A 144,179-nucleotide genomic window follows, 5' to 3' on the forward strand; every position below is an offset into this window, starting at 1 on the left:
CTCATTTATTATTTACAGTTAGCTGTATTTAAAGTGACACTATATTAGACATATAGAAATGTCTAGAATATGATACAACACACTCAGGCCTTCCAACTAAGAAAGAATAGATTGCCAACAGATAGCTTCCCAAGGATTAAAATATTACACATACAATTTGAGCACCAGCCCACTGCCCCATCCATTCTCAGAGCTGATCTTCACACTGGTTTTCAAAGTTTAAAATTAGTTGCCAATATTTACAACCAGGAGAATTCACACAAAAACTGTGAAGGCTTGACTTTCCTTCAAGTAACTGGGAGAGCAACCTGGCATGGATGAGAAAAATCTCCGAAGCTGGGGCCAGAGAGATATTATGGAGGTAGGGCATTTGCCTAGCATGCAGAAGGATGATGGTTCGAATCCCGGCATCCCATATGGTCCTCCAAGCCTGCCAGGAGTGATGTCTGAGCAGAGAGCCAGGAGGAACTCCCAAGCGCTGCCGCGAGTGACCCAAAAACCAAAATAAAATAAAATAAAAATCTCCAAGGCTGCTGATTTGATAGGCCTGCAGATCTGTCCATGTGCTCTTCCCTACACTGTGCTCTTAATTTCCCCCGCCATCCCATCTCCTCAGTCTGCTTCATCTTCACAGGTGTATTTGACACCTGCAGAAAGATAACTTGATCTCCTTTGTGGATGTTCTGTACTTAAAAGTCTTTTTGATCATTGGAAATGAACTAAGTAGCAGGCTAAATTGAATAAGTTATTTATCACCATTTATTGACAAATAGGGACAATAAGAGCACTTAGTTTTGGTTTGTGTCAGAGATGAATATATAAAGCATGTAGAATAACTTTGGGTATATAATTCTGCTCTGAGAGCATTTAGAGATGTGTGATCTTTTATCTATATTCTTTGGGGCCAGATATATATATTAGAAACCATATTTATTAAAATATTTTATGTATAAGTAACATGACATAGCACCTCCAGTAGTATTTGAGCCAATATTTCATAATTAAGAACACTAAATTTTTTTTAAAAAATACATATTTATAGGCAGTGAAATAATGATAAATATATGAAGAAAACCAATGTAATATATCAGATGGAATAAACTATAAACAAAATAAGAAAAAAAAGGTAGGATCAGAAATAGAGAAATAACTACACTAACAACTATCCTGACAGTGTTAATAAGTGAGAAAAGTAGAATGCTTGTCTTGATTACAGGCAGGGAGGTGGAGGAGAGGGAGGTAGGGGGCATTTGTTGGTGGGAATGTTGCACTGGTGAAGGGGGGTGTTCTTTTTATGACCAAAACCCAACTAAAATCATGTTTGTAATCATGGTGTGCTGTCCAACCCCATAAGGTGTCGGGGGACCCACCCATTTGGATTCTCTGGGAATCTTAGAGAAGGAGACATTGAGATTAGTTTTGTTTTATGGTTCTTGGTTTGTTAATGAAGTGATTCCACAATTCATCGTTGGGGATAAAGCTGGACTTAGCTCTGTGCTCTGAACTCATAGAGTGCTATTGACTGAGTGCTCTGTGCTTTGGCTGTTTTATTTTTCCGTTCTATTGCTTTTGCCTGGTGAGATGGGGTCCATACGGTCTGTTTTCCAGGGATGGAAACTGGGCATGCCTCCTGCCAGCCAAGAGCCCTAGCCCGTCCTCTGCCTTCCCCCCGACATCTAGGTAGGAGCTGCCATTAATTGTCCTTCTGGCCTCTGCTGCCCCTAAGCGGTGTTTTCTGAGAGATGCAGCTCGTCATGGATGGGACTAGGGTCGGGAAGCTCCAAAGCTCTGCTCCCAGTGGATTGGCAACTGCTGGCTTCCTTAGGTTCTATTTTTATTATTAATTATTATTATTTAAAGAAACTAGTACTTTGCCTTCCTTTTAAAATTAAAAAAAATCTTTATTTAAGCACCATGATTACAAACATATTTGTAGTTGGGTTTCAGTCATAAAAAGAACACCTCCCTTCACCAGTGCAACCTTCCCACCACCGATGCCCCCTTTCCCTCCTCCCTCACTCCCTGCCTGTATTTGAGACAGCCATTCTACTTCTCTCACTCACTACCATTGTCATGAGAGTTGTCAGTGTAGTTATTTCTCTAACTGCACTCACCACTCTTAGTGCTGAGCTTCATACCGTGGGCTGGTCCTTCCAGCCGTCATTTTTGTGTTTCTAGGGTATATCCCTAGGTATGGAATAGATGGGTCATATGAGAGTTCAATTTCAAGTTTTTTTTAGGAATCTCCATATTGTTTTCCATAAAGGCTGCCTAAACGGCATTCCCACAAGCAACGAGTAAGAGTTCTTTTTCTTCACATCCCCGCCAGCAATATTGTTTCATTGGCTAGGAGATGTATGCACCCACAAAGTGAAGCTAAGCAAAGTGGCCATGTTCTCTTCAGGTTTATATACTTGAGACCACCAGCTGGTCAGCTCCCCTTTTATTCTCCACTATCCTCCTTCACATTGATGACAAATATACCCTTCCCTTATCAGTGAGAATTACCACATTAAATGTGAACCACCAGTGGTACACACCAGTGTCAATGTCATTTGTAGACATGAATGAAATCCAATTCATCTGATTTCATCAATGATACATTTCCAGAAAGAGACTTTTGGAGTCAGTGACACTCTTGTGACATTGTCCATTCACATAGGCAACACTCAGGTTAACAGGTGGCAGTTCTATTTTTGTTTAGAGGCCACACCCAGCAGTGCTCAGGACTTATTCCTGACTCTGCACTCAAGAATTATTCCTAGTGGTGTTCAGAGAACAATATGGGATTCTGGTGTCAAACCCAGCTTAGCCCTGTGTGATGTAAGCACCGTACCCATTGTACTAGCACGCTGGTCCCTACAGATGGTTTACACACTCTCCTCTTCTGTCTCAGGGGTGATGGCCAGGTTACATCCTTCAATATTACTGCATATTTGGGGAAATTTATGTTGCAATTCAGTAGGAAGAAATGAACTCTCATATCTATATGGATCAAAGAGACTGGTCACTTATCAGCTGGCGTGGACATGAACAAGTGGACAAATGCCTGTTTTGATCAGCTGGGAAGAGTAGGAAACACCCAATTCTAGAGTTAAATGTAAAACTATAGGATAGTCATTTAGTGCTTGCCTGAGATCTGATCTCTGATCTCTACTTGGTATTTCTTAGTTCCACTCTATCAAATGCTTCTTTCTACCTCTCTTCCATGCTTTGTTTTCTAACTTTTAGAAGGCCCACCTGTGATTGGAGCTAAGGGATGCCTGGAAATGAAAGGGTGAAGAGCTGTGTACCTGTAAATCACAATTATCCATAAGAAGATTTATTAATCCTTCCATGGAGCTGCATAAACAAAGAGGAATTTCCCAGGGAAATACATGTTGTTTCTTTCACTTGACAAAGTAAATGGATAGAATGGGCAAAATTCTAAGTCCAAAGAGACTCAGATAGTTCAAAATCAACAACCAAGATTTTGGCATTTATGATAGTTGTAACTTATCCAATTTACAAGTGGATGGGGAGGCAGAAAGAATTTCTGACAAGGTTTAGAGGCAGGAGGAAGACAATAAGAATAAGAGATCCCTCTGGTAAGCAGAAGGGTCCTAGGAGGCCTTGTGCCTCCATATCACTTTCTGAAGGAAGCAGAGAGGGGAGTTTGACAGCCAGCCCCTTGCACCCACGTCCTTGACATCTCCAAATCAGTGCATCTTTCTTTTCAGAGTTTTATGTTCTTTTATCAGAGAGCCAATCCACTCCATGGTTTTCTGCCTGGATTCCTCCCAGCTGAAGAGTGGCTTGTACCCCAGATCTCGACTTGCTTTTTCATATGAGAAGGTGAATACACTATTGGTTAATGTCACTATGTGGCGGGTGAAGGGAGGGTGGAATCTATAAATTGGACTAAGAAGAAAGCTCGCCATTTCTAGAAGAAATGCCAGCCAGTACAACAGAAATAAAGGACAACTTATTCCAGCACTAATACTAAAACCGAATTCTTTGCTCAAATTGTAGTTGAGGTCAGAATAACTCTGGTAAGGTGTGTCATCTGAGATGTAGTAGAACTGTCCTTGGATATTTGGAGCCTTCTTGGGGTCTCGAAGGGCCCTTAAAGCCAGAATGTGGGCCCAGGCTACATTGCCAACATAGACTGGGTTGACGATGGAAAATTGCCTAAATGAATCCAGAATGCCATTATTATTCAGGGCCCGTTTGATATCGGACAAAAGGTATTGAGATCGTTCTCCATAGATATACATGGGCCTTAAGGCACATGTGTATAGTGTACCACCATTTTTAAGAGTCCATCCACTTGCTGCCAGTACAACCTTCTCGGCAATCTTTTTGCTGGATGGGTACGGATCTGTCCATATTGTTTCACGACGCTCTTCTTCATGGCCATTCTGGACCACCTCCTTGTAGGAGTTGGGCCCAGCCACCTCTAAGCTACTTGTGTAAATGAAGATGGGCACATTTGACTGGACACAGGCCTCCAAGAGGTGCTGGGTACCTGCGCAAGGGAAGAAACACTCTGTCAATCTTGCTCACAGACCATGTCTGCCCCCAACCCCAGGGAGAAAGAATTGCAGAGCAGGAACGTTATCATAGTCATTTGGCAAACTCTTAATGGGTATTTTGGCACTAAAGACATGGGAAATTTAGAGGGTGTTCTTTTTTGAGGTCGGTGGGTGTTGAGGATTGTGAACTCTACCACTCAATAGATAATAATAGAACTCAGGTTCTGGGTTGGAGAAATAGCACAGCTATAGGGTGTTTGCCTTGCATGTGGCCGACCAAGGAGAAACCTAGATTTGATTTCTGGCATCCTTTATGGTCCCCAGAGCTGCCAGGGATAAATTCTAAATGCAGAGCCAGGAGTAACCCCTGTGCAATGGCTGGTGTGGCCCCAAACCAACCAACCAACCAAAAAAAGAAATCAGGTTCTATTACTGATTATTTGTCCCCCACAAAGATTACTCCTAATATTGGACATGACTCAGTTTACCCACATATGAAAACTTTAGGGTAAGAAAGATAACATTTTATTCTATTGGACCTGGCTCTTTAGCTACATGGAGAATTGGAAGAAAGACTGCGACCTCTGGTGGCAATTTTCATAATGAGACGATTTTACAGAAACTTCAGTCCCTGCAGATAATCTAAGCATTTTTGCAACTGAGAGCTTTCTAGACAGAGCTATCTCTCTGGCCCCCAAATTGATAAAGTTTAAAAAAATAAAAATTATAAAGAACCATTCTTCCTTTAATGAAAGAGGTTCCAAGCCAGATGAACTGTGAGTACTTGGTTAAGAAGGGCTTTTTTTTTTTATAGGGCCGGATAGATCATATGGGCAGGACTTGCCTTGTATGTGGCTGACTAGGGTTCAATCCTCAGCTTTCCATAAAAAAGAAGTAAAGCAAAGAACTCTTTAATAGACAAAATTGTGAGCAGAAAGGATGGTACAATACATACTAGTGAACCATTCTTGTTTGGAAAATGTTAGGTGGGGAAAAAAAAATACTGGCTAATTTTGTTTGGCCAGGCTGCTCTGGACACATTTTGCTGCTTTTCTTCAGAGAAATTCTTTTTTTTTGGGTGACCAGAAAAGTTCTAATACCTCTACTATTTTTGGTGATTCTACCTGGAGAACCCAACCCAAAGATCCTAAAATGACATGAGGACCCTTGGGTCTAAAAGCAATTTGTTTCTGGCCTTCCAGTGTGACCCCCTTGGAGCCAATGAGCAGGGCTAAAGTGATATGGGATGATGCTCTTGGAATCTCAATTCCAGCACTCCTAGCTCCTGCTTCTGCTTCCCAACTCACACCCAGGTCAGGGAAACAGGAAGTGGTTGAAAAGCAAGAGTTTGATGACAGAGTTTGGAATTTGACTAACTTGATGCTACTTTGTAAAAAAATTTTTATTAATTGATTGATTGGTTTTTGGGTCACACTCAGCAGTGCTCAGGGGTTACTCCTGGCTTTGCACTCAGAAATCGCCCCCCTGCAGGCTGGGGGACCATGTGGGAAGCTGGGAATCGAACCTAATTCCTCCCAGGTTGGCTGCATGCAAGGCAAACAAAACCCTACCACTGAGCTATCTCTCTGGCCTTTTGATGCTACTTTTGTTTGATTAGTGATGCTCAGGGCTAACTTCTAGCTCTGCATTCTGAAATCATTCCTTGCAGTACTGGGCGACTTTAGAGGGTACAGGAAATCAAACTTGAGTCAGCTCTGTGCAAGAAAAGTATCCTGTCTACTGTTTTAGCTTCCTGACCCCCATGAAGTTTATCTAACTCTTGATTGGAGCATCATTTGAAAGCACATGGTCCTTGCCGTTGGAATCACAAAGGGATGTTGTTACCCTCTAGCTTTTCTCCTTCTTACTGACATGTCTTAGACAAGTAACTTAACCTGAACCTCAATGCCAAGATAACTACTTTGAGTCTCCCAGTTGGCACAAGGAGCAAAAGATTTGGGGCAAGGCCAGACAGTACCCAAGACAGACCTTTCCTTTCTTCCTCCCCTCATTTTCATCCGCCTCCTGACCCCACAAAAAAAAATTAAGTGTGCCTGGAATATGAAATTATTTAACAGAGTCCCTGAAAAACACATGTAATTCATAGGGAATAAGAAGTAGAAGGGAATTCATAGGGAAGAAGGGTGATTGTGTAGATAATAATGAGAGGAAAAACTCAGAATTTCATTCTATTGCTGTCTTAGCACTCTCTCTGCACCCCAAAAGGTACCCTACCTTTCACATTGACATTCATGATGACGTCTTCTCGTTTCTCATTAAAATCAACGATAGAGGCCGTATGAATAACAGCCGAGGTCCCCTGGCAGGCTTGTCTTACACACTGTATGTCCAGAATGTTTCCTTCCAGGACAGTTACCTTGACCTTGCTTTGTAGCTCTGTGCGAACAAGAATTAGGTAACAGTGTTCAGTTTACTGAGCTGGTTGAGAAATTTGCTGATAAAGAGAGCATTTTGTCCCTATCTTTCAAGGATGGGTTGAGGGGGAGGAAGAAGAAGGAGAAAGCCACTTCAGGAAAAACACAGAATATAGAATTTGTAGTTCTAAATAGGGGAGAGAAAACATCTGTTTCCATCCTTATGTCCTCTCCCTCCCCTCAACACAAAAAGAATTTGTGTATAGTGAAGTGTATCTGGAATATGAAATTATTCAACAGAGTCCTTGAGAAGCACAGACGATTCATAGAGAATAGGGAGGGTGATTGTGTAGAGAGAAATCAGTAGGAATGAAATCAGAATTTCATTCTATTGAGAAGTAAAGGATCCTATGTGGTTTTGGATTAAGAGGAGAAACATTAAAGGGCTGTAAAAGGAATATTGTTCCTCCCTGGACACTGCACTGAAAAGGCATTTTAAGTGGAGGTGGGGAAGAGGCATGAATAAGAGAAAGGAAGGAGGGCCAGAGAGATAGCACAGCGGTAGGGCATTTTCCCTTGCAAGCAACCAATCCAGGATGGAGGGTGGTTCGAATACCGACATCTCATAGGGTCTCCTGAGGCTGCCAGGAGCAATTTCTGAGCACAGAGCCAGGAGTAACCCTTGAGCACCACTGGGTGTAGCCCCCCAAATAAAAGCAAAAACAAAATAAACAAAAATATAAAATAGACACTTTCTTTAAAAAAAATAAAAAAAAATTACTCCTGATGATACTTGGGGGACCATATGTGATGCCAAGGATAACCAGGGTGGGCCACATGCAAGGCAAATCTCTATCATTCTGCCCCCCCCCCCAAGTCACATTCTATTAGAGAATCAAGCTTGCAATCCTTTGCCCTGCTCACTTGCCATTGTCACTTGGGAGGCAGAAGTGCTTATTTTCTGATGCAGAACAAGGCCAAGTCAGTTCAACTGGCAATGAAAATGAATAGTGAAAAGGAAAAGGGCAGATCTAGAGCATTTCCTTCCTGGGTCACAAGATGGAAGAACTATCTCTTCTCCTTAAGCCTCTGCCAAGTTTGCTCTGATTCTGTCCATTGACAAGGAAAAAGCTGTTGGAATCAGCCTGAACAGAAAATTTCCTTTGATTGTATCTCACCTGTCCCTTTATTCTTTCCTTGGGGATGACCTCAGACCTGTGACTCCAAGAAGTAGGTCCCAAGTGGGTGGAGAAATGTAAATTCAAGCAAGGAAAGAAAGGATTCTGACAATTATCAGCCTGCAGGGATATACCAAGAGACCACAAGATGGCACCAAGGATGCTCTGTCCCATCCTCCAAATCTCTGCAGCCTTGACAAATAGTTTCTTAAGACAGATATTACATAGCAGCGGCTTCTCTGGTATGGATCAAGACAATGGTTTGGAGAAAAACAACTTGACAAACGAATGGCCAAGGACAACGACTAGACAGTTTTTGCCCAGCGATGGGTCACTAATCGTGGCTTCTGCCTGAGTGTGAATCCCAAAGGCAGATGCTGGAATCCTAATGCTTGCAAGATGCTGTTAGGTACTGGATATTTGTTGGGCTGTCCTAAGAATGAATTTCTTAAGAGTGAAACCAGTATTCTAAGAAAAGAGACCCCAAAGAGATGGTGTTACCATAGAAGAGAAAGATAGCTCTCACCAAAGCAGCCATCTTGATTTTGACTGCTGACTTCAGATCTGTAAGACATACATTTCTGATTTGCAAGGCTACCTGGTGGTGGTGGTGGTGGTGGTGGTGGTGGTGGTGGTGTGTGTGTGTGTGTGTGTGTGTGTGTGTGTGTGTGTGTGTGTGTCTACACAACTGCCCAATGAACTAAAAAAAACTTCTTTATGCTGTTAGTCTTTATTTGAAAAAAAGGAAACCAACTGAAGCTGAAGTGATAGCACAGTGGATGGGCTGTTTGCTTTACATGCAGCCGAATTGGGTTCAATCCCCAGCATCCCATATAGTACTTTGCCAGGAGTGTTTTCTGAGTACAGAGCCAAGGAGCAGTGTCACCAGGTGTGGCCCCCAAACAAACAAACAAACAAAAGCCAATTACCTGCCCACAAAATTGCTCTGAAGAGTTTAAGTAGACACACATAAGCACAGCACAGTAGCTGACATAGAGAAGATTCTGTTAATCCCTGCTCATTTCCAACACAACACACACTGGGGACTCTTCCTCCAGACCCCAAATTCATGTGGGTGTTGTCAGAAGTAATTGGCATTGACAAAGTATTTTTTGAAGTAGAAATGAGTGACCCAAATTAATTCCAAAGCTTAATGAACAAATCTGAGGGACTTCTGGCCACATTTTCTTGGATTGCATTTCTAGAGGGATGCAGTTGAGATTACTCAAGTATAACTCACTCTGGAATTCAGCTGTCAGAGTGGAGATACTGACCTAAGAATTCTAACTAGATTTATTGTTGATGCCCATTTGTGAATGACAAAGGGAAGAGAAGGTAGAGATTTGTGAACAGGGTGGTGGGCATAACTCAAGGAAGCATTTGGGGGAAAACAGGAGTTTCTGGGCTGGGCAGTCAGGCCCTGCATATAGACAACCTGTCTACCAGAGCCGAGAAGAATAAAGGAAGTCGGGATGGGGGTACACCACAAGCAAACAGAGAATGAAGATTAGCGTACCAAGTCAACCCCAATCCGAGTTTTAAAACTTTCAGGGCTAAGTCTCTCATCTGAGTTTTGGGACCCATTACTCAAAGGATCTCAGGGAGTCACTTTTCCTTGGAGCACCCTAATATTTTCATGGTTCATATGAACGTGCTTATTTTCCCTCCTTCCTCAGAGGCTTCCTACAGGGGTTGAAAAAATAGTGCAATAGGCAGGGTACTTGCCTTGCACACTGGCCAACTTGAGTTCAAAACATGGTATTCCATATAGTCCTTGAGGACCTCTAGATGTGGGCCAAAACTGGAAGGAAGGAAGGAAGGAAGGAAGGAAGGAAGGAAGGAAGGAAGGAAGGAAGGAAGGAAGGAAGGAAGGAAGGAAGGAAGGAAGGAAGGAAGGAAAGGAGAAAAGGAGTGAAAGGAGGTAAGGAGTGAAAGGAGAGAGGATGGGAGAGAGGGATGGAGGAAGGAAAGAAGGGAGAGAGGAAAACAGGGAGGAAGAAAGAGTGAAAGGAAGGAAAGAAGGAAGGAAGGGAGGAAGGAATAAAATAAGGAAGGAAGAAAGGAAGAAAAGAAGGAAGGAAGGAAGGGAGAGAAGATGGGAGAGAGGGAGAAAGAAGGAAGAAAGGAAGATGGGAGAGCAGGAGGGAGAAGGGAGGAAGGAAAGAAGGAAGGGAGAGAGGGAGAGAAAAAGAGGGAGGGAGAGAGGAGGGAAGGAAGGAAAATAGGAAGGAAGGAAGGGAGGGAGGGAGGTAGAAAGAAGGAAGATAAACATAAATCCAAGTCTTCAGACAAAGTCCTAACCCCTCCCCTTTCTCCTATGAAAATTTCTTTCATTCTCCTTCTTGCTAATTTTCTCTCTGATCTTCTTTCTCAAACACACACATACACACAACACCCCAAACCGTTCCACCTCTACTTCCTTTTATTTCACTTTTACTAGAGAGGATAAGTAAAGTCATGAAAGTACCAGGCTAGGGGTTAGTGAGGTAACATAGTGGGTAAGGAGTTCACATTGCATGCAGCCAACCAAGGTCTGATTATTGGCATCCTGACGGAAGTTATTCCTGATCACAGAAACAGGAGTGTGACATGAGCATTACTCAGTGTGGCCTCCAAATCAAGAAATTATATAAACAAATAAGCTTCAGAAATCCAGTGGGGCAGGCACTATTACTCACTCAGCCTTTTTGGTTGTTGTGGGACAATTTTTAAATTAAAAATCTTGACAAAATTAAAGACAAGTTGACAAGGAGAGAACTAATAGGGGATTTTGCAAAACAGGAAGTACAGAGGTATGGAATTTTACATAGCTAGTCAAAAGTCACCCTTTCTAGCACTAGTTCAGGGCTAGAAATCAATCTCTGGGCATTCAAGCCTGTCTCTGGACAGTCTTTGGAAAGAGTAGGTGATAGAGAAATTTATTTTGTAAAATAATAAAGATAAAGAGGTATGGAGTTTTATGTTAAATCAGTCCTCAAGTTTCAAAGCCAGGACACTGGAGAGATGTGGATCTGGAAGCAAAGCTGATGCAGAAATTAATTCACACACACTAAAGAGGGCGAAAGAGTTCAGGAGTTCCTACTTGTCAGCCTTCAGCTCCCAAGAAGCAGGAAGCTCAATGCCATTGATTTCTGATAGATTTTATATTCTGATAAAAAATGTCAAGTGGGCACTAAGCTGAGGACACAAACATGCTTATTTTCAATTTTCCCCTCCATTGTCCTGTCTATAGTTTACTGATGCTGAAATCTAACCCATTTTCTTTACTCTCGTCTGTGCTTTAAAATTTATCATCCTTTTTTAAAATGGTATAAAGTTGTCAAGTGTAGTCATTTATTTGGGTTTTCAGTTTTGTATATAGTCCCTATATACATTTTCCTAAAACCTGTGGTATCTTCAGAAAGTATCAGAGGACACCAGAAGTGAAAATTAAGTGGTCTAAACACTACATTCAAAAGATGTTTCCAACCAATGAGTAACCAAGCACATATTGAGCAGCATGAGACCCAATTAACCCCATATTTGACATAGCTGGTCAAATGCTATCATTTCTAGCCCTGATTCAGGACTAGAAGTCAATCTCTGGACATCCAGCCAGTATGTTTTATCCTACACCATTTGCAATTTCCTTAATAATTCTGCATTTAATTGCTATATTCCTTAATTTTCTAGAAAGAACTGGCTTCCCATACCAATGCACAGATTCTAGGCCACACAACTATGAATCAACTTTCACTTACTAGAAAATTCCTCCAACAATTCTGGTTTGAAGGCTATGTCCATCACCCTGATTTCCTGCAGCTCCATTTCCTCAGCCAACAAGTGGACAATTTTTTGCCCCAGGAATCCGCCTGCTCCTGTAACAAGGCAGCTCCAAGCAGCCATGGCTAAACCAGAGTGAAAATATCCACTGGAAACCAGAAACTGCTGGAAAGTAGATGAAAAGGCAGCCCTGGAGAGGAAATACATGATAGAGCAGTTGGTTATGAGGCAAAAAATTCCATCTCTTCTTTTCCACTGTCTTTGCAATTCCTTTAAATAGTTGAAAGAGTTAAAGTAGTTCAAAAGTTAAAGTTAAGATTTGAGTAGTTAAAAAATACTGACCTGCTTTCTTTTTGTTTTTAATGTTGTTGCTTTGTTTTATTTTGTTTTTGAAGGAGTGAAAGCCAGTTGAAAGAGAATGGATTCTGGTCTCCTTCTGACCAAACACAGCATCAGCTTTATATGCTGATATTTTTTTATCGTGATTTTTTTTTTATCATTGTTAGCTCCTCCTCCAACTCTCTTTCTTCCCAGAGTGGTGACCTTTAATTCAGCACTCTCATTAATCTCAGACACAAGGAAAGAAAATAAGTCTCGAGGCCACAAGAAGATAAAGAATATTATGGGAATTTACTTTGGGTCTTCTGGGCCTTGTTAGAAATCTAAGATATGGGAGCTTAAACTAGATTGAGAAAAGCTCTCTGTGGATGATTGGTGAATTTTGCCTTGTATAGTAAATATATTTGGGAGGGGTGGTGCACAAGTCTATGTTAGCCTCTTCCTTCTGAGTGTTGTTTGAAATGTTCCTGCCATCTTGCGAAATTCAGAAATATGCAGCATGGCAACTTCAGCCACTGACTTTTGGGCCCAAGCAACAGTAGACTGTAGGGTGATTGTCTTGCCTGCATTTGATCTTGGACACCCCAATTAGTTCTCAAAGCCTGTCACAGGTGATTTCTTTCTGAATACAGATCCAGGAGAAAGACCTGAGCATCTCAGGCTGTGACCCCAAAACAAAATTCCAGTCACTACTTGTTATGGGAAGTGGCACTTTAATGGGCCAAGTATCTGGCACCTCCATTTTGTGTTTCCCTTTCAAAGCATTGTTGAAGGGTAATTTTTTTTAGAGAATCTCCTTCTATAGCCCACACCATGAGTTTTTACTAGGGCTCAGAATACTCTATTTATGGATCTTAGCACTCATTTTACATCTTTGTTACAAAACCAACTCTTTTTGAATTTTTGAGCTAAAAATGCTGTGATTGTTTTTAGACCTATAGCCAGAAGTGATGTAAATTCCTCAAGATATTGTCTTTTCTCTAAATTAAAAAAATCGGGTTCTTTAACTCATCCAAACATCTTAATTTTAATTTTTAATTCAGTATTTAATTGATTTATTTAATTCAGTGTTTAATTCAGTGAACCTTGACAGTTATGTTAATCCAGATAAATACCAACCCAAACAAAACATGAAATCCTTCGCTCCAGAAAATGCTTTAATGCTCTTTTCTAGTTAATTTCCAGCCCAATCTTACCAATCTAACCTAGAGACAAGTACTTTCAAATTTTTATTTCCAGAGATATTTTTCTAAAGTTTTGGGGGTTCTTAATATTTAAGTATAGCATTCATCTGAAATTGAGTTTTGTACATGGGTACAGAAAAAAATTACTATTAGTTTAAATATTGTCTGTCCATGTTCTATTTCATTTATTTTACCTATTTGCTTCCTTTCTGTTGCTTTATTATTAATTTATTTCCTATTTTTTCAAGATTTCCATGGTCAAAGTCTGGACACTTGATTTTTATCTTTTTCCTCTTTTGTCTATTAACATTTAAAGCTATGAATTGCCTCTTAGCATTATGCTAGCTTGCTGTATCAAACAATTTAGATATTTGGGGTTATCTATCACATTCAGGTAAAAGTATATTTGAATTTTCCTTGGGATTTATTCATACACAAATTATGTAAAAGTAGGCTGTTTCATTTAGAAATCAAGGACTTTCTAAATACCTGACTGTTGTTTGGTTACTAATTTTAATACTTTTGTGGTCAGGGCACACATAATTAAATATATTGATAATTGTACATTTAAAAATACATGGTTTTGGGATTCCATGGTGTAAAAGACACTTGCCTTACATGTATGTGTCTGGCTCAGTTTGATCCCAACATTCCATATGCTCACCCAAGCCCATCAGGATCGTGATTTAACAGTGCAGAGCCAGGAATAACATCCCTGAGCAATCACTGCTGCGTGTGATCCAAAATTCACCCCCGCCATGCCCCAAACATGTTCTTCAATTGAAAAAGTTCCTTCTTATTTTTGAATTGTTGAGAAGTTTTTGGCATGAACGTGTGTTGCACTTTGTCAAATACCTCTTCAACATCTATTGATAGGATCGTGTGATTTTACTTCCTTAGCCTATGATAAATGGATTACATTTGTTGTGTTTTTGATATTAAACTTGGCCCTGTCCAGATAGTACAGTTAATAAGGAACTTCTCTTGCATACACTGACTTTTGTCATATCCCTGGCACTGTATATAATCTCGAGCACCAGGAGTGATCTCTGAGGACAGAAACAAGAACAGAGCAGTTTGTAGCAAAACAAAAACTTAACAAGAGCCCAGAGCTGTGCTGCAGAGCCATAAGGCCTTGCTGGTGCTAGCCTAGGACAAACCTGGGTTTGATCCCCTGAGCATTACTGGGTATGGCCCCCCAAACCAAATCAAAACAAAAAAACAAACAAACAAAACAACCAATATTCCAAGCTTTTTACGTGTGAAAACTACAAGCACTAGTTTTTTGAAGTATTATTTTAATATAAAGTAATTCTAATTCCTTCCTCATATTTGTGTAGCTTTGCTACCATTTATTTTACTGTAGATTTAAATATAATGGACATATAAATATATGGATGCATTATTAGAATTAAAATAACTCTAATCTGTTAGATTAAGGCTAAAAAAAATGAAGAAGGGGAATAGGTCAAATGGTAGATGTGGCCATAAGCTCCATCCTAATACCAAATAGCACTGCCAATATAGCCTTGGTGGCATCCAATTTTGGCAATCCCAACCCACTTCCCAGCACTTCCTGGGTATCATCTCTGAAGAAAAAGAATAACAAAAATACAAGTTCTTACTTAGAAGTACACTTAATCCTTTTCTAACATTCTTCCTTCACATAGATTCAAGTTTTATATTGCGACCTATAACATTTCTCCTCTTCCTGAAGAATTTCTTTTACCCTTTCTTTCAAAATAGGTCTTATAACCTCTAGATGGACTTCTCACATTTTTTTTCGCTTTTTTTCTTTTATTTTTTACAAACATAACTTGAATCATCTTGTTCTGCCTTATGAATTGGGGGGGGTGGAATGGACGGTACCAGGACCAAACAGTTGTATGAACATTGAGTAGAAATAAAAAATGATCAGACTCAAACACAAAACCCAAAGTCAATGACGACAGAATCGATATGCGATCTACAACAAACTATACACAGAGGGGACCAGTTACACTAGCAGTCTAGGGGGTAAATGAGGGAAATATGGGATGCATGCTGGGGACAGGGGTGGAGGGAGGACAACACGGTGGTGGAAATGCCCCTGATTCATTGTCACTATGTACCTTAAATATTACTGTGAAAGATTCATAATTCACTTTGATCACAATAAAAATTATTAAAAAATAGGTCTACTTGTAACAAGGTATTTTTTTCTTCAGGTTTTTACTTTGTAGGAAAAATATTTTACTTATACTTTTACTGTGCTTGGGGTTACTTCTGCCTTTGCACTCAGGAATAATTCCTGGGGTTTGGGGGACCATATGGGATACTTGAGGATCTAATCCAGCTGGCTTCATGTAAGGAAGTGCCTTACCCCACTTGTACTACTATCTCTCCAGCTCCAAGGTCTTCCCTTTTATTTTTATTTACTTATTTATTTTAATTTTTTTAAAAAATCAAATCACCATTAATTACAAAGAACATTTATATTGTTATTCAGTTAAAAGCAGCTCATATATTTTCCTTTACAATTTTTTTCATTTACTCAAACAAAAACAAAAACCCCTTGGAAAATGGTAAAATATTTAATTCCGTTTTCTTGCCATGTATCAACTATTTGAATTTTTAAAATAGGGCTTATCCTTATCCATCTTTTTTATTATAAATTTTTATTTAAGCACCATGATTAAAAGCATGTTTGTAGTTGGGTTTCAGTCATAAACAGAATACTCCTCTTCACCAGTGCAACATTCCCATCACCAATACCCCCCTCCTCCCCCACCCCTATCTGTATTCACGACAGGCATTCTACTTCTCTCAATCTTTAACATTGTCATGCTAGTTGTTAGTGTAGTTATTTCCCTACCAGTGTTCACCACTCTTTGTAGCGAGCTTTAAATTGTGAGCTGATCCTTCTAGCCCTTAACTCTATTGTCTCCTGGCCTTATTACAGTAGTATCTTTAATTTTTCTTAAAACCCATATATGAGTGAGACTATTCTGTGTCTATCTCCCTCTGACTTATTTCACTCAACATAATAGATTCCATGTACATCCATGTATAGAGAAATTTCATGACTTCATCTCACCTAATGGCTGCATAATATTCCATTGTGTATATGTATCACAGTTTCTTTAGCCATTCATCTGTTGAAGGACATCTTGGTTGTTTACAGAGTCTGGCTATGGGAGATGCAAATCAAACCTACAATTTGGTATCATCTCACACCATAGAGACTGGCATACATTATAAAGAACAAGAACAATCAATGCTGGCAGGGATGTGGAGAGAAAGGGACTCTTATTTACTGCTGGTGGGAATGCTGTCTATTCCAGTCTATATGAAAAACAATATGGAGATTCCTCAAAAAATGATAATTAAACTTCCATATGATACAGCTATTCCACTCCTAGGAATATATCCTAGAAACATACAAAAAATCAAATTCAAAAATCTGTTCCTCACACCTATATTCATTGCAGCTCTATTTACACTTTTAAAAGAATAAAATCACAGGATCAGTTAATATTTTTCTTTAGCATCTAAATTATTTTTTCTCCTCACTTTTCTTGCATGGTTCTGAAAAGTTGAATGCCATTCTCTTTCTCTCATCTCTCTCGCTCTTTCTTGATTTCTCCTTATCTCTCAATCTCTTTTCTTTTTTCTCTCTCTCTCACTCTCTCTCAATAGGGGTCACACCTAGCAATTTTCTTTTTTTGTTTAGACCAATTGTACTTGGGATTAACAGAATCATGACAAGCAGTTGCTAGGGACTATCACATAGAGCAGAGCTCAGGGCATGGTGCTGGGAAAGGGAGAAGACACATTAATTAGCATATACTAGCACACAGTGGATATGCCCTCTATAAGTTGAACTATCCCCTCCTGATTTCAATATCATTATTGTCTCATTCTTAGATTTTCTTTTTATTAAAATGTTTTTATTTAGGGCCAAAGTGATAGTACAGCGGGTAGGGTGATTGCCTTGCATGCAGCTGACCCAGGTCAAATCCCTATCATTCTATATGGTCCCCTGAGCACTGACAAGAGTGATTCCTGAGTACTGACCCAGTAGTAAACCCAGGAGTAACTGGGTGTGGCCCAAAACAAAAATATAGTTTTTAGTTTAAAGCATTGTAATACACAAAGTCATTCATGGTTGAATTTTAGACACACAGTGTTTCAGTATTAATCCCATCACCAGTGACAACTTACCTGAAGTTATTGTAAATACTATGCCTAAGTGTTATTATCCTATATTTATTTTTCTTCTTCTGGCCTACTTTATTTAATAAGATATCCTCCAGTTTCATTCATGTTGCAGTGAATTGCATGATTGAATAATTCCTTAGATCTATAGTTTTCCATTATACCACATCTCCATGATCCACTTATTTTTTGTTGGAATCTAGGTTGTCAATCTTGGATTTTTCAAAAAGTTGGAGACATTATGCCTGTAGTCACTGAGTTTCTTGAGTTGAGTTTGTTTTTAATGGGGTTTTTATTCTATTGAGTGATTATTTATTTATGTATTTATTCATTTTTGGCTTGTTTGTTTGTTGGTGGTGCTTGCGCCTGGTTCAGCGCTCAGAAAATACTCCAGCGACCATATGTAGTATCAGCTATTTTGAAGGCAAGTTCTGTGGTTTAGAGTATGATTTAATATTAGAAATCTTATATTTATCATTGCTTCAAATATTTCTACTTGATATTCTCATTGTTCACACAAATATATATATATCTTTTCTGGGGGGGTCACACCCAGTGGCACTCAGGGGTTACTTCTGGCTCTGAGCTCATAAATTTCTCCTGGCAGGCTCTGGGGACCATATAAAATTCAGGGATTGAACCCGGGTCTATGCCTTGTCTACTACATGCAAAGCAAACACCCTACTGTTGTGCTCTCACTCTGACCCACAAATATACTTTTGTAATTGTCCCACATTATTTGAATTTGTTTATCTCTGCGGGGAGAGGGACTTCCAATTGGTGCTCAGGGGGCTCTAGGGAGAACTCCTGACAATTCTTGATCTACTGGATTAGTGGTTCAGTGCTGGAAGCCAAGGATGGGACACTATCAGGTCTTGTGTTATCAGAAACCACCTGGCCATTCTAGTGGTATTCTAAGCCTTTTTTAATATCCTTATTTAAACATCTTGATTACAAACATGATTGTGATTAGGTTTCAGTCATGTAAATAATACCCCCCTTCACCAGTGCAACATTCCCACAACCAATGTCCCAAATCTTCCTCCATCCTACCGCACTCCCACCTGTACTCTAAACCTGCTTTCCAGTTCCCTCATTCATTCACATGGTTATGGTAGTTCTCTGTGTAGTTATTTCTATAACTGCACTCACCACTCTTTGTGGTGAGCTTCATGAAGTGAGCTGGAAGTTCCAGCCCTCCTCTCATTGTCTCTGAGGATTGTTGCAAAAATGACTTTTATTTTTCTTAAAACCCATAGATGAGTGAGACTATTCTGTGTCTCTCTCTCTCCCTCTGACTTATTTCACTCAGCATGATAGATTTCATGTACATTTATATATAGGAAAATTTCATGACTTCATCTCTCCTGACAGCTGCATAATATTCCATTGTGTATATGTACCACAGTTTCTCTAGCCATTCGTCTGTTGAAGGGCATCTTGGAATAGTGCTGCAATAAATATAGGTGTGAGGAAGGGGTTTTTGTATTGTATTCTTGTGTTCTTAGGGTATATCCCTAGGAGTGGAACAGCTGGGTCAAATGGGAGCTCAATTTCCAGATTTTGGAGGAATCTCCATATTGCTTTTCATAGAGGTTGGACTAGATGGCATTCCCACCAGCAGTGGATAAGAGTTCCTTTAAGGCTATACCCATTAATGCTTTAGGGAATCTTTGGGATCAAACCTGGGCTAAGTCTAGTACTATCTCTTTGGTCCCTTATTATTTTATATATGTCAGGAACTGAACACATGAAAAGCAATGACTCTACCACTAATCTAGTCCTAATTCTTTTCCAATATTTTGGGGGTTCCACCTGGAAGTGCTGAAGACATGTGGGATGCCACAAATTGAACTCATATCTGCTATGTGCACTCCAAGTGCCCTGCCCACTCACTGTATTATCCCTCAGTTCCATTTTTTTTTTTTTTTGGTTTTTGGGCCACACCCGGTAACGCTCAGGGGTTACTCCTGGCTATGTGCTCAGAAGTTGCTCCTGGCTTGGGGGACCATATGGGACACCGGGGGATCGAACCGCGGTCCATCCAAGGCTAGCGCAGGCAAGGCAGGCACCTTACCTTTAGCGCCACCGCCCGGCCCCCAATTTTTTTTAAGTTTTGTTTCTGATTAGAAAATTACTATTGCATGTACTTTTCTCAATAAGCTCCTCTCTACAAAGGCGTATTTATTTCTGTTAAAGTTTGAGACATAATATTTATTTTAAAAAATTCTTTCTTAAAATGTCCATTCTTCTGATTTTATAACCCATCTCTTCTTGTTTTTCTATTCCCTTTTGAAACTCATGAAGTGATGTTCAGGGCTAACTCCTTTCTCTGAGTTCTGGAGTCACTCCTGGCAGGCAAAAGGGGACATAAGAGATGTTGGGGATGGAATCCTGGTTGGCCACATGCAAATGTCCTACCCATTTTACTATCTTTCCAGTTCCACCCATCTATTCTACTTTGTTGTTTAAAATTTCCATTGGATAGATTATTTATTGTATCCATCACAGTTATTTTAAATTCCTACGCTGATAATAATTGAACTGACTCTAGTTTTGATGTTTGCTGCTTCTGTTGTTTCTCAATAAAATTTGTGAACTTTTTGGGAAACCAAATAGTGTAGTAGATAACATGGACTGGGGACAAATTTTATGGGCCTAGGTTTATTTTTATGGGTGTGTGTTTCTGAACTATGAACTTGAACAGTGTTTCTCAGATCCTCCTCTCTATTTTCCTCTCAGATGTGACCAGAAAAATAAAATAGGCCTGAGGGAACTGGAAATGGATATTTCACTTCTCACAGGATGGTCAGAGCTAGTAAAAGTCTAGTAGGTTAGGCTCTGATTTAAATGGCTTTTTTTTTGGGTGGTGTTGTTAAAAAGGAACATTCTGGCAAATTCCAAATTGGTTACTTTCAACAGATCCTGCTGGAGGCACTCTGGTTTTATATTCATTGTGAGATACAGATTGAACTCACCAAGGTAAAACAAAAGTATGTGAAGAGAGTGGAAGATTTTTATGATTGGCTATTCCCTAAAGATTTAGATTGGGGGGGTCAGTTTTTCATGTGTTTTTGTTTGTTTTGGGGCCACATCCGGTGGTGCTCAGGAGTTATTCCTAGCTCTGCACTCAGAAATCACTCCTGGAAGACTTGTGGGGGGACCATATTGGATGCCAGGATCAAACTTTGGTTGGCCATGTGCAAGGCAAATGCCCTGCCCAATGGATATAGCTCTGGGCCCCAATGGGGCAGTTATTTTGTTTGTTTTTTTTGCTTTCAGGACTTTATCTTGGTTCTGTGCCAGGGATCAATCCAGTGTTTACCACTGCAAGGAAAGCTCCTAAACTATCTCCATAGACATCACTCAACCCCAGGAGTTTTAAACTTTATCCTTTCCCATACTGAGACTCCAGCATTTCATGATGATAGCTCTAGTTTTGCTACTCCTGGCTTTCACAGGAGTTTCTGCTTGAATGTATTTTGAACCTCTGTATCTACTCAGTTTTAGACAAGTATCTTGGAAGTAAACTCCTTGCATCTGGATCAGGAGGGGAGAAGCGTTAAGGGGGGCATTGGTGCTGGGAATGTTGCACTGGTGAGGGGTAGTGTTCCTTTTTATAACTGAAACCCAATTACAAACATATTTGTAATCATGATGCTTAAATAATGATATTAACTTAAAAGAAGAGCCTTTTCTTTTTCTTTTCTTTTTTATATTTTATTTAAACACCTTAATTACATACAAGATTGTGTTGGGTTTCAGTCATGTAAAGAACAACACCCATCACCAGTGCAAGGTTCCCATCACCAATGTCCCAAATCTCCCTCCTCCCCACCCGACCCCCGCCTGTACTCTAGACAGGCTCTCCATTTCCCTCAAACATTCTCATTATTAGGACAGTTCAAAATGTAGTTATTTCTCTAACTAAACTCATCACTCTTTGTGGTGAGCTTCCTGAGGTGAGCTGTAACTTCCAGCTCTTTTCTCTTTTGTGTCTGAAAATTATTATTGCAAGAATGTGTTTCATTTTTCTTTTCTTATTGTAGTCTTACAATGAGAATCCAAGAAGATTGATTTTATTTACGAGAGGAAGATGAAGAGGTTTTGAGTCTTGCCAAAAGATCTTGAGAACAGTAGAGTGATAATTCTTCAGGCAGCTTGACCTTGGAATGACTTCAAAGCAGATTTTTTTTTTATATCAGAAAACAGTGTTTATCTTCTTTTCCCTGGAGAGGCCTCTCTTCAAGGTAACACTAAACTCTGCAATGTAAGCCTGATGGTTCAGTCCTCAAGCCTCATGGCCATCTGGTCTACCAGAACTGTATCTGATAGTACTTGGCTTGATACAGGGGAAGAGAATATGGAAGAGAAAGCATATAGTGCCTGGAATTTTTAAGCCTTGCCTATTGAATTACCTCTTCATCTTCAAAATCCTAATGTTTCAGAATTCTGAACTTGTAACTATTATAAACATTATCCATAGAGAAAATTTCTCTTTTTATTTGGTTGTTTTGTTTGTTGTTGTTTTTATTACACCCAGTGATTTTTAGAGGCTATTCTTGCCTCTGCATCCAGAAATCCTTCCCAGAGGTGCTCAGGGGACTATATGGGATGCCAGGGATGGAATCTGGGTCTGCTACTGCAAGGAAATTGCCCTACTAGCTGTACTATTGTTCAGACCCTGATTGTTTTCTTGTTTTAGCGTTTGAATGTGGAAACACACCCTGCCATTATCCTTCTTTGATCTTGTGCAATTTTTGTCTTTTCCAAGGCACTTGCTGCCATTCAAATAAGAATACTAAGGACCATTCCAAAGCCCCATGTTAACCTATGCCTCCTCTTCCACAAACAATGTAATTGCTGTATCAGCTAGCCTATTACTATTATGCCTGGGATTTGCTTATATGGTTCCCTAAACTTTTGGATTAAGTACCCCACCCTTTCTGTAAATATTTCCCCTCCTTAACTCAAAGTCAGAATCTACCAATATAAAAGTCCATATGAAAATTTTTTGTTCTTTTTTGGTTATTAGGCCAGACCCAGTGGTGCTCAGGAGTTACTCATGGTTCTGCACTCAAAAATTACTCCTGACAGGCTTGGGTGACCATATAGGATTTCAGGAATCAAATCTGGGTTGCTTATTTGCAAAGCAAACACACTATCTACTATAGTATTGCTCCAGCCCCTGAATTTTTAATTAAGTACAAAGTCGAGGTCTAAGAAAAAGAAACACACAACAAAGTTGAGGTCTAACTCAAGAATCCTGGTCAACCCAACTGCTTAAGTGTCTTCTATGACTCCAATAAAAATTGTTTTAAAATAAATGTATGATTTATTGACAATAAATGTTTGATGTATGTGTACTTATTATATAATATATGTGTGTATATATTGTATATACTATATATATGTATATATACACTCAGGATCATGTAAAATATTTTTTTTTTTGGTTTTTGGGCCACACCCAGCAGTGCTCAGGGGTTATTCCTGGCTGTCTGCTCAGAAATAGCTCCTGGCAGGCACGGGGGACCATATGGGACACCAGGATTCGAACCAACCACCTTTGGTCCTGGATCGGCTGCTTGCAAGGCAAACTCCGCTGTGCTATCTCTCCGGGCCCCATGTAAAATATTTTAGTATAAATAAGTTGTGAGTAAAAAAATGTTGTAAGAGGTTCTGATGATATTTTCCCATTATCTGTCCATTAACTGCAATATCTAACGCAACCTTCTGAGTCACTTCAAAGGCCACAATTGTACAGACTTTTCTCTGCTTTTTCATTTATTCTAACTAACTTTACTCTCCTTTCATTTGGTGGATTTTTTCTGTCCTGTTTAATACAGAACATGGTTTACATTGTTTTTAAACAGGTAAAATATAGAATATGTTCATATTTCATAAGATTTCTCGAGTTGTATAGAAAAAATATAGGAACAGTGAAGTTCCCCCAATATAGTTTAAAAATATAGGAACATGAAAGTTCCGAAATAGTGCTTGGTAAAATAGCATTAATAGAATTTTAGGTTACAGGTGTAAAGTATATTTTGCAAATGATATGTTTTTAAAAAGGGCTGGTATATTAATTTTCACTTTATTACGTTGGCGCATGAAAATATTTAAAAAAGGGGGAAATGTGGTGTACCCCAAGACCCACCCATATCTGGGAGGAGTTTTGGGAACTGGATAATAGGTGTAACTACCTGCAAGACCTCCCATTTCTGGGAGGGGTCTGGAAAAGGATAGATAAACCTCTGAGCCAGGGGATTCAGCTTTTTGCCGTTTCTCTCTTGGCCCGGCTTGGCTTCCTGGCTTTTGGATCTTTGGGCCGCATGGAGCCCAAAGGGAAGATGGCTAACAGGAGATAAGATGCAGGGCTAGCAAAATATAGCTGAATGCTTAAAAGGTTGACATAGGCCACACACCTGTGGTGGCTAGGGCATAAATAAAGATGATTCTTCCTGAAGCCTGCGTGTGAGTGAGTCTTGATTACGCCAACTACCTGGGCCTGGAACTTGCCAGCTGGATGGGGGATGAAGCCACGTGGCTGGGGCCTAAGCACAAAGGCCTCCATCCACCGCCATCCAGCCCCATCGTTAATTATTTTATGCTACAAAGGTGAATGACTTGACCCTCTGGTAAATAATCATTATGACGACCCCCTTGAACTAGACTGACTGTGCAGTGTCCTTCACAAGAACATCAGTGTGCATGACCCCCATTCTGAGCAGCTTCATGTTGTTCTGGTTCATCTACCTGCATTTCTCATTCTGGACTGTACAATCCAGGATCCCTAGGGATTCTTCCATACATATGCCCCAAGATGGGAGGATACCTTGCTAGTGATGATGAGTTCTTGATTTAAAGGCCTCCTTGGGGCTGATAATTTATCATTCACTACTGGCATTAAACTGGAAAGACTCTTATCTCCCAAGGCCAAGGAACTGGCTCCCATTTCTTCAGACTCAGAGATTGAAAATGACTCATCTAGAGATAACCCCTTGACCCAAGCTTGAATCAGGTGGACAAACCTGTTCCGGCAATCCAAGTTCTGGGCACTGTCAAATGGTTCAATGTCTCGAATGGTTACAGATTTACCAACAGAAATGAAACCAAGGAAGACGTCATTTTTCACTGGACAGCTATTAAAAGAAAAAAATCTCAGGAAGTTTTGGGGTAGTGCTTAGATGGGGAGACTGTGGAGTTTTATGTCTTGAATAAAGAGTTATTGACGTATCTAGACATGGTGGAGTGCCAGGGAAAGGAAACCAATATGTTCCCAATAGATATTGGTTTTGCCAATTCATCCCCCCAGCTTTACTCAGTTTCCTTACCATCCATGATAGTAGAAGTCCCCTAATACATAAATAAGCAGGCAGTGAAGAAGAGAAAGCTGAAGACTTTGGCAATGTCCTAGATGCCGAGACAAAAGGCACTGTGTGTAAGGACCTTTGCTCCCAAATCTGCAGAAGTTTATCAAGGTCACTGATGGGGTAAAAGCCAAAGAGACAGTCCCATTGGAGAGGGACTAACAGCAAGAAGATGAGAGGGTCCCCCCACCCAGATTCTGGCTGAGGTACCAAAGGCCTTTCTATCCCAGTTGACCTCAGCAGCCTACCACAGAAGATGGAAATGGAGAATCCAAGTCCAGCCAAAGCCCAACTGAGAAGCTGCTTTCAGAACCTCCTGCACCTGAGTCATCTCCAAAAATTACCTTTTTTTCTAGGTTAATCTCTTGCTTTATTATAATTGGTCACTATATTGTTGGTTAAACTGTGTGTTCTACTTGTATAGCTTTTAATTGCTATTTTTTTAATTCTATGCCCAACTGCAAACAGATAATTATGTATCCAATTCTAGTGGTTTAATATTAGCTTGCAAAATTCTGGGGAAATGCATAATGTTGTTAGATTTTATTTAGATTTTTAATGGTTCTCAGCTATTCTAGTGAATGTTTCCCAAATGCTATAATGCTTGATTCTGTATATCATTCAGCAACTTTTTCTCAAATTATGTCTGCAAAAAATTTCTAACGTCTTTCTCCACAGAAGTCTTTGAAAAAGGAACTTGGATACTATAGATTTTATTAATTACAGTGCTCATTATAAAGTTTTAGAAAACTTATTTTTTAACTGTATTTATATATATATATCTGCAGAAATGTTCTTATAATTTTGTTTAGAGAAGTTTATGGAAAAGTAATTTGGATGTTCTAGACTTGTATTACAGTGCTTGGAGTAAGAATGCTTAAGATGGGGCTGGAGTGATGGCACAAGTGATAGGGCATTTGCCTTGCACGTGCTAATCTAGGACCGACTGAGGTTCAATCCCCTGGCATCTCATATGGTCCCCCAAGCCAGGAACGATTTCTGAGCACATGGCTAGGAGTAACCCCTGAGCATCACCAGGTGTGGCCCTCCCCCTGAAAAAGAATGTTTAAGAACTTGTTTTCAAATTAAAAATATATGCAGAAAGGTTTTAATGTTTATGTCAAAGAAGCCTACGAAAAAACTGTGATATGTATATAAGACAAGGATATGGGAAAATCTGATTGTTTTGAGAATGATGTATGTACAACCTAACCTATGACATTTTTTACAGCTAAGTCTACCTTCACCAGTTGTAATTTCTAGGAATTAGAAAATTTCCTCACCATCTTACATATTACTAAAAGATTTTTTTTATTTCTCCAGATTTTACCTGTGCAAATTAATGGTCTCTAGCTCCTTTTCTTTTTTTCTTTTTTTTTTTTTTGCCTCTATCAGAGAACAATAGGACAAGACTTTTGTATTTCTTCTCAATTTTTTGTACAAAAAAGGATGAATTGTTAGATCACACCCTGTTTTTATCCAAAACAAAGGCATTCTCCCAACTTCCTCTTTGCTTTTCACCTATCACACACACACACACACACACACACACACACACACACACACACACACACACACACATCCTATCCTACACCTATCCTACAGTAGCTCAAAATAGGTCCTTTTGTCACTCAATTGACCTGGTAAATAAAGAGGTTTCAGTTTGGCTTGGCACATGGAAGGGGACCATGAGGTGAAAAACCAAATAACTCTGTGGTTCTCTTCTGATAAGCTTGGTTTATTCATTCTTCATTGCTGCCCTACATTAGACCCGTTCACCTAGGTTTGGAAATATGGTACATTGGGTTATATTACATATAATCTCAACCTTTTTTTCTGATCCAGAAAACAAGGTAGTTTAGTATACTTCTAAAGAGGAGAATATAAAATCACAGGGAGACCAAAAAACTTTTCCAAATCACACAGTTTGTCAGCATGTCTGTTTGGTTCCAAAGTCTATCTTCTTAAGCATACTATTTTCCTAGTATTTAAGGAAATAATATTTTTATTTCTGGTTGAAGAATAATTTATACAAATCTCTTTTCTGCCCAGAGTGCAAATTTCCAGAGTTATTGCATAGGTCTATACAAGACATGCAAAATGATGGAATCTACTATATATATCCGTATCATCTAAGGTCTTTCCTTTCAGGAGAGGATTTCTGGCAAAAAAAAAAGAGAACATAATAAAAAAGGTAGGAGAGCATGCACATTTGAGAAATCAAAGGGGTTTGAGGCCATGATGTTATAGTAGTTATTGAGGGTGCTGGAAAGAGCCACTGGATGAGATAGGATGCAAGCAACTAAAAAGCCTTTGCACCGAGTCACTCTTCCTCCTGTTGGCATTCTCAGTAATCCATGAATTCACTCTTATGCTTCATAATCTGGAGAACTGGATCAGGTCGCGATTAATCTCAGCCACAGAGCGGCAACCTAAGCAAACAATATAGTTAAAGGTGTGTATATGCAGTTATATATATGTATATATACAAATATATGTGTATCTCATTTCTCTACACCATCAGTAACTTACCCCATTATGAAAATAGGTCTATGATTTGGAACAAGTCTGCCTTGATCTTTGGAGTACACCTTGATAAAGTGTTTTATATATATATATATATATATATATATATATATATACAGAATAGATATTTTATTATGTATTACACTGGAAATTTCTTTTAAGCCTGGGTTTATGTTATCTTTTTTTAATATAATTTTTATTTTGATCATATTGACTTACATATTGTAGACAATATTATTTTAGGCACATATTTACATAAAATCAAGGGGGATTCCCATCACCAAATTGTTCTCCCTACACTTCCATTTTTGTCCTCTCTCCCATTTCCTCTTCCCTCACCCCCAGGGTGGCTAGAATATGTATCTGACCTACTACTTAGTAGTCTTGCACCTGTTTGGTCTTGATGTCTCCCTTATTTCCCCCTCTAACTGGAGGCAGGACTAGCTAGTTCAAGATGCTATGTTATCTTTTATTGCTGTTCTATAAATATGGCATGATAAAAATGGAAAAAATACTCACTATGTCAGAATACTATATTAATTCTTCTGTGTAAAATATTCTACTTGAACTTGATCTACTCCTGATAACATTCAAGCATATAAATTTCACCTCTGTCAAGGAGTAATATGACTGAGGGCACAAGAAGAGATTCATACATTACTATCTTCTAAAAGACCCCTAAAACTAGGCTTTCTCTTCAAGCCCATGTTCTCCCTTGAACATGGATCCTTGTTCCTAATCTCTTTTTCTTTGCTTCTAAAGAAGCCAATATTCTCTTTTAAACATGTCCTTATCTCTTTCTTTCACTCTCATCTTTCTAAATACATTATTTTATTTACTTGTATTTTAAATTTTTTAATAAGGGAAACTGGAGCAGTAACAAGGCTGAGTTAACTGCAGAATTTTGTGACTGGCAGCATTAATACAAGGTAAATAAGTCTTACTATGTTGGGCTCCACCAGATAGAAATCACAAAATAGACTGCTTAAACACTTAATCCCTTAATCCTAAAATAGATATTGACTCATCCTAATGGCCATTTCTTTAAAATTCCAAAGTTCTGGGGAAAGAATAATAGTGAAGTGGTAAAGGGGTTCGATCCTTAGCGTCCCATATGATCCCCTGAGCCAGGAGCAATTTCTGAGCTCAGAGTCAGGAGTAACCCCTGAGTGTCACTGGGAGTGACCCCTCCAAAAACAACAAAAACCAGAAAACAAAATTCCAAAGTTTTGCAAACAACCCACAACACCTGGCCATTTGCACAACATGCCCTTTTGGCATAATAGGCATGGGCACATTGCACCATTTGGTCATCCGGCAAAGTAGGTGGGTCACCCTATGGGCAATCTTCACCCACACAAAAATTTGTCTCACATTAGCAATGAGAATTCTGGCATCTCCCAGAATTCTTATTTTTCTTACTCATTAGTTTAAGGCATTTTTCTAAATAAATTTCATAAAAACAATCTTGCTTCAAAAAATAAAGTAATAACCTTGTTTAATGGAGGATATTAATTAATTAACATGCAAAATTAGTTGGGGTTAGATAGGTCATGAAATGTGTCCCTTAGAGGGTTGAAGGGAAAGTGTAGGATCCAGAGCCTTGCATGTGGCTGATCTAGATTTGATTCCTCCAACACCTATGGTCCCATGAGACCTGCCAAAATTGACCCCTGAGCCCAAAGCCAAGAGTAAGCTCTGGGTGTACCCCCCTAAACAAAAGATGTAAAAGTAAAAGGAGAGAGAGTGAGAAAGATGGAGAGAGGAATAGAGAAAGGGAGAGAGAGAAAAGATTTAGCATGGTGGAAAATTGGACTGGAGAATCATGGACCCATAATGAAAAATCTGTGGTTAGGAAAAGCCAAAAGAACTTAATAGGAGGGTATATATGGAATTAATGGGATGCCTTCCCAGTCCGTAATGCCTTGTTACTCATTGGTTGGAAACATCTTTTGAATGTAGTACCTTGGACTAGTGGTTAGACCACTTAATCTCCACCTCAGGGTATGGTCTGATTCTTTCTAATAAATACCCTTGTTTCAGGAAAATGCTTTCTTGCATTTCCGAACTTTGCCACAAAGCTGCCTGCTTCTTAGGAGTGGAAGGTTTGCATGTTGAAATCCCTGAACTCATTCCACCTCCTTCAGGGTGTGTGGATTATTTTCTGCATTTGGCATATGCTTCCAAACTCGTATCTCTCCAGTATCAAGGTTTTGGAGCTTGAGACCTGATTTGACAGGTATGTAATGTTTTTCTAGAAGTTCTTTCCACATCTATGGCAGAAGTGCCCAAACAAACTAAAGTAAGATGAGCAATTCGCAAAAACATCACAAAATATTTCCCCTCCCTAAAAACATTAAGTAGGAAAAGTAGAGTTTCACATGACAGGATCAACAAGCATGAAGATACACAAGCAACCCAGGAAAGTACACATGGAATGACTTCAATAGAGGTAGGAATTTAGAACCAGAGGCTCTTTTCTGTGTTGACAAAGATCTCAAGAACTTTGTCCTCCTGGGGTAGAGGACAGAGAGCCTCCAGTATAGGCCAACCCACTGTAAAGGTAAACTATGTAAAAAAAAAAAAAGTCTCACATTAAAGAATTTATTTTTTTTGGTTTGAGACATTTTCCTATATTTCCTTTCCTTTTTAGTCCTCTTATCTCTCTCTTATTCTCTTACTTGGTTATATTGACTGATTTGTCTGTACACTTAGATTCCTGAATCAGAACAATAAGAAGAAAGAGAAGCACAAACAACCAAGCCTGAGGTCAGAGGAGGAGGTGGTGAGTCGCCTAAACTGGGAAAGATTGGAGACACTTGCATCATATATACAAAGATTGTGTTAAACCTGAGTTCAACAGAATTCTCTCAGAGACCACTCTAAAAAACCCTCTGGAGAATCCATCCACCATTCCCAAGAGATTTGTTACAAACTGCTGCAGTTGACCTCAGAACTAGGGAGGTTTCCAGGGAGTGAGGAGAGAGGAAGTAGAGACCGAAAGCTCTAAACTTTTGTAGTGTGGAAAGGAAGACATAATTTGAAAATTGGCACTCGACTTAAATCTCCACTGAAGTCTTAAGTAAGGGTTGAAGGAAAATGATTGGTGGTGCTGAGAGCTCAGATTTTGTTTAAATTCAGCTTTGTGCTTGCATCCAGTGAAAGAAAGGTAAAGAAGAGTACAGAAGCATTTCCTTGTTGCAGCAGCTGGAAGTCTGAAGCAGATCAAGGTCCCACATTTATTCAGACTAACATTGGTTTAACCAAACATACTAACATTAGCCTGCCCAGTCTACTGTGCTTAGCTTCAAGATGAAGTTTCTTGAAGCATTCAACTTAGCAGAGGACTAGTGATCAGTCTGTGGAACACAAGAGCAAGAAGGCTCTGTCAAGCTCTGGTGACAGCACTGATCTCCCAGTTAGGCTTTTTCTAATAGATGCCCAACCACTTTGGAGTGTTTTTGAAAAGAAACTTAGCCCCAAGGTTGAACGAATATGACTCAGAATTATCCGTGGCCTTGTCCAAATCAAATGATCTGGGTCACTGATGCCCAAAGGTCCTTTGAAACTGGTGAAAAGGTGAGATAGCCTTATTAGTCTTTTAGGAAATGAATATGCTGGCATAACTAACAGGGGCAACTTAATTCAACACAGTCATATCATAGTGTAGTAGGAAAGCTGCTCTGGTCATCTTTTAGAGATGCTTAAACATGGAACGCATATGAAAACTAATTCATGGGCCCAGAGAGATAGCACATGGGGCTATTCGTGAATTAATTCATCTGGGAGGATTAAAGACCAACTATAATTTGGAGCTCCAAGTCTACCCAAACAATCACACCATGGCTTGCTACCTAGATCTGAACTTGAATTCTACAATTAAAGCTAATACTGGCAAGTGCAAATTGCCTATGAGCTTTGAAGATCTGTTTGCTGAGCAACTGTTATTGGTCATCCATGACCACAGTCACCTTTGATACCTATGTCAACCAGACTTTGACAGCACATCAGTTGCTATAGATGAGCAACTGTGAACTCTAGACCAGCATTCAGGCCAGGCAGGCCTCAGCATTATAGCTGCTAGGTAAATTTGTAATCACAAATTCCCAGCTGTCACACTCAGTGCCACCATCTTTTGTAAATTTCAGTGCCTAGTCATGGCTCAGGTCAGCTCATACTTGGAATACCACTCATGTAAAACCAAAGGAATTTATCTTCTTTGATGGATAGGGGCAAGAGTACAGGATACTCAATGAAATATAGAAATCAGTGAAAAAGGCTATCACTAAGCTCAAAAATATTTAAAAGAAAATATGAAAAACTAATTCATGGGCCCGGAGAGATAGCACAGCGGTGTTTGCCTTGCAAGCAGCTAGCTAATCCAGGATCTAAGGTGGTTGGTTCGAATCCCAGTGTCCCATATGGTCCCCCGTGCCTGCCAGGAGCTATTTCTGAGCAGACAGCCATGAGTAACCGCTGAGCACCACCGGGTGTGGCCCAAAAACCAAAAAAAAAAAAAAAAAAAAAAAAAAAGAAGAAGAAGAAGAAGAAGAAGAAGAAAAACTAATTCAAACATACAAGAAGGAACTAAAGAGTATAGTAGCTGAAGTACAAATACCACATTAATTTGTAGTAGAATGGAAGAAGAAGACGAAGAAGAAGAAGAAGAAGAAGAAGAAGAAGAAGAAGAAGTAGAAGAAGAAGAAGAAGAAGAAAAGAAGAAGAAGAAAAAGAAAAGAAGAAGAAAAGAAGAAAAATAGGAGGAGGATGAGAAGGAGGAGGAGGAAGAGGAAAGGGACCAGAGAAATAATTCGGTGAGTAAGGCATTTGCCTTGCATACAGCTAATCCAGGTTTGATATCTGGCACTCCATATGGTCCCAGGAGTAATTCTTGAATGGTCAGGAGTAACCCCTGAGCATAGCTGAGTATGGCCCTCACTCTCCCCAAAAAAGAGGAAAAAGAAAAAAATATTTAAAAATCTTTAAAAATGTAAGAAACTGCATTATGAGAAATAGCATATATTTCATAGGGATTAAAGAAAAAAATGAAAAGGAAAAATGCTACTCATGGAAAATAGAATTGGAGAGACCTTCCACAATAAGAAGGTGACATGTATCGTGAACCAGGAGTCCCAAAGGGTTCCAAACAAAATAAACCCAAACAGAAGAATGTCAAGACACAATGTAATCAAAATAATCATGTGGTAGAATCCCAGTGTTTCCCAAAGTGGGCACCAGTGTCCTCCGTGGGTTCTGGAGCAACCCAGGGGGCAGTGGCAAAGAAAGGAAAATTATGGGTAGTACTTTCTTTTTTTGTTTTTGCTTTGGGGCCACACCTGGTGATTCTCAGGGGTTACCCATCGCTATGCACTCAGAAATCGCTCCAGGCTTGGGGGATTATATGAGACGCCAGGGATTAAATTGAGGTCCGTCCTGGGTCAACCGCAAATGCCCTACAGCTGTGCCATCACTTGGGTCCTGGGTAGTACTTAGTATATGTTTACTTAAAGAAGGTAGATTTCCAGGAGTTGCTGAATAGTTTTGTTTTGTTTTGTTTCTTTAAAGGAGGTGATAGTCAAATAAGTTTAGGAACTTTTGATGAGGGTATGTTAAGCAAAATAAGAAGAAGACCAATGTCAGATGACTTAACTCATACATGGTATAAAAAATGAATAAATCAAGGAAATAAACAGTATCCAATTATAACAAACCTTTGAATTATGACTATAGAACTGAGTTTTAAAGAATGTGGTGAAGGAAGTGGTGTACTAGAAGTTACAGTGGAGTGTCTTTGGCACTTTGGTGGTGGTAGAGGTGCAGTATTTTTTGGACACCAAAAGCATAATATTAACCAGGGAACTGGGGAGGTAGTACAGTGTATAGCACTTGCCTTGCATAATAACAACTGGTATTTGATCCCCACATCTCATATGATCCCCCAAAGCAAGCACTATCAGGAGTGATAGAGTTAGCAATCACCCTGAGCTTTGCTGGGTGTGGCCCCAAAACAAAAACAAACATACAAAACCCATTAACATTACTGTAACCATATTATCTCAGTAACAAGAAAATATTTTTTAAGAGGGGCTAGAAAGGTGCTCAAAGGACCGGAGCACAAATTTTGCAAGCATGAGGCACTGCAGGATTCCCTTGAAGCAACTCTTAAGCTCCATAAGAGAGTAGCACCCAGCATGCCAGAAATCCAAAAATCTAATTTTTAGCTTGGCCTCAACAAAAGAAAAGAATTTTTTTGGGGGGGTTGGGCCACACCCAGTGACGCTCAGGGGTTACTCCTTACTTTGTACTCAGAAATTGCTTCTGGCTTGGGAGACCATATGGGAAGCCGGGGTATCCAACAGCAGTCCGTCCTAGGTCAGCACATGCAAGGCAAATGTCCTATCGCTTGTGCCACCGCTCTGGCCACCCCAAGAAAGATTTAAAAATATTACATAGTAAAATTATGGACAAAATCAATCTTTTCTTCAATTTGAATGCTTCTTGCTTCTGTTTTGACTATTAGTTAAAAGAGTAGGTAGACCATGGCCGTTCTTTTGCTTTCCCTGACTCTTTATTATTCATTGTGTGCACCTCGGACCCAGACATTGCTTGTGTAACTTATAGGAAACTAACTGGTTCTGAATGACTTATTTGGAGACCAAGCATGTCTGACAATTATACTGTCAGGCAAAGGGCAGTTTCTTTACCAGTCGCAAGTTTCTTCCTGTTTGTATTATCTCCCAGTTACTTTGCAACATAATTCCTTAAAAAATCTGTTGGATGAAACCCAACAGATGACATCCAACAAGCCTAGGCATTTTACACAGGCCAGGGCAGAATGGGACCCTCTTCCAAAATCAGAAATCGCACTTTCATTCTGGAGCAGATGCATTGCATTTAAAGACAAACTATATTTTTGGTGAAGGTAAAGATGGGAAAGCGGGTTATGGGCCATACAGGGTCTGTGCTCAGGGTTCGCCACTAGCAGTCCTCAGGAACCTTAAATGTTGCTGGGGATTGAACCAGGGTTGGTTGTGTTCAAGGCAACCATTATCCAGTATATTATCCATTATACCTTATCCAGTATATTATCTCTTGGCCCTGGTTATGATCTTTGGGTTATCCCTTCCCAACTCTCTCTCATCTTAGGCCAGGAAAAAACTAGACTAGGATCTTGTTCTACTATTCTTCTTTTTTTTTTTTTTTGCTTTAGAGCCTCTCTCTTTTTTTAATAATGATTTTTATTTTGACCAAAGTGGATTACATATCTTTCACAGTAATATTTTAGGTACATAGTGACATTGGATCAGGGTAGTTCCTACCACCAAAGTTGTCCTCCCTCCCCCCTTGTTTCTAACATGCATCCCATATTCCTCTCCCTTGTCCCCGGGACTGCTAATATAAGTGGTCCCCTCTGTGTCTATCATGTTGTGGATTGGGTATCGATTCTGTTGTCGTTGGATTGGGTTTGGTATCTAAGTCTGATCATTTTTATTACTACTTAGTGATCGTACAACTGTTTGGTCTTGGTGCCCTCCATTGTTTTCCCCTCAAATTGAAAGGCAGAACAAGTTGGTTCAAGTTATGTTGTTCTGTTTGAGGAGAAGAAAAAAAACAAAATTCGGATAAGAATCAAACAAGCAAAGAATGAGTGGAGTTCTCCTAGAGGCTATAAATATTAATTTGAGAGAAGAAAAGTAAAAGGAAGAGCACATCAACAGGGGTTGGAGAGATAGCATGGAGGCAAAGCATTTATTTCAAACTCTTACTCTCAGCTCCAAATCTGGGTAAGAATTTCTAAAACTTACCAGTCAGAGTCATGGAAATGTGGAATTCCTTTTTTAAAATATTCAGAACTTCCTCAACACCACTTTCGCCCTGTTGTCAAGATTGGCGGTGACGGGAAGCCAGAAAACAAAAAAAGGAACATATATAATTATGATCTGAGAGAAAATTTTGTATTCCCAGAACTGTGAAATCAATCCAAGATTGGGACCCATGGAAGAAAGAAAGGAAGACAGGATGGAAAATCTAGAAAACCCACAACCCTTAGCAGCAGAAACTGAGATGTGTGTAGGGTAGAGAGATATGAGGCTAGAGGTCAAATCACAGAAAAGTCTTCCAACAGCATGAAGCTGAAATCACTTGCAGTTGGGTTTTATATTGCTTCTCTCACCTGGCAGGCAAGACCCCACAGGATGGGTCTCCCAATAAACACACACTTAGCCCCGAGAGCCAGTGCCTTGAGCACATCATTGCCAGATCTGATTCCACCATCCACATACACTTCAACCTTCCCTTTCACAGCAGCTATAACTTCTGGCAGAGCATCAATCTGGAAAGAAAAGATATAATTCTGGTGGTGTTTCTGTTTTGACATTCCAGATTTGTGATGTGTAGGGGAACTCTCTAAGGGTTAAAATGAAGAATTGGATGATGATGTAAGAAGTAGTATGTTTAATCGTTTCTGCGAGGCTCTAGCTTGAATATTGCTACTCTTAGCCCATCCTCTCTGCTGTTGCTATATTCCCAGGCCCTCAGATTTTAATTTCTGCATTTTATGCCTTGAGATTTCTTCTCGGACAGAAATCTGACAAAGTCAGAAGTCGAAGTCTCTTGTCATGGTATGGCTTCTCCTCATCTATACTAGTCACTTCTACAGCTTTTTTTTTCACCTGCTATTATTTTCTTTAAAATATTTTTAGGGGCCAGAGAGAGAGCATGTAGGTAGGACGTTTGCCTTGCATGCAGAAGAATGATGGTTCAAATTCCCCGCATCCCATATGGTCCCCCGAGAGCCAGGAGTAACCCCTGAGCACTGCCGGGTGTGACCAAAAAACCAAAACAAACAAAAAAATATGTGATTTACAAAGCTATTTATAATAGAACTTCAGACATGTAGTATTCCAACATCAATCCAACCACCAGTGTCAGTTTCTCTCCAGAAATGCTCCCAGGTACCCTTCTACATATCAGAGCAGCTCCGTGGCAGGTCTATTGTTAAATGTGGTTGCTGTGATTTGCGTTTTATTCTTTTAGTGTTTTTGGCTCTGTGGTTTAGGTATAAAGACATGCCATACTTCTATATGATTGATGTCCCTGTTACCTCCCATATTCTTCTTCTCATTTTGCCCCAACTTCTTTCCATTCGTATCCTTCTCATTTTTATTATCAAAAGTGAAAAAAGTAAAGATATCTCCCACATTTGGTTCCTTAGATACCTTCATTCAGTTATTCTATGTACCACAGATATGTAAGGTCATCTAATATTTTTCTTCTTCTGATCCACTTTGCCTAACATGATGTCCCCTATTTCCATTCAAGTTGCAGCAACTTGCATAATTTTATCATTTTTTTAATTTTATCATTCTTTACAATGGAAACATTGCATTCCATTTTACACATTTACCACATCATTATTTCCCATTTGTCACTGAATCCCTAGGTTGATTCCATATCCCAGTACTATACTGCAATTAATAATACAGTACTATAATATAATATAACAATTTATAATATAATAATATACAGTACTATACTGCAATTAATAATGTTGTGTGTATGTTCTTTTGAATGGATGTTTTAGTGTCTTGTGGGTAGATGCCATAAAGTAGAATTGCTGGGTATATTGCATCTCTATTTTTACTTTTCTAAAAAATCTCTGTATTGTTTCTGTATTGTCTCTGTATTGTTTTCTATAGAGGTTGACCCAGACTACATTCTCATCACCACTCCTGTTTCTTGGACAGGATAGCCAGAAATATTTTCTCCACCAAGGCACTAAATCTTTGGCAAATCAAGTTGGATGGGCTATGGCTACCATATTTGATGCAACCTAGTTATGTCTAACATTTCTCCATGTGACATTTCAATGATTTGTTCCTGACCTCCAGAGATATCTGAAATGAGATAATAGCAAGGATATCTGCATGGTAAAATAAAAGATTGAAGCCTTTGAAAGCCAGTTGAAAAGCAGATTATGATTCTGACCTAGGTTCAGATGTCTAAAGGGTGGGTCCCTATGATAAAAGCCAAACTGCTCTGTGTTTCTTTGAAGGACAACCAGAGAGGAGAAATAGTATTAATGAGGGTTGGCAAGGCAGAACTCTTCTTTCTTTGGATACTGCCTTTGCCAATACTCATTCTTTGTTGGGTAAGTACATGGGGACAATTATTTAATTTTTTCTCTACCCATTACTTAGTCCTCCACACACAAACAATATTAGCTATAATGATTGATGAAATAAAGCCTTTTGTAAAATATTTGGTTAGAATTGGTTTAATATTTAATCCTCTGCTGCTTATTGGTAATGGGCTTTTTGATCCTACTTCATTAGGACAAGCTCTGTTCTACTCTTTCATATGCTCTGTTCTGTGTAAAAGTGGTTTGAGGGTACCCTTGAAAGAGGCCCCAAGATAAAACTCAGAGTATGTTATGTCATCTCCAGATATGTTTCTCCTAGAGTCACACAGGTAAAGAGTTGAATTGAAGAGTTGGAGACTCAACTTTCTCTTTAATTTATTTTTCATAGAGAGCTACGATAAATGTGCCCCTTATCCTCCATGCTTGCTTCCTTTTCATGCCCATTCTCTCTCAGAGAATTGTGGAGAGGAGGAAGCCAAGAATTCCTATCTTAAACCTCCTAACTTCATTAGCCATGGAAAATACAAACCAACTGCTGTAGCTTTTCGATTTCTTGGAATTTGCCTCAGAGAAGTAACTGAGAATGTGCTAAGGATTTAAGGATGATCACTGTTGGTTGCATTGTTAAAAATAAGGCAAAGGTTTCTCTGAGTAGCCAAAGCAATCCTGAAAAAATTAAAAGGAGAAAAATTGAGGAATTTTCTTCCCAGTCTTTAAACTGTTCATATGAAATGGCAATGATCAAAACAGTTTGACTTTGGCATCAAACCAAGCACACAGACCAATGGGATAGAACTGATAGTCAGATGTATGGAGATTTAATTTGTGATAAAGGAATCAAGATCATACGATGAAATAAAAGAAAGCCTCCTGAACAGATGGCTTCAAATTTGAAACTAAAACTTATTTACTACCATACATAAATGTTAACAAAAATAAAGGTTTTATCCATTAAAATCACATAAAAAGGGGCTGGAGAGATAGCATGGAGGTAAGGCGTTTGTTTACCTTGCATGCAGAGGTTGATGATTCGAATCCCAGCATCCCATATGGTCCCCTGAGCCTGCCAGGAGCGATTTATGAGCATAGAGCCAGGAGTTACCCCTGAGTGCTACCGAGTGTGACCCCAAAACTAAAATTTTATAAAAAAAACTGAAACCATAAAATGTATGGACCTAATGTTTGTGGACATGGACTACAGAGAATGCCTTTAGCATACTGATTTCAAAGGCAAAGGAAGCAAAAGCAAAAATAGAATTTTATAAAATTAAAAATGTTTTGCTATAGGAAAAGAAACCAAACAAAAACCCCATACAAACATAAAACATAAAAAAAACAAAGAAAGTGCTCTGCTATAAGCCCATTGCAAACCAGATGAAGAATTAATATCCAAAATACATCAAGAACTCATATAACTCACTAACAAACAACCTAATTAAAAAATGAACAGAATTTTTAATTTTCTACTTCTTCAAAGAAGACATATAAAAGATAAAGAGCACCTGAAAAAAATGTTCGATTTTACTTAGTACCAGGGAGCTGCGAAAACATTCTCATGTGTGTGAGAATGGCTTATATCATAAGGAATGGACACAATATGTGTTGGTATGAGTGGGAGAAACAAAAATTCCCATACAGTATGTAGGAATATAAATTGGTGCACCTTCTTTAGAAAATAATATGGAGATTCCTTAAAAAAACTTCTCAAAATAGGGTTGGAGATATAGTACAGTGGGTTGAGCATTTGCCTGGCATGTAAATAAATCTGGTTCAATTCCTGGCACTCCATATGATCTCCTGAGCAACACTAAATATGATCCTAGAGCAGAAAGGCAGGAGTAAACCTTAAGCACATCAGTAGGAGTGGTTTCCTAAACCAAAAACCAGAACAATAACACCCCCAAAGTATAAAAAAAAATAAACCTAGAATAGAAATACCACCTAACCCAGCAACACTATTTTCAAGTATTTGCGCAGAAATATAACACATAGCACTAAAGCTGAAAGATTTTTGCATAGCACTGTTAGTTCATAGCAAAAAATATGGAAACCATCAAATTACCACACTCAGATGGCTGAATATAGGAGTTGTGCTTAGGGGCTAGGAGATAGTACATGGATTAAGACACGTATTTTTTCCCAGAGAGCTAGCTCAGCAGTAGAGTGTTTGCCTTGCAAGCGACCAACCTAGGACAGACCCTGGTTCGATTTCCAGCATCCCATATGGTCCCCAAGCCTGCCAGGACCAATTTCTGAGCCAAGAGTAACCCCTGAGCGTCACTGGGTGTGACCCAACAACAACAAACAAAAACAAAAAAGATACTTATTTGCCTTGTAAATTGCTGACCTTGTCTCAGTCAGTCTTCAGTACCACATATGGTTCCCCAAGCAACACCAGGTATAAGCCCTGAGCACCACTGAGTGTGACCCCAAACCAATAAATACATCTTTGGTGTATATGCACAGTTAAATATAACTAAGTATTAATAAAAGGTGAAATGCCTTTTTTTTATAACACAGAACAAAATTGAGGGGATTATGCTTGGCTAAATAAGCCAAAAAGTGAGACTACTACAGGATAGTTATATTTCATTTAGAATATACATGACCAAAAACAAAGGAATTTAACTATGTGGTAGGATAGGTACATAGGGGACCACATATTCTAGCAGCCCTGGGGGTGAGGGAAGTGGATATGGGAGATACGACAAAAACAGAGGTGAAGGGAAGACAATTTGGTGATGGGAATCCCCCCTGATGTTATGTAAATATTTAACTAAAATATTATTGTCAACATGTAAACCACTATGATCAAAATAAAAATTATATAAAAAAAATTATAACAGGAGGGGCCAGAGAGATAGCATGGAGATAAGGCGTTTGCATTGCATGTGGTTCAAATCCCGGCATCCCATATGGTCCCTCTAGCCTTTCAGGGATGATTTCTGAGCATTGAGCCAGGAGTAACCCCTGAGCACTGCTGGGTGTGACCCACAAACACAACAAACAAAATTACAACAGGAGAGAGTTGTGGACCAGGCCAGGAAATAATTTACTGGACAAAGCACTTGCCTTGCATATAACTGACCCAGATTTGATTCCTATTCTTTTAATGTTCTTCAAGCTTTTTGGGAGTGATCTATAAGCAAAAGGCCAAAAGTAACCCATAAGCATAACTGGTGTAGTAAAAAATAATCACGACAAAAATAATTTAGACTCTGAAAACAGGGGGAATAAAAGTTATCAGATGGGAAGGAGAAGGAGGGTAGAAATAATACAGGAACCATTGATGAAAGGTAAAACAGAATTAAATAGTTAATGTTTGGATACAACCCTAGAAACTTCAACTATAGGAAGTTGGTTACATAAATTATCTATTTACTAGTAGAGGAGAAATACATTAAAATATTGGTCTTTTAAGGGAGGCACCAAGACCAAACAGGTGCAAAACTACTAAGTAGTAAACTAGGTACAGAAGGGACCACATTTTCTAGCAGCCCCGGGGGTGAGGGAGGAGGATTTGGGAGGTAGGACGAAAACGGAGGTATAGGGAGAACAAATTGGTGATGGGAATCCCCCTGATTTTATGTAAATATGTACCTGAAATATTATTGTCAACAATATGTAAGCCACTGTGTTCAAAATAAAAATTATATTTAAAAAATATTGGTCTTTTATAAAACTTACTCAGAGCATATTTACTTTAAAAAGTTGATTAAAATTACAAAACTACATATATAATAGTGATGATATGAGGGCTAATTTATATCTTGTTCTTTTCTTATAAATATTTTGTAATTTATCTCTGGTGAAATTATTTATCTCTAGTGAGATAAATTATGGCTTGCTGATATGATTCAAATAAAGTAACACAAAATAACCCAAAGTCAGGAAAAAAACCACATGTTCTCCTTTTGATTTAATTATTTGGGAGAATATTTGGGGCCTCACATAGACATGCTTAGGACCTCACATAGACATGCTTAGGACTTATTCCAGGCTCTGCATTCAGGAATCATTCCAGCTGGTACTTGGGAAGTCATCTAGGATACTAGGGATAAAACCTAGGCCTCATCTTTTATAAATTAAAAAAATATTTTGATTTGTATCTCCCTGATGATTAGTGATGTGAAGCATTTTTCATGTGCCTTTTGGCCATTTGTATTTATTCTTTGAGAAAGTGTCTGTTCATTTCTTCTCCCCATTTTATAAGGGGATTAGTATTTTTTCTAGTTAAGTTCTGTAAGTACCTTGTATATCTTTTATATTAACCCCTTATCTAATGGGTATTGGGTGAATAGCTACTCCCATTCTGTGGGTGGTTCTTGTATCCTAGTCACTATTCCCTTTGAGGTGCAGAAGCTTCTCAGCTTAATATCTGTTTATCTCTGCTTCCACTTGTTTGGAGCGTACAGTTTCCTCCTTAAAGATGCCTTTTGTCGCAATCTCATGGGGTGTTTTGCCCACATGTTGTTCTATAGACCTTACGGTTTCAGGTCTGATATCGAGGGGTTCCTTGCTCCATTCTTCATTTTTTGTTCTTGATATAACTGATACCGAACTACAATTATGTCTGTAATCAAGGTGTTTAAATATATATATATGTATATATATATTTGGTTTTTGGGCCACACCCGTTGATGCTCAGGGGTTACTCCTGGCTATGCGCTCAGAAGTCGCTCCTGGCTTGGGGGACCATATGGGACACCGGGGGATCGAACCGCGGTCCGTCCAAGGCTAGCGCAGGCAAGGCAGGCACCTTACCTCTTGCGCCACCGCCCGGCCCCAAATAAATATATTTTTAAAAAACAACAACAACAAAAGTATTTTACAGAATTACTTACAAGTGGTGTCTGGAGCTCTGGCGATCACCTGACTGAGTTGTTAGTCATTAGTATTTTAGCATATTAGAATTTTACCTCTGTGCTCATATCCACCTGGGTCACATTCAGTGATTTCTGGCGTAGGGGCATATAGTGCTGGGGATACAGCCCTGATCACTATGCTAACTGCCTCAGTTTCCATTTTTTATTTGTTTTTTTTTATTTGATTTGGGAGATGCTCAGGGCTTACTCCTGACTCTGTGCTCAGGTATCATTTCTAGTTAGCTTGGGGGACATTTTGGGGTGCTGAGGATCAAACCCAAGTCTGCCACATGCAAGGCAATTACCTGTCTTCTGTACTTATGCTTATGGCCTCTAGTTATTTATTTTTGATGGCAAAGGGGCCCAGGCTTTCCCAACTCTGGACATCATACATGGGGATTTCCATACTTCACTCTACCACTTGAGTCACATCCCCTACTTCTTTTTTTCTTGCGAGGAGACCCCCTAAGAATGACCTAAGGCTACTCCCAGTGAAGTTCATTCCATGTAGCCAGCTGGTTAAATGATAGGGACCAAGGAGACAGAGCTGCTCAGGCCCTTTGATGCTGGTGTCATGTGGGCCGTTAGAGACCCATCCATTAGAGATATACATCAGTACTACAATGGTACAAGGATTCACACTGGTTTTTGGTGCAGGCAAGACATAAGATCCTGAATGCTTTACTATTTCTCCAGTCTCCACTTCACTTCCTTAAAGAATTTCTTGGGGGGGGAATATATAATTTATATATCCCACAAAATAAATGAACCGATAATTCTCACATAAGGATTCTTTACCCTGAAAAAAGTGTCTTCCATAGAGGCAGGTTGGAGAAACTGAGGACATTGGTGCATGAAGGTGGACACGAGTGAAGGGATGGATACTAAAAAGTTGTATGACTGAGACACATCCATGAGCAACTTTGTAGCTTTTTACCCCATGGTGATTCAATAAATTAAAAAGTAATTCAAAAACATTCTTTCCTGGCCTCTCTCCTTTTCATTTTCTTTCCCCAAACATACAACAGACATATATTCAATGCTAAGAGGGAACATTACAGACTGACTTAGATGTCTAGCAAATATATTAGAGATAATTTTTAAATTTTGGTCATTTTATTACGTGTGCAGCACTCCTCACTCTGAAGATGTATCTGTGAGAAAATATATGGTTACACTTATTAATAGTAATAATAATTACATTATTATTTATGAGAGGTGAGTTTCAAGCTGAGCACTTTTTTTCAGTATGCAGGAAACTCAGTATCTTTGGAATTTTTTTCCCTTATTGAATTTCATTTGAATTACTTATAACTCTATGGATATAGGCAATTTATTTAGCATCTTCAAATTCAGGAATCCCATCTATAAAAAAGACATCATAGCATATCCATTCTGCAGTAGATCTGTTGTGCAGTGCTATGGATTTGGACATGGCATTTATAAAAAATAGCTTGGCAATTGGCTAAGCAATTATTAAAGATTATAAAATATTTATGTATTATTATGTTTTTTGGTGTTTTGGGCCACACCTGGTGATGCTCATAGGTTACTACTGGCTTTGCGCTCAGAAATCACTCCTGGCTTGGGGGACCATATAGGATGCCAAGGGATCGAACCGCGGTCTGTCTTAGGCTAGCACACACAAGGCAGATACCTTACCACTTGTGCCACTGCTCTGGCCCCAATATATATACATATATATTATTAAAGATTAAAGAGCCTCAAATTAACAGACCTACAGGACCAAAAGTGGTAACAGTGGGAGGAATGTGCACCAAATTGCAATGAGTATGTCATAGCCCTACACATACGCTAACATACAACTCATTCACAAGCACACCTATTACAACACACACCCACTTTGATGCCATCCTACTTACCGAAGCAGAAACCTCATCCAACTGTCGCCCACCATGATTGGAAACAATGATGCCCTGGACATTGTGCTTCAAGGCTAACTCTGCATCTTCTCTTGTCAAGATCCCTTTAAGGATGATGGGCAAGTTAGTTAAGCTCTGGAACCAGGAAAGATCATTCCAGGAGATGGATGGGTCAATGGCGGTCATCTGGAGATTAGGCATTCCACTTCCCTGCTGAGAAGAAAGAGAGCCTGCACTTGGAACAAACTCCTCCAATACTGCTTGATATATTTCAAATATGACAAAGTGGGAAGGTCTCCACTTGTTTTTTAATTTTATTAGAGCAATTTAATGTACTATATCAATAACAGAAAAGAAAAGGCCTTCAAATTACATAATAGATGCTGTGAAAATATTTTTTTTTTTTTTTTGGTTTTTGGGCCACACCCGATAATGCTCAGGGGTTACTCCTGGCTATGTGCTCAGAAGTTGCTCCTGGCTTGGGGGACCATATGGGACACCGGGGGATCGAACCGCGGTCCGTCCAAGGTTAGCGCAGGCAAGGCAGGCACCTTACCTTTAGCGCCACCGCCCGGCCCATGTGAAAATATTTAACAAGCTTAAGTGACATTTATGATTTCAAACTTTCAATAAAGGGGAGACAGAAGAAATATATAATGACGTCATGTACTATACACCCACAACTAATATTATGTTTAGTGTTGAAAAATTATATTTTTTTTCTTTAAACATTAAAACAAGACTAGGGTGTTCAATATCACCACCTCAATTTAATTTAATTTAATGTTAGAAGTCTTATCTAGAAAGATTAGATAACTACAGAAATGAGAATCCAGATCAGAAAAGAAGTGAAAATATTATTAGCGATGATATGGCAGTCACTTGTCTGTTCTCATTGTATCTGATAACATTTTAATGGATTCTTTGGGTTTTCCAATTCTCCACTTAATTTTTATAAAAATAGTTAAATTCATTTAATGACTGATCAATGTTAAAATATTGTTGTTGGCAATGCATATATCAGTATATTTTAAACTACAATGTAAACATTTCCCTAATAAAATAGCAATATACTGGCTCCAATTTTTATTATAAAGAAGCAAAAATATTATATACTAGATATTCCTGTTTTTTTAATTTATTTTATTTTTTCTTATATCTTTATTAAAGAATCATGATTACATATTTGTAGTTGGGTTTTAGTTATATAAAAAAGAGTATTCCCTTCACCAGTGCAACCTTCCCACCACCAATGCCCCCATCTCTATCTTCTCCCACTTGCCTGTATTCAAGACAGGCATTCTATCTCTCTCACTCACTACCATTGTCATGATAGTTGTCAGTGTAGTCATTTCTCTAACTGTACTCACCACTCTTTGTGGTTAGCTTCATATTATGGGCTGAGACCTTCCAGCCCTCATCTCTATTATCTCTGTGTATTACTACAATAATTATTTTTTTACTTTTTTGGAGGTCTCCACTTACAAGTGTTAAAAGAAGAACAATAATATCCAACAAGAGTTCTCCCACCTCCTTTTGATAACAAAATTTTGTTCTAAGAAAAATGATCTTAAAATAGAAAATAATTGTTATTTTAATTGTGCAAAAAATAAGCATTATATCTCTAGTCCTACTTATAATTATGCTAGCATTGGAGACAAAGATAAGACCTAGTCCTCAAAGAAACCAGGGAGTACCCCCATTTGGGGGGACTTGCCTGCACCTCAACCTGAGATGTGTAATGCCTTTATTTGACTGTTTCTTGCTTCTTTTCCCATTGGAGAAACCTGTATTCTCTCTTGAGCACATAACATGCAAACTCTTCTCATAATTCCTACTTCAAATAGATAAAAAAAAGAATCCTCAAGACTTAGACATTGAAAAAGCAAAAGCATGATTTTGCTTTATCATGTAAACAAATCATCAAATAAATCAAATAGATATCATCAAAGGACTATCTCAGACATGCACAGGCATCATAAGAATGAAGAAATACTTAAATCATTCTAAATAAGATATCATTTATTTATCTGTTATCTTTTTTTTTTGCCATAGACATCAAGTATCTGCAAATATATCCGTTTGAAATTTGAGATAAAAAGGAAAGGATTCCAGAAGATTTGTGGCCATTTCATAACTAATGCATCTAACAACTGACTCACAGAGTTGGAAATCACAGTAGCCCACGGACAGGGCTGGGAGCACTGTTTCTATTCTACAAGGGGGGACAACTTTGCCATAATTTGGTTCCTCTGAGGCACTGTGAGATTTTAACAGAGAAAGTGCCTAGTTCAGAAATTTCAAGTAAATGTGTTGCAATGGCTCCATGCATAAAGTCTAGGTGTGAAGAGATTTTGATGTCTCAGTTCTCAAGACAAACAAATTGGGCCGCAACTGGCTGCACTACAAAGGCCAGTCATCATGGCTCTGAATATTTCCGTGGGCCATCCACACCTGTCATTTTCTAGGTGTGCCATAAAGTGAAAAATGTTGGCAGAACTCGCTTCCTTACTCTCTTCGACAAAAATCCTTTTCTTCCATGCAAAAAAAAAAAAAAAAAATCCTTTTCTTTTCTTATCTCTCGGCTTTCCCATTTCTCTGGCCAGAACAGTCCTGGTGACAGTTTGGGCAGCTGCAGGGGTGAGAATATTTTGTTTTACATTCTGCTCTTCTGCAAGCTTGGGGGAAGCAAGAACCAGATCCACATTATGAGCTGTTGCATCCTCACTGTTAGATATAGAGCAGACACTCAATAAATTCTCCTGGCCAGAAACAAAGAAAGGAGAGGGGTGGAGATTGGTCCGTCAAAATTTGCCTGCCGATTTGATTTGCTGCGTCTTATCTTTCCTACCTCTTGGGGAGACTGGAGATTCTTTAGCAGTAAGTTGGTTTTCAAGTCCAGTTGGTTTCGGATATCATGTCGCCGGTTGCCAAGAGTGGGGACATCCACGGTGATCACCAGAGCTTTAAACCCCAAAGATTCTGCCCTCTGGATCAGCTGTTTGTTCAGCTGCCTGTCTGGCTGCACATAGAGTTGGAACCAACGGAGGCCCCTGGGAGCAGCAGTGACAATGTCCTCCAAGGTGCAGCTGGCATAGGTGCTGGTAATATAACAGACATCAGTTGCTTGGGCAGCTGCAAAGCAAATTCACAGCTCAGTTGGTGGGACAGAGGCACTGGACTAGAGTCAACTGCCTAAAGTGGATGGTCCTTTGCCCTGAGACTAAAAATCAGGCCTGACTTCATTTTTATTCCTCTGTAGGTCGGGGATAGGGAGAAGATGGACCAAACTGATCCCATTCAGTTGTCTGAGTTCCCCTTTGGACAGCATCCAAAGACTCCTGGTGCATACCTCTAGCTGTGCTCATTTCGCCATCAGTACAGGCAAGGCGGTGGAAACCTGTGGGTGAGATGCCAATGGGGGCGCTGATCTTCTCCCCTTGAATTGTAGTGCTGATGTCCACCTTTGACATGTCCCTTAGGTACCGAGGACGGAGCTGAATTCTGTGCTAGACAACAAAGAAATAGCCTGTCTATGTAGGGTTAGGTTTCATCAGAGATACTGCTGCTGAAAATTCCAGATGTACTTGGTACATATCTACCACACTGGGGTAGTCTCTGTTGGCATCTTTTAGGCAGTCTAGACTAACTGGGTGCTTCTCTACTTCAAGAAATTTAAAAGAAAAAGAAAGTTGATGTGGGGGCCAGACCAATGGTGCAGTGGTAGGGTGTTTGCCTTTGGTTCAATTCCTAGCATTCCATATGGGTCCCCCAAGCCAAGAGTGATTTTTGAGCACATAGCTAGGAGTAACCCCAGAGCATCACCAGGTGTGGCCCCCCCAAAAAAAAGTTGATGTAAGACTTGTAATTGACATCGGTCACAATAAAATTATTTTAAAAAGTTGATTGTTGGGGCTTGAATGGTGGCACAAGTGGTAAGGCATCTGCCTTGCATGTGCTAGCCTTGGATAGACCTCAGTTCGATCCCCTGGAGACCCATATGGTCCCCCAAGCTAGGAGTGATTTCTGAGCACATAGCCAGGATTGTCACCAGATATGGCCCCAGAACCAATAAAATAAAATAAAATAAAAAGTTGATTGTCATTCAACTGGTATGGCCCCAGAACCAATAAAATAAAATAAAATAAAAATAAAAAGTTGAAACATTCCATCAGTACAAAAAAAAAGTGTCCAATATCTAGTGAGGACTCCAACAATAATGGTAAGCACCACAAACGCACAAAACAAAACAAAACAAAAAAAAACCCGCCATGGTCTTGAGATAAGAAACATGACATAGCCCATAAAGAAAGAAAAGGAAAGAAGAGAAAAAAAATAGGTATATCTGGGGACAACAGCTTCAATAACCACACCCAAACAGAGAAATTGACCAAAAATAGTTAGGTAAGTAAAAATAATAATAATAATAATAATAATAATAATAAATAAAAGTAAAAAATAATATATAAAAATCATTTTCTTTTTTCTCCTTCATCCCTCAAATCGATGATAAAAGCCTCTAGAAGGACTCTGCCCACTTATGGAGTATTAGACTTTTACCCCAGTTTACTACTTTTCTCTTCTTCAAACCAAACCATGTAAATTTAACTAGCTAGGCCTGCCTCCCAGTTAGAGGAGGGAAATTAGGGAGACATCTAGACCAATCAGATGCAAGACTACTATGTAGTAGGATAGGTACATAGGGGACCACATATTCTAGCAGCCCTGTGGGTGAGGGAAGAGGATACGGGAGATAGGACAAAAACTGAGGTGTAGGGAGGACAATTTGGTGATGGGAATCCCCCCTGATGTTATGTAAATATTTAACTAAAATATTATTGTGAACAACATGTAAACCACTATGATCAAAATAAAAATTATATTAAAAAAATAAAAAGTTGATTGTCATTCACAACATTATTAAGGGCTATAGCTAAATTTCATATGCTATAAAAATTACCACAACTGCACATCCCCAGAAAGCCTCTTGAAATGTCGTGATTTGCCTTAGCCCTGTTATTTCTTTGAATTTCAAATGTGTACATGATCCACACCATCCCTGCCTTGCTCTGCCAGAAGCCATGTTTCAGAGTCAAGCCACCCTGACCAGAACTCTCAGCATTTGAATGCTGCGGTTATTTAATCACAACAAGAATTAAAATGGAAAAGGAGAAGCAGGAAAGAATTTTGGGTTGCTTCTGCCAGGTGAGAAACTAGCCCCCAAGGTAATTGGAAGAGGGTCAGAGTGATAGTACAGTGGATAGGGTGTTTGCTTTATAGGGGGTCAACCTGGATTCTAACCTTGGCATTCTTTCTTTGAGCCCTGCCAGGAGTAACCCCTAAGTGCAGAGCCAGTACTGCTGGGTGTGCCCCCAAACTAAACAATAAAAAGGTCACCTAAAAAAAGTTCAAATTCCAGGAAATGGGTTTGTGAAGGTAGAGGTGAATTCTTTTTCTTTTTAAGGTTTTTACTTTGCTTTAATTTTCTTTGACTTAATAATAAAATGAGAAACAAGAATATATGAATAAAGACAATCTAAACACATATTTATTGCAAATACTTAAACTCCTTATGGAAAACAATTTATCTAGATCTGTGAAAAATAGAAATTTTTAAAATGGTGTTAACATCAACTTCTCTGTACATTATCCTCAAATTTTAAAGTTAATGGTTTCATATTTTAGGGTTTGGGTCACACCTGGCTCAGTACTCAAAAATCGCTCCTGGCAGGCACATGGGGGACCATATGGGATGCCGGGATTCGAACCACCCGTTCATTCTGAATCAGCTGTGTGCAAGGCAAATGCCCTACCACTGTGCTATCTCTTCGGTCCCTGGATCAGTAATTCTGAAGTGTCAAACCATTCATGCAGACCAGCCCTTAGTTGGCACTGAGCTGGGTGTGAGAAGTTTCTACTTTAATAGGTCTTTGTAAACCTTATTGGAATGCAGGGCCGAGAATCTGTGGCACTCAGTACTGCCCTGAGACTGCACTCAGATATCACTCTTGGGGGGCTTAGGGAACTTTATGGGGTGCTAGGTATAGAATCCAGGTCGATCCTTGCTGCATGCAAGGCAAGTACCCTACCACTTGTACTTTCTTTTCAGCTCTAGAACCATGGTTTCTTTCTTTTTTATTTTATAAACTATTTTAAGCATCATGATTACAAGCATGAATGTCATTGGATTTTAGTCATAAACAGAACACCCCCTTCACAGAACCATGGTTTCTGATTCCTGCTTGTTCTTAGAGTCATAACTTACTTCTTTATCTTTAAACCCTTGCATATCTCTTAACTATGTGAGTGAAAGCACATCAAATTGCCCTGGCTGAGAAGGGAATACAAATATTAATCCTATATTTACCTAGGGTTAAAAAAAAAACAACCACTCAAAAACAAGGCCTTGGGGTTTAAGAGAATTAAAAGGGGAGGGATGAAGTTCAGAATAGAGAAGCAAAGTCTGTGTTCTCTCTTTATCGTCCCTCGTGCTTTTCTAAATAAACTTCAGTGCAATAAAAATGATCTTTCTTCATTCTTTCAGCTTCTGACTTTCTTTTCTCTGTGCTGTTAGAATGATGTGATCCTAGCCAGGCATTTCCCCCAAGCTCTGGTGGCTGAGACGGGTAGAGCAATGAGATGGAAACACTTTTCTCAAGCTTCCCTTATTCCTATGTTACCATAGATATTTTAAGATTTGTACACCATACAATTTTTTTTATAATTTATCAGTTCTGTTGGTTTTTTGTTTGTTTGTTTGTTTGTTTTGGTTTTGGGGTCACATTCAGCTGCACTCAGGGGTTACTCCTGGCTCTGTGCTCAGAAATCACTCCCGGCAGGCACAGGGGACCATATGGGATGCCGGGATTCTAACCACCATCTATCCTGGATCAGCTGCATGCAAGGCAAGCACCCTACTTCTGTGCTATCTCTCTGGCCCTCTCAGTTCTGCTGTTTCAAAACAAAACATATCATTTTTACATGTTACAAATTGATCCCCGTCTCCCCGAACAACTAAAAACAAGCTAAAAAATCTTCCTGCCTCTACTCTTTAGCTTCTGGACTATGCAGAGATAGCTGGTGGCTGGATATGGGCTCTGTGTTACTGTTTTCTGACCTCTGTTCAGTCCTCCACAGTTTTTCTGCCTTAATCTTAATTGTCAAAGGCCAACATTGCTTAGATATTTTTCCCTCCAACTTTAAGCCTCTCCCCTGTGTCCAATCTCTCTCTCTCTCTCTCTCTCTCTCTCTCTCTCTCTCTCTCTCTCTCTCTCTCTCTCTCAAGTCAGCAGTTGTGAAACTCAGGAGATTTAGATTTATCCAACTGGTCTCTACCTGCCCAGATTACCATGAAGACCCTGGGACTCTTGTCCTTTCTCGTCAGATGGCAAAGTTGCTAGGATGCAGGAAGGAGTGACAGTGGCCAATAAGTACTAGTGCATCAACATCAAGATGAATTCTCTCTCTGTAGTCACCTACCCCTGAACCCAAAGAAACTCCAACAACATCACCACAAAAACAGTTGTTCTGTCTTAAACCTTCTTATGTTTCTCACAAGCACCGTTCTCTTTCAAACTTTCAACCTGGCCACCTTAGTTTAATGAAAGAAAGGATCCAGAAGACCAAACTTTTTAAATGCTGCAACGTTGTCATCTCGTGTGACGCCTTCACCAGCTCCTCCATCAATATAATCCCAAGATGATTTTGACAGGCGCTCTCGGGCAAGGGCCTGGAAGTCTGTCAAACATGCCAGGGGCATTTCTGAACCTTCAAAGAAAAAAGCCAAAACAAAAATAAGCAAAACAAAATAAGAACACTTCACATGGACAGGGTAGGTCTAGCATGAAGTTTTGTGCTTTGATATTCTCTATATTCTTTATCTTCATGGAGTCTCATAAGCCAAAGATGCAGGGGGTGAGACTACATGTCTCCATTCTTCATTCCCATCCCAAGTCCTGATTATTTGGTCTTTGAAATTTACCTCTCCCCCCCCTTATTTTTACACCTTTTGCCTAAGATTTGGTTGAGAATTCCCCACCTCCTAAGAGATGGTTGTGAAAATATATTTGTTGCTTAATGTCCAAAGTCAGATATTTTGTTTCCTTCAAGTTTTCAGTGATCTTTCTAAAATACAAGTCTGGTAATTTATCTGGTTATTTCTAATGACTCTAAGTACATGTATCACAACACCCCCAAATTTCTAAAATATGACTCTAGTTCCTTGTCTTGGTCAAACCGCCATGAGAATTCTTGAACATGCTGGAGGGTTTTTTTCTATCTCTGGAATTTTTTTAAGCAGGAAATATACCTGAGTGGTACCTTTGGAACTTTATTGACAATAATATCTATGAGTTCCCAGGAACCTCTAATGTCTGAGTTGCCTGGGACTATGGTTTATATTAAAGAGGAAATTCTCTGACTCCTTGACTTGGTCATTGAGCATATTGGAAATTTTGAGGCCAGAAGAACATGCTACAACATATTACCTGCATTCATTTTTATTACCAGTTATAGCTCTATAAACTTGAAACTTGATGTTTAGGCCCTACTGGAGGAAAAAGAATAGAATTTGGGTAAAATCTCTAGGTAGCTGCTGAACAAGTGACACGTTGGTTGCACTCAGTCACAGCATAGAACCCTTCTGCATAAGAGAATTCTGTATGGCAAGGCTAGAAAATCTGTGGAAATCCTTGACAACTGAAAAATTGAAAATTAGTCTAACAACTTAAGTAAAAATGAAATTATTTAATTTAATTTATTTTGTTTTAAATTTTGGGTCACACTTAGCAGCGCTCAGGGGTTACTTGTGGCTTTGTGCTCAAAAATCAATCCTGGCAGGCTTGGGGGACTATATGGGATGCCAGAGATTGAATCTGGCTTTGGCTGGTTTAGTGCAAGGCAAATGCAATAGACACTATACTATCACTCCAGTCCCCCAAATCAAATGATTTTTAAAGCCATTGACTGAAGTATGGAGACTGGCTTTAGGAATTAGGGTCTTAAACTCAACTGCTATAGTGGTTATCAAGGTCAAATAGAATGGGAGAAATTCTCCTGGGAATAGAGGTGGAAGGAGGACAACATTGGTGGTGGGAATGTCCTTGATTCAATGTCACTATGTACCTAAAATACTACTGAAAAAGATTTGTAATCCACTTTGGTCAAAATAGAAATTATTAATAAAAAAAGAAATCCTGATATCTTGATGACAATAGAGATGGTCTGAGGGTCAAGATATATTTAATCAAATAAGAGTAACCCCAAATGCCCACGTACAGGACTAAGTAGAACAATTTTATTTTGCAGACAGAACTGCCTCTGGGATGAGCAGGGTTCTGGATGGAGGATTAGAGAACATATTTTAAGTACACCTATAGAGCTATTTATATAGAAAATGCACATTATTGTGGGTTAAAAACAATGTATAGAGGGCTAAATTGAGTTTGACAATGTAGAGCAAGCATGTCTATCATATTTCTATCCAACCTTTTGAGAATTCAACAACTTTACTTCAATCACTAAATCATTGCATTTTTCAAATGTTGTTATGATCATCCATGTCTATAACTCTCCATAAAAATAAGCTAACAGACATAAAAGAAAATTAAGAAGGAATTAAACTTCCTGAAGGTCTGTTTGAGAGGTTAGACCTTGACTGGAGTTTGAATCTGAGAAGTGGGCTTTGGGAGAGTTTCCATCATTTGCTTGTAAGACAACCATGTTTACGCTGTGTTTAATCATGGCTTATGCTGATCATCTACTTTCTCTGGAAATCTGGAATTTTGGTATGAATCGGACAAAATCTCTATGACCAGCCCCCAAAACAACAAAAATCAAAACTTGGCGTTAAGTCTCCACACTGAAGTAGCCAAAGTTTCATACATTTGTTGTCGTTTTGTTTTGTTTTGTTTTGGGGCCACACCTGGTGACGCTCAGGGGTTACTCCTTGCTATGCCCTCAGAAATCACTCCTGGCTTGGAGGATCATGTGGGACACTGGGGATGGAACCTAGGTCCATCCTGGGTCAGCCGTATGAAAGACAAATGCCCTACTGCTGTGCTATCACTCTGGCCCATACAATTTTCATTAACTCCTTTATAGTACAATGGGCAAAGCTCTTGCCTTGCACATGGCTGACCCAGGTTCAATCCTGGCATCCCTGAGTACCACCAGGAGTGGTTCCTAAGAGTAGTGATTCCAGGAGTAACTTCTAAGCACTGCTGGGTGTCTCCCCCTCTCTCACCAGGGGGGGAAAAATGGAATTACCTGTCTAGAAGTTTAAAGCCAATAAAAAGTAATAAAAAGTTATAAAAATAATAAAAAATAATAAAAATAAAAAGTTTCTCCCAGAGATGCTCAGGAAATCACTTGGTGCTAGCAATTGAAACTGGGCTTCCTGCATACAGAGTATGCACTCAAAGATTATTTCTTCTACCTTGTCTAAAAAGAGGAAAAGTAGGAGAGACTGTTAAAGCTTTCTTGATTTAGAATTTGAGCTAATTTTAGTTCATCTAATCTGTTTAGTTGTTTTTTGTTTCATGATCATCATGGTGAGTTATGATCATACCAGTAACCCAAAGCTAAAATCAAACAGCAAGGACATTCACTGGTACCAGTGCTAATGATTTGAAGTTGAAATTATTTTCTGAACCTGAAAAAGGACACAGACTAAAATTGGCAGACAATTCAAAGCAGTCTTAGCCTTCGTTAATATTGCCCTTGGACCAAACAGTCCAGCTAGATAACAACTGCTTCCTTCAGAGATTTCGTGATTTATAATTATGTCAATTTAGAAATTCTGAGACTTCTCCACACTCATAAAGTGGAAAGGGCAGTGGAAGAGGAAGACAGCTAGCCAATTGAACTGGCTCCTCCTAGTCTTAGTGTCAAGAAACCAAGGAATCATGGCATGAGGATCCTCTTTATTATTCAAGATCATGGTTTCATTCCCACTATGAAGTGCTTGGCTGCATAGTGCCCTCAAATGATATCATTTGACTATCATTTGATATCAAATGATATCATATGACTCTAGTCACCGAGCTACACAACAACACAAAAAAACACCTCCAGACTACAAAAATCATAATCAAAAACCAACACAGAACCCAGTCATGCTTAATGAGTGAAGATGGATGAGGACTTTTGAGAGGAAAAGTTGAGAATGTTTTAAGGAGGCCAAAGAAATAATAAAATGGTCAGCCAGTAATACACAAGAGAATATGAGAACAGAAATTAGGGAACTATAAGCAGAAATAACAGAATTCAGAAGTAATAGAGTCCAGTAAGTGAAATGAAAAACTCATTGGAAGAATTTATCAGAAAAAAAAATATTAGCTGATGACAAAAATTAGTGAGCTCCAAGATGAGATAAAGAGGAAGGAGAAAATAAAAAAGATGAGATTTAGTAAACTTTCAGACAAGAGCAAAAGATGGGAAAAAGTCTCAAAATAATGAACAGTGAACTAAAAGAACTTTGGGCTGAATTCAAGAGAAAGAACATAAGAATCAATAGGGTCCCCTAAGGCCAAGATGACAACCCTAATAAAGAATTAAAAGTCAAAGATACCATTGCTGAGATGTTCCCAGAAATGGAGAATGCATGCAGCCACATCCAGGAAAAGCAAAGGATACCAGATAAAAGATATCCAATAAAAGCACTCCAAGACACATCTTGACCAGAATGACAAAACCACAGATAGAGATATAATACTGAAAGTAGAAAGATCATAGACCAAAGGAACACCCTTTGGATTTACAGCAGATTTACCAATGAACTCCTCCAGGCTCAAAGACTGTGGTGGATTGTAGTAAAAAAAGTTCTCTGGGGCCGGGCGGTGGCGCTAAAGATAAGGTGCCTGCCTTGCCTGCGCTAGCCTTGGACGGACCGTGGTTCGATCCCCCGGTGTCCCATATGGTCCCCCAAGCCAGGAGCAACTTCTGAGCACATAGCCAGGAGTAAGCCCTGAGCGTTACTGGGTGTGGCCCAAAAACCAAAAAAAAAAAAAAAAAAAAAAAGTTCTCAAAAAATTAATGCATTACTATGAATGATTTACACAGCCAGATTTTTATTCATATTAGAAGGAATGATACACAACATCACAGATAAACAACTCAGGAAGTTCATAGACTCAAAACCATTATAGCAAGAAGAAAACAACGTACTTTAATCCCATAAATATGCCAATGGCATGAAATTCCATGACAACAATCTATCTCAATGTCAATGGACTAAATGCACCACTTAAAAGTGGGGGCCAGAATAATAGCACAGTGGTAGGGCATTTACCTTGCAGGCAACTGACCCAGGACAGACCTCAGTTCAATCCCAGGCATACTATATCGTCCTGGAGTGATTTCTGAGCACATAGCAAGGAGTAAACCCTGAGCATCACTGCTTGTAGCCCAAACACCAAAAAAAAGGAGGAGAGAGAGAGAGAGAGAAAGAGAGAGAGAGAGAGAGAGAGAGAGAGAGAGATGGATTAGAATATTTAATCCAACATTCTGCTACCTGAAACATGCACATTTGAGCAGTTAAAGCAAATACAGACTAGAGTCAAAGGTTGCAAGACAACTCATTTTGGGGGGGGGGCACACCTGGCAGCTCTCAGGAGTTATTCTTGGCTCTGTGTTCATAAATAACGCCTAGCAGGCTCGGAGGACCAGATGGATGCTGGGAATAGAACCCAGGTCTGTACTGGGTTGGTCCCATGCAAGGCAAATGCCTTACCACTGTGCTATTGCTCTGGTACCTGAAAGATAATTTTTTAAGCAAATAATTCCCTCAAAAATACTGGGGTAACCATACTTGAATCAGACAACATAGACTTAAGGCCAAAGGCTGAAAAAGGTTATAAAAGACAACTAAATCTATTTCTTCATGATCAAGGGATATTTTACATCAGCACTCAGACTCCTAAACATATATGCACCCAATGAAGGACCAACCAATATTTAAGGCAACTGCTAAGACTTGAGAAAGTCAATGATGGCAAGGCAATAGTAGTTGGACACCTCAACACAGTTCTGTTGCCTCTTCATAGAGGAATTAGATTCTTCCAAAAACACTCCCAGTTTCTATAAAAAATATCATCATCCTGATACCAAAAGTGGACAGAGACACTACACAGAAAAGTGAATTACATATTAATATGTCTGATGAACACAGACGCAAAGATCCTCAAAAAATGCTAGCAAATAGAATTTTTAAAAAAATTATCAAAAGGGGGTCTGGAGTGACAGTACACTGGGTAGGAATTTGCCTGAATGTGGCTGACCTGGGTTGGATCCCTGCATTCCATATGGTCCCCTGAGCCAGCCAGATGCAATTTCTGAGTACAGAGACAGGAACAACTGCTCAGCACCACTGGCTGTAGAACAAAAAGCCAAAAATATTTTTTATTAAAAAGATTATACAGGGCCCGGAGAAATAGCACAGCGGCGTTTGCCTTGCAAGCAGCCGATCCAGGACCAAAGGTGGTTGGTTCGAACCCGGTGTCCCATATGGTCCCCCGTGCCTGCCAGGAGCTATTTCTGAGCAGACAGCCAGGAGTAACCGCTGAGCAACGCTGGGTGTGGCCCAAAAACAACAACAACAACAACAACAACAAAAAGATTATACACCATGACCAAGTAGGATTCATTCTGAGGATAAAAGGATGATTTAATATATGCGAGACAAGACAAGACAAGGTAATACATCCTATCAATGAAATAAAAAATAAAATGATATGATCATACTACTAGATATAGAGAAAGCATTTGACAAGATCTAGCACCAATTCATGATAAAACTTCCAACATAGTCAAAGCCATTTACCATAGCCCACAGCTAACATACTCAATAGTTAAAAACTAAAACCTTTCCCTTTAAGATCAGGAACAAGACAAGTTTGCCCATTATCAGTGTTTATTCAAAGTAGCACTGGAAGCATCTTTAATAGCAATTACAGAAGAAAAGGAGATCAAGGGCATCGAGATAGGAAAGGATAAGCTCTAGCTATTTGTGGATGACATGATACTATATTTAAAGTTGCTACAAAAATAAATGTCGAGAAATAATAAATTTGTATAGTAGAATGACAGGCTACAAAATTAATGACAAAATCCCATGATTTTTTACTATGCAAATCATGAAAGAGAAGATATTGTTATTTAAAAAGAATCACGTGACTTGAACCATCTTATTCTGCCTCACAAATTAAGGGGAAAATAATGAAGAGCACCAAGACTAAACAGGCATATGAACATTGAGTAGAAATAAAAAATGATCAGACTTAAACACCAGATCCAAAGCCAACGACAACAGAATCGATACCCAATCTACAACAAGCTAGGCACAGAGGGGACCACTTATTCTAGCAGTCTGGGGGAACAAAGGTGGGGGATATGGAATGCATGCTGGGAACAGGGGTGGAGGGAGGACAACATTGGTGGTGGGAATGCCCCTGATTCAATGTCATTATGTACCTAAAATACCACTGTGAATGATTTGTAATCCACTTTGGTCAAATAAAAATTATTAAAATAAAAAATCCTATCCACAACTATGCTTAATAAAAATAAAGTACCACAAAATAAACAGCTAAAAACAAATGGGCATACATTAACTTAGAAAACCTCTGCACCTCAAAGGAAATGATGACTGGGAAACAAAGACAGCCCATGATTGGGAGAAATTATTTATCTACCAATCATCTGATAAGGGGCTAGTGTCAATGATAAATAAGGCACTGGCAGCATTTTGTAAGAAAAAAAATTCAATCCTATGAAAAAATGGGGAGGAGAAATGAACAGAAATTTCCTCAAAAAAGAACTATAAATGGCAAAAATACACAAAAAAAATGCTCTGTTTCACTAATAATCAGGGAGATACAAATCAAAACAAGAAGATATCATCTCTAACAACAGAGCCTAACACACATAACGATAACCAGTGCTAGCATAGATGTGGGGAGAAAGGGACTCTCATTCACTATTGGTAGGCATATCAACTTAAAAACAGTTTAGACATTTCTAGAAAATATCTAGAAATTGAACTTCCAAATGACCCAACAACTCCACTTCTTGGAATATATCCTCAAGGCCCAAAAGCAAATAGAGATAAAACATTTGCACCCCTATGCTCTTTGCAGCACCCCATACAATAGCCTAAAATCTAGAAACAATCCAGGTGTTTAAAAGTAGATGAATGGATAAAGAAACTATGTCACGCAAATGAAAGTTTACTCAGCCATAAGAAGACATAAAGTTATGAAATGTTCTATTACATGAAGGAACCTAGAGAATATCATGCTGAGAGCAAATTAGCCAGAGGGAAAAAGACTGACACAGAATGATCTCTCTCATAAGTGGGATATAAAGAAACATAGTGGTGAATAATGAATGCTTAAAGACAATGGAAACAAAGAACATGAGGACAAGTAGAAAACTTGAAGAGACTGGGCATAGGACAGGGGGGTTGCAAACTTCTATGGTGGAGAGAGAAGCATTCAGTCAGGAAAATGTAATACTGTAAAGTAGTAAAGTGTTATATATGAAACCCTGTAAGTACCAGTACTGTAAAGCATAGAGCAAAACATATTAAAAACTATAAATGCATCTCTTAGAAGAAGATTGGGTATTGGCAGCAGGGAAGTGGACATTGTGAAGGGACCAATGTTGAAGCATTGGATGCCTAAAACCCAATCATCTTTAAGTTTCAATATGACTAAATAAAAAATAACAGGGGTGGAGGGAGGACAAATTTGGTGCTGGGGATTCCCCTGATTCAATGTTAATATGCACCTAAAATATTACTGTGAAAGATATGTAAACCAATATGGTCAAAATAAAAATAAAAAAAATGTTATTAAAGTTGGCAACAGCTATCTTGTAGGTAAATACCCATTTATGTTCAAAATAAAGATGACTTAATATTAAAAATGAAAACAAAACAAAGGAAAAAACTCTGGGGGAGTTTGAATTCCAGTTTTTATAGCTTTTATTATGTGACCCACGCTACGTCTAAGCATTCTGCACAAAATCCATGGCCTAAAATCATAAGGCAGTTATAGAGCTAGTAAGAGGAGGCTAAAGATTGCCTACTGACTGGCCTCCAGGTGCAGACTTTGAGACTGCCCCTCTAGGAATTTGTGCCACATTACCCAGTGGACCAGTAATGGAATAAAGTAGCAAGATGGCACTTTAGAACCTTCGTTTGAGTGAAAATTATAGTTTTAAAGATTGTTGGAAAATGCTCTCAAGAAAAGAGGCTTTAAGCTTCTTCATCGTCTTAGCCTTCCAGCTTTTTGCAATGGGATGCTGTAGCTGGAAGTTTAGATGTGAAAAGAGGTATGACAGAGGGAAAGGTTGGAGCTATCGAGGAAGGACTGAATCTGCAGTTTTGCCCTCAAAGATGTGCCCTGGTTTGGCCTGGGTTAGGTCAAGGTGATCTTGAAATTTTAGAAACATCAGGTTAGCAATTAAGAACATCACAGTCATTCCAACATCAGAGTGGCGCAATAAAACAATGATAACACATTCCTGGAAGTGAGGGTTCCCATGCTTAGTTTCTGGAACATTTCCCTAGGCCCAGGGTCAGGTTAGGTCTCTTCTTAATACACTGTGAACTCAGAAGCCTTTCTAGGCTATGATGGCCACTTTTATTTTCGTTTTAAATTTATTTTTATGATCAGTCAACCTAGTAGGCCTGAAACATGGGGTCTATCTTATGCCAAAACACTTCAGAGGTGAGGTTTCTGATTTTTCTAGGCCAAAAGTTTCTCCTTCCAATTTCTTCCATATTTTGCTGTGCCTATGCAAACAACAACTGCCACACAAACACACTTCTTCCTTTTCTTCTAGTCCATATATTACCTGAAAAAACCCAAAAGAGCTTACTAAAGCTTCTGCTATTGAATTATTTATTGGTGATTTATTTATTGTATTTTTTTGGTGATACAATATAATTGTCATGAAAATATCTGTTAATGAACTTTCCTTTTTTTTTTCCAATTCTTTGGCTTTTTTTTTTTATTTTAGATCTTCTATTTTCTTTATTTTTTTGAAAACTTTGCTTCCTGTCATCCTGAAACAAATGTATTATGATCAGCTATGTCAACTAGGATGTATTTTCTTTTAATAAATTTATTTTTAAATAATTTATTTTTATGTAATAGCAATCTCTACTATTCTTCTATCCCTCAATTACTCTCATTAGCTAAGTTTTGTTTCCTGGTTAATAATTTTCCTCCTGACTTCCAAATAAATTTTACCATAAAGGAGTTTTACCATAAAGCTTTGGTTCTTCAGAATTTAAGTCCTTCCTTTCTTTTCACCTGGCAGCCTAGAGGCCTTATTGTGCAAATTGGCCTGCCCTGCACTCCCTCTACTGCTGTTGGCCAACATTGTATAACTTGTCTCAGAACCATTATCCTTTAAAAGAGGTTATGATTTGATACCAAACCTGTGCTCCCTATTTTACTACATACAAATATCTCTTCCCCTTCCCTCAGTTTCTTCAAACTATCGACTATTGTTTTAGAGAAATCTTTCTCACTTCTTCCTTTGCCCCAATTTCTCCTATTTCCTTCCCTTTTCCAATTACAAACCATAAGAGGTTCTATCATATTGTGTAAGATTAATTTTTGGCATCTGTTTTTGTTTAAAGGAACAAAAAAGGAAAAATAAATAAGTTTCATTAGATTCAATAAAGATTCTCCAAAGCCATTGAAGCAGTCTTGGAATAACCTGAGGATTGATTCTGCACTTAACTTTCCTTTAAACTCTTTACCTCGAATTAAACATATTTTACTACATCCTAATAAAAAATATTTAAATAATTTTTTGGGTTTAAGTTTAGCCCAAATCATTAACAATACAAAAGAATTCCTTTATATAGATTTGCATTGCAAATATACAAACTTTCTAATACTTCGTTCCAAGTGGGTCTTTTACAGTCACCTGGGAATCTAGTCACTTAATATAGCATTCTTTCTATGGGAAAGTATGTTTCGAATAAATGGCTTCCAAGTAGAGTTTTGGAGTATAGCCACATTGCAAGCTGCCTAAATTATGCTGGGGACCATATAGGGCATTCAATGGAGCTATTGATTCAAGAGCTCATTTGGTATTTTGAATGGTTGGAATTTTTTTATATTGTGTGGAGATGTGGGAAAATGTGATTATGTAAACAACAAGCATAACATTTCCTTAATAATGATCATTAAAATTGCAAATTGAATGCTTCTTGATGCGCATGAGATACATGATTTTATGTACATTTTATCTTTCACTAGGTACATTAGGAACATTACTTGATGTATATTTGTATTTCACTCTATAGAATAATTCCCAGATATAAATATTATTCCTGTCTTATAGGTCAGAAATATCAGAAGTTTAAATTTCTGTACCCAATATTACATGTTTAGAAATATTTAAAAAATAATTTGGGGGGTCATACCCGGCTGTGCTCAGGGGTTGCTCCTGGCTCTATGTTCAGAAATTCCTCCAAGCAGGTTTGGGGGACAATATGGGATGCCAGGATTTGAACCACCGTCCTTCTGCATGCAAGGCAAATGCCCAACCTCCATGCTATCTGTCTAACCCCTAAAATAATAATTTTTTTTAAGGCTGCACATGTCAGCTCTCAAAACCTACTTCTGACTCTGCACTCAGGGATCACTCCTGGTAGGGCTCAGGAGAACATATGGGGTGCCAGGGATTGAACTAGAATCTGCTGCATGCAAGACAAGCACCTTACTTACTGCACTCTCTAGTCCCAGTTATTTAAAAAAAATTTTTTTAAATTTTGAGCGAGATCACACCTGGCATGCTCAGGGTATGCTCCTGCTTCTGTGGTGTATTCATTTGCTGAACATGATATATTAGTTTTTTTCTTTATGGTAGTGTCATACTTAACCTGCCAAGTATACCTAAGTGCATGATAAAAATTAGAGATTAAAAGTAAAATATGAAATGGCCGGAGTGATAGAGTAGTGGAAGGGCATTTGCCTTCATGTGGCTGATCCAGGATGGACCTTGGTTGGACTCCCAAGCATCCCATATGGTCCCCCAAGCCAGGAGCTATTTCTGAGTGCATAGCCAGGAGTAATCTCTGAGTCCCCCCACCCCAAGAAAAAGCAAAAAAGAAAATGAAATGCCATCACTTTCTGCTCTCAAAAAACTTATAGTCAAAGGAGAAGCAATATTTCTTTGGCTTGTGTCCTATTATTGCTATGATATAGTTTGTGCCCTTTTCTGGACTAAAACACCCAAGTATATGGGATATTCCTAAAGTCTTCCAATTTGAAATAGAGAAGATCTACTCTCTATCTAGACTTACCACACCCTCTTTCTCATCTGTCTGTAAATATGAATACCTCTATATCACAAAAATTTTGCCAGGATCAGAGAATTGTACACTACAACCAACATAGGTTGTAGTAATGTACACTGCAAACAATTAAGGGGTTTAGGAGTTTTTGCATCCGATCAGAAAAAAAAGATGATATCAAAAGCCTTTGGTTCTATCCTTTTTTCCTTTCAATACTTTTCACTTTCTTTTTTGTTTTTTAATAATAATTTTTTATTTTGACCAAAGTGGATTACAAATCTTTCACAGTAGTATTGTAGGTACATAGTGACATTGAATCAGGGGCATTCCCACCACCAATGTTGTCCTCCCTCCACCCCTGTTCCCAGCATGCATCCCATATCGCCCCTCCTTTGCCTTCCGGGCTGCTAGTATAAGTGGTTCCTTCTGTGTCACAGACTTATTTATTTACTTATTTGTTTATTTAGGCTACACTTGGCTGCACTCAGTCGGTGGCTCTGTGCTCAGAAATCACTCCTGACAGGCTCAGGGGACCATATAGGATGCCGGGGATCAAACCTGGGTCCATCCCAGGTCAGCCTCATGCAAGACAAACACCCTACTGCTGTGCTATCACTCCATCCCCACACAGACCTTATTGTTAGAGGAAATTACTCCCCAGTTTAAAACAGTTTTTGTTTGTTTGTTTGTTTGCATGTTTTTTGGCCACACTAGGCAGTGCTCAGAGGTTCCTCCTTACTTTGAGCTCAGAAATGGCAGGCTGAAGGAACCATATGGAATGTTCAGGATCAAATTCAGGATGATCATATGCAAGTCAGTACTCTTCCTGCTATACTATATCTCTCTGGCCCAGATTCCAAACAAATGCATCTGTACAAAAAAATGCCAACCCTGTGATCATTTGAGAGGCATTTACTTCTTGTAGCCATGTCAGTTCACCTTGCCAGTGGTCAGAAAGCAGTAATAAAGGTACAAAGTAATTTCCACAGGAAGAACTTTGTGTTTCCAGGTCTTTTTGAAGTACTGTATTTTGACCCATATTTTACTCTGAAGGACTTAGGTTTCATCAGATGGTCACAAGTTTCTGTGACTTTACTTTAATGAGCATAACCATCTCCCGTAATGTGTTCAAAATGGGCCTCTTTGTCAATACCCGGAGGATCTTACAAACTATCTCTACCTGCCATTATTTTGTGCCAAACTTTTGCCTTGTAAACTAAGTTAGCACCGACTCTATTTCATACCACCCCACCTTTGTTCTTTACCTCCTCACTACTGCTCTCCTTTCCCATTTCCCAGCTCATCGAAGACACCCAACACAAACCTGGTTGTAGGATCTTCCTTGCTTGGACAATGTGTTGTTCAAGACAAGTCTAAAGTCTGTTCCCTGAGGATGTTCTCACCAAGAGTTGACCATTCCTTGGAAAGCCATGAATCCAAAAGAGGTTCAAAAGCTAATGGTTAATCTTTTTGTGGAAGCAGCATCCAGCTGGGAAGTAAATGAATAACTCAGTAAACGAAATAAATTTAGTAGATAAATAACTTATCCACAACGAGGTCAATTTTGAAATAAATTTGGTGTTCTGAATGGTAAAGTTACCTCAAAGTCAACTGAAGGTCCTTATATTTAAAAAAAAATAAAACCGACAACAACAAGTGTTTGCTTGGTCTCAAGTTCTATATTCCTTTAAGTCATCAAGGGGGTGGGAGATTTCACAAGGAGAATTGCCAAATCTTCTGGGTTGGGGAAAATAATCTCAGATAGTGATGGAGTGGGTTAAGAGTTTAGGAGTCTTAGAGCAGAAAACAGCGGGTATTAGTCAGGAAAACCACAGGGCCATGCTGTGTGGAGACCCTGAGTCAGAGTTTAGAGTCTAAAGAAGGAAAGCAGGGTGGGGGTGAGGTAGGTGGGTGGTGCTAGTAATACCTAAGAGTGGAGAAATGATTATGTAATGTAGGTGGGATAGGATATCAAGCATAAGATGATCTCAAACCAAATACCTACCAACCAATTTCTCTCAATGGCTATTTGACAGACTCTTCCCATTGCTTTTGTCTCATGACTTGTCTTATTTTCTTTGTTAGATATACATCATTTATGAAGTGCATTCCATATTCTTAATACATTCATACATTTGTTCCTCAGCAGCTTATTTTTTCTACATTTTATTTATTCATTTATTTATTTATTTATTTATTTATTTATTTATTTATTTATTTATGTTTCTGTGTCACACCTCAGGTGGTGGCAGCAGTGCTCAGGGGTTACTCCTACTTCTGCACTCAGAAATCACTCCTACCAGGCTTGGGGGAATCCTACGAAATGGGCATGTGCAAGGCAAATACCCTACCTGCTCTGCTATGGCTCCAACCCCACTATACGTTTTAAAAATGAAAATTAATTAATTTGCTCCAGCTTTTCAACAGTCATGAGTAGAATAGGAGTTTTAAACTAACCGATAGAAATTGTGAACTGTTCCAAGATCATTGGCGATAGTTGAAGTCAAGGACAACTTATCTTCCTTCTTTTGTATTTTACCACTTGATGGCAGTACTGGCTCAGAAATGACTATGATCCCTACACTGGAATTCTAAAATTCAGTTTTTCTAGTAATTTCAACAATCAACCTTTAGACTAGATTCAGGCTGGCTCTTATATCCCCTGCTACATGCTAATTTTGACTCTTAACTGCTCATTGCCACTTTTCTTTCTTGGATCCTCATCTCTCCAGAAAACATTTTAGTGTGATGGTCAGACCACAGACACTGACCAAAATGCTCAAATCTAGAGTCCTATTCCTTGATTCTTTTGAAACTTTGTTTCTACTCATTAAAGACTCACACTTTATTTTTTACTTTATTATTTTTCAGGATGAGACGCTACTTGTTTTATTATTGCTCCAGCCTCAAGAATTCCACTTTAATGAGAAAACCAATGTGTTCATATTAATAAGACCCTGGTAGATAGAACTGGGAAACTTCTTGCATTATATTTTCAGTTTGAACTAATTATCATCAAGAGACCTTTTACAATGAACCCCACATGAGTCAAGGAGCATCCCCTTTTCCAAGGCAACACACTTCAATCACTATAATGTCAGCCTCTAGTGCTACAACCTAAGTGAATGGAGACACAAAGATCACAAACAGAGTGGGACGGTAGGAACTGGGAGTTCAGCAGACTTGGAGACTGCTCCAGAAGGAAACTGTGGAGAGATGTTGGTTTTATCCAAGGAGATATGGGGCATCTGTTGAACAATGTTCTTGCCAAATTTTAGAGGAGAAATGATGGGTCATTTTTGAGGAGTTTCTCAGTAGAAAATGTCACCCCTTGAGCAGCAGGGCAAGCCTCTGTCCCCCAGGCATCATGCACACTAAAGCAGATTCCAGAAATTGGGATGAACCCTGGACTCTGTTTCTAAACTTTAGCCAGTTTAATATTAACATTGGTTTGTTGAAACTCAATGCCAACCAGCCATGGGGCACAGAGTAAAATGGAAGATCTCTCTGTCTCCTTCTTCAGTCACTGAGTTCCTTATGAGATTGGAGCTCCATGCGGGTGGGTTGTGGTTCACAGGGGGAAATGGGGAGATACCTGAGAAGGATTTCGGTAGACCATGGATGTAGATCAATGATTTTTTCAGAAAGGTACCTTTTTGTTGTTGTTGTTCTGTGTCTAAAGCAACAAGAAAAATGTTACTCCAGTTGCTGAGTTTGCTGCAGAGATCAGATTTGACTGAAAACAGAATTTCTGGATGTGGAGAGACCCTATTGAGCTTTTGCAAGATGATAGAAAAAGTTGGACATGGGTTATTGGACAAGAGTTCAGGATCCTGGAATCTACTGAGTAACTGGGGTTCCAGTTATGAATTTCCACACTATGAAACGATTTAGGACCCATGACAATGTGTGTGTTCTTTAGAAAGTGGGTTTGGGGGGCCGGAGTGGTGGCACAGCAGTAGGGCATTTGCCTTGCATGTGGTTGATCTAAGACAAACCTGGTTTGCTCCCTGGAGTCCCATATGGTCCCCCAAGCCAGGATCAATTTCTAAGCGCATAGCCAAAAGTAACCCCTAAGTGTCACCAGGTGTGTCCCCCCAAACAAACAAAAAAAAAAAGAAGAAGAAGAAGAACAAAAAAGTGGGTTTGATCCAGTTCTATTCCTGGCACCACATACCATGAGTTGCAACCTTGGAGACCTCAAGCACTGCAGGTATCAAAATTGTTTCCTTCCCTGAAATCCTTATCTGCCTGTCTGCAATCAGGAGCATTCCCATACCCCTGGCTTTCTAAACATTTCTTTGTTGCTCCCCCAAAACAAATCCATTTTAAGTGTACAATTTGATGAATTTTAACTAATAGGTCCTTGAAAAGTCCTTATTTTTTTTTCATATATGGCTCCCACTTACATTGGTCATCACTGAATTCCTATTCCAACCTATTTGTAGAACTTTAAATTATTGTCCTGACTGGCATGTTATTCATGTGTGTATGGCTTCTTTCATTCAACTAAATACTTCTGAGTTTTGTTTATGTTCTTGCTTATACAGTATTTATTTTCTCTCAGATCTGCTCACCTGTTGGCTGGGACTTGGATGGTTCTAGCTTGGGGGTCTCCTCTGACTAAAACTACTAGGAATATTCTCAGACATTTATTTTGGTGAACATTTTTTTCTTTAGATTTGATATCCGGCATTGACATTGCTGAATAACAAAGTCAGTATTTGTGTAACTTTGTGAAATTGCTGGAAGTGGTGGTATCATTGTATGCTCCCGATCCAGTTTGCTAAAGTTCACTTATTTCTCTCTAATAACACTTCATTCTATTTGCTCATATTCACTAGTAAAACAACCCAAAGAACCGTAAAATTGGCTCTTATAAACAGATTTCACAGAACAGTTCATCCCCTTGAGATGCTTCATACTTGAATACCCTTGGTAGAAGGAGGGTTTCCTCTCACAAGCTTTAGACCCAGCATGTAAAATTAGCAAAAAATGCTCAAAAGCAACAAGAGGAAAAGGCAGCCCAGCTCAGCCCACCATGCGGGATCAAACCCAACATTCAATCTGATGACAGATGTTCCAGCCAGATCACCCTCATATCCAGGGGTGGCTTTGTAACAAGTCACTTTCCCATCCCTGAGTAATCAGAGAATTTATTTGCAGTCTGTTAACTAATTGTTCCCATCCTGAAGCACAGACCTTAACTAAAAGGCCCTAAATAACATTTAAATTTCTGGTCTCCATTATATGAAACAGTTGATAAATTACCACATTCATATATCCTGCCAGTAGAGTTTAATTTAATTGGCCTGAGATTGCAGCAGATTTCTGAAGGTCCTAACACAAGATATGCAGTAAATGTCAGAGGGTCTGATGTAAATATTGAAAAGACATGAAATTTATGTCAAGAGCAGATGTCATACACCAGCTGTTCTGCAAGCCACATCACTTCTGTTGGCTTCAAGTCACTCAAAACCAAGTGGGAACCAGGATTCCTCTTTCTGCTCACCTACCTGTTAGGCTGGATTGAGAGTCCTGAGAGGCACAGCTGTGTTCAAATCCTGGTTCTGCCCCATACCACCCTAAAACTTGACCACACTATTTATTTAATATTCTATGTTAAGTGGTTTTTTTATAACTGTGAATCCTTAATAACTGAATACCTTACTGGGTGATTAAAAGAATTGAATAAGGGGCCGGGTAGGTGGCGCTGGAGGTAAGGTGTCTGCCTTGCAAGCGCTAGCCAAGGAAGGACCGCGGTTCGATCCCCCGGTGTCCCATATGGTCCCCCCAAGCCAGGGGCGATTTCTGAGCACATAGCCAGGAGTAACCCCTGAGCGTCAAATGGGTGTGGCCCAAAAACCAAAAAAAAAAAAAGAATTGAATAATATGTATTAAAATTCTGATCACACCAGCTGTTTGGGAAGGACAAATTCAATTTTTTAAACTTTATTAATTTATTGATTGATTGGTTGTTGGGCCACACCCAGTGGCATTCAGGGGTTACTCCTGGCTCTCAGAAATTGCCCCCAGCAGGCTTGGGGAACCATATGGGATGCCAGGAATCAAACCACCTTTGGTCTTGGGTGGGCTGCATGCAAGGCAAACACCCTACTGCTGTGCTATCTCTCTGACCCCAACAAATTCCATTACTAAACTGACTATCTAGATTGTATGAAGATAGTATCAACCAAGTAACAGATTACTAGGTTGATAGCTGATAGTTGTTGAGCACAGAACCAAATCCCATTGATGAACTATATATTGACAGTCCTGTTCCTTGCTATGATTTATCACCTAGCCTCAGGTGTCTAAATCTTCAGTCTTGTGAGGCCGAACTCTCTCCATTGTCAAAGGGTTAATACAATCAAGTGTCAATGTTTTGTTCAATCATGAACCACACATAGAGAATATCTGCTTTTTGTTTGTTTGTTTGTTTTGATTTGGGACCACTTCTGGTGATGCTCAGGGGTGACTCCTGGCTATGCACTCAGAAATCGCTCCTGGCTTAGGGAACCACATGAGACACTGGGGGATCAAACCATGGTCTGTCCTAGGTTAGTGTGTGCAAAATCAATACCCCACTGCTTGCTCCACTGCTCCGACCCCTAGAAGATATCTTCTAATAGGATGTGGCACATAAGTGTGAGCTGGCTCTGACTTTCAAGTCTCGTAAAATTTTCATCTCTTCCCCTTCATGTTTAATACCTTCTCAGATGACTACCTTGCTTTCTGATACATCTTTTTAATTTTAAATACCATAATTTACGTGACAGGAGTTTGTGCATACAATGCTCTAATGCCACACCCACCAGAAAAGTATGCTTCATTTACTTTCCCCCCAATTCTGTAGATACACTTCTGTAATCAAGTTTTGTTGCCTTTGACCATTTTTGTTTCCTTACTATGTTTCTTAAAATCTCACTTTATTTTGGTTTGTTTATTTGATTTTTTTTTTTTTTGCCACAGTTAGCAGTGCTCAGGGATCACTTCTGGTGAGGCTTAGGGGACCTTTTAGTATGCTGGGAACCAAACCTCAGTCAGTCTTGTGAAAGGCAAGAACTCAACCCACTGAGTAGGGTACAAGAAGGAGCAAGCACCTTATCACTCCAGCCCCTCAGTCTACTTTTAAATTATTTGTCTATACCTGGTGGTGCTCAGTGGTTATGCTTGACTCTGTGCTCAAAAATCATGCCTGGCAGGATTGGGGGATATGGGATGCCAAAGATGGAACCTAACTTGGTTGGTCACATGCAAGGTAAACACCCTACCTGCTGTGCTATGGCTCCAACCCTGGTGTGCATGTATTTAATAATGTTTTGTAGCGGTTGATACATCTAAGAATTTAATTTTAAGAAGAAAAGTGCTAAACCTATATTAATAAAAGAGAAAAAAGGGTTTTATAATATCACATTTCCATGCTTATGACTTTTTTTTTTTTGCTAGCAACTCTAACAAGAACAGGAGGTGTCAAAATTAAAGGCCTACAGTCCATAGTTTAGGCTACTCTCTTGGTGAGCTCCGGAAGTTGCATGTCAGCCACTTCTTCGTCTTTCCACTAGATGGCAGCAGTATCTCAGGAGATTGACTGAGTGGTGGTGCTGTACCTCTTCTGGAATGCTCAGAGAGCACAAGGAAGGTTGGTCCTGCACCGAGCGCTCCAAAGTCATGGTACTAGGAGGCTGCTGAGAACACTTTGGTCACCCAGTTCCCCACCAGCTCTGGTTTCAGAACAACAGAGATACACAACCATGGATCAGGTGAGATACAAAGGGCAACCAGGAATGGGGATTCCAGTCCATATGTTGCTGGCCTTACTGACCCACCTACTCACCTACCCACCCACCCACAGAGGACATCTGCTGGAGACTGATCATGAATGTTTACCTTTCATTAAACATGTCATCACTGCCATTCACCCAGAGTCTCAAGGGCACCCACACAGAAGCTGGGGCTGGGCTTGGTGTTGGCAAACAGCAAACCTTGTGCTCCTTCTAATATTTTGAAAACAGTATTGTCCAGTTCTGCTTCCAACAGAATCCAAGATAAGCCTTTGGATGTGCTGAAATACATCTTGGTCTTGGGTTATTCTAAAATGAATATAAGGTCTCTCTGAATAGGCTTATTTGATTGTGTTGAATCGAATACTTCACAGCAAATGTAAAACTGAGGCCTGTCTCCTCTCAGTTGCCTGATCTCAAGAAAATGTTTTGAATTTTCTGAGTCTCATTTTCCACCGTTGTAAAATCCCTAACGCCAACCACAGAATATTGGCCTAGGGATCGACTGACACAATGCATAGGACATTTCACTGAGCTGTTAACCACACTTACTGGTTCTTTCCCAAGTAAATACATTATTTCTCAGAACAGATGTGACCCTAAACCTTACTCAACAAAAAATAGCTAAAATAGTATAATTATTGAGAAATTTCATAACAGAACTATTAAATTAGGAGATTTCAATAGCCTTTAAAAAGTCTGTCCAATACCTTCCACCCTGAACATTTGTCACGGGGGCTTGACTTGGACCTCAATTGATTGGACATCAACCATCTTACCCTGAACCCAGGATCCCAACGTTAGAATTGGTACAGTTCCCTGCATCAACACCAGGAATCAGACTCCTCCTTAGGGAGACCCTAATAGCACTCTGGCACCAACTTGCTCCAGGATAGGTTCATTTGACACCCCAACAAGGAGGAAACAGCAACAACCTGATGATCTAAGGCGGGTTGCATTACCTCACCACCTAACAGTGAGATGAAATCAAAAGACCCTCCCTCCTAGGATCTGTGCAAAAACCAAGATCTCTAATTACAGAAGACTGCTTTGACAATTGTGACTGAACAGAACTTTTCCTGGGACCATAAAAAATGACCTTGGGGTTTAACAACTAACATAACTAGAGCCTGTAGGTGGTCTCATGACAGTATGCTTCAGGGGTGGAGACATTCTGTATTTCTTAGGCCAAGGGAATTTCCTCAATGTTTGTATGCAAAACAAACAAACAAACAAAACAAAAACAAAAACAAAAAATACCAACCAAATAAAAATTTGCCAATCTGCTCATTCTTTTTCTTTTTCTCTTCTTTTTTTTGTTTGTTTTTGTTTTGGGGCCAAACCTGGCGGTGCTCAGGGGTTCCTCCTGGCTGTCTGCTCAGAAATAGCTCCTGGCAGGCACGGGGGACCCTATGGGACACTGGGATTCAAACCAACCACCTTTGGTCCTGGATTGGCTGCTTGCAAGGCAAACGCCGCTGTACTATCTCTCCGGGCCCTTCTTTTTCTCTTCTTAATTTAATTTATATTTATAACTTTTAAATAGGAGTTCCTGCCTTTTTTTATAGAACCATTGATCACGAATTATCTTGTTCTGCCTCGTATTTCTATGTCTTTGTACAAATTTAAAAAAGAAAACACAAGTGGATGGCACCCAGGGGCCAAGTGGTATCAGGAGCATTGAATAGAAATAAAAATGGTCAGACCTAAATACCCAAACCAAAGTCAACGACAATAGAGTCAAGAGGCCCAAACTATAACAATCTAGACACAAAGTGGACCTGTTATACTAGCAGTCCAGGATGCTAAGGGTGGAGGTCTCGGAGGCATGCTGGGAAAAGTGGCAGAGGGAGGTCAACACTGATGGTGAGAATGGCTCTAATTCACTGTCACTCTATGCCTAAAATACAACTGTGAAAGACTTTTAATGTACATTAGTAACAATAAAAAATTAAAAAAAATTCTGCCTATGTATCAGCCCTCTGTCTGTCCTGACTCCTGACCTTAGGGAGGCTACTCTCCACAACCTACCTGCCACAGCTTGCATAGCATAATATATTGCAGATAGTTCTTGGCCATCTTCTCTACATCTACTTCCCCACTAGACTCAACCTCCCTCAATTGACTGCCACCTTTCTCTTTCCCCTCTTCCCTGTAATCCCTCTGATTATGAGTGAAAAGGAAGGGTCCTGAGAATCTATCTGTCCTTTCTGGTTACTGTCCTTTTTACTACTTCACACGCTCTCATTTCTTAACTTCTCCCTTTTGGATGAGAAGAAAACACCTGGGACCAATCAGTTGGCTTATCTTATCCTATGTTGGCAGCATCTCTTCTCCCAGTCACCCCCAAATCCACTTTCAATAACAGCAGACAACTTTATCCATATTTAATTTTATACAGCTTTAAATCACACGCAAACCATAATGTAAGCCATAAATCCCTCTGCACATATAAACATCCAACTCAGGGTTGACTTAGTGTAGGTCCCTGGTGAATATGTTTTCAATATAGTACTCCTTTAAAAAATCACTATTTGGGGGCGAGGAATGGACTTATATCTAGCTGAGCTCAGGTTTTATTCCAGACTTGTGTTCAGGGATCATTCCTGGCAGGCTTGAGGAACGATAGGGTACCAGGATTGGATCTGGGTCTGCTATATGCAAGACAAGTACCTTACCTACTATATAATTGTTTGGACCAACAATGACTATTTAAATTTTCATTTAATCATAAATAATTTGCCTCCTTGGCTTTACTAGTGGCATTCAGGTGCTTCTAGCCACATTTGGCCTGTATCTACTCAGATACCTGAGATTATTGAAAGTCTCCTGTCAGTGCTTCTCAGTATACTTTATTCCATATCACTACATATGATCTCCAGATCCTCAGAAATGAAGAGAATACATATTTTTACTTCTAGAATGTGCTGGTTCTTATTCCAACAGACTAGTGCTTGGGTAACACTAGTGAAACTCTACTATCTGGGAAGCTCATGTCTCAGTAAACTTTCAGCGATATGGCCAATCAGTGTTGGCAAGCATTACTATGAAACCCCAAAAAGTATACGTAGAGTCATCATGACCTGATATGTAACCTCCAGGTAGGAGCACAATTGAAATGGGCAAAGATCACAGCCACACATATATGAGAGTTACTCTCCCCCTACATACACACACACACTAAATCATCGAATCCGCAATAACCATAAAGGGTTATTAAATAAGTGAAAAAAACACTTATTAAATAGGTTCCAAAAGTGGAACTTATTTTATATATCTTGCTCTTATAACTCTCTGAATACTTTTAACTATAGACACAAAATAATTGTACTTTTCTAGATTTGAAACATTAGTTGAAGGAGGATAATTTCGGAGCATGAATCTCAGAGCTATACACCCAGCACCACCAATGTTCCATTCTATAGCAGGATTACTAACCAGTAACAATGGCGATCATAATAATTTTCAAGCCTAAGAAAATGTGTCCTGTGTTGCAAGTCAGTCCCTGAAGAGGTTGACTGATGGAGGGATGGAGGATGAGGCCTTTCTCCTCCAGCTCGGAACACAGGTCTGTTACCCTGTTCAGCCGGCGGTTCTGAGGTGAATGCGGCGGGAAGAAAGCCAACAGGCAGTCAGGCTTCCGAAGAAAACAGCTCTTTATTCCGTGAAGAGGCTGAAGCCAAAAGGCCTAAGAATAGGCCCCAGGAAAAAAGCCCCCCCCCCCTGCCTTCCACAGACCCTTGCTTTTATCCCCCAGAATCATGTATCACCCAATGGTGGGATCAGATACAACCCAATGGTGGGAGCAGAATGCCAGGTCACACCCTAGGGTAGGGCACAGTCACCAATCAGGGTAGGGTCAGTAACATAATAATCCCATTAAAATTTTACATACACAACAGTCTTGCCTAAACAAGTAGTATTACTATAAGTATAATTGCTTTCCTTATGTTTGTCTTCAGGCATGGGTGGGAATGGATCTTCCACTAAGTGCTCATGTGGCCCTTCAGAATTGGGGGTTTGATTGCTTGGCTGTTGATTTGATGCTGCTAAGGGTGGGGTCTTGCAATGACAGGTGTCAAGTTTGGTCTCTATTCATTCAAATGCACTCCTGATCACTGGGCTAGCTCCCCGAGCTAGCTATTGCTTTAAAGAAGAGATAAACTATTATAGTCTGCTCAAGCTGAAGCAAAGGAAGATGGAGTGTCTCAAAGTGAATTATTCACTTAGCGGGTATGTGTGTGTGTGTGTGTGTGTGTGTGTGTGTGTGTGTGTGTGTGTGTGTGTGTCTTTTATGGAATAGATACCTCTGTGAATCTCCTCTAGATATCCATGTTTCCCCCTCCTTTCTTTTTTTTCTTTATGGTTATTACTGACTCAATAATTTACTGTGTGTGTATGTAAGGGGGAGTAACTCTCATATACATATGTGGCTGTGATGTTTGCACATTTCAGTTGTTACATATTAGGTTGTGATGATCTCCACATGTGCTTTTTTTTTTTCTTGCTTGCTTTTGGGCCACATCCAGTGACGCTCAGGGATTACTCCTGGATATGAGCTCAGAAATTGCGCCTGGCTTGGTGAATCATATGGGACGCCGAGGGATCGAACCGCGGTCTGTCCTAGGTTAGCGCATGCAAGGCAAATGCCCTACTTCCTGAGCCACTGCTCTGGCCCCATCCATATGTGCTTTTTAGGGTTTGACAGTAATGCTTGTAAGCACTGGGTTTCCATATGGCTAGAAGTTTATTGACACATGGGGTTCCCAGATAGTAGAGCAGCTAGCCACAAATAACAAACACAGTTGACAGCACATGCAGTGGCACTATGGATTGAACTCTTAGCCTGATGCCTGCAAGGTAAGTGCTCTAAACCAGTGTTTCTCATCTGAGGGCCATATGGCCCCTAGAATCTTTTACGGGGGGTCACAGATGAAAATGATGTTAATGAGTGAGAGGAGTGAGAGAAATGAGACAAGTAGAATGCCTGTCTTGAATACAGATAAGGGGTGGGGGAGGATGGAAATGGGGGCATAGGTTGTGGGAATGTTGCCCTGGTGAAGGAGGGTGTTCTTTTTATAACTGAAACCCAACTACAATCATGTTTGTAATCAAGGTGTTTAAATAAAGGTATTATTTAAAAAAAAAGAAAAAAGAAAATGATGTCATTGGAAAACCATGGCACTTGACTAGGGAGCCAACTTGTAGGACGAGAGGGTCATAGGAAGAAAGCAAAGTCAGAAGAGGGTCTGGTTGGAGAAAGATTAAGAAACATTTCTCTGTGACACTAAGCTATACCCAGACCATCTTGTATACTTCTTATGGTTTTGTGTTTGTTTTTAGACTACACCTTGCGATGCTCCGGGGTTACTTACTCTTCACTCAACAATTACTCCTGGTAGTGCTCATGAGGTCAGATAAGATTCGGGAATTCAACCCAGATCAACCACATGCAAGTCAAGAGCCCTACCTGCTGTTCTGCTCATATATTTATTTTATTTTATTTTTTGGTTTTGGGTCCACACCCTGCAGTGCTCAGGGTTTACTCCTGGCTCTGCACTTAGAAATCGCTCCTGAGAAGCTCAGGGGACCACATAAGATGCCAGGGATTGAACCTGGGTTCATCCCTGGTCGGGTGCATGCAAGGTAAATGCCCTACTGCTCTGTGCTATGTCTTCAGGCCCCAATTCTCATAGACTTTTAATAATTCACTAGTTCCTGAGAAGCTCCTGCAAATTTAAAACTCACTAACTTGACATTTCAAAACTTTCCATCAGTTTTCCATGAAGGCTTCTCTCCCTTTGCACACAAACCTGACAAACTTGGCATAGCTAGCTGACTTCGCCTGAATGACCATTACTGAATGTACATAGGAATCTATCCCTCCCTAAGCTATGCAATCAATCATCCCCGATGTGGGGGACTACTTTTTCATTAAGGTCATATCTGCACAATGTGCTCTCACAATACAACATCTTTTAATACTCTGGGTATGGGGAATCAAAGTTGGGATAGTTCTAGGAAGTTAGTTGAAGCTGTTGCATGCAACATGAAAGGCTACACATTCTATGAATGCTAAAAGAAACACTTTTGTAATAATGAGAAATGGATCCTTTAATCAATGGCTTTATAAATCTGATTTTTGCTTTAGCCAGTTTATTTTGTAAATTTCCTTTTAGGTAGTTATTATTCCTTTTTTGTTTATTTGTTTTTGGACTACACCCAGAGGTGCTTACTCATGGCTTACTCATGACTTACTCATGGCTGTGCACTCAGGGATCACTCTTGAGCACAGAGCCATGAATAAGAGCAAGGATCAGGATCATGGGTTAGACATTTGCAAGACAAGCATCTAACCCACTGTCCTATATATCTGGCTCCAACTACTATTGCTTTCTTATTCCTTCCCAATATTCACCAGTCTTCTTTTACCTTACAATTCAAATTGATCTTGAGGAGGTAGAGGTAGCATAATGGTTAGGGATCCTGCCTTGCATGCAGACAACTCACATTCAGTCTCTGCATGGTATACAATCCCCTGAGAACTGCTAGGAGTAATTTCTGAGTGTAGAGTCAGAATTGATTCCTGAGTATTTCCAGATGGCTAAAACAAAACAAGCAAACAAACAAAACGCCACTGTGCCTCCCCATAACCATTGTCCCTTCCCATATCCTCACTCCCCAAGCTTACATGTTACTTAATCTTTATCTACAAAAGAATATTCCTAAATATGGAAGATTTTTCAGGCCTATAAAGAAATAATTGCACTGATGGAACTATTACAGAGACATGGGCTTACCTTGAACCTGCATATACTGGAAAAATTGGCTTTGGTTCAAATCGGATGTAATTTGCATAAAATTGATTATCAAATATTTTAATGTCTGCCAAATATGTTGGTGGCATATAATATTTTATAAAGGTAGCCCTCGATGTTTTAAATAGGAAAATTTTTTTTTTTTGATTTGGACCATACATGGTGAAGCTCAAGGTTACTACTTATGCACTCAGAAATCACTCCTGGTTTGAGGGACCTTAAGGGATGCTGGGGATTGAACCCACGTCTGTCCTGGGTCAGCTGCATGCAAAGCAAATGCCCTTGCCCCAAATAGAATATTTTTCAAAATCTTCCTTGTTATATATATACATATATATGTATATGTGTGTATATACATATATACTGATTAGGGCTAACCTGTATATATATATATGTATATATGTATATATATTATAAAGTCTTTGGCGACTGGTATAGTGTCTGGTACACACAGGAAGTGGTTAAAAGTGAAGTAGAATGGGCCAGAATTCAGAAATAACTAGTTGTGTGACCTGGGGTACATCCTTCAGTCTTTATGACATATCTGTCAGCAGTCTCACTAGGATGCTGAGTAAAGGAAATATCTTGATTTGAGTATAACATATAGTGGCAAAGTCTTTTAGCTTTGATGAAAGTGGGTAGTATTAGGTGTTATGGAATAAAAGCAAGCTTGTACTTCCCTTGGTGTCCATAGTCTTTGGCAATTTAACTAAACTTGAATCACATTTTAATTCCTTGAAGATACGATTTCTTGTAAAATTTTTAATATAAATCTTTATGTAAGCACCATGATTACAAGCATGTTTGTAGTTGGGGTTCAGTTATAAACAGAACATCCCCCATCACCAGTACAACATTCCCTCCACCAATGCCCCCCCACCTCCCCACCCCTGCCTGTATTTGCGACAGGCATTCTTCTTCTCTCATTCTTTAACATTGTCATGCTAGTTGTTAGTGTAGTTATTTCCCTAACGGAGTTCACCACTCTTTGTGGTGAGCTTCCAATTGTGAGCTGGTCCTTCCAGCTCTTCCAGCCTCAATGATCTCTGGGCCTTATTATAGCCATTTCTTTAAACCCATAGAGGAGTGAGACTATTCTGTGTCTATCTCTCTCCCTCTGACTTATTTCACTTAACATAATAGATTCCATGTACATACATGTATAGGGAATTTTCATGATTTCATCTCTCCTGACAGCTGCATAATATTCCATCTTGTAGAATTTATTTGCCTTAAAGTACTCATTGTTTTATTTTGTATTGATTATTGCATTATTATTTTATTTATTTTCTTAACCCTCTTGATTGTCTTCTAAGAACCTTGAATGGATTCCTAATTCCTCTGGAGATTCAGACATACTAAGCATACATGTCCAGAGTAACTATTGAAAATTTTTTATTTTTTATTTTTTATTTTTTTGTTTTGTTTTTGGGGCCACTCCCGATTGATGCTCAGGGGTTACTCCTGGCTAAGCCCTCAGAAATCGCCCCTGGCTTGGGGGGACTATATGGGATGCCGGGCGATCGAACTGCAGTCCTTCCTTGGCTAGCGCTTGCAAGGCAGACACCTTACCTCTAGTGCCACCTCACCGGCCTATTGAGAATTTTAATCAGTTCAATAAAACCCATTTACCTCAAACTACTCTCCATCTCTACCAAGTTTCCATCCTGGACTTTTTATATTTGACTTATTTTTCCATTTGGCCTTCCTCTTAACTCTGTGACCCCTCAAGACTGTGATCTTCCTCTGCTCACACTTCTGGTTGTCTTACTTATTATGAGGAGATATACTACAAGATACTCTGCTATACTTCAGCTTTTTTCTCTCTGTAGATCTTGAACTTCACCTAGAATAATGATGAAAATGTTCTAAATCTCAAGTATATCTGGTTTTGAAAAAAATGATTCTTATCTTGTTCCTAATTGTGCTAACAAATTAGTTTACCTAGAGATTAGTGAATAGACTGCTTTTGTTTACTTATGATAGCCTGGTTGCTGACTACTCCTACCATTAAAGTTTTCTAATGAGGGAAGAAAACTTTATATTACCTAATAAGAGCCCAGTTCTCAAACACACTTTGTCTATCCTATTCAGGTAATTCTGAGAGAGTCCCGGATGGTCAGCACATTGGATCAAACATTATAGTGTTGAGGCTGAAGCGATGGTGCAAGCAGTAGGGTGTTTGTCTTGTACATACTTACCTAGGACAGACTAGGTTCGATCCCCCGGTGTCCCATATGGTCCCCCAAGCCAGGAGCGATTTCTGAGTGCAGAGCCAGGAGTAATGCCTGAGCATCACCGGGTGTGACCCCAAAACAAAAGAAAAATGAAAACCCAAACAAACAAAAACTGTAGTGTTGAAGATTAAGGAGATTAAGTTGATAATCTGGATGCATTGTCAGCAGTGTGTGATGCTTTTATTGTATGTCACCAGATGGAACCAAACTAGGTGGGATGGCAGATTATTTCTCTCTCAGCTTGAGAGAAAATTGGTCCCTGAGTTTAATAGAAAGAAAGAAATAGTGTATTTATCAACTATATTTTTTGTTCCCTGGCTTGTAACATCTCCTTATTCAAACTTCTTTCTTTTCTTTTTCTGTTTTTTTTTTTGGGGGGGCTACACCCAGCAATGCTCAGGGGTTACTTCTAACTCTGCACATGAAAGTCATTCCTGGCAGGCTCAGGGGAACAAATGGGATGCCAGGGATAGAACACAGGTATGTCCCAGGTTGTCTGCATAAAAGACAAACACCTTACCACTGTGCTATTATTCTGGACCCACCAAACCTCTTTATTTTCTGACTATAATGTCTAGAAGGCTCAGAGAAGCAGCCTTTCACAAGCAGTTATCATCACAAATAAAATGAATGGTTAGGCATTCCCATTTGGACAATTTTCCTTTTTAGGAATCGCCTTTCTGTGCAGGGACTTGCTAGGTAATGAAGCTGACTAGGAGGTTGATGTGGGAGTTGGAGGAGGTAGTGGTGGTGGGAGACAAAGTTTTCCAGAGGTTCTTTTGTAGTTAGTGGCCATAGATCACTCTATGATCTCAAAGCCACTTTCTCCAATCCTACTGCCTTGATTTCTTGGTTATTGTCTTGTTTTCTTGGTTATTAATACTTCGTAAAATATAAAGCAGACAGAGTTAAGGTAAATGCTAGTCTAACCCTTGTCATGGTTTCAACAACCATATTTTTTGCCAGAAAACATGAAGATTTATTAAGGGATCTTCCATTCTCCTTTTGTAATGGCCTAGTCTCACTGGCCTCTCTTATCTCTTCTGCTACCATCACTTTAGCATCTCACAAAGCTCAGATGCAGTTCCTATGGCCTAGAAAGTTCAATCGTAAAGAGAATAATGAAAAAGGGCATTCATGGGAGTCTCAAGAGCATAGAAAATTGGGACTTTGGATACATTCACACCACATTTACATTTGTCACCATGTTAATGATTTAGTTTCACTGCTTTTGCACCAATTTCTACAGAGACACCTAACCACTAAAAAATCCAGAAACACCCCTATGTGGCTGAGGTCTCTGGGGATTCTGGATTCAGGGCAGGCCAGCTTTACTTGTGCTTCTGTATTTCCAGAAGTCCTGACAGCCATGTATACAATACAGGGAGAACCACTGTGTCTGTCCATTGGCCAGCACCATAGACTCATCTAACATTCAAAAGAGAAGCAAGCCAAGTGGTGAAACTCATTGCTATACATAAATTGTAGCTAACCACACTGGAGTTCCTTAGAAGGGGGGCAGACAAGTCTCAAGCCCTTCTAAAGCCTAGGCAGCTGCACACACAACTCACAACTGCTGTCATGTCAACAGTCCAGGGTCAACACTTTTTCACTAATTTCTGCAGACATCTACCTACCAAAAACTTTAGATAACCTGGTTGGTTGCTGAGATCTCCAAGACTGAGGATCTGTGGATCATATGAGCTAATATGGCAGCAGCAGTGGATTTCATGGTGATACCTCAAAGGTAATAATTGGTGAGAATCTCAATAGCAATACAGAAATACATAAGGTAAAAAGAAAAAGATAAAATCAACAACAAAAATGTATAACTTAAACATATGTACAACCAACAACAAAAGGAGAACCCAAACTATAGTAGGAGAAAAGAAATAACAAAAATCAGAGCAAACATCAATGATATAGAACCAAGAAAACAATACAAAGAACCCTCAACAAAATCTTATCAAACTGAATTCAATAGCACATAAAAAACTATATATTATGATCAAATAGGTTTCATCACTGGGATATAAGTATGGTTCAATATATGCAAATCAATTTACATTATACACCTCATTAAATAAAAGTAAAGATAAAAATCATTATCATATCAATTAATGCAGAAAAAAGCATTTGACAAGATTTAATAACTATTCATAATTAAAACCCTCAGCAACATATAGGTGGGAAGAACTTTCCTCAAGCTATCTATAAAAAAACTCAGAGCCAATATTATTCTTAATAAAATAATATTGAAAGCATTTCCACTGAAGTCATGCACAAGGCAAGGATGTCCATTTTGCCCACTCTTATTCAATACAGTATTAGACATTCTAGCAAAAGAAATCACACAAGAAAAGAAAATCAAAGGGATCCAACTTGGAAAAGAAGAAGTCAAACTATATTTGCAGATGACATGATGATATATATTGGAGATACAAAAAAGTCCATTAAAATATTTCCTAGAAACAATTAATTAAAACAACCATTACAGCAAAGTTACTGGCTATAAAGTCAATACAAAAAATTGATTGCCTTTATTTATACAAATAATGACTCAGAAGAGAAAGAGATCACAGTGTATTCCATTTTAAATATTGTCAAAACCCATCAAGTACCTAGAAATCAACTTAACAAGAGGTTCAGGACTCATACCATGAAAATTTCATAACACTTAAAAAAAATGGAAGACCCAAGGAGAGGGAAAACAATTCATGTTCCTGGATTGGAAGAATCAACATCAAAATGACCATCTTACCTAAACTTCTATATAATTCAATAAAATTCCTGTCCAAGTTCAGAGAAAAGTCTTCAAAGACTTAGAACAGTCAATTATAAAGTTTATATAGAATCATAAAAGATCCCAGATACCCAAAACCATACTAAAAAACAAGAAATTTGAGCCATCTAATTACCTTACTTGAAGTTATGCGACAAAGCCATCATGATCAAACAGTATTGGATTAAAGACAGACTTTTAGACCAATGGGTCAGAATAAAATATCCAGTGACAATCCCCCAACTATACAGCCACCTAATTTTTTTCAGCCTTCTAATTTTTGACAAAGAATTCAAGAACATGAAATAGAATAAAAACATTCTCTTCAACAAATGGTGTTGGGACAATTGGATAACCACATGTAAGAAATTAAAGCTGGATCCCTATCTCATACCTTACTCAAAAATCTACTCAAAGTGGATCAAAGATCTTGAATTTAGGCCTTAATCTATAAAGTACATTGAGGAATACATAGGCAGAACACTCCAAGACCTAGACCTCAAAGGTGTCTTCAATGATATAACAATGGCAAAGGCTACAAAAATCAAATCTGAACAAATTGGACTGCATCAAACTAAAAAGTTTCTGAATGACAAAAGAAACATGGCATAAAACTAAAAGACTTATGAGTAGAAAAAATATTTTCATTTAACAATCATAAAGAGAGGCTGGAGTGGTGGCGCAGAGGTAGGGCATTTACCTTGCACATGGCTGACCTAGGACAGACTGCAGTTCGATCCCCCAGTGTCCCATATGATCCCCAAAGCCAAGAGTTATTTCTGAGCACATAGCCAGGAGTACCATTGAGCATCACCAGGTGTGGCCCAAAACAAAAACAAAACAAACAAAAAAACCCAACCATATAAAGGGGTGATACAAAGTACTCACAAAGATTAAACCCCTCTCAATCTAAAAACCTCATTAAATATGAAGAGAGGAAATTAATAGACAGCTCTATGAGGAAGATCAACAGATGCCAACAGACTAATGAAAAACCACTCATCATCTCTATCACTAGGGAAATCCAAATCAAGATGATAACGAAATATAATCTTATCTTATACTAGTGATAATGTGCATATCAAAATACTTGATCGATTGGTGTTGGTGCGGATCTCTCATTCACTGCTTTTGGGAATGTCGTCTGTTTCGACCTCTATGGAAGGCAGTATGAAGGGTTCTTGGTACATTTACAATTGCTGCCATATGACCCAGCAATTCAACTTTTGGGTATCTATCTTTATAACAGAAAAACAATTATTCAAAAGCATGGATTCACACGCTATTCATAATGCTATTCATAACCCATATTCATAACAGTATAATAGCTAAGAGTTGGACTCAACCTAGATGTTCAACAACAGATGAGTGAATCATGAAGATGTGGTACATATACAATGGAATACTACATAGTTGAAAGGAATGACCCAATCATACAATTTGCTGCAGCCTAAGTGGAACTGGAAGATGTCATGTTAAATGATTTAAGCCAGAAGAAGAAGGATAAATGCAGGATGATATCATTTATATATGGTAGGTAGAACAACTACACGAAGGGATGCAATGATTTAAATAGGGGTTGTCTAGAATCTAGAATATAGTGAGGAGAAATACAAAAATTTTGAGTTGAGGAAGAGAAAGACATATTTGAAATTATTCAAATTTGAGGGACAGGTGCACTTGTGGTGTTAAGAAAGGGCAGAACTAAATATCCAAACCACGAAGTCAACAACAATGAAATCATGAGAGCCAAACTTTAACAATCAAACTTTTAAAAGTTGCCTGTTTGATGGCAGGCTGGGGGATGGTGATGGCATGAGATGGACTCTAGGAACATTGATGGAGAGAGGTTGACACTGGTTGTGGGATTGGTGCTGAATCATTGTATGTCTGAAACTTAACTTTAAATAACTTTGTCAACCACAATGCTTTAAATAAAAAAATTAAGAAGATAAGAAATATTTCAGTAAAAATAGTTGTTAGTTAAAATCTCTACCTTAAATACCAAACTTCTTTTATCTATAATTTTTTTTCCAGAAATGATGTTTTGTTTGCTCTTTTTTTGGAGCTGTGTAGCAAGAGTTTATATGGCATGCAGTTGCATTTTTTTTTTTTTGGTTTTTGAGGCCACACCCATTTGATGCTCAGGGATTACTCCTGACTAAGCGCTCAGAAATCGCTCCTGGCTTGGGGGAACCATATGGGAAGCCAGGGGATTGAACTGTAGTCCTTCCTTGGCTAGCGCTTGCAAGGCAGACACCTTACCTCTAGCGCCACCTCACCGGCCAGATGCATATTTTATTATTTTTATTAATATCTTTATTTAAACACCTTGATTATAAAGATGAGTGTAGTTGGGTTTTAGTCATGGAAAGGACACTCCGCACCACCAGTGCAACAACCCCATTACCAATGTCCCAAATCTCTCTCCTCCCACCTCACTTCCTGTACTCTCAATAGGATTTCTACTTCCCTCATTCATTCACATTGTTAGGATAGTTCTCAATGTAGTTATTTCTCTCACTGCACTCATCACTCTTTGTGGTGAGCTTCATGTCACGAGCTGGAATTTCCAGTCCTCCTCTTTTGTCTCTGAAAGTTATTGCAAGAATGTTTTTTATTTTTCTTAAAACCCATACATGAGTGAGACTATTCTGCATCTATCAACCTTTTGTTTCTGATTTTGCATTTTAAGGTTTTCTCATATAAAGCCCGGGTTAATTTTTATTTCTCTTAAGCTTTTGAAATAAGAGGCTACTACTTTGCATAAACTTTATTCTCTGACTTTTATCAAGTAATTCTCTCTCAGTTCTCTTTGTGGGTTTGTAATATTTCTGACTTTTCAAAATTGGAATGTCCTAGGACTCAGTTCTAAAAATTGCTTTATCTTGGTCAATGCAAAATTCCCTCTTTCCAGTTTCTCCAGCTATTGACGTCAGGGTGATCTCAATAATCTGTAAGAAAAAATGTAGAACTAACCAGGGCTATGTCCCACACATGTCATCAACTGGCCTGGGGCCTTTTTATGGCACTTATTCTAGTCATGACTTAATGTCCTTTGGAATAGATAAGGTAAGAATAATATCTGTGAAGGAACAGTTTACTAAACTAAGGACGTTATGCTGAGGGGGTTGTTTAATGTCGCCTCTCTTTATCCTATCTACTTCTCTTTTTCTTTGGAACACTTTTTCATCGTTGTCCTAGCCAATCCTAGCTTTAGCTTCCTAATGTATAAACTGTCAATTTATCTAACTACCTCACACTTCAACCTTGAGCAAAATAATGTCTGTTAAAAAAGAGATGGGGGTTCATTCTTGCTCAAAAGTATGGATTTTGATGGAAATGACAAAAGAGAGATATGAGAAAAATGACCTAGTTATAGTATCCTTTTCTTCAGAAAACATACATGTGAAGGGAAAAAGAGATTGGATATATGGCTTAGCAAACAGCCCTTATTTTCCCTATCTTTACTTGGACATGGAAAATGACACTAAACTAGAGTCAGGATCTCATACACTCAGAAGAAATCTGTCTAGAATGTTTGACATTTTGCCTAGATGGAAGGGGGAGCACAGTTAGTGGAGAGGATGAATGGAGTCCTCATCTTTTTTTCTTTTCCAACTATGAAAATCGAGTACAGGTAGGGGAATGGAGAGGAGGGAGATTTGGGACATTGGGGATGGGAATGTTGCACTGGTAGAGGGGGTGTTCTTTATGATTGAAACCCAACTACAATCATATTTGTAATCAAGGTGTTTAAATAAAGATATTTAAAGAAAAAAAGGAAAATCACGCAGAAAAAAAATCATTTTTATCCCATTGAGGACTTTGACAATATTTGAGTTTTGTGGGACTGAAGCTCTGAGAGAAATACTAGTTTTATAAATGATTATAATGTCCACAATTCCATATGATAATGAATTTAAGTACCCCCAAACTGCGACAGACCCCATGCTCCCTGGAGCCCTGATGAATGAACAGAACCACATTATAAGTTTCTCCAGAGAGTGGGGCGAAAGAAACCGATTGTCTTTCTGAAATATCCCAGCAAGAATGCAGGTCTTAATGAACAAAGACCAAGGTTGATTTTTCTTGCTGCCTTTTTCTCTGAGAGACAAATAATAAGAAATGAATGAGGTTGGAAGCAAATGAGAACCATATTGGGAGAGTGAAGCAGAGACCAACTTTTGGCTGAGCCGGTTGCAAAGAGCTCAAGTTCTTTAATCATCTCAACTGGAGATGTAGCCAAAAATGCAATTTGAAACACAGACCCAGAGACACGCATGCACATGCATGCATACATGCAAACACACACACACATGTCTACACCATAGCCTCCTCCTTTTTCACTGGAGATGAATCAAGATGGTGGAGACAGCAGATGATGAGAACCATTCCTACTCTCAACTTACTTTATGAAAAAGTTTGCCAGTCCGTAATCTTTGCTGCCATGGTTTGGGGGAATCCATCTATCAATTCTTATTCTTTAAACATTCACTGTGCATTATACACTGACCAAAGGGAGCTAATAGGCAATTTATTGAACTCTGCTAACATGGGAATTTATTTTAAGATCCCGATTCTTCTAACAGAGGATATTTTTTAAGAAGATAAACTAGTTTGGACCTCAAAACATTATTACTTCTAGTGGGGAGGAGGGTAAGAGCATATTTATTAAAACTATCTTACTGACTGAAAAAATGGTTAAACAAGGAGAATTTACTTCTGTCAGATTTATCCAAGTCAACTTATACATAGGCTGATAGAACTGATAGTTACATGTGGTGGCATGATTTTTGGAAGACACAATATATACTTCATACATGCCACTGCAACTTAACACGTAACACTTAGAAATTAATATTGCCTTTGTTTCCACAGAGAAAGAAGATAAATAAATTTTGTTTTCTGATAGTGGACTCGATGAAATAAGAGGTCTGATAATGAAACTACACTTAGATTGATAATGAGTAAATCTGGTATATCTTAGAGACATTTTTATGCATGTTGTTTCAGTTTGGAAGGGAGCTTGTTTAGGGTACCACTTGGCTTCTTCTTCCCCACCTCACATGGGGAGTAAGGGATACCTGACTGACTGAATGCATATGAGTCCATTACCTTTTTTCCTCTGAAGAATACGTTTCCTGAGTGGAGAAGGAGAAACACAAATATGAAAGGATGGGGGGAAAGGGTCAAGAGGTCTCAGGTGCATTGATGGTGTTAGGAAAGCACAAAATTAAATAACCAAGCCAAAGTTAATAACAATGAAATTATGAGACCGAAACTTTCACAACCAAAATTTAAAATGAGCCATTTATGCTGGCAGGTAGGGTGTGTGTAAAGGATGGTATCATGGGGTATACTCTGCAAACATTGGTAGAGGGAAGTGAATATTGCTGGTGGAATTGGTTTCTGAAACTATATATCTGAAACCCAACTATGAAGAACTTTGTGACTAACAATGATTTCAATACAAAAGTTAAAAAATAAAAATGAATTTATCACACAGAGAAGAAGCATTTCTCCTCTTTTAGGAAAGAAGTAACTTTACTCATTGGGGTTCTGTGTGTCAGGTCTACCTGGCTAAGAGTGATTTGGGTCTTGATTGGACAGTCCTACATTTATTGGTCAATATGGTTTGCTTGCTTTGTTTTGGGGTCACTTCTGGCAATGCACAAGACTTAACCTCACTCTACTGGTTTCTTTCTTTTTATCACTCGGGGATCATTGCTGACACTTCTCTAGACCCTATACTGTGCCAGAGATCAAATCTAGTGTAGCAAAGCTGTACAATATCTCTGGTCTCAGTCAAAAAATTTTTTTCTGGTCATAGAAGTTTGTATGGCTCTGTTACTGGGGTGTCAATAACTTTGTTATTTATGTAAGAGTTGAACAAGCAGGTTATAATTTTCCAAGAGAAATAAATAATTGAGCATTCAATTTTTTGAGAGGAGGCAGACTCAGTGATCCTCAGAGCATACTCCTGACTCTGAGTTCAGGACTCTCTCCTGGCATGCTTAGGGAACCATAAGGGGATGTGAGGAATCGAACCCAGGTTGGCTATGTGCAAGTCAAATGCCCTGCCCTTTGTACTATCCCTCTGGCTTTGAACATTCTATGTTTTCAAATAACTGTATATATTTGGGAAGAAAAACCCTGATGAAAGGTTATACATTATTTGCAAAAAAAATCCTTTAAGTCTTTTGAAAAAGAATTTTTTTCCATGAAGAAAATTTTTTTTTTCTAGAACCTTTTTGGGAAAACAGAGACTGAGATCTCAACACTGTCTACCATGGAACAAAGTTAAGTTGATCCACTGGATTTAGACAAGGCTTACCCTAACCAAGGCAGAGGACAAAAAAGATTGATGAAACTGCTGAAAATTAAGTTATTTTGAGAAAAGAAAATCAAAACTAATGGCACTAGCTTTAGACAGAGTCACCTGTCAGTTCACAATAACTACATTTATGCTGCACAAAATTAGCCATAAAATACCAGTTGCAAAACCAATAAACACAATTTAGTTCAGGAATCTGCTATTCAACAAGGGGTTGTTGATATATAGAAGGGTTCACTACATGTTTCTGTTCATGTCCAATAGGTCTGTCCAGGTAAATATAGTCTGTTAAAGCTTAGCTAATTTTGGCCGACTCGCCTCAGTTTCATAATGAAGATGCATGAGTAATACTAGAGAACTACTGTTAATTGATTCATTCATTTTTATTATAACTGAGATTAAATGGACAGCCATTTTAATATGTATGCTTTTGGTATAACAGATTACAGCATTTCTACCACCATCAAAATGCCAATGATGTTGCAGCACTGTCTCTAGGTCACATCAAATATTCCTGTCACCCTCAAATTTCTTCAACCATTGCTTGGAAATCTTAGTTCTGTAGTAGTCAAAGTCCAAGAGTTATTTTTTTAACATTTGTTATGGTTCATTTATTTTTCATTTTTTCTTTATATACCACAAAATGGTGATATCATCCAATATTTTTCCTTCTTTCCCTGACTTATTTTAAACTTTTTTTAAATAATATTTTTTATTTAAACACCTTGGTTACAAACATGATTGTGGTTGGGTTTCAGTCATATAAGAGGACACCCCCCATCACCAGTGTAACATTCCCACCACCAATGTCCCAAATCTTCCTCCTCCCCATCCTGGCCCCACCTGTACTCTAGATAGGCTTTCTATTAACAAGCTCCAGGATGGCTAAAACAAAATGTAATATTTTATCTTTTTTATAATTAAGTGAAATTTCATAGCTTGTATAGGCACAATTTCTTTTTCACTCATTTGTTGTCCAACATTTGGGCTGTTTCTGTATCTTGGCTATGATAAATAGTGCCACAAAATACATAGGCATATATGCAAGCTTTGAATTAATGTTTTTGTGTTTATTGAGATAGAAGCCATGGAGTGGAATCACTGAACCATTTGGATTTCTAATTATAATTACTTATAGAAGTTTCTATACTTCTTTATACAGAGGCTAACCTGTTTGGCATCCTCACCAACAATAAATGAGAGTTCCTTTTTTTTTTTTTAACTGGGTACCTGCCTCTACTTTCTTTGCAATAGAATAATCTCACTGATGTCAGGTAGTATCCTACTGTCATTTTGATTTGCATTTTCCTAATGATTAGTGCTTATGAACAGTTTTTCATTTGCTGGTCAAACATTCATCTATTTTCTTTGAAAAAAAAATGCCTGTTCATCTGCAGGAAGTTTTCTAAAGTGTTAGTCATAAAATTGACCTATTGTCATTGCTCTGTTTTCAAGTCCAAATTTAAGAAAAAAATAAATAAATTTTTATTGAGAAAACAGTAAAGATACATGCCAAAGAACATGTTTGATGAGGTATACAAATGGATCTAAAGGTACTGTCTGAGTTGAGGTAGGTAGGTTTGAACATAGCATGCCAGACATAAATGTTTTCTCTCTGAAAAATGATGATTGAGCAAAGAAATGTGAGTTCAAAAGAATTATAGTTTTTTCCTTGAGGACTAAAGTTATCTTTACAATGTCATTATAACTTCATAACAGAAGTTATGGCTATCAGATCTTGAAAGGTGAATGGTGATTACAGAGCATGCTCAGTTCTCTTTCTTTTTCTGGAAGACATTTATCAATCTCTTTTATAACCGTTCAAGTACCTGGAATTCTTGGACAGTCTGAGGCTATAAATGAGATATTGGGGAGAAGATTAAAACATGAGGTTCTGTACTCACTAATAATAAATGCATTCCCAAGCTAGTAGCTAATGGGAAAAGTAATAGGGATATAGTCATGATTGCATCCTCCACTGACTATAGATAATTTTATCTATAAATGTGGACAACTTGCAAATACATCTCTTTTTCTGTCTGCCACTCCCCCCATTTTCCTTTTAAACTTCTTCCTAATTTTCAAAAATTTACAATTATAGACATCAACGAATGAGTCATGATTTCTATTTGAAAGATGGGTTTTTTTTTGTGAATCAGAGTTATAGAAATATTGTTTCTTTTTCCTCTTGTTAAAATCATGTTTGGATAATCTTTTATTCTTCAATTCCGCTGATTTTACAGGTGGTAAAAGTCTGACTTCCAAGCCTTCTTTTAAGCATGACAGTGATTTAATGTTTCCAGTCCTTGTTCAGATGAAGAATTCTTTCTTCCTATAAGGCCATGAACATTCTAACAGGAAACCAGTGGCAGTGGCTGGCCATGTGTTTAGAAAAGAGCAGAGAATTGAGAACAAAAAACACTCATCTTCTAGCAACTCTTCCATAACCCCACTCTATTAGACATGTAAAATCATAGGAGCAACTTTTTCTAAAAAAATTTTTTGGGGGGTCACACATAGCAGTGCTCAAGGCTTACTTTTGACTGTGTTTTCAGGGCTTACTCTTGGTATGTCCATATAATGCGCCAGGGTTCAAACTCTGGTCAACATGGAAGACAATTGTTTTACCCACTGTACTTTTACTGTGGCCCCAGAGCAACTAGTTTTAAAGGCAAAGAACTAGAGGCCTTTCTAATCTTTTAAGGGATTCCTTTTAAAAAAATGAATAGTCTTGGGGTCAGAGCAATAGCTCAGCAGTAGGTCGTTTGCCTTGCACACAGCTGCCCAGGACGAACCTGGGTTCGATCCCCGGCATCCCATATGGTCCCACAAGCCAGAAGTGATTTCTAAGCACATAGCCAGGAGTGACTCCTGAGCGTCACCGGATCTGCCCCCCTTACCCCCCAAAATTAATAGTCTTCTTTGCTCAACAGGGCAAGAAACCATCATTGTTTACAGTACCTATCTGATTAAAGTGCTTAAAAGAAAGGTTTGCTTTGTTGATCAGCAGTCTGCTTATTAGCAATAAGCATTTTATGGATGCTTGTAAAGAAGAAATGAAAAAAAAAATTCAGTCATTGAAATGTTGGAAGAATATTGAATATGGAGACAGGGATTATGTGTAATAAAACAATAAATTTTAGTTTTATTATTTTGGTTATATTTATTGTTAACTAGGTAAAAATAGAGTCGTGCAGTTCAAAATTCAAATTTACAAATATCATGCTGGATCAATTTTTCCCCTCAGTGCCCAAAAAGAATGTTTTGGAGTCAGAGAGATAATGATAAAAATTCCTTTTTTATTAATTATTAGCATGTGGGGAGGTAATGGTTTCTATGGTCTTAAACTTATAAAGATAGTAATTCAATTTGGGAATATCATAAAGCTCCTTCAATTAAGCTGAAACAGAAAAAATTTGGTACAATTTTTTTGGAGATTAACTAAGTTCAATTATGTGATTTCCCAGGAGAATCACCACCCATATCTCCTCATCCTTCTTTTTTCTTTGTTTATTTTTTCTGCACAACTAGGTACAGATTAAGGAAAAACTGCCAATTTCCAATTGCCCTTAAACTTGCCAGCAGCATGTTATCAGAGCTGTAAGCAGAGCAGCAGGTGGAGTCGACTTTTCAACTGGGATTAGTCTCGGTGATCTGTTGCTTCAGGTATGCCCTTTTCTATATTCTCTCTCACACCAGCAACCTTTAGAGACTGTGGGGTCCTCCCAGACCTCCAGTAGTCTTGGCTACATGGTTCTCAGAAGGTGTTACTTTTTGCCTATTCCAGGGTCCACTGGGATTGTTTTCTCTCACCTATATTTTGCATTTCTGTTATTTTAATATAAATACATGAGTCCAGTGTTGGGAGGGGTATGGTGAGGCCTTTCTCATCTCAGCCCAGCTCCTGGAGCCCCTAAGGCCTGGTGGGTCTGAAGGTTGCAGGGTGATAGCGAAGAAATTCCCAAAGCAGTCAGATGAAGTCCCAGGAATCAGCCAGCTTTATTTCATGGCTCTAACCGCCATATGCATTTCCTCACATGGCTTCTATGCTAAGCCTTTTTCTAGCAGCCACTTCTCTGCTCCTTTTCTGGCTCTCTCTGCCTCTGAATCCTTTTCAGCTGCTCTCCAGGTTTCCTTGCTGACTGACCCCCTTTGCTGACTCTAACTCTCCTTCTTCTCCCCTCTCTCCCCTGGGCAGACTCTATTCACCCATTCAAGGTGTGGGCAGTTCTGATTAGTCAGGTGGGATAAACAAAAAGTTGGGGGAGGGAATACCCACACCAGAAGACTCAGGTTTTCCATTAGCATCCATCCACTCTGATTCAAGGACACAGAAGATTCAGGGTACCATTGGCTCCATTCTATTCTGCCAACATTTCTACCACATAGAAAAATGCATTTGTCTCTGACTTACAGTGTATTTGGACTTCAAGTAAGTTGCAAGACGCAGATACATTTCTCAGTCTTCTTTCTTCTTAGATGCTCAAATTTATTTATTTATTTATTTTGATTTGGGGGCACACCCCGCGACACTTAGGTGTTACTCCTAGCTATGAGCTCAGAAATCACTCTTGGTTTGGGGAACCATGTGGGACGCTGGGGATCAAACCACATACTGTCCTGGGTCAGCCACATGCAAGACATATGCCCTAACTACTGTGCCATCACTCCAGCCCCAGAGGCTCAAATCTAAAATGCGTTCCCTTGTGTACCCATTCCAGATTCTCCACATCTGTGATTTGACTCTAAAGAGGGATAATTTGGGGAAAATACACAATTCTATGATGAACCTATATTTCTCCTATTGATGATTTTTTTCTTTAATTATGTTCTTATTATACTCTTGTTAGAGTACATCATGCTGATTTGCAAGCGGAAGAGATTGCAGAAAGAGAAAAGGCAGGGCCAAAGTGTGCTGTTTGCTTATGGCTCCTCCTGTGTTTTGCTGCTGTTGTTATTCTATTTAAGCACCACATTTGATGGTGTTCAGATAGTAGGGGCTCAGAAGTAGTTCGATTACAATGCTTAGGGGACCTTGCAATGCCAGAACTAAATGTGGTCTCTGGCATGCAGAGCATATGCATTAGTCCTTTGAATATTTTTCCTGGCTCTTTTGAGATGATTGTATTATTGGTTCTTTTTTGATGTTTTATACCTGCATAATTCCTTCTGGAGCAAAAAAAAATTGGTGTTTTTTTTTCTCCCTATTTCTGTCTGGTTTGAATTATTAAAAGCAATTGGGCATACAATACTGTTTAGTCTTGATAATTTTTAGTTTTTCATTTTTGATTTTGATTTATTTATTTATTTTTAGTTTGGGGGCCACACCCAGTGATGCTCAGGGATTATTCCTGGCTCTGCACTCAGAAATCACTTCTGGCAGGCTTGGGGGACCATATGCTATGCTGGGGATTGAGCACACATCATCCCGGGGGTCGCTGTGTGCAAGGCAAATGCCCTACAGCTGTGCTATCACTTAGGCCTCTGTTTAGTCTTAAATTAAATGAGTCATTACCTGGAGCTGGATACTCAGAACAGTGCTAGGCCTATATAGGGACAAATTAGCAGCTGCCATTGTTATTGAAATCCTCTTGCCATCAGAAATTCACAGGATAACTCACCTGTTTATGGCATCAGGCTAAGAGAGAAAACATTTTCCCACAGCTTATCCAATGAAAGATTAATATCCAAGATATATGAAGCAATTGTAAAACTGAACAGGGAAAGGCAACCCCACCCAAGTTTAAAATGAGATGAACGTAAATTTTCTCAAAGAAGACATACAAGGACCAGAGACAATACAATGTGTAAGATTCTTGCCTTGCATGCAGTCAACCCATGTTCAATTTCTCAGCATCCCATATGGTCTTCCCAGTGTCATCAAAATTGATTCCTGAGAGAGAGAGAGAGAGAGAGAGAGAGAGAGAGAGAGAGAGAGAGAGAGAGAGAGAGAGAGAGAGAGAAGAGAAGTGTCTGCCAGAGGAGCAAGCTAGAGATGGGAGGATGGGAAGATAACTAGGGAAATGAGCAGGAACTGAAAACCAGCAAAGGAACTGGTGTTGGACCATTGTATGAATGAAATTCAATCATCAACAAACTTTAAAAATTTTAACTCGTGCCTCATGGTGATTTAATAATAAAAAATAACAGCAATCCATTTTAACATGGATGTGGGGTTAAAAAGAGCCTCTATTTACTAATGGTGAGAAATCTGACTGCTTCAACCTTTCTGGAAAACAATCTGTACACATCTAAATAAAATAAAAATTGAGATTCCATATTATCCAGCAATTCCACTTCTGGGCATCCAGCCCCCAAATCCTCACAACTCAATTCAGAAAAAGCACTTGCTTTATTATGTTCTTTGAATCACTATTCACAATAGAGAAAATCTGTTAACAACCCTACTGTTTAGAAAAATGACTTGATTTAAAAGAAAAAGTAAGGGGGCTGGAACAATAGCACAGTGGGTAGGGCATTTGCCTTGTATGCAGCCAACCGGGTTCAATCCCTGGCATCGCATATGGTCCCCAAAGCCTGCCACGAGTAATTTCTGAGAGCAGAAACAAGAAAAACCCCCGAGTGCTGCCAGGTGTGGCTCAAACACTCCCACCCAATGTGTAAAATATATACATAATGAAATAATACTTAGCTATAAAAAATGATGCAATTTGCCATTATTTTGATGGAAGTGATAGATTTCAGGCTCAGTGAAGTCATCAAAAAGGAGAACCGCCAAAGTCAATATGAGAGCTGATCTACATAACCAAACTTACCATGGCAAGAAGAAGGGGGTTTGAGGAGGTACCCTGAAACAGGAGGGAAGAAGTCAATGTGGATTTAGAATGTTGTATGCATGAATCCCTCTCGTTAAAAGCATTATAAATGATAGTGACTGAAATGAATTGTTTTTTGGTTTTTGGGTCACACCCGGCGACACTCAAGGGTTACTCCTGGCTCTACGCTCAGAAATGGCTCCTGGCAGGCTCGGGGGATCATATCATATGGGATGCCGGGATTTGAACCATTGTCCTTCTACTTGCAAGGCAAACTCTTAACCTACATGCTATCTCTCCAGCCCCGACTAAAATAAATGATAAAAATTTTAAAATCTTTGTAAACAGCAAAATTTTATTTTTTTTAAATGAGGTGCAAATATAGGGTCAGAGAGATAGTTTGGTGGGGGAGGGGGTTTGACTTGCATGTGGCCAACTGGAATGCAATTTCCAGCATTCCATATACATGGTTCCTCAGCACCCAGAGGAGTGATTCCTGAGTGCAGAGCTAGGAGTGACCCCTGAGCACCGCTGAGTGTAGCCTCCCAATCCATACCCTCTGTTCCTCCAAAAGAGTGAGATGCAATCTTTGAAAACCCAAATCTGTATATCCACTTTAGGTTCAGCAGTCATTCAAGCACTCAGTTTCTGTAACTAGATTATACTTACCAACACAGTCGCACTTGGTTTAAAAGAGTGTGGTAATGTTCTTTAACATCTGACTTCACTCTCAGTTATACCTACATTATGTCTAAAGGTGAAGGAAGAAAACAGAAAGTAAATGAAGATCCAGATAAGCTAAGTGCTTACCTTGATCAATATAGTCGATGAATAGCTGAGTTCTTCCAGGACATGGGAGGCTCAGTGTCTATGTAGACTGTATTACCTGGGCATGGCAGGAACAGCTGCTTGCCAGGGAAGTGCAGTTGTGCTGGGGAAGCTCAAGAACACAGAATTATGACCCAACAGGCTTTGTGGCAGTTCTTGAGTCAAAGAGCAAGACACAATAATTGCACCCCAGTTGGCCACATGTTGCATTCATTATTAATGCTTAATTATTAATGATTAATGCTCAGGTCCTCTGAGCACTCTCAGGAGCATCCCTGAGCATAGAATTGGAAGTAGTCCCAGATCACCACAAGATGTGGCCCCTAGAAGTGTAGTTAGAACAGAAAAGGGACTCCGATGACAGTGATAATTGGAAATATTTACTCTGGACAAGAACTGGTTGCTGAAAGTAAGTAGAGAGATATGCATGATTCCATACAGTGCAGGAAAGGAAAAGAGGTAATATGTATGTTTGTGTGATGGAGGAGGGCGAGGGGTAGGGAGGGGAGAAGAGAGAAAGGGGGAGGAGAGAGAGACAAAAAGAGAGGAGGGTAGAAAGAGCTTTCCCTAGAAGCAGTTGAAGGTGGGGAGAACAGGATGGTAACTGGGAAAATTGTGGTGGGAACTGAACACTGGTGAAGGTATGGGTGTTGGAATATTGCATGACTGAAACTTAACCATCAATAACTTTTAACTCTGCATGTCATGGTGATTTAATTATAAAAGGGGGAGTGGAGAGATAGCACAGTGATAAGGCCTTTGCCTTGAACACAGCCTACTCAGGATGGACCTGTGTTTGATTCTGGGCATCCCATATGGTCCCTAGATCCTGGCAGGAGCAGTTTTTGAGCCCAGAGTCAGGAGTAACCTCTGAACACTGCCAGGAGTGATCCAAAAAACAAACAAACAAACAAAAAAGTTATGACTTATAGTAAGAAAGTGCCCTAAGTCCCAGGTCAGGGAATCTAGAGAAGTGATTCAGTGCTGAGTGTGTCACAAAAGAGTGAAATAAAGTCACAGATCTCATGTGTGTTGCTAGGCAATAGTGCACAGGTTGAGATGACTTTCAAACACCAAATCTTTTTTGTGTGTGTATATTCTTTTTTTTTAATTAATATCTTTATTTAAACACCTTGATTACAAATATGATTGTGGTTGGGTTTCAGTCATGTAAAGAACAACCCCCTTCACCGGTGCAACATTTCCATCACCAATGTGCCAAATCTCCCTCCTTCCCACTCCACCCCACCTGTACTCGAGACAGGCTTTCCACTTCCCTCATTCATTCACATTGTTGTGATGGTTCTCAATGTAGTTATTTCTCTAACTGCACTCACCAATCTTTGTGGTGAGCTTCAGGTAGTGAGCTGGAACTTCCAGCCCTCCTCTCTTTTGTCTCTGAAAATTACTGCAAGAATGTCTTTCATTTTTCTTAGAACCCATAGATGAGTAAGACCATTCTGCATCTTTCTCTCTCCCTCTGGCTTATTTCACTCAGCATAATAAATTCCATGTTCACCCATGTATAGGAAAATTTCATGACATCATTTCTCCTGACGGCTGCATAATATTCTATTGTGTATATGTACCACAGTTTCTTTAACCATTCCTCTGTTGAAGGACATCTTGGTTGTTTCCAGAGTCTGGCTATTGTAAATAGCGCTGCAATAAATTCAAACACAAAGTCTTAAAAAGTATAATGAACCCTAGCACTCACATCAACACTAAGTCGCAGGGCAGGAGAAGCAACTTTGATTGAGTAGTCATATGAGATTGAAGAAAGTTAAAGTAGATCTAGAATGCAAATTGGAGAATCTCTGACAGCAGTTGCAAGTTTAAATCCATTGGGATCCCTGGAGCATGGAGCTTGCAGGTTACAGTTCATTGACACAAAAACAGGAGGAGCAAAAATTCATCTTTGTATCCATTGTAGACATCTCCTTCAGTTCATTCAAAGACAATTCCTTCTCACTTGATTCCTTTATAAACTGGACTCCTGCAAAGCAGTGTTTCACACATTTCAGGGATTAAATTTTTATTGACATGAATTGAAAGCCACTATCCAAGAGACTGGAATGGGGAGCCATGTTGGAAATTGCCTGGAGTCTCATCGTAAAAGAAACATCATCTTAAATGACATTCCAAATAGAAAATAATTCTTTGAAAGCTTTTTTACAGGAGCAGGACATTCATTTTACTGCCCTTTCATGGTCCAGAGGATTGCCTTATACATTCTTTATTTTGTATGTTCAAAATTCTGACATTGCCCTGAAAAATCACTCCCACATTGCAATGGATTGTGAGGGAGGAAATAAGAATGCATTCTCCATTCCTCCATCTACTCTTATACTTCTGGAACCCTTACTTCTAGAAATGGGAATAACAAACTCTTAAAATCATGAAGATGAATTTGTGATGTTATTTTAAGTCTTCCAGTTATCTGAGACTATTTTATAGATGCTCCTAGGAATGAAGTCACATATATGTAAACGCCTTCATTTGCAAGAATTAAAGAAAATTGAAGGGCTATGTAATGTGTTCTAAGACTGGGAAAATATCACTAGCAACCTAAAAAAAAATCAGTGCCAATTTACACCCTTACACAGCATAAATACTAGTGGAAATAGATTTTAAATGAGACAATAAAATTCTCAATGGAATAGCATATTAAACTCTGGTCATGTCTCTGGCCCAAAGCTCCACTCTCAGACTCTATGCTAGGATGGAAACTGGTGACTAAAACCTTGGAGTCCAGGATATCTTATGTCTTATAACTCTTATCCCCATGCATAAACCTTCTGCTGCTCACCAGGCATGGTAAGTGCTGTCTATGTAGTCTTTTGGGGAGTCCCACATTAGACAGCTGGAAGCTTCATAAAGGTAAGTCTTTTCTGGGGCCAGAGCAATAGAACAGCAGTAAGGCATTTACCTTGCATGCAGCTGACCCAGGATGAAAATTGGTTCGATCTCTCTGTATCCCATATGGTCCCCCAAGCCAAGAGCAATTTCTGAGCCCATAGCCAGGAGTAACCCCTCAAAAATGATAAGTATTTTCTAAGCCTAGCAAAGGGTCTAGTTCAGTGTGGGCCCTCAGTGATAGTTTGGAAATAATTAAATGAATGAATCTGTTCTGGAAAAATGATGTTTCAGGCAGTTTCATTTATTGTACATCTTTAAGAAAACAGTGTGGTGCATGCTGAGGAAATATCTGGGGATGCTCAAAGCAAGAGAGGAATGGAAGCAAACTCATTCATGTTGTCAATCATGCCAGGTATGGTTAATGTTGTATGTTTCCACTTACTGTTCACAGTGATACTTGGAGATTTTGATCACAATCTTTCACTCAATGCTAGGACATTGAACCCCCAGGTTCCTGGAAAGTAGAAAACTCTACTTATCTAAGGTGTTATTCAGTCTTGGTTATTATCTTCCTTGACCAGTTAGTATAAGAACGGCTTGTAGAGCCACTCAGAGTGCCGAACAGTGACATCTTGGAGTAAGAGGAGTCTGATAAATCTATTTTCATTTATTTTGTTTTTGATTTTGTTTTTGGGGCCACACCCGGTGATGCTCAGGGGTTACTACTGGCTATGTCCTCAGAAATTTCTTTTGGCTTGGGGGACCATATGGGACACTGGGGGATGGAACCGAGGTCTGTCCTAGGTCAGCCACATGGAAGGCAAACACCCTACTGCTGCGCCACCACTCTGGCCCCTGAATCTATTTTCTAATGAGTACTGAAGTGGTAAAATAATTGGGGGTCCCACTCAGAGTCATTAGGCAGGGTGATGTAGAACCAGGGTCAGAGAGCAATTCTGAGGGACCTCATGGACCACAAATTGATCTCCACCATTCAACCACCTAGTATGTTCTCCTCTGACACACCCCCTAACACACACACTAGGTACTTAGCTCAAAGGAGCTAATTGTTACCAATCAATGAGAAATATTTACCCTTCTGAGGAACCTTAATACCAGAATGAAACATTAGGAAACATTGAAGAACATCTAACACACCCCTTCTTTTTACAAATGCAGAAACTGAGGCAACTTGTTGAGAGAACAAAAACTACATCGTAGGTCTAGCGTGAAGGCGCAGCAGTAGGGCATTAGCCTTGCACGAGGCTGACCTCGGATGGACTGCAGTTGATCCCCCAGCGTCCCAGATGGTCTCCCAAGCCAGGAGCAATTTCTGAGCACATAGCCAGGAGTAACTGGGTATGGCCCCAAAACAAAACAAAAACTACATGGTAATGAGGAGTGGTGCTCAGGTTTTTCTAACAAAGCATCCCAAGTGTGGTTACTCCTTCATATGCTATGCTGCCTAGGGGTAAGTAGTTCCCATAAGGAGCCTCTTCTATCTTACAGAAACTCTGGCTTTAAGAAGACCCCCTGGGTGTGAGTACAAACTCTCACCTCTGTCTTGTGGCTCTTAGGATGCAGAAGGCAAGCCATGCCCTGTAGGAGAAAGGTACCCAGCCTCTGGGATTCCTACCAGTCCTGGGAATAAAACTCCTCAGCAAGTCATCTATCCATCCTGGTCCTCCCCCCACTCCTTGCCTGAAACTTAATTAATCATGTTTGCATCTGGATCCAGACAAGACAATAGCGGGGATGTGTTTTGAGTTAGGAACTGAAGCTGCATTCACAGAGGAATGTTGATTAGTTAGTGGTCGGTATCATTTTTCATGCCTTTTTAAGTTACAAAAAATTTTAATATCAAAGCATTGCTCCCTCCACCACACATATCTATTTCTCATAAGTGCATTCTGCTGGCATAATTTTCTTTTCCTTCCTGCGGGCTCTGTTTATGAGACGATCCATCAGATTGTCTCAGCGTCTCCATCCAGCCCTTCAGCAACTGGAAGCCTAGCAGGTGAGCCATGAGCTATAGTTCACAGCCTCTTTCCCCTTGTGGAAGGTGAAAAGAAGGGCAGGCTGAGGCTGGTCTGGTCAGGAAGATGGCTTTCATCCATATTAGAGACAGCAAGCTCTTCAAGTAGAAGAGTTTCTACTGGAGAACCAGTAGAAACCCTCAGTGGATATGTTGGTTTTATTCAGCAGAAAGGTGATTTGGGGCTAGAGAGATGGAACAGAAGGTAGGGTGCTTGCCTTCCATGTAGCCAACCCAGGTTCCATTCACAGCACACCCTATATAGTCTCCTGAGCCTTTTGGGAGTAATCCTCGAGTATAGAGCCAGGAGTAAGCCCTGAGCATCACCTGGTGTGTTATCAAAGCAAAACAGCAACAATAACAACAACTAAATAAAATAAAACTAAACCCAGAAGGTGAATATCCAAAGGGAAGGAAACCTTTCAAACCTTCTCTAGACCTATAGTTACTAAGGGAAATCCCACCTTCAGTTCCACACCAGGAAAATATCTTCACTCTGGGGAAATCCTCCTCATGCAGGAAGTATGTCTTAATGTGTACAACATGCCCTTGTGTGTAGAACATGTCAAGCCACAGATGAAAAGCCATGGCAGCAAGTAATGTTGGAAATATGTGGCCGAGCAGAGAATGTGTTTGCTCCACCAGCTTCTAAGCCAGACTTCCCTTTCAGATAAAGATGTTGGAGATCTTTTCTGCTCAGTTCCAACCCTGGTTTTGGAATGTTACCATTTCATCAGAACTGATCAATGAGGTAAACAAGCATATAATGTTCTGATTTGCTCAGCTGAAGGTCATAAATACCACTCATATTAGAAACTGACTCTTGTTTCCAATGCTTCTTGCCCCAGGGAGGTTTACAGAAAAGGATCACTGTAGCAAAATCGGGATTTCATGTATGTTTTGGGGGGAGAAATTTAAAATTTCTATTTGAATCACTCAGGTACTTATGAGATTGCTATTGATTTGGGGGAAGAAAGTTTATCATGGAATAGAATATTGAAACTGGTGATTATTCTAGAAACTGGCAGTACTGTGGAGCTACTGAATAGGAAATTCACATTTTTAAAATTAATAAGTCATAAAATAAATAAAGTATCAATTAGGTAACAGTGTCCTCTATATCTTGGTCTCACCATAGTGATTTGGCCTGGCATGGATTCATTCTTTCATCGTAGAATATGAGCTTAGAATTAACCAGGAATCAGAAAAGATATTATCTAATCTAAATCCTAAGGAAAATGTTTGGTATCTCCACTTTCAGGAGAGATGTCCATGATTGAAGCACACCCAATGGTGCTCAAGGTTTACTCCCGTTTCCAGAAGTTACTCCTCTTGTTTCCTCTTGTTACTCTGGGATTACTCCTGGAAAAGTCTCAGGAATATGTGGTCTGAGGGTTGAACCAGGGTCACTTTTATTCAAGGCAAGCACCTTTGCTATCTCTTTTGCCCCCTAATGTGTCTGTTTTTTATACTCAAAGGCACATCTTGTGTCTCTGAATACATTTATTCTTAGATGGAGCAAGAGGTTTAGAGAAGAGTCAGTAAGCAGTATCTGGCCTAAGACCTGCTAATTAAATGGTCTCATTAGAGTAGAACTGTACCTACTCATTATAGTATTGCCTGGGAAGACTCAACTGTTGCACCAATAGAGTTGACTTATTAATACATCAAGATCTACAAATTAAAAAGTTATTTACAAACTAAAAATTATGCAGTCTGGCATTTTACAGAAAGAGTTTGCTCTGACCTTTACCTAGTTTCCTCTGGAGAATCAATGGTCAAACTGAAAAAATTCTCAGATTTCCTGATTTCTTTTCTAAGATCCAAGCTTGAGGTTGACCTCCTCATAAGAAAATTGTTTTGCTATTCACCTAGTACCTCATACCTAGCTTAACAAGAAAAAAAAATCTAATCCCATCAAAAATGGGAAGAAGAGATGAACAGAAACTTCTTCAAAGGAGAAATATAGAAGGCCAAATACACATGAAAAAATGTTCCACATCATTAATCATCAGGCAGATGCAAATCAACAGCGTATCATCTCACACTATAGAGAAACTACAGAGAAACAGAAAAAAAATCTACTGTTTTTCTTTTTTAAAAACGATATGGATATTCCTCAAAAAACTATGAATTGAACTCCCATATGATTCAACTGTATCACTTCTAGAAATATACCCTAGGGACCCAGAAACACAATGCAAAAAATCTTCTTCATTCTTTTTTTTGTTTTGTTTTTGGTTTTTGGGTCACACCCAGCGGTGCTCAGGGGCTACTCCTGGCTGTCTGCTCAGAAATAGCTCCTGGCAGGCACGGGGGACCATATGGGACACAGGGATTTGAACCAACCACCTTTGGTCCTGGATCGGCTGCTTGCAAGGCAAACACCGCTGTGCTATCTCTCCGGGCCCATCTTCTTCATTCTTATATTCACTATTTACTTATATTTAGCACTATTTACAATAGTCAGAATCTGGAAATAACCCAAATACCTGAGAATAGATGAGTGGTACTCCTACACAATGGAATACTATGCAACTCTAAGGGAAAAGGAAATCATGAAATTCTCTTATACTTGGATGGATATGGAGAGTATTGTACTGAGTGAAATTAGTCAGAGGCAGAAAGATAGACATGATCACACACATCTGTAGGATATATATAATATATATATATGTATATATATAAGATAGTATGGTAATAATATACAAAAACAAAGAGATGAGGGTCAGGAGGATCAGTCCATGATAGGAGACTTGTCAAAAATAGTGGGGGAGTGAAATTAAGGCAGACAAAGGACCGCTATAATTATGATAGTTGGAAATAATTATTCTGGACAAGACCTGGGTGCTGAAAGGAGAGAAAGTGATAAGCTTCATACGCATCCAATAACAATATTGTAAACCACAATGTCTAAAAGTAATAAAAAGAAAGATTAATAGATAAGATAGAGAGGGAGAGAAAAAGTATCTGCCAAAGAGAGAGGCAGGCAGGAGAGAAGGTAGGGGGAAGGCAGGAAAGAAACTAGGGACATTAGTGTCAGAAAATGTACACTGATGAAGGGTGTTGCCTATTGTATGACTGAAATGTAATCATGAACAACTTTGTAACTATATTTTATAGTAATACTACTTATTTATTTTAAACAAAATAAAATAAATTATTTATAAAGTAAAGACCTAAAAAACAAAAAAAAATTGTTTTGTCTTTCATCTTTGTCATCCCTGTGCCCTGCGAGGGGAAGTCTAAAATAGTGATGTGACAGAAAACAAAAAAGGGTCAAGGATTAATAATCTTTAGTCTACAATGTACTGCAAGAAAACAAAAGAAAACAAACAAAAAACAGTAGAATTCTGTGTACTCTCAGATTTCCTGGATCCAGAACAATTTTACACTATCTGAAATACAAGAAAGTTACGTTTATTCTATTTCTGTGGTCTAATGGTCTCTTTATGCCTCAGTATCTTGGTTGGGAACTCCCAAGCACACCCTCTCAAACCAATTTCAAATATTCAGAAGAAGGCCTTGGCACATACCTTAGCATCTTTTCCAGGTGGTTCCTTGGCTCCTTTTAGAAAGTCAAGGGATTAAGGGACAGGCTTTGTTTAAGCACTTGCAACCTTACCCCATCCTCTGGGGCCTAGGCTCTCATAGTTGAAGACCTGAACCTGGCAAGCTGTCAGTCTTCTCATTCTCAGAGACAAAAGAGAGAAGGGCTGGAAGGTCCAGCTCGTGACATGAAGCTCACCACAAAGAGTGATGAGAAATAACTACATTGAGAATTATCATAGCAATGTGAATGAACAAGGGAAGTAGAAAGTCTGTCTAGAGTACAGGCAGGGGTGGGATGGGGAGGAGGAAGATTTGGGATATTGGTGATGGGAATGTTGCCCTGGTGAAGGGGGGTGTTCTTACGTGACTACAATCATATTTGTAATCAAGGTGTTTAAATAAAGATATTAATAAAAATAAAGAAAGATTTCCACATGACCTGGCTCTCCAGAAAAAAATAAATCCTTGGTGACTCAAAGTCTTTATTTACAGACAAAAACAAAAAGTGATTTCTATCATTCTGCCTTAGTCAAAGCCCTTTACCAAATAGAAACAAAATTTTGGCCAAGTAGGTAACAGAGCAGTGTTGACCAGCCTCTTCTCTCTCTCTCTCTCTGTCTCTCTCTCTGTCTCTCTCTCTGTCTCTCTCTCTGTCTCTCTGTCTCTGTCTCTCTGTCTCTGTCTCTGTCTCTGTCTGTCTGTCTGTCTGTCTGTCTGTCTGTCTGTCTGTCTGTCTGTCTCTCTCTCTCTCTCTCTCTCTCTCTCTCTCTCTCTCTCTCTCTCTTCCCCCGGTCTCTGTGACCACATTATATTTCCTTTCCATTTTACAACATCAACCTTCAGACTTGGGTCCAGTCTATGGGGCTCATTTCACACAATACTAGGCATTGCCTAGAAAATGCTATCATTCTCGTTTCATTTTTTTCTTTTGAAAAAAAAATTAATCATTTAATCGTTACCATTTTTAAATGAAGGAACAGAGTCACTTTTATTCACTGTGTTCCTAGTTGAAGGAGAACTGGGTCCTAAATCCCTGCGCAGCTTTTTGTTTATTTTATTGGGAAGTGGGGGGCACACCTGGCCATGCTCACTCAGGGCTTTGCACTCAGGATCACTCCTGGTGGTAAATAGAATCCAGATCTGCTGGGCACAAGAGAAGAGCTCTACCTGGTGGACCATCCATCGCTCCAGGTTCCTTAACTCTTGACAGCTAAGTCTGATCCCAGTAGTTGGGACAACTAAGAAGCTTCTATTCCCCAAGTTGTAAGGGTACATTACATTTTACTGTTAGCTCTAACTCACAACAAATTGCAATGTATTTATGAATTTGTCATTAGCTGCTTGCAGAATGCTGGGTTAGCAATATCCACAAAATTGGGGCCAAAGTGGTAGCACAGCTATAGGGTTTGGCTTTGCATGTGGCTGACCCAGGACAGATGTGAGTTCGATCCCCAGCTTCCCATATGGTCTCCTGAGCCAGGAGAGATTTCTGAGCCCAGAGTCAGGAGTAACCCCTGAACACCACTGGGTGTGGCACAAACAAACAAACAAACAAACACAATATCCACAGAAAAAGTCCAGACTTTGCTTCCCTTCCAATACTTGGAATTTGTACCAGAGTGTACTTTGGTGCATTAGCAAAAGATTTCTATTTATCATAAAAATCTAAAGATTCTTCTTAGCTTTCAAAAACTCTAAGGTTATATAAATTAATTCATCCCTCTCTTGGGATTCTAGACTTAGTCTTAGCAATCTATTTAGTACTTTAGAAGAAAATCCGGATTTAAATAGTCCCGGTTGTTTAACAGGAATTTAATTTTTTTTTTCATGAACCAGCTCCAAAAGTATTATCTTTCCAGGATCATACCTGGAGAGAAGGTGTGGCTTTTAAGATAGGGGACATTGATGATGGGAATGTTACACTGGTGCAGGGGAGGGAGTGTTCTATTTAGGACTGAAGCCCAACTACAATCATGTTTGTAATCAAAGTGCTTAAATAAGGATATTATTCAAAAAAAAATTTGGGTGGGGGGGGGCTTAGGTTAAAACAGAACCTGGGTCCTGGCAGGGGGCCCGACACCTTCAGAGGGCTCAGCTACAGATCCTGGGGGACAAGGCATTGGCCAGAGTCCAGAGAGGATCCCCCCCAAAACATAGATCGCTTGCTGACATTTTTATGATCTGGGCCTGCTTACAGAACACAGGCCGGTGGCCCAGCTTGAGCCCACGTGCGCACCCCACGGCTGCCACTTGGAGTCAGAGGAGCCCATATATTTCCCTGCTGCCATCGGCCTAGTGGTTCTCGGCAGGTGTGGACAGCCAATAAATCACCAACGAGGTCTCTGCATATCTGTTCACAGGGGCCTTGTCATCTTCCCAGCCCTTGATCCACATGAAAGCATCCTGTATACACACACACAAGGTCCTGGTTGCAGTGGACTGGACTCTGACACCTGGAGAGGAGCCCAAGGAGGGGGGAGCAGAGGAAGGGGGCGGAGGTCCCTGCAAATGTTCACAGCTCTGAGGGGTGGCTGGAAGATTTGCACATCCTCCCCCTTTGGCTTTGATGTCCCAGGATTTCGGGTTGGGGGTTGGGGAGACATTCCAGGCCTGCAGACTGGTGCTTTGTTGATTTATTTTTTTAGTAGTCCCCCCCAAGAATCCCAAATCCCCCCTCAAAATTTTCTTATGTCTTATTTTGCCTTATAGGAGGAGTCATACTGATTTATATATTTTTTTTAAAAATAATATCTTTACTTAAGCACCATGATTACAAACATGTTTGTAGTTGAGTTTCAGTCATACAAAGAATACCACCAACCCCCCTTAATCAGCCTGGTGCTTTAATATTCTCCTCATGTCCTCCTCCTTGCAGCTACTTAGGAAGAGTGACAGCTATAAAGGAATTCAGGGCGACCTCAGCTCTGCATGCTGGGAGAAAGCACCCCACACCCCCCTCTTTTAGGATCCACCCAGTGCTCTGAGGGACAGAAAACATATTGAATATGACTGCCGTTGGGGTGTGTTTGGGTGTGTTTAGGGGATTTGAGTGTTTGTCCCTTTAGAAAGAAAGGTTCGAGAGTCTCTTCTAGACTCATCCTCTCACTGAAGGGAAAGATGAAATCATGCAATTTGCTGCAACTTGGATGAAACTGGAGGGTATCATGATAGGTGAAGGAAGTCGGAAGAAAAACAAGATGACCTCACTTATCTGTGGTGTACAGAGTAACTGAAGGAGAGAAGTAACTGTGGTAATGGGGGAGGATGTTTAGATCACCTCTGATTTCAGAGTAAAGGGAAGACAGAAAAAGAAAGAAATCCGGGGTAGGGGGTGAGGGTGTGTGTAAGGAGAGGAGAGAACAGAAGTCTTCTGGTACATTGGGAGTGTAGCGGAGACATATATACAAACTACAATGTCAACACATTGAAAGCAAGCAAGAAATGCGAACTATGACATAGCCAACCTTAAAAACTGCAGGTCAGAGAGAGACATAGAATAGTCTCACTCATCTATGGGTTTTAAGAATAAAAAAAAAAGATATTCTTGCAATAATGCCCAGAGACAATAGAGATAAGGGCTGGAAGGACTGGCTCGCCAAAAAGAGTGGTGAGTGCAGTTAGGGAAATAACGACGCTGACAACTACCATGACAATGTTAATAAGGGAGAGAATAGAATGCCTGTCTCAAATACAGGCAGGGGGTGGGAGAGGAGGAAGATAGGGATCATTGGTGGTGAGAATTTTGCACTAGTGAAGGGAGATGTTCTTCTTATGACTAAAACCCAACAACAATTATGTTTGTAATCATAGTGCTTAAATAAAGATATTATAAAAAAAACAAACCCTGCAGGTCAAAGATGCATTCTGGGGGGTGGGTTAAGAAGATGCTTAGGGACACTGGTAGAAGAAAATTGCCATTAGTAGGACTGGTGATAGATAATTTCCCTAAAACTCATCTATGAATAGCTGTAAATCAGAGTGTATTGATAAAATATAATAGTTTTAAAGGTAAGGAAATCCTGTTATTTGCTCGAACCTTGAATGCACCTCAATAAATGAAGTCCAAAAATTCATATGATCTCATTTACATGTGGCATCTAAAACAAAACAAAACAAAACCACAAAACCAAACACATATAAAGCAATAACAGACTGGAGGTTGTCATAGGTAAAGGGTGGGGATTATGGGGTAAAATGAGTGAAGAGCATCGAAAGGTAAAAACAGATTATTTGGGGAGATGTAATGCATAATATTACATCTATGTCTGTACACATAGTTAGCTATGTATACATAATACATATACATAATACATAACATTACATGGTGCCTATAATAAATTGTATTGTGTTTTTGAAGAGGCCAAGAGAGTAGATCTTAAAATTTTTCATCACAGCAAAATATATTTGAACTATGTGTGACGAGGTGATGGATACACTTATTTTGGAAATAGCTCTAAAATATGTATAAATATTTAATGTTGCATACCCTCTAAAGTCATGTTATCTGTCAATTATTTCTTAATTTGGAAGAAAAAAAGAAAATACTAATCCTAATTTAGTGCTCCTCCCTTATGGATCTAAGGACCACTCAAAGGCCCCATCACACTAACATCAACACTATGGTATTTCAACACAATACTTCGAGGACGTAAATCAGGACTGTAATGCATATTCAGCACATGCAATCATTGACTTGGGTTACTTGTAAAGAATGAGTGAGTTTTCATGTCAGAAAATGGAAGCTCTCAACTCACTTCTTTCTTCAAACAGCAGTTTGAAGGGAGAAGGAGGGAGCACATTGTCCTTTGATGAGATATTTTTTCAGATCTTGAGCCCAGGTAGAACATCACAGATTGATGTTGGAAAAACCCAACATTAAACCTTGAGGGTTGAGGACATCAGAAACTAGGGGGGTCACTTAATATGCTAGCATTAGTCATTCCATATCTCCCAGAAGATACTAAGAACTGTTTTTCAAAAGTTGCATAATTCTTTGCTATATATGCATAGTCTTTGCTCCAGAATTCCTTGTAAGTCTCCCATTAGAACGTGTATAAGAAATACTGCTCTAAGTTCACCATAAATTCCTCAATACCAAAGATTCTGTGAACTCTAGAGAGCAAAGGGCAGAACTGCTGTACCATAGCCTGGATCTGTTAATGAGAATTTTCCTTTCCAGGTTCTGCTCAAAGCTAATAGACTTTCATTACAGTGTGATGGTTGTATTCCCAGTGTTGTCATGGTAATCTGCTAGGCATGCTGCATTTCTTCTACTTTCTGGGAATCTCTCTATCATCTATCTATCTATCTATCTATCTATCTATCTATCTATCTATCTATCTATCTATCTATCTATCTATCTATCTATCTACCTATTCATCCACTCACTTTCTATCAATCTATCATCTATCTATCTACTTACCATCTATCTAACTATCTATTTATCTATCTATCTATCTACCTATTCATCCACTCACTTTCTACCAATCTATCTATTTACCTATTCATCCACTCACTTTCTATCAATCTATCATTTATCTATCTATCTATCTACCTACCATCTTTCTATCTATCTATCTATCTATCTATCTATCTATCTATCTATCTATCTACCTATTCATCCACTTACTTTCTATCAATCTATCATCTACATCTACCTACCTGCCTACCTACCTACCTACCTACCTACCTATCTATCTATCTATCTATCTATCTATCATCTATCTATCTATTCATCCACTCACTTTCTATCAATCTATCATCTATCTATCTATATCTATCTATCTATCTATCATCTATCTATCTATTTATCCACTCACTTTCTATCAATCTATCATCTATCTATATCTATCTATCTATCTATCTATCTATCTATCTATCTATCTATCTATCTATCTATCTATCTATCTATCTATCTATCTATCTATCTATCTATCTATCTATCTATCTATATCATCTATCTTTCCATCTACTCATCTATCATCTACCTACCTACCTATCATCTATCTCCTTTAAAAATAATTTTGACCATGCCTGGTGGTGCTTAGGGTTTATTCCTGGATCTGCACTCAGGAATCATTCCTGCAGATGCTAACACTCTGCTCTCCCCTCTTATTTATTAAATAAAACTATTAAAGGAGGAAACTATAAAAGGAAGAAAAGAAAGCAAATAATTTTAAACTGAATCTATTTCATTTTTTATGATGCTTAATTACATTTTGTGGATAATTTAATTGCCCAAGAATTATCTTGCTAGGTTTTTGTTTGGTTGGTTTTGGTGTGTTTGGGGGGCGGGGGCAGCACACCCACCTGTGCTCAGGTTATACTCCTGGCTCTACGTTCAGAAATCTCTCCTGGCAGTCTCTAGGGACCATATGAAATGCAGGGATTGAACTCAGGTCCGTCCTGGGTCTGCAGTGTGCAAGGCAAGCTGTGCTATCACTCAGGGCCCTGAAAGAAAATAATCTTCAGTGGTCTCTTGTAAATTATTCTTCCCCACACCTGGTATCCTGCTTTAAAGTAAAATGTTCCATTTTATAACTAATTTTGGAGACCCTGGCAACTCTAAACATTTTTTCATGTAAATTAATAGGAGCATAAAGACTCCTAAGGTCACATTCTAAAATTGTTTTTGTTATGTTTTGGGGCCATACCCGTTGGTACTCAGAGGTTACTCCTAGCTCTGAGCATAGGGGTCATTCCTGGTGGGGCTTAAAGGGTTTTTATGGGATGCAGGGGATTGATCCAAGGTAGCTACATGCAAGGCAAACACTCTACCCTCTACGCTTTTGCTCTGACTCCAGGTCACTTCTATCTGTTGCATGTCTCTTTAAGCCCCTATTCTTTTGGTTTCTGTTGACATATTGCAGACACATAGATGCACACAAACACATGAACTAGTGTTGTTAATTTTCTCAAATAACACAGAATTGCAGTCAAACATGCATTAAATTAGAAACAAGCTTTTAAATATGTGTGTGTGTTCCTAAATATCTCATGGGACATTATTGGAAGATGTGCTGGAGTTGGCATCTGAACATCCCGGCCTGAACCAGAATGCAGGAAGAATTGTGCAAACACATGCTAATCTGAGGGAAAACCTTCTGAACCTTGTGTCCCTGGGAATGACCCTGAGCAGGACGCCAGATGGCCAGTCATGTGGCCCCTAGCTAACGCAAGAGCCTGGGAGTCTGAGGTTTGGGCTCTACCCCCAGGAAGAAAAGAATGCCTGTGTCCACTAAGAACTTAGATAGGACCTGAAGGTCTATCTTTGATCTGTAGTGATATATAAGCATGCCACCCCTTGATTAAAGTGATGCATGCTGGCATGACAGTCCCTGTCTCTTTTGTCCTTGACAAAAGGTCCTTGGCATTCAAGGTCCCATGTCCATTAGGACATAACACCACATAGTTTATTTCAGTTTCTTTTATTTTTAAATAAAATTTTAATTGAATCACAGTGAAATATAGTTACAAAGTTGTTCATGATTGGGTTTCGCTTATACAGTGTCCAACACCCATTCCTTCACCAGTGCACATTTTCTGCCACCAATATTCCCAGTTTCCCTCCTCCCTTCTTCCCCACACTCTCCCCTGTCTGCCTCTGTGGCAGTGACAGACCTCCTCCTCCTCCTTCTTCTTTTCTTCTTCATCTTCTTTTCTTCTTCTTTCTCTTCCTCTTCTTTCTCCTCTTCTTCCTCCTCTCCTTCTTCCTCTTATTTTGCTTCCTCTACTTTCTCTCCTTCTTCCTCTTCTTATTCTTCTTCCTCTTCTTCCTCTACTTCCTCTTCTTCCTCCTCATTTTCCTCTTCTCCTATTCTCCTCCTCCTTCTAATCTTCTTCCTCTTCCTTCTCTTCCTTCTCCTTCCTTCTCTTCCTCTTCTTCCTCCTCTCCTTCTTTTTCTTCTTCCTCTATATCCTCTTCTTCCTCCTCTTCTTCCTCTTTGTCTTCTGTTCTCCTCCTCCTCTTCTTCCTTCTCCTCTTTCTCCTCCTTCTCCTCCTCCTCTTCCTCCTTCTCTCCTTTCTTCTCTTTCTTTTATTCCTCCTCCCCTTCTCATCCTCCTTCTTCATCTGTCTCTTCTTTTTCTTCTTTTTTTCCTCTTCTCTCTTCCTTTATACCCCTTTAAACACTTCTTTGTAATATGGTTACTAACGGGGTATCATGCATATCACTTAATCAATTTTGAGCATCGAATTCTCATTCAAAATGATCATGTTTAACTATTATTGTTATAGTGATCCCTTCTCTGACCTAACTGTACTACTCCAAGCTTTGTGGCAAGCTTCCTACCATAGACCAGTCATCCAGCCTCCTGCTTTATTATCTTTCGGTATTATCACCATACTATTTTTTTATATTCCACAAATGATTGCAATCATTTTTATGTCAATCTCTCTCCCTCTGACTCATTCTGCTGAGCATCATATTCTCCATATTATATTCATCCATGTATAAGCAAATTTTATGGCTTCATAACTTTTATGGGGGGATGTTGGGGCCCACACTCGGTGGTGTTCAGGGGTTACTCCTGACTCTGAGCTCAGAAATTGCTCCTGGCAGGCTCAGAGGACCACATAGGATGCTGGGGATTGAACCCAGGTCTGTCCTGGATTGGCCGCATCCAAGGCAAACACCCTACTGCTGTGTTATCACTATGGCCCTGAAACGCTGACTTTATGACTTTTATGTTAAGAAAAAGTCATTGTACAAATTTTAAATTTACTTCACTCTCTTAAATTTTTCCTAGCAAGTAGACTCAAAATCCATGGTGTCTCAATAGCCAGGTTCTGGAAACAACCAAGATGCCCTTTAACAGACAAATAGCTAAAGAAACTGTGGTACATCTACACAATGGAATATTATGCAGCCGTCAGGAGAGATGAAGTCATGAAATTTTTCTATACATGAATGGACATGGAGTCTATCATGCTGAGTGAAATAAGTCAGAGGGAGAGAGAGACACACAGAATAGTCTCACTCATCTATGGGTTTTAAGAAAAATAAAAGTCATCTTTGCAACTATCCTTAGAGACAATGAGAGGAGGGCTGGAACTTCCAGCTCACTTCATGAAGCTCACCACAAAGAGTGGTGAGTGCAGTTAGAGAAATAACTACACTGAGAACTACCATAATCATGTGAATGAATGAGAAACCTGGAAAGCCTGTCTGGAGTACAGGTGAGGGTGGGGTGGGATGGAGGGAGATTTGGGACATTGGTGGTAGGAATGTAGCACTGGTGAAGGGGGGTGTTCTTTACATGACTGAAACCTAATCACAATCATATTTGTAATCAAGATGTTTAAATAAAGAAAAAAAAAAGAATCCATGGTGTCTGGCCTTCAGGTTCTTTGACAGGCAGCTATCTAGAGAGAAGTGGGGCTTTGTTGTAAACATGGTAAGAAAACCCCAAATGTCCTGAGGACATTTCCAGTGTTCTGAAAGTGAATGTAAAAACCACATAAAGCAGCTGTTTGACACTTGTCTAAGTCTCAAATCAGCACCTCTGGGAGTTATATTTAACACTTTCGCCTTCAGCCACTTACATTCATCTAATTTCATCTAATCACTCATCCAATTTTTATGCATCTCTTTCACATCTGTCACATACCTTCACGTCCCTCCATCTCCAATTTTGGTCCATTTTTCCAACATAGTTGCATATCAGAGGCTTAAAATAACTTAAAATAACTTCCTAACTTGGCTTCTGGTTTCCGTTTCTGTTTGAGAGTCCACCCTCCATACTGATAACAAACCAGCCTTGTTTTCTTTTAAATTAACATGTTTCCTCCAATAATCACAGTAACCCATGATTTTTTTTTGTGTGTGGAAATGTTAGAAAATTACCATATGGGGCTGGAGAGAGAGCATGGAGGTAGGGTGTTTGCCTTGCATGCAGAAGGATGGTGGTTCAAATCCCGGCATCCCATATGGTCCCCTGTGCCTGCCAGGGTTGATTTCTGAGCATGGAGCCAGGAGTAACCCCTGAGCACTGCAGGGTGTGACCCCAAAACAAACAAAAAAACAAACAAAAACAAAAAATTAAAAAAAGAAAATTACCACATAAAAAATAAGAAAAAAATTTCAGTATCCAGTGTCATTTCTCAGCTTAAAAATTGTGTCAGGCTTGCATCTGTTAGGAAATAAAATCCAAACTTCCAAACTGCTTCTCTCGTCTTTCACCCCAAACTCCAGTCATAAACATTCCCCCAATTCTCTATAGCGTGAATTATACTTTATGTTTAACCCAGTGTTTCCTAGAGTGGGAAATACTGGTCCCTGCAGAGTGCTGGAAAAATTGGAGTTGAGGGCAGCAGTGTGACCTTAGGTGCAATTGGTGGGGGGAGAGCATTTTCTTTCTGTTCCCTTAAAGAAAGTAGATTTCACTTCATGACTAATATCTGCAGAGACACCAAACCAACAAAAACTCCAGGTATGCCAGTTTTGAGATTGAAAACTCTAGTGAGTTCTTGAAGTGGGGCTGGGCAGCTTTCATTCACCCCTTTTATATTTTGTACTTCAGAAGCACACACCCAACCTGCTGCCATGTATGCTCACTGTCCCAGATCCACAGATCCTGGAATTTCTGAATTGTATAATCGAGTACTTTTCAATACTAAAATACCCCACTAGAAAGGCACCAAATAAGATGTGAAAGTACCTTAGATGCCACCTGGGTTCAGCAAACAAAACTATCACACAGAATCTACAACTAACAACAAACCGCTTAGTGAGATAAAACAAATTTTACTAATTTTCATTCACTGGAGTTTTTTTTTTTTTTCTCAGTAATTCCATTACTATTTAGTCGTAACAAGCAACATAAAGCAAATTATTTTGTGTCTGCCTCATGCAATTAAAAAATGTCTCAAAGAAATGCTCGACAACCATTAAACTAATTAATGAAGTCTTTCCTTTCCCACACAATTTATGCATTCCTCTAGAGATTTCATATAAATTTTTCTATCACTTACATGCTGGTTTAAATTCTGTTGTTAGCATTTGCCAATCCAAAAAATTCTAAGCATTTGTAATCTTCCACAGAGGCTATTTCAGGTCAATGTGCAAATATGTTGAATTAATGAATGCTCTTCCCATAGATCTAGTAGAGGAGGCAGCAGATACATGGTAAATTGTCTGTCCCAAACAGGGATTCAGGGATCTGAGTTCTAGTCTCTGCTTTTCCAAGAATACAAGTTACTCTGGATCCCTGGGGCTTGATGAAATGAAATGAATTTAAAGCATTTCTTTGGGGATGCAAAAATGTGGAAATGGGTCCAGATGCTCTCCTGAACCATCACATCTTTAAAGGCCAATGAATTTATAAATAATCTTACCAGCTGAGATTTGAACATGTTAGTGATGATGGCTGCCATTTATTAACTAAGTGCTATAAATGAATGTTCTCAAAAGTCCCCCAAATTGTATTGCTATTATTTGTGCTTTTTGTGTGTGTAAAAAAATTTAGAGTAAATCTTTATCTTTCTTAAAATTAATCTATAAGGGGCAAAACTGGGTATGAGTTAAGTCTGATTCCACTCCAGGATTGCATTTTTAGCTGTGATTTTTGTTGTTGTTGATTTTGAGCCATATTTGGGGACTACTCAGGGTTTGTCCCTGTTGTCAAGGCTCTGTGGAATATAAATATACATGATGCCAAGGTTCTAGTTCAGGTAGGCCACAGGAAAGTCCAATACCTTTTGTGTTATATCTCTGACCCTAATCTCGCTCTTGAAAATATCATTTATAAGGTCCCATTGTAGCATGACATTGTCACATCTCTATACTCATCAATCCCAAAGGGAAATTCAGTAGCCTCTAGAGTAAGCATCTGGGGTGTCAAGATTCTGAAATGCTGCTAGAGAATTCTAAAGGTGCCATGAGCAAGGCAAAGTGAGAAAATCATGCACCTTAGAATTCCAGAAATGGAAAATGAGCCCCAACTCTCTGGTGTGACAGTTCAGCTGCTATAGGAACCTGGGCCCCTTACTGCCAAGGCTCAGTTTTCTTCTCTCTAAAATGGTAATAATTTTCATCAGGCCTGCTCTTCCATCCCACAGCACCATTCTCAGGATCAAAAGAACAAGAGTATGTGAGAATGCTTTGTAAATTATACAGTGCCATACAAATAAGAGTTATTATCATTTCCAGCTGGGGTTGTCTGGGACCACTTCAATGAGGGCATTATAAATGATTGATAAGACTTTATGTGGTATTTGTGCTTTAACGGGGACTAAGAATCAAGTCAACTTGACTGAAACTCTGGTATGGAATGTTGGTCTCGCATCTTAGACAGAAGGATTTGGACAAGTGAATGGGGATTGGGCTCAAATCCAAAATACCAGCAGGTTTAACTTTAATTCCAGCATTAGGCATTGTTATTAAATGTAGCTTATTGTTTTGTTAGCTATTGGACAGGTTAAATAAAGTTAATTATAATATTAGCAATACTAAGTTAAGTGCTAGCCTTGTAATAGGCATTGCTTTATTTTAGTATATGTATATCTTTAACCCTTAAAGCACTTCTGTTAGATGTCCCTTACTATAGGTATATGGCCAACCCATTTTCTTTTTTTCCCTTCTCTCCACTCACAAGTTTTTTTTAACATCTGTCCAGTTGTATTTTCCAAATGAGAAAAATTAAACTCAGAGAATTAAAAAAGTTTTTTCAGGGCACACAACTAATACATAGTTGGACGAACTTGAATTGGAAGTCAGATAACCTAGCCACAAATTCACAAGGGTGGGATGGAAGGAAGAATTGAAAAGGAAAAGGAGTCTGTCTACTGAATATTCTTCAAGTATGTGCTTGAAGGAAAGATAACTCAACAGAGATCTTGAGTCAAATAATTTCCAAATGAAATGTGTTTGGAAGGAGGGGTCATCAAAATATCTATGAACTTATCTTTGTCATGAAATGTGTTCATTTTCATGTCAGTGGAATATGACAATGGGCCCACTACAGTGGTGATGAAATATTAACTGGGCTGTAAAAATACAGAGGGAAGGTGAAGAAGGTAGACATGAAGACTTCTTCTTTTAAAAATTTAATTTAGAAAAACATTTCATTTAGTGTGGAGACTTTTTCATTTAGAATTCAGCACCTATTCTTAGTTTATTTTTTAAAATAATATATTTATTTAAGCACTATGATTACAAACATGATTGTAGTAGGTTTCAGTCATAAAAAGCACATACCCCCTTTACCAGTGCAACATTCCCACTACCAATGCCCCCATCTTTCTTCTCCCCACCCCTTGCCTGTATTTGAGACAGGCATTCTACTTCTCTCACTCTTTAACATTGACACAATAGTTCTCAGTGTAGTTATTTCTCTAACTGCACTCACCAACCTTCATGGTGAGCTTCATATCATGAGCTGGTCCTTCCAGCCCTCATTTCTACTGTCTCTGGGCATTATTACAATAATGTCTTTTATTTTTCTTAAATCCCATAGATGAGTGAAACTATTCTGTGTCTATCTCTCTCTTTCTGACTTATTTTAATCAGCATAATAGTTTCCATGTCCATCCATGGAATAGGAAAATTTTATGACTTTATCTCTTCTGACAGCTGCATAATATTCCATTGTGTATATGTACCACAGTCTCTTTACTAGACTTAGTTTAGATGACTCCAATCTTACTGAAAACATCCAAAACATCAGAATTAGGATCGAGTGGAGCATTTAGCAAGGTGTTGACCTTGATCATAACAAGGACACTAAACACAAGTGAGCTCTTCCATCCCACGGCACCATTCTCAGGAACAAAGGAACAAAAGTATGTCTCTTCAAAGTGGCAGAGATCAAACTTCTTCTGCTTGTTCTCTTCTAGGTTATCTTTATGGCCTAGAGATAAAACTTCCTCTTTCTGTATGTGTTCTTCTAGTTTTCCTTTGGAGGTACCATGCCTTGAGTCATAGAAAGTATGTGTATACTTGTATGTGTGTGTCTTTGAGCATTACTGTCTTGTCCTTCAAGTCTTGTTTGGCTCTGGCTTTAGCTTTGAGATGAGTAGAGATTTCTTTTTTTATGTCCTGACATTTCATGAAAAGGATCTTTGTAAAAATAAAAACTTATTAGAAAGATGGAAGGGGAGAAAAAGATAGAAGTATGTGCTCAAGAGAAAACCAGGGCTTCTCTAGAGTAGAAATAAACAGAGAATCATAGAGGCAAGATAGTGATTTCCTGAAGTAATTAATGACAGAGACAACTCTGATAATCCCAACACTACAGATCTTGAGCTGCATCTTCTGGCCCTCTCTTCAGACCAAACAAACTTCTTTTTTTTTTCCTTCAGTTCTCTGCTATTACACAATTTTTTATTAATTAACAACTTTTATTTTGACCAAAGTGGTTTACAAATCATTCACAGTAGTATTTTAGGTACATAGTGACATTGATCAGGGGCATTCCCACCATCAGTGTTGTCCTCCCTCCACCCTTGTTCCCAGCATGCAACCCATTTCGCCCCACCTTTGTCCCCAGGGCTGCTAGTCTAAGTGGTCCCCTCTGTGTCTAGCTTGTTGTAGATTGGGGATCGATTCTATTGTAGCTGGATTTGGGTTTGGTGTTTAAGTCTGATCATTTTTTATTTCTACTCAATGTTCATACAACTGTTTGGTCTTGGTGCCCTCCATTATTGATGGAGAATCACTGAGATGGATTTTCTGTTCTCCTGAGCACCAGCTGGGCCTCCAAGTTAATTAATTAGTCAATTAATCTTTGCTCTGGGGAACTGGAAGTGGGATAGAAGCTGGAAAAAGTGTGACAATAAAATAGTGACAAATAGGGGCTGGAGCAATGGCACAGTGGTCGGGCATTTGCCTTGCATGTGGCTGACCCAGGACATACCACGGTTGGATCCCCTGGAATTCTATATGGTTTCCCAAGCCAGGAGCAATTTCTGAGCGCAAAGTCAGGAGTAACCCCTGAGCATCACTGTGTGTGTCCCAAATAAAAAATAGTGACAAATATACCTCCCTTGGGCAAATAGGGAGGACAATATCCATTCTTCACTAGCTTGTGGACACTGATTGGCAACAGTAAGTTATACCAAAGCCATAGCAGCATCAATAGCACCCCACAATTCTTCCACTTGCTGTAGAAAGCCAGTGGACCAGCAGCCACCCATGAGAATGAGAATTGGAGAATGAGAAGCACTGTCAGTTAAGTAGTAATAACTTCTTTTGCAAGCTGACAGAAAATTTCTGTGGATTGGCTTGGGTCCATGACCCAGAGGTTGCAAGCCACTGTAGCAGGCAATTGAACTGTATCACACACACACACACACACACACACACACACACACACACACACACACACACACACACCATCAAGAGACATCTATCTCTCATAGAATTGTGGCTTTGGTTTCTAGCCAGGTACAGAGCTGAAGAGGGAGGCTTGGCATAAATCATGGTGAGAGAATGACAACTCAGAGGGCAAGGTGGAAGCAGCAGGATAGAGATGAGATATTTGGATAGGGCCTACATCCTATGTGTCAGGAGACCTCTGTGACACAAGAGCTGAAAATGATTGCAGCAGTTAAATGTATGATTTAGAGAGTTGGTACTTTCATGGATTTTGCTGCTGCTAAATCGCTAGCATTTTGAATGGCAGTCCCAAGAAAGTCTTCTACATAAGGCTGTAGTTCTTATGACAAATTTAGAAACTATATTTTTAATTTAATTTTTGAGTGTAATGCTGAGGATCAGAACCAGGCCTTCTTTTTTAAAAAAAAAATAAAACTTTATTTATTAATTCATTGATTGATTTGTTTCTGGGCCATATCCAGAGGGACTCAGGGGTTATTACTGTCTCTGCACTCAGAAATCAACCTTGGCAGGCTGGGGGACCATATGGGATACTGGGAATCAAAACGGGTCCCTCCCAGGTTGGATGCATGCAAGGCAAATGCTCTCCCACTGTGCTATCTCTTTGGCCCCTTGGAGCCTTATTTAGAAGTTATTGACTTCTAAAATTGAAGTGCGATGTGAGCCTTGGGGACTGTCTTGTTGATACCTATAGACCTTGATTTATTGACTGGGAATGACTAGAGTGTTACTGACAGAGGCTTGACTTTTTTGATAAAAAGACATCCGTTCTGACAAATTGATTTGTGCAGCAACAAGTGGGAAAAGTGAATATAAAACTCTAGGAAGCAGTCAGGTCTAGAAATAGTGATTTATTTGATTTTTTTAAAAAAAATAACAAACCAAATGGTGTGTCTGGAGAGATAGCTCATATGGCTGGAGTGAAAGCATGCAGAAGGCCCAAGTCTCATTGCTGGCATTGTAGGGTCCTCTGAACACAGTGAGAAGTAGCTCCTGATCACAGATACAGAAGTAACCACTGAACTCCTGTGTGTGTGTGTGTTTGTGTGTGTGTGTGTGTGTGTGTGTGTGTGTGTGTGTGTGTGGCTCATGAACAAATTTTATAACGATTGCCTGATAAGATAGTGTGTACTAGACTTGGAAGTCAGTATGGGGTTTGTTGCAATGACAGATAACCTCAAATCTCAGTGAGTTAAAACAAAAAACAAAAAAAAAACAAAAAACAAAAAAAAAAAAAAAAAAAAAACAAAAACATTTTTAAAGATATTTTAAGCACCTTTATTGCAGACAGCATTATAGTTGGGTTTCAGTCATGTGAAGAACACTCAGCCTTCACCAGTGCAACATTCCCACCACCAATGCCTCCTTCCACTCCTTCCCAACCCCTGCCTGTATTTGAGACAGGCATTCTACTTCTCCAACGCATTAAGATTGCCATGCTAGTTGTTAGTGTAGTTATTTCTCTAACTGTATGCATCATCACTCTTTGTGGTGAGCTTCATGTCATGAGCTGGTCTTTTCAATCCTCATCTCGGTTGTCTCTGGGCATTATTACAATAATTGTCTTTTATTTTTCTTAAAACCCATAGACTATTCTGTGTCTATCTCTCTCCCTCTGACTTATTTCACTCAGCATAATAGATTCCATGTCCATCCATGTATAGAAAAATTCCATGACTTCATATCACCTGATGGCTGCATAATATTCTATTGTGTAAATGTACCATAGTATACGTGAAAAATGTGTTGTTCATAATTTCTGTGCCACATTGCTGCTCAGGAACCCAAGTTGACACTCAATTTCAGTCTCTGCATAAATCCTCAGAGATAAAAGAGAATTGCACACAATCTTTTATCCCCTGAATAGAAATGACACATTATTTATGCTCACACTTTACTGCTACAAGTAGTTTCATGGCCCACCTAATTGCAGAGGCAGGAAAATGTAAGGAGCAAATAGTATTTGTGTTGCATACCTGCCTGCTACATAAGGCACCAGAATATGGAAGGTGAGCAAATACAGGAGAGAAATGGAAAGAAGGAAAGCACAAATCATATAGTGAAAAATCAAGTGGCTGTGGGTGGGGCAGAAGGAGAAATAAATTTTTAGAGGAGAAAGGTGAAGGACAGAAGTTCAAAGAGGAGGCTAGAAATCAATATTAAAGAAAAATAAGAGGGAATGTAGTAGGAGTAACAAGAGTACAGTGAGGAGGGCCCTCACCTTGCAGTATTGAGTTTGAACCCTGGAATACCATATAGTCCCCCTAGCCCTATAGGATTGATCCCTGAGAGCAGAGCCAGTTGTAAGTCTGAGGACAGTTAGTGCGGCCCCTAAACCAAAAAAAAAAAATGAAATCAAGGATTGTTATTTGAGCCAAAGGAATACTAAATCTATGCTAGGACAGGGTAATGTCTAGCCTTTGAGACAAGTGTAATCATGGAGTTCAGGCAGAAGGGCCAATGTGAAGCCTCATCCCTCCTTTCTCCCTAGGTAACTTGACCTTACCTGCAAGACCCCGCCCATTCCTGGGAGGGGTCTTGGAAAAGGTAGATAAGCCTTTGACCCAGGGGATTCGGCTCTTTTGGTCTTTGGCCAGCATGGAGGTCAAAGGGAAGATGGCTGACAGGAGTTAAGATGCAGGGCTAGCTAAGAATGGCTGAATGCATAAAAGGTTATGATATAGGCCACACATGTGGTGGATAGGGCATGAATAAAGCTGATGCTTCCTGATGCCTGTCTCTGGATGAGTCTGATTCCGCCGTTCACCTAAACCTGGGACCCGCCAGCTGAATGGGGATTGCGGAGCCATGTGGCCTGGGGTGGCAGAGAAAGATCCCTTCATCCATCTTTCACTATCCACCACCATCGTTAATTATTTAACACTACACCAATGTATGTAGGGAAACAGATGAATAAATAGGGAAGTTACTCCTACATTTGGCAATTAAGAAAGATCTTGAAAAATTTGATAGGACTTTTTATGAAGTCAATATTTAGTTCTTTTTAAAAATGTATTCATTTAATTGAGGCAATGTTGGTTTATCAGACTTTTTTATTTTACAAGCACACTCACACATCTTCCAAATCTGTGTTACCACAGCATGCTACTATCTATGTACTGATATGCTTCCATCACTGTCCATTGGATTTCCACTTTCTTTTTTTTTTAACTTTATTTATTAATCAATTGATTAGTTGGTTGTTGGACCACACCCAGTGGCGCTAGGATGATACTTCTGGCTCTGCATTTAGAAATTACCTCTGGCAGGCTGGGGGGCCATCTGGGTGCCAGGAATTGAACCAGGTCCCTCCTGGGTCAGTCGCATGCAAAGCAAACACCCTTCCACAGGGCTATCTCTCTGGCCCGGATCTTCCACTTTCAATGCTTTCCAGGGGGCCGGAGCGGAGGCGCAGTGGTAGGGCATTTACTTTGCACGTGGCTGACCTAGGATGACCGAGGTTCAATCCCCAGGAGTCCCATATGGTCTCCCAAGCCAGGAGCGATTTCTGAGAGCATAGCCAGGAGTAACCACTAAACACCACTGGGCGCGGCCCAAAAAACAGCCCCCCCCCATCAATGTTTTCCAAGTTACCTCAGTTCTACCATAAGAATCCAAGGGTTGATTTTGGTTTGACTTTGTATGCTTCCTTGTTGTTCTTTACACCTAGAAGATGGGTGAGACTATCTATTCTGGGTCTTTTTCCTTCTCACTTATAATGCTTCACATGATCCCTTCTCATTCTATCAATAATGTCCAAAAGAAAAGATATTATCTTTTATAGCTGAATAATATTTTGTTGTGTACATTTACATGTCATCGAGTTCTTGAGTTATTTCAGTATCTTGGCAATAGTAGATAGAACTGCAGGGAATGTAGGTGTGGACATATCTTTTTGAATTAGAGCTTTTGTATTTTTTGGGAAACATTTCACCTCAAAGTGGAATTGTCGGATATAATGGTTGTTCTAGTTGCAATATTTTGAGAAACTTTCATATAGTTTTCTATAGCGATGACATTAGTTTACATTTCTACCAACAATGTATTTGCTAGTTCAACCCAGAACTTGTTGCTTCTGGTCTTTTTCATATAGGCCATTTTCACTGACGTGATGGGACATCTCATTTTTCTTTTTCTTTTTTTTTTTCCAAATAATATTTTTTATTTAAACACCTTGGTTACAAACATGATTGTGGTTGGGTTTCAGTCATATAAGAAGAACACCCCATCACCAGTGCAACATTCCCACCACCAGTGACCCAAATATCCTTCCTCCCCACCCCACCCCCACCTGTTCTCTAAGACAGGCTTTCTATATCCCTCATACATTCTCATTGTTAGGATAGTTCTCAATGTAGTTATTTCTCTAACTAAACTCATCACTCTTTGTGGTGAGGTTCATGAAGTGGGCTGTAACTTCCAGCCCTTTTCTCTTTTGTCCCTGAAAATGTCTTTCATTTTTCTTAAAACCCATAAATGAGTGAGACTTTTCTGCGTCTTTCTCTCTCTCTCTCTCTGACTTATTTTACTCAGCATAATAGATTCCGTGTACATCCATGTATAGGAAAATGTCATGACTTCATCTCTCCTGACAGCTGCATAATATTTCATTGTGTATATGTACCACAGTTTCTTTAGCCATTCATCTGTTGAAGGGTATCTTGGCTGTTTCCAGAGTCTTGCTATGGTAAATAGTGCTGCAATAAATATAGGTGTAAGGAAGGGGTTTTTGTATTGTATTTTTGTGTTCCTAGGGTATATTCCTAGGAGTGGTATAGCTGGATTGTATGGGAACTCGATTTCCAGTTTTTGGAGGAATCTCCATATCGCTTTCCAGAAAGGTGAGCTAGACAGGGAACATCTCATTTTTCATTGTTGATTTTAATTTTTATTCCCCTAACAATATGCAGTAATGACCTTGAGCCCAGAGTTTAGGGGGGGGTGGGGAAACAGAGAAGGAAAGAACTCAAAGCAGGAAAAAAGAAGATGAGAAGGGGAAGTGGGGGGTGGGGACAGGGATCAGGGCTTCCATTATCTTGGTGATGTGGGAAAGTATTATAGTTACAAATCCAAAGCTCAGATTCAATAACACTAAAAACATGTGATCTAAGACACAAACAATAAACTTTGTAATGTGCCAGTCAAAGTGGTAGACAGGTGGAAGAAGGGGGATGATGGAATATGGTACCCTGGTGATGGAAATTGCCACTGGTGGTGGAATTGGTGTTGAAATGCCTAACATTCAACTACCAATAATGTGTAAAATCACTGTTTTTAACTACATAAAAAATAATAGATGATAATGAATACCTTATATATATCCATTGGTGTAGGTAGAGGCCTTTGGATTGGTCCGCATTGACTTTTAATTAGATATCTCTAGATTGATTCTGTTGGTTCCAATGTTAAAAAAAATGTCTCCCCATTGCCTCCTTATCTGGCTTTTTCCCCTTCCTTTGAGGAGGTGGGCTTTGTTTTTCCCAATAAAGGCTACTCAGGAGGCATGGTGGAAGAGTTGCCATCTTGAGTCATGGTTCCACGTCATGGAGCTACTGGCTTGTTGGTAAATAGTTTGTGGTGTGAGTTTCTGTCCTCCCATTCCTTCCCAAGTGTGTGTGGATCATTTCCTGTGTCGGAATTGCTGCCAGACCTGCAACTCTTGGCCTACCCAGATAGAGGACATGGGAATTCCTCTTCCTCTCCGAGGATTGTGGAACACACAACCCACCATATCACATATTGGTATGACATATTCTCTCCACAGGTTTTGATTTTTTTTTTGTTATTGTTGCTGTTGAGTTCTCTTTACTACTGCTTATTAAGTTCAGGGGGAAAAATGAGCAGATTCAGCTGAAAGCTTGAGAAAAGGCAGATTATACAGATTCGTCCTGTCTGTTTCTGGTTTGTATCTCAATGAATTACTCTTGGTTCTCCATTATTTATTTTTTGTTTTTTTGTTTTTTGTTTTAATATAATTTTTATTTTGATCATAGTGGCTTACATATTGTTGACAATAATATTTTAGGTACATATTTACATAAAATCAAGGGGATTCCTATCACTGATTTGTCCTCCCTACACCTCTGTTTCGGCCTACCTCCCATATCCTCCTCCCTCACCCCCCGGGGCTGCTAGAATATGTGGTCCCCTCTGTACCTAGCTTACTACTTAGTAGTCTTGGTCTTGGTGCCTCCCTTATTTCCCCCTCTAGTTGGGAGGCAGGACTAGATAGTTCAAGTTATGTGGTTTTGTTTGAAGAAGAGAAAAGTAATAAACTGGGGTAAAAGTCTAATACGCCAAAAATGGGTGGAATCCTTCTAGAGGCTCTCATCATCGGTTTGAGAGACGAAGGAGAAAAAGAAAGTGAAACACCCCAACAGTACAAGAAGAAGTGTCAAATATCCAGTAAGGACTCCAACAATAATGATAAGCACCACAAAAAAAGCCATGGTCTTGAGATAAAAAGCATGTCAGAGCACATAAAGAAAGAAAAGAAAAGAAGAAAAAAAATAAAAATAAATGGGGACAACAACTTCAATAACCGCACCAAAACAAAAAAATCGACAAAAAGTAGATAGGTAAATAAAAATAAAATATAATAATAAATGAAGATAAAAAATATATAAAAAATAAAAAATGTTTTGTGCTTTTTGCCCTTTTATTTTCCCTCCTGCACTGGCTCAGTAAATATTGGGGTCATTCAAAAAGGAATTCACTTGGCCTAAGAGATATGGGGTTTCTCCACCCTTGGAGTATATTGTCATGGGATTAACTATCGACTCAGTTCAGGTTCATTTACTCTCCCGGTGGTGCTTTCGTGGTGTTTGGAAGACTTCTGCTCCGTCCTGGGTGATAACATCAGACTTTTGTATCTAGAGATCTCGGTATCTGCACAGGTCCAGGAGTAGTTCTTCATTATTGTTTGTAATATATTTTTTAGGGTGTAAATTTGTGTGTTAGAAGAAATTCCCACAGACCAATTAGCACACCAGTAACCAACAGAAACACTTCCAGGTGATTTATAAAGTGCTATTAGGATGAGAACATTTCATAATACAGGCCAAGACTTGAATTCCCACACGTTTTAGACATGAATAGTAGTAAGATTTGAAAAAAAAAATTCTGCTAATCATTCATTAAAGTGATTAACATTCTATCTCTAAATATAATTCAGGCACAAATAGTTCAGACACATGCAGAGTTAGGAATGGATTATATATTTTATTACTGAAAAATCGCCTCCTGCAACCATTTTTGGTATATTGCCTGAACATTACATGGAACCCAGTGTAGTCACGCATTTTACTATTATATCACTGGGGCTGATAATTAACAACTCTGAACCTCAGTTGTATCTAAATGGGGGTGATAAATACATATATTATGAGGAAAAAGTATAAGGGTTCAGGCCCTCACATACAGTTTTCTTTTATATATATAAGGACTTTGTAGCTATCTCTATTCTTTTTCTAACTCTTTTTATCAGCCATCAGACAAACAGTGCAATTTTCTCCTCATATCAGGCCTGGTAATCTCTTCTCTGTGAACTATGAGGAACTGAACTTCATGCCTTAGAAAATTTGCTTCTAGTTTCAGCTCTGTAATTAGTTGTTGGTATCTACTTGAGTGACCCGAACTGATCTCCTTGCCAGAATGTCCACTGCTGTTCCCATGCTCTGTCTAACCCTAACTCTGAACTTAGCCCTTGATCTGCCCTCACATCTTGTCAGGACTCCATTCGATACTATTCAACTGAGATCTCCACCATATCATTTTGTCCACTCCACATCTCCTTGATCCTCTGCTTTCTTTCCCCACCCTTCTAAGTAAAATTCCAGAAGATTCTTCTGGGTTCTTTTGGGACCAGGGCAGATTCTCTACCCTTCCAGCTAGGTCTCAGAACCCTCCTGGTCTGACAGTTCTATTCCTCCAATTGCACACTCTTCACAATTATACTTTCTGCCATTGGGTAAAAACACATTAGGAAGAAAAAGAGCAGCTCCCAGCCTAATCCTTCAGGCAGTGGTCCTCAAACTATGGCTCCCGGGCCACATATTGTATTTGTATCTGTTTTGTTTCTTCGTTGCAAAATAAGATATATGCAGTGTGCATAAGAATTCGTTCATAAGTTTTGTTTTTACTAGAGTCAGACCCTCCAATGGTCTGAGGGACAGTGAACTGGTCCCCTGTTTAAAAAGTTTGAGAGCCCCTGCTTCAGAGACTCCTATGGGGGTAACTACAGATATTCACCCAAAGCATAGCAGGAACACAGCAAATCCAAGAGCAAAGGCACAGAGAAGCACACAATGTTCAATGAGTAAAAAATGTCATGGAAGGCCCAACCAGCAATCTGCAAATTCTCAGAGATTGACTTAGAAACACCATGTTGAGAATGTTTATTGAACCAAAAAAAAATGGACAGCAAAATATGAAGAAAGTATTAAAGACGAGAGAAGGAAACTACAATCAGAAAATGACAGAAATAAAGAATATGTATTGGAAGTGATCTACCAATACTTAATAGAAGGGATGAGCAATAGAATGCCTGCAATGAGAATAAATTAAGGAACTCCAGATGAGAGGGAGCAAACCTCTAGAAAACAGCAGATGAGAAAAAGTCTGAAAAAAAAAAAAGAAATGAACAGCAGAGAACCATGGGATAAGTTCAAGAGAAATATTAGAATAATCACAGTCCCTAAAGAACAGGAAGATGAATTTGATAAAGAAACCATAAATACGAAGAAATCATAGATAAGTATTTTCTAGAGCTGAGAAATGTAGACCTGAGAGATTCAAAAGGTCCCAGTGAAAATAGATCCAGCCAGGAAGCAAGTACATTTTTGTTTTTCAGGGGTCACATCTGGTGGTGCTCAGGGCTTAAGCCTGGCACTGAACTTGGGAATAGTCACTTCAAGTGGTGCTCTGGGGTGTGAGGCATGATTGCAAGGCAAGCTGTTTACCCACAGTACTATATCCCTGCCTCTGGTACACATTTGCCAGCAGAACAAAATTAGAATTTTTCTTGTCAACTGGCAAAACAATGAACATACATTCTTTCTATCTTGACTTGTTTAAGTAGGTCTATAGTTTTAAATATCTAAGCAAAGCAGACAAAAAAACAGAGAGAGATAATCCTCAAATCAAAATCCAAATTACTCCTAGCCTGCTACAGAATTTAAATTCCTTGTTGTGTTTTGCAAAGTCTTTTCTGGTGTGGATTTTGCTCCTTATCTCTACCTTATCCACAATATTCTCCTACTTCGTGCATGAATAATCCTAAATTACTGGTAGTTCCTAGAATAGGACTTGTGCTCTTGTATTACTTAGTGCTTCACTTTTCCTAGAATGCCTTTCTACTTGAGACCTTGGCAAAATCGAGTTTATCTCTGAGAGTTAACTTAAAAGGTTGGCTGTTCCTATTTGTAATCATTCCTTTTTCCTCCTACTTGCTAACACTATGCACAATTACTACCCATTTGCCTTTTGTTTCCCCCTCCACCAAGCTAGTAAACACCTAAAAAGGGATTATTTCCTATTTTGTGTAGGAAGCGTACCCTGCTGTGCTCAGGGTTTACTGCTGGCTCTGTGCTCACAGATCTCTATTAAGTGGTTCAGTGGACCATATATGATGCCTGACTCAAACCAGGGTTCGAACATGCAAGGCAAATGCCCTACCCTTTGTATTATAGCCCCAGCCCAAGTAGTTCATTTTTATATCCTCAGCTCTTTGCACAGTGTCTTGCATAGATTTTTGTAGATACACAATTGGAGAATGGTGTAGCTAACATTTCAAGTGCCTTCCAAATTCTAGGCATTGACTCATGCACTTTCCCTACATTATTTGTTGTAATCTCTAGATCAATTATATCAAAGGTTAGAGGGGAAAAGTCAGTTTGGATGATCCCTATGTAACTTAGGCAGACTGTTCTGAAGAGCTTCATGCTCAGCTCAATATGATAAGTGAAGATGTGTTGTGTATGTAAATATTTTATGGAATTATTATGTTACTGACCCTACCCTGATCGTGACTGTGCCCTACCCTAGGGTGTGACCTGGCATTCTGCCCCGACCCTAGGTTGGTACCTGATTCTGCTTCCACCATTGGGTGGTATCTGATCCCACCATGGGGTGGTACCTGATTCTGGGGGATAAAAACAAGAGTCTGTGGAAGGAGAGGGGCTTTTTGGCTGGAACTGATGCTGAGGCTTTGGACTGAGTCTTGTCCATCGAATAAAGCTAATATTTCCACAAGCCTGACTGTCTGCGAGCTGTTTACCCACCGCTTCACCTCAGAACCGCCGGCTGAACAGGGTGGCTGAACAGGGTGGCAGATGCGTGCTCCGAGCTGGAGGGGAAAGACCTCATCCTCCATCCCTCCATCAGTCAACCTCTTCAGGGGCTGACTTGCAACAAAGATGATTAAAAATATCTCTATGGACTTGGACAATAAGGCAATAGTACAGCAGGCAGAATGCTGATTGTGACATGGGGCTGACCTGGGTTTGATTTCTGTCCCTTGAGCACTACTAGCAGAGATTCTTAAGTCCAGAGCCAGGAGTAACCCCTAAACACTGTTGGGTCTGCCCCCACCCCGAAAACAAAAAAGTCTCTATGAAAAGAATTTTAGAGATATATAATTAGAAAAGTTTGTTACATTAATGTATAGTATACTTTATTATAGCATCATAGAAAGAAAAGATCAAATAAATGTTTTGCAAAGGAACTCTAATACTATTTAACTTGTGTAAACAGAGGTATTTCTTTTTCTTTTCTTTTTTTTTTTTTTCAGTTTTTGGGCCACACCCGGCAGTGCTCAGGGATTACTCCTGGCTATCTGCTCAGAAATAGCACCTGGTAGGCACGGGGGACCATATGGGACGCCGGGATTCCAACCAACCACCTTAGGTCCTGGGTCGGCTGCTTGCAAGGCAAACGCTGCTGAGCTATCTCTCCAACCTCAATAGACGTATTTCTTGATTATGTATAACGACAAAATTTCTAGCCCAAACCTCACTCTTACTGAGCAATGGGGAGAAGAAAGGAACATTTCCTCAAAGAATAAATACAGTTGGCCAAAAGACAAATGAAAAATAAAACTCATTACTAACCATCAGGGAGATGTCAAAACAACAATGAGATATCATCCCACACCACAGAGATTAGCACACATCACAAAAACAAGAACTACCAGCAGATGTGAAGAGAAAGGGAATCTCATTCACTGCTGGTGGAAATGCAAACTCGTTCAGCCTTTTTGGAAAACAATATGGCTATTCCTCAAAAAGCTAGAAATTGAGCTACATGTAACCCCACGATACCATTTCTAAAGATATACCCCCAAATACACAAAAAATACAATACAAAATTGCCCTCTGCACTCCTATGTTTATCACAGCATTATTTACAATAACCAGAATCTGGGGGAAAATATCCTTACTGTCGTTGGGAAAATCTATTCTTTAAAATAGAAAAGGTTTTGCAGCTCCAAAATTTCAATGGCTCAAACATAAAGAATATATCTTACATTCATTTTTAAATCAGGCTGGCCTCAAATCTCTGAGAATTCATGTTATTCAGGGACCAATTTTGTTTGTTTGTTTGGGGGTCACACCCGGCAGTGCTCAGGGGCTACTCCTGGCTCTATGCTCAGAAATGCCCCCCGGAAGGCTCTGGGGACCATATGAGATGCCAGGATTCAAACCACCATCCTTCTGCATGCAAGGCAAATGCCTTACTTCCATGCTATTTCTCCATCCCCAGAGACCAATTTTTGTTTTTCCTTTGCTCTATATGGAAAAGAAGTTGTCACAATATAATCCACAGTCATTTCATATGGTAATGAGGAAATTTAGAAGAGTCAGCAATAAGTTCCATTTGGCCAGAGTTAAGCATAAGACCCTGTATGTTTGAGGTACGGGGAAGTAGACTCCTTGATGTTTACAAAATAGAGGGGATGTTGAGTATTTTACGTCCTGTAGTCTTCACGATTTAGTTTTTCTAATACATGTAGGACATATATCTTTCCAGGGATATCATCAAGTTGGGTATCCAAAGTCAAAGTCTAATATCTCTGAATAAAAAGTAGTAGTTCTTCCAAATAGTATAATAATATATCAGGTTTATATGTAATAGGTTTGATAATTTGAGAATCTATGTGATGTGATTCCATGTCACATCGCATTACCAGCATACTTTAGGATAAAATAAAACATTAAAACCATAAATCATTTATAAAACCATTCAGAAAGGAGAAGAATGAGAGATCAGTAACAGAGACTGACCTAGAATGTTTGAGTCGTGCTGGGTATACCTTTTGAGGTCCCTTTTTTGGAGTAAGAATATGCAAATTCATATCTGATTTCTCAGGTCAAGAGAGCTTCCCAACCAATTTTATTCATCACTTCTGGTAGATCTCCTGAAAATTTTTTTCTTTATCCTGGTTGGTTTACATCTGAAACAGGAATTAGGAAGTAATATCTTTTTGGAAACTGAGAATTTAGCTCAATCCACTTCCTGCCCTGCATGGTGGTTTTAGTCATCATTTCTTTTAATCATGATTTAAGACTCCTTGGAGTACAAGTTTTTTCAAATCACACTACTCTGAGACTACCCACATGCATTGGGTTTCTATAATTTTCTCATGTCACCAACTATATCCTCTAATCTTTCTTAAAGATAGCTCCCAGGCTGATGATGTATGTGGCTCTCTCCCTCCTGTATCTAGTGCTAAACTCAATTCGAGTATGTGTCATATCTTTATTTTTATTTATTTATTTTTTTGTGGTTTTTGGGTCAAACCCAGCAGTGCTCAAGGGTTATTCCTGGCTCCAGGTTCAGAAATAAATATCCAAGCCAGAGTCAACAAATAAAATCATGAGACCCAAACTTTAATAAACAAACTTTAAAAAGTGCACATTATGTTAGCAGGCCAGTGTCGTGGGTGGTGGTATGGGATGGACTCTGGTAATATTGTTGGAAGGAGTTTGACACTGGTCGTTGGGTTTGTACTATAATATCGTATGTCAAAAACTCAACTATAAATAACATTGTAAATCACATGGTTTAAATAATTTGTATTAATATCGTTATTTAAATACCTTGATTACAAATATGATTGTATTTGGGTTTCAGTCATGTAAAGAACAACCCCCTTCACCAGTGCAACATTCCCATCACCAATGTTCCAAATCTCCCTCCTCCCCAGAACCCCCACCTGTACTCTAGACAGCCTTTCCACTTCCCTCATTCATTCACATTTTAATGATAATTCTCAATGTAATTATTTCTCTAACTGCACTCACCACTCTTCGTGGTGAGCTTCATGAAGTGAGCTGGACCTTCCAGCCCTCCTCTCTTTGTCTCTGAGGACTATTGCAAAAATGTCTTTTATTTTTCTTAAAATCCATAGATGAGGGAAACTATTCTGTGTCTATCTCTCTCCCTCTGACTTATTTCGCTCAGCATAATAAATTCAATGTACCTCCATGTATAGGAAAATTTCATGACTTCATCTCTACTGATGGCTGCATAATATTCCATAGGCTAGTGGGGGGGGGAATGGTGTATTCAAATTACATGTTCAATAGACTTAGGTCATTATAATTGCACAAAAATTCAGGTTGGAGAGTCTTTAATCACACATCCAATACAGAAGAATTTCATGATTATTTCAAAGTTAGTCCTACCTGGAAGTAACTCATATCACCTTCTTCCCAACTCTTTTGTCAGAACATTGATCATAGCTGACCTCTATCTAGAATCACTTCCTCCAACCATTAAGTGACTTTTCTCTTATTTCCTCATCACATCACAGAGTTAGACATTGTCTCTCCAACACTGTCTTCCCAACTTCATAGCTTCCCTGTGCCCTGCAACTCATTTACTTAAAGGATTTTGAAAGCAAGGTGATGACACTTTGTATTGTATTTATTTTATTTTATTTTACTTATATTTATTTTATTATTTTATTTCATTGGCTTTTGGGCCATACCAAGTGTCACTTTGGCTATTCACTCAGAAATCATTCCTGGCTTGGGGGACCATATGGAACACCAAGGTTCATCTTGGGTCAGCTGCATGCAATGCAAGTGCCCTACTTCTGTGCTATAGTTTGGACTCTGACACTCTGTATTTTAGAGAGATGACCACTGACTTCAGTAAGGAGAAATCAGGAACATGTTGGCACCATAAAGATGGAGGTCAGGAGGTCAAAATGTGCACTAATATAGATGACAGGGGAGCATGGTCATCAATCTATGAGTTAAGATAATAAAACTGGGGCCGAAGAGATAGCACAGCGGTAGGACATTTGCCTTGCATGCAGTGGACCCAGGAGGGACCCAGTTTGATTCTCGACATCCCATCTGGTCCCCCAGCCTTCCAGGGGCATTTTCTGAGTGCAGAGCCAAAAGTAACTCCTGAGCACCGCTGGGTGTGCCCCCCCCAAAATCAATCAATAAATAAAGTCTCTTAAAAAAAAAAGACAATAAAACTGCAAGGTGGAGTCAGTGAAAAATAAAAGTTCCAAATCATTAAAGTAAATTCAATTGCAGATTGTCATAAAAAGCTTAATTTTTTCAGACTTAGTGACACCACACTGAAACTAACCCAGAAAAAAACAGCATGGGATACTTGTAAGCCTAAAATTATTATTTCAGAGCACTCAGTTGAATCAAAAATTAAACTCACTTGTCAACTACTTCTCCACTTTTCTTTGCAGAGATCTCATTTAAGTCAGTAGCTTGTAACTTCAGACCTCTGAAACTTTCAATTACCCAAGACTGTATTTTTTTATCCTAATTTTATAGAAACAGATGCTAGGAAATATTTTTTTCCTCTGTTTTTCATTATGATTCTAATTTTCCTTTTCATGACGACCTGTGCAGATTTTGTGCTGTGAAGGAGAATTTTTTTAAATTTTCTATTTCCACCAAATTTCACCGTCAAATTATAGTTTCTTGTGAAGGAATTATTGCCACATAATGTTCAGATTCATTATTAGGTTTTGTTTTGGTTCATTGTCTTAATAATTGGGACAGAGGTGACAATTGCATATTCATGAGTTTTACAAAGGATCGAAATTGAGAGCTGTCAGGGACTCCAGTGGTGACAGCAACAAGCAAGAGCTCTAGAGAGATCTGACTAACACGGGGCACAAAGCAATGGGGTGGTGAAACCAACACATGTGATCATGACACTTCAACTCAAAGAAGTAGAAAGTTTTGCCTTCAAAAATATAGAAAAGAAAGGAAGCAATTGAGAAAGTTGCAGTCAACAGAAAAGTTGTGGTGGAGAAGTGAAGAAACAAATACCAACTCTGCCAAAAAAAAAAAAAAATCACTGTATTGCAAAAGCCAGCAGCGTATGTAGAGCTAATTCCCTAGACCTGCACTTTATGTTTCTTCTTCCATATTGATGCTTTCATGTCACCAATCTAGTTGCCAAGGTCCTCTGGAATACAACTTTTGGCTCTAATATTGACATGAGATGTAGACTTCAGAGACTTTATTTCAAAACTATTGCAAAAAGAGAAGTATTCTTTTCATAGGTATAGCGAGTTATGCAACTGAAAGGTCTATAGGCATAAGAGACCTGGAGCTGTCAGAACTCATCTAATCAAGAAACTTTGGCTGTGAAAGAAATTACAGAGCAACAGAAATACAAGGGGTGTAGAGAACAAGAGTGATGAAGAGCAGAGGATGAGTGTTCTGCAATCAGTGATGCCTGATGTAAAAGCTTTAATTGTTCACAAATTAACAAGTTTACAAACAAGCAAATTTGTTTAAAATCTATTAACAAATTTCCTTTTGTACAGAGGTCGGTTACAATTTGTTCTTCACTTGGAAATAAAAGGATAGCCTTTAGCAAACCTGTGGTATGTTTGGAAATACTAACCTATTTCTCTTCTTTCCAGTCATTGCATGATTCGAATTTCCAAAGTATTTTGAAAAAGTGATTTTTCTGGGGCCAGAGCAGTGGCGCAGGGTGTAAGGCATCTGCCTTGTATGCACTAGCCTAGGATGGGCCATGGTTCAATCCCCCTGTGTTCCATGTGGTCCCCCAAGCCAGGAGGGATTTCTGATCACATAGCCAGGAGTAACCACTGAGCATCATCACCATGTGTGACCGAAAAACAAAAACAAAAACAAAACAAAAAAATGTGATTTTTCTGAGACCTTTATCAAGCAGTTTCCTCTTCTTAATATGGAACAATATCCATCCTGCTATAGTTATGTAGAGACCTCTTTCTTTTCAATATCCCTTTTGATGCTAAATGTGATCTTTCATTTCTTTGTTTTACTATATGAATATACTCAGAGGCTTTAAAGAAAATCAAGATTATTCATTTAAATAATTATAATAAATTTATAGCACCTAGAGCAAACTGGTGCTAAGGATTTTGTTAAGAAATAAAATTAAGAGGGACAGACAGATAGCAGTGCAGATCTTAAATCCCCTACATTGCATATGATTCCCTGAGCCCACTAGGAATGATTCCTGATTGCACAACCAAGAGTAATCCCTGAGGACAAATCGGTGTGACCCTCCCAAAAAAAAAAAACAAATAGACAAACAACCCCTCAAATGAATAAAATTCAGAGGGAAACATCAATATTTATGTCTACAACTTCTCTCTGTTTATCTTTTCCAGAAATAAACTCATTCATTATGAGACACTGGCAAACATGAAATTTATAGGAAAGGCTGGCACTGTATTGGGAATTAATATTTATTCTTGTTTTGTTTTGTTTTTGGGTCACATCTGGCAGTCATCAGGGGTTATTTCTGGCTCTGCACTCAAAAATAACTCCTGGCAGGCTCTGGGGACCATATGAAATACCGGGATTCAAACCACCATCTATCCTGGATTGGCTGCATGCAAGGCAAATGCCCTACTGATGTGCTATCTATCTGGCTCTTTTAATATTGATTATTAAGCAAAATTTATTTACCAAAAATATCTGATTTTTCTTCTAAGGTCTTTCAAATAATTGAATGAGAATCAACATGGGTTTGATCCCCAGTACCCTAAAAGTTCCCCTGAGACCAACTCGGAGGATCACTGAGCACAGATCCAGGAGTATTGCCAGGCCTGGCCCCCACCATCCAAAAAAGATCCCAGACCTAAATGCAGATCCTAAAAGCAAACACTTTCTCTAAGAAATTTTAGCAGAAAACATATATAAGTTTGGACTGGGCAAAGGTTTCTTAGCTACAATGTCAAAAAGATCAATATAAATGATTCAATGGAGCCAAATTAAAAGTTTAAATTAAACTCATATAATGGTAATGAAGAACTAAGCTTAAGCCTATATGTAAGAAACTATATATATGATCATTTATAAATAGTATGTAGAAAGTTTCTCAGAAAATATATCTGATTATTTATATTTAGTATGTAGAAAGTTTCTCAAAATTCAATATGAAAACAATGCAATGTAAAATGGGCCCAAAATGTCAACAGAAATTTTTGACAAGGAGAATTTGCAGATGGCAAGCATTTATACGAAAAGGACTCAATATCATTAAGAAAATGCAAATTAAACCCACAATGAGAAATCACCACATTTATTACATTGATTGAAATAAAAAAGATTAATTATACCCAGTGTGGGTTACAATGGGAAAGAATTTGAATATTCTTACACTACTGCAGGGATTTATTATGAGCCAGTTTCTTTGGAAAACAATTTGGGGCTTTTACAAAATGCTAAAAAATGAGACTAGAACATGATGCAAGCAGTCCACTCCAACTTCTATATTCTGAAGAGATGAAGACATTTATCTATAGAAAGAGTTGTGCAGGAATATTCAAATAAACATTATAAAATCCCCACACTTGAAAACAACTTCAATACTTAATAGGAGCATAGATAAACAACTTGTGGTAGAGAATGGAATTATCTTTAGCAAAGACAAAAAAGAAATAAATTATGATTAATACATATTCCTGCCAAAGAAACAAATTTTATGAGTATATAACATTATGTTTCTACTTGTCTGAGATTCTAAGAATCTTAAATACCAATTAATATATTGTGACTGAAAGCAAACCAGTGGTTATCTAAAGATGGTGGGATGAGTGTTAGGAAAAGTCAAGGAGGTCAGAAGAGGGACAGACAACAGAATGTTCTTTCTCACACATGGGATATAAAATAAATAAATAAATGTATAACAAAGGCTGAAAGGCAAAAGTAATTGAGAACTGGTCTTCAGTAAGAACCTTGGCACTGAAGATTGAAAGGGAAGGACAGTGGGTGGAGAGATATTGGGACAATGGTGGAGGGAGGCCAACAATGTGGCGCAAAGTTTGTGGTTCTTGAAAATGCTATGCATGAAACTCATCTTAAACAATATTGCAAACCATGGTACCTAAAATTTTTATTTTTAAACTTCAAGTAAGGATTGAATGGATAGTTGAAATGGCTAAGGTGCTTACCTTGCGTGTGGCTGACTTGGTGTAATCCCTGGCACTGCATATATTCCTAGGCCCTGCCAAGAATGACCCCTGTGTGTCCAGAACAGACTCAGGAGTGCCCCCAAACCAAAACTCAAACAAATGAAAAAAGAAGAAGTTCAAGTAAACTATTTTGGGAGATGAAAAACATGTTTATTATTTTAATCACAGCGATAATATCATGGGTTTATGAATATGCCGGAACTTAATCAAGTTGGTATAAGTGCAGCTGGTTGTGTCAATTATACCTCAATAAAAATCTAAATTCAAAATTAATGCAGGTTAATGACAAATATTTAAATGAAACAACTAAAATGTCCCATGAGATAGTGGTATATTTTCAGAACATGAGCCTATAAGTGGAATTTATTATCTTGTTCAATAATGGTTTCTTGTTGAACTTCTTGAAATCCCATTCAGATTTTCATAAACTGGGAGTAAAAATTCTATTTTACTCTTTGCCTACTTCAAAGGGGTTATGGTGAGAACTAAAAGCAATGATACATATAAAAGTGTTTTGCCAATTACAATGCACTACATAACTATTTTCTCTTGGTTTAGTTGTTACAGTTCATCTGCATATTATCTGTGGCCAGTATATAAACTTCATGTCAGCTGAAGTTCTAATAGGCCTTATATTAAGTATAATTCTTTGTGCATATTACCCAAATGGCATTGAAATCCAGTATTCAGGACATGACACATTCTAAACACATAAATGTTTTGGAATATCCATTTCAGTTTAATCCAGAATGTGAGAAACATACAGATGCCTTTTCACAGATGCCAACCAACTGAGACCCACCCAACTAGAACAGAGTTCAGGGCAAAGAAAGGCAGCCAGCATGCAGGTCTGTTGAGTCTACTTACAGGAAGCAGTGACCCCATAACATGAGGGTGGAAGGACTATCTACTAGGACATCTAGTATAGAGAGGACAAGGGGAAATCTGGTTAGTCCTGATATGCTGAGAGACTCTACAACTAGACTCAAGTGTGCTTGAATTGAAAAACAAGTATGTGCAGATAGCAATTGGATAATGATTGGATAACAATTTTTGGCTGGTTCCACCAACCTTCCAGCATAATAGGACTTCAAACCACATTGATTTAGCTAAATAAAACTCAGGAGGACAAAATTAGAGGCAGATAAATGTGCTAGAAGCCACCAACCTTCTCATCTCTCCCTCTGCTTTGCTATTTATATATTGCATATTTACATGATTTTTGAATACTAGGTTCTTCTTTCTTTATAGTTTGAGTTCATTTGTAATTATTGGCTTTCTACTCCCTTCTCCCTAAAATTCTTTTTATTTTCGTTTGTTTTTTTTTGTTTGTTTGTTTGTTTTTGCTTTTTGGGTCACACCCGGCCACGCTCAGGGGTTACTCTTGATTCTACACTCAGAAATCTCTCCTGCCAGGCTCGAGGGGCCATATGGGATGCCAGGGTTCAAACCACTGTCCTTCTGTATGCAAGGCAAATGCCTTACCTCCATGCTATCTCTCTGGCCCCCTCTCTAAAATTCTTTCTAGAAACTTTGAACAGATCAGAGACACTTTTGGATTTGATTTTCAACTGGTCACCTAGAAAGGGCTATACCTTGTGTGTACTGTTGGCTATCTGGGCAGAGTTTCCAGGCACAAGCAGATTTAGGATTCCTTGGGTTGATTCCTTGGGTAAGCCTGAAAGGGGCCTCTGGGAAACAAAGCAGGACACTGAGGCAGACCTAAAAGGATGGGAAGGGCTATAAATTAGGAGTATATTCATGTGTAGAGGACAAAGGTAAAATTAGCAGAGAGTGTCATGGCCTTAAATTGTAGGGTTCCAGAGTAGAAGAACGAGACCACACAACTGGAATAAATTTTAATACTTTAATCCATCTGCCAACAAGACCCCTAAGCCTGGCCAGCCAGGGCTATCCCATGAAGGAGATGAGCCCCACCCAAGGTCATGATGAAAATTATATAAGGAGGTTCCAGCTTTCTGATGATCCTTAAAATGATTGACTGTTGTCTAGGGGTACCTTCCTAATGTTCCATTGTCCTTCCCTGATAGGCTACCTAGTATGGCCAGGTACCTTTGGTTAGGGGTCTATGGAAATGGGCTTGTAAAGCCCTAATTGTATGGCTCACACCATGTGGTACTTACAAAATGGCGTCACTCCCTGCTCAAAACCTGAGAAGTCAGCCATGTGGCCTTTACAAAATGGCGCCCTTCCTTGTTCAGAATTCAGGTCTCAATAAAATAATGGAAGGTCAGTAAAAAGACAAGGAGCAGAAGAAGTAAGAAGCATATTTTTTTTTATCTATTTTTCTTTTTAATCTTCTCCTTTTGCCTTCCTGTTGTGGACACAGTGATGATACTTTAATCACAGAGCTGGCATACTCCTTGCCTTAGTGCAGAAGAAAATTGTTTGCAGAGTCATAGATCCCAGAGAATAAGACTGTCAGGATCACATTCACTTCAAGCTACTGCTTTATACTTGCAAGGCTGAAGATTTAGCAACTAAGCCTAGTCTCTGTCACAGGTAGTTTTCAAATAAGACAAGACCTCTTAGTACTTCACTGGCTTCAGATGGTTTTTCGAAGAAACTGAGTGACTTGATACCAAAGGCTCTAGAGACCCTCTTTAGCAGAGATCTCTCTGGCCTTTATCTCTTTATCCTGAACTCAGGCTAGCAGGAACGAGTAAGTAGCTTGTGGGAATTTGTGAATATCTTAGTAAGATAGAGGAAGAAGAGACTTGGTAAGAGAAACAATTCCACTTTGAAAATTTCAAATACATGACTCTATTTCCCAAATTTGTGTGTGTGTGTGTTTGTGTGTGTGTGTGTGTGTGTGTGTGTTTAGGGGTTCTTTTGAGTCTGTTTAGGGGCCTCTCCCCGTTATACTGAGGATCAAACTTGCATTTCCAGCTGGACTCCAGCTATATTGAGGGCTGGTTATCTTTTAATTTTTTTTTTTTTTTGGTTTTTTTTTGGGGGCCACACCCGGTGACGCTCAGGGGTTACTCCTGGCTATGCGCTCAGAAGTCGCTCCTGGCTTGGGGGAACATATGGGACGCCGGGGGATCGAACCGCGGTCCGTCCTAGGCTAGCGCAGGCAAGGCAGGCACCTTACCTCCAGCGCCACCGCCCGGCCCCAAGGGCTGGTTATCTTTTTTTTTTTTTTTTTTTAATTTTTTATTTGTAATTATGAGAACAAGGATGCAAAGAAAGAGGACAAGGTAAAGTTACAGTGGAAGGACAATACATAACATAATTCTCAGAAGTCCCCTTGCTGATATCCCAACTTTGAAATTTCATCCAAAGAACATTAAGATTGTAACACACTATAATATTTCTTAACAGCACACAAGGCAATCTAAAGCCATAAAACTTACATAACTCCTTAAACATTACAGGCATAGCATTTTTTTTTACATTTCCATATTCATGCATATTAGCTTAAGTTGACCTCAAATCTTAACTGGGTTCTTTTTAAGGATTAGAGTCAAAGGAGCACAGCAAAAATGGTGTTAGAGTGGCAATTGTTGTTTGCATAGGCCCACCAAAATATGAGGGACATGGAAAGAAATAACCTTGGCCTAAATACAAAAAGACCCGACCCCTGAAGGTTCCTGGCACAAGACCAACTCTAGGCTCCAGGCAAGCTAGATCGTCCAATCCAAGACATTGTCTGTAGTGCCAACACACTTATATTTTTCACACAGTCTCTGTTGTTGGTATCAAGCTTCTGTATTTAAGATCCTGGAATCTGTATATCCAACATTGAAGTCAGGATGTGGAGCGTCCTCTGGTTTCACCTTACAATCAAAGGGCAATGCAGGGAGCCCTGTCCTGTAAGCAAATCGTTGTTGTTGTTAAGTCTTCTCAGTGTTAATGGAAGTCTCTTTTGAGCAGGACAATGTCTGAGCAGTGTAGAGTCTTCCTTGGTAGAGGATTGCTTCCAGGTGATGCTATAGACCAGCCTGGATGTTTTGTGGATGGCTTCCCTGGTTCAGGGGAATGCCCTTTCTTCTGAGGTCTGTGCCAGGTCGTTATGTCAATGTTCAGGGTGTAAGGTCCCTTTGCACTATAAGATTAGTCTGTACCAATCTCTATTAGATAGGATCTTATTTATATGTATAGTATTTTCCCATTTTAATGTGCCTATGCAAAAAAGGAGCAATGCCACGTGGTGTTCTTGGCCCATAAGGGGGTGATAAGAACAATTATGGTTCAATCATAAGCATTAATCTGGGGGACTCTTTCTCTAAGATTCCTTGTTAAACAGCTCAAAAAGAGAAGAAGAAAAGTGGTTAGAATCGTCACTGTATAAGACAACATTTAGTAAGAATTATAGCTGTCAGAGAAAAAAACCCAAAATATTCTAAAGAAATACGTGTCCATTTTATGTATCTTGAAACAGTTTGGGGTTGTTACACACAATGCACGGCTTTGGTCTGTGATAACGCTTGTACACTACTGATTAAAAAGAGTAATGTAGATTAGAGATGTTTGGGGGGGATAGAGAGTAAAGGAATAAAAAAGAGCTTTGTAGGGATGTGGGAAAGGGCACGATACATAATAAAGATTCTGGATACGTAAAAAGTAACATAACAGTAGGAATACACTTAATATATGAAGTACACGCGGGGGCACTAGCCCCCGCGCGGTTCTGCAGTTTTGGGATGCAAAGGGCGGGATTTCTCCCCCACCTCCCCCCAGGGCCCGATTAACCAGGC

General features: G+C 39.2%; 2 protein-coding genes and 1 non-coding gene across 3 annotated transcripts; all 3 read right to left on the minus strand.

Moving 5' to 3' along the window:
- Positions 1 to 3,698: 3,698 nt before the first annotated feature.
- On the minus strand, positions 3,699 to 11,952 carry LOC125997493 (3 beta-hydroxysteroid dehydrogenase/Delta 5-->4-isomerase-like). The gene is made up of 3 exons (XM_049765936.1): positions 11,808 to 11,952; positions 6,750 to 6,911; positions 3,699 to 4,507 (listed from the first exon to the last, which is right to left on the minus strand). The coding sequence occupies exons 1-3, from the start codon at positions 11,950 to 11,952 to the stop codon at positions 3,699 to 3,701; spliced, it is 1,116 nt and encodes a 371-aa protein (XP_049621893.1).
- A 15,290-nt stretch (positions 11,953 to 27,242) lies between these two features.
- Positions 27,243 to 65,039, minus strand: HAO2 (hydroxyacid oxidase 2). The gene is made up of 8 exons (XM_049765981.1): positions 64,980 to 65,039; positions 51,966 to 52,104; positions 47,690 to 47,841; positions 47,189 to 47,472; positions 44,338 to 44,547; positions 35,622 to 35,780; positions 35,254 to 35,323; positions 27,243 to 27,354 (listed from the first exon to the last, which is right to left on the minus strand). The coding sequence occupies exons 2-8, from the start codon at positions 52,094 to 52,096 to the stop codon at positions 27,299 to 27,301; spliced, it is 1,062 nt and encodes a 353-aa protein (XP_049621938.1). The 5' UTR covers positions 52,097 to 52,104; positions 64,980 to 65,039; the 3' UTR covers positions 27,243 to 27,298.
- LOC125997856 (U12 minor spliceosomal RNA) lies at positions 28,738 to 28,887 on the minus strand. The gene has a single exon (XR_007491855.1). It is a non-coding gene; the product is annotated as a U12 minor spliceosomal RNA (small nuclear RNA).
- Positions 65,040 to 144,179: the final 79,140 nt, after the last annotated feature.

Source organism: Suncus etruscus, chromosome 19, assembly GCF_024139225.1.
Source record: "Suncus etruscus isolate mSunEtr1 chromosome 19, mSunEtr1.pri.cur, whole genome shotgun sequence".
NCBI classification, from domain to species: Eukaryota; Metazoa; Chordata; class Mammalia; order Eulipotyphla; family Soricidae; genus Suncus; species Suncus etruscus.

Coding starts and splice junctions, on each gene's coding strand:
- LOC125997493 (XM_049765936.1), bottom strand. CDS start 11,952: ATGGCTGCTTGGAGCTGCCTTGTTACAGGAGCAGGCGGATTCCTGGGG. Junction 6,912..11,807: donor ATTGTTGGAGGAATTTTCTA/GTAAGTGAAAGT, acceptor TTGTTCGCACAG/AGCTACAAAGCAAGGTCAAG. Junction 4,508..6,749: donor CATGAATGTCAATGTGAAAG/GTAGGGTACCTT, acceptor TCCCTTGCGCAG/GTACCCAGCACCTCTTGGAG.
- HAO2 (XM_049765981.1), bottom strand. CDS start 52,096: ATGCCCCTGGCATGTTTGACAGACTTCCAGGCCCTTGCCCGAGAGCGC. Junction 47,473..47,689: donor CGAAATGAGCACAGCTAGAG/GTATGCACCAGG, acceptor TTTGCTTTGCAG/CTGCCCAAGCAACTGATGTC. Junction 44,548..47,188: donor ATCTCCAGTCTCCCCAAGAG/GTAGGAAAGATA, acceptor TCTTCTCAGCAG/GGAAGTGGAATGCCTAATCT.